The sequence below is a fragment of the Mustelus asterias genome, chromosome 9 (genome assembly GCF_964213995.1).
Source record: "Mustelus asterias chromosome 9, sMusAst1.hap1.1, whole genome shotgun sequence".
NCBI classification, from domain to species: domain Eukaryota; kingdom Metazoa; phylum Chordata; class Chondrichthyes; order Carcharhiniformes; family Triakidae; genus Mustelus; species Mustelus asterias.
In genome coordinates, this window is record NC_135809.1 from 111,753,876 (window position 1) to 111,898,054 (window position 144,179).

A 144,179-nucleotide genomic window follows, 5' to 3' on the forward strand; every position below is an offset into this window, starting at 1 on the left:
GGAAACATTACAGCCTTTAAAAGGTATTTGGATGAGCACTTGAAATACCTAAACATTCAAGGATATGGCACAGGTGCTGGAAAATGGGATCAGTGTGACTTTAGTGGTAGTTAGTGCAGACTTGATGGGTCGAAGGGCCTTTCCCGCGCCTCTATGGGAATAGGTGGGATACGAAACTCCCTGTGGGAGACGGTTCACAGACAGGAGTCACGGCTTTAGGGTGTAATATCCTTGAATCATTATGATTTACTGTGCATATCACCCTACCCCTAACTACAGTGTCTGCCCTCTTAGTGACTCTACAACTTCTAAATCTTACATGGCCTGGCGCTATGTCTGGGTGATCCCCCAGGATGCACATCAGAGTTGGAGGCAGTCTGCTGTGTTACGCAACCCTGTGGCTTTGGATGCCCTTGGCAGGAGTCCTCTGGAGCCCTGGGACCAGGGGGGGCGCCGTGAGGATGAGAATTTTAAATTTGATGCATTGTTGGACTGGGAGCTAATATCAGCCAGAGAACACAGGTGCAATAGGTGAATGGGACACTGTGAGTGCCCCAATCTCTCCCAGGAGCTATGTAGAATTTGCACCAAAAAAGCTGGTCATTTGGCCCTCTATAAATCAAAAAATAATGGCAACTTGTAAGAAAGGTATTGCAATAATCGTGGGTGATTCCAATCTTCATAGAGGTTGCACGAATCTAATTGGCAAAGAGTGCCTTCAGGATAAATTCATGGATGCTGGAATTTTACCACCCCGCCTGCCACGGGAACCGGAGCGGGCAAGGGGCGGACAATGGGAAGGTTCATTGACCTCGGGTGGGATTTTACGGTTTTGGAAAGAGCAAGGCCTTAAAATCCTGCCCAGAGTGTTTTTGGGACAGTTTCTTAGAACTCTGCATTGTGGAACTACCCAGGAAACAGGCTATTTTAGATCTGGTAATCATAGAATCCGACAGTGCAGAAGGAGGCCATTCGGCCCATCGAGTCTGCACTGACCACAATCCCACCCAGGCCCGATACCCATAACCCCATGCATTTACCCTAGCTAGTCCCCCTAGCACCAAGGAGCAATTTAGCATGGCCAATCCACCTAACCCGCACATCTTTGGAATGTGGGAGGAAACCGGAGCACCCGGAGGAAACCCACGCAGACACGGGGAGAATGTGCAAACTCCACACACAAACTCCAAGCCGGGAATTGAACCTGGGGTCTCTGTCGCTGTGAGGCAGCAGTGCTAATCACTGTGCCACCATGCCGTAATGTGAAATGAGACGGAATGAATTAATGATCCCATCGTAAAGGATCTTCTCGGGACAGGTGATCATAACATGATAGAATTTAACAATCTTGGTCTGAAGCTAGAGTCTTAAATTTAAATAAAGGCAATTATAAAGACATTAACACAGAATTAGCCTTATGAAGATTAAATGGTAAGTCAGTCGGGATAGAGATAAGCAGTGACGGACATTTAAGGAGATATTTCATAACTCTCAACAAAGATATATTTCATTGAGGAAGGAAAACTCACTGTGGGGGAAATAAACATTTGTGGCTAAGTGAGGAAAATAAGTCAAATTGAAAGAAAAGATGTAGAATGGTGCAATAATTAGTTGTAGGCTAGAAAATTGGGAACATTTTAGATTCCAGCAAAAATGGGATAAAAATAGAGAGAGCAAAAAGATTATGGGAATAATCTAGCAAGAAATAAAATTTAAAGTTAATTTATTTATTGTCACAAATAAGCTTACATTAACACTGCAATGAAGTTACTGTGAGAATCCCCTAGTCGCCACACTCCGGCGCTTGTTCGGGCACACTGAGGGAGAATTTAGCATGGCCAATGCACCTAACCAGCACATCTTTCGAACTGTGGGAGGAAACCGGAGCACCCAGAGGAAACCCACACGTACACAGGGAGAACGTGCAAACTCCACACAGACAGTGACCCGAAACTGGAATTGAACCCTGGTCTCTGGCCCTGTGAGGCAGCAGTGCTAACCCACTGCGCCACCCTAATTGAAATTCTGGGGCAAAAAGGATGGAGGAACTTAAAATAATCACTCTCACAAGAGAAAAAGTACTCGACAAGTTAATTAGACTAAAGGCTGATAAAGCCCCTGGACCTGATGGCCAGAATTCTAGGGTCTTTAAGAAATGTCTGCAGAGAAAATGAATACATTAGTTGTAGCCTTCCAAAGATTTTCCTCAATCAACATCATAAAAAGAGGTTATCTTATGGTGATCACATTGCAGTTTGTGTGAGTTCACTGTGTTGTGTTCCCTATATGACAACACTTCAAATCTATCATCATTGGCTGTAAAGTGCTTTTGGAGATGTCTGCACAAGTCTTTTTTTCTTTAAAATTCTCTAGGTTCTCAAAAGGTCCTAGCAAATTGGTAAACTGCAACTGTAATGCCTCTATTCAAGAGAGGGAGATATAAAGCAGGAAGCTATAAGCCAGTTGGCCAACATCTGTTGTTGGGAAAATACTCAAATCCATTATACTGAGGAAGCTGTAAGACATTTAGAAAATCATCATAGTCATCAGTTTGCCTTTGTTATTGAAGATGGCTATTTCTTGCCTGTGTAGATCATGTTGTGCATTCTAAAGTAGCTGCAGAGAGCCCGATTGCCAACCTTTGTGACTTTCTACTGTGTGGCAAATGGGATTGTTTTTCTAGCTTGCCTTTTGCCCTTAATTGCTGCCTGTATTCTTTCTGTATGAAGGAAACACACCACTACTTGCGATTGCTTCCCAGGTAGTTCTTTCTTGTGCGTTTGTTTCTCAGTCAGTGTTGGATATGTCACATTTCCTGAGGTTTGCTTCAAGGAATCCAATTTAGCATGGCCAATACACCTAACCAGCACATCTTTCGGACTGTGGGAGGAAACCGGAGCACCCAGAGGAAACCCACGCTTAATCACAGCCAACCTACCCAGTGCAATACCAGGTACATTGGGCGTACGTCCCAGAGTTCAGCTGATAAAATCAAACAGCATATTCCTCCATTTCAGAGTATGGACCATATTCAACCAGCCAAAACTTGCAAAGCCTGAAAATAAATGACTGCTGTTAGATGTGATTTCACAATTGGGCAGCACTTGTTTACCAATCCTGAGTGCACTATTAGTTACACTAACAACCAATTTAAGATAATCAGTTGAATCCATAATGTGGTTCCTTTACAGTTGATAGAGGTGACATATATTCATACTTAGGGACAGGTTCTATGCAAATAAAAGGAATACATTCAAGCCTTGCACCTTTTTGGAATTAACTGGGAGCTTGGGGAGCCTATAGTTCCTCAATGCTTTCTCCATGGCTACCTTGGCCATTCAGAATCAACTGGCCAATAATCTGCACCTGTTTCTCCTGTGTGGCAAATTATTGTGATTGTTTGAAATTTGACATTCTTGCATTTGTCCTGGTGAGTGTAAAATGAAAAACTTCAGCAACACGTCTCTCTTTTCAGCAATATTGAATTGCTTTGTTCATTCATGGGTTGTGGGCATCGCTGGCTAGACCTGCATTTATTGCCCATCTCTAATTGCCTTTGAGAAAAAAGTGGTGAACTCCCTTCTTGAACCGCTGTAGTCCATGTGGTATAGGCAGAGTGCTGTAGGAAGGGAGTTCTGGGATATTGACCCAGCAACAGTGAAGGATGGCAATATATTTCCAAGTGGCTTGGAGGGAAACTTGAATGTGGTGGTGTCCTTCTAGATGGTAGATGTTAGGAGTTTAGAAGTTGCTATCCAAGGAACCATGATGAGGTCTTGCAGTGCTTTCTGTAAATGGTACACACCGTTACCTATGTGCGTCGGTGATGGAGGGAGTGAATTTTTTGGAAGGGATGTCAATCAAGCGAGCTGCTTTGTCCTGGATGGTGTCAAACCTCTTGAGTGTTGTTGGAGCTGCACTCATGCAGGCAAGGGGAGAGTATTCATCACACTCCTGACATGTGCCTTGTAGATGGTAGATAGACTTTGGGGAGTCAGGAGGTGACTTACTCACCACATGATTTCTTGCCTCTGCCTTGTTTTGTAGCCATAGTATTTATATGGCTAGTCCAGTTCAGTTTCTGGTCAATGGTAATTCCAGGATATTGATAGTGGGGGATTCAGTGATGGTAATGCCATTAAATGGCAAGGAGCAATGGTTAGATCCCCTTTTGTTTCGGGGAGATAATCATTGCCTGGCACTTGTGTGGCGCGAATGTTACTTTTCACTTGTCAGCTCAAGCTTGGATATTGTCCAGGTCCTGCTACATTTGGACTTGAATTGCTTAAGCGTCTGAGGAGTCGGGAATGGTGCTGAACATTGTGCGGTCATCACTGAACATTCCCACTTCTGGCTTTATGATGGAAGGAGAGTCATTGATGAAGCAGCTGAAGATGGTTGGGCCTAGGACACCCACCATGAAGAACTCCTGCAGTGATGCCCTGGAACTGAGATATTTGACCTCCAACAATCCTCCTGGTACTAGTCTGGTAAACCTTCTCTGAGCTGCTTCTAATGCATTTATAATTTTTCTTAAATGAGACCAATACTGTACACAATATACCAGATGCGGTCTCATAAATTACCCCATACAGTTGAAGCATAACCTCCCTACTTTTGCAATCAGTTTGCCTCACAATAAATGATAACACTCTAATAGCTTTCCTAATTTCTTGCTATCCTGTATACCAGCTTGTTGTGATTCATCCACTGGGGCACCCAGATCCCTCTGCACCTTAGAGCTCTGCAATCTCCCACCATTTGGAGAATAAGCTTCTTTTATATTCTTCCAGCCAAAATGGACAATGATGCAGTTGCCCACATTATACTCCATTTGCCAGATTTTTACCCACTCACTTAACCTATCTATGTCCCTTTGTAGCCTTCTTGTATCCTCTTCGCAATTTACTTCATTGCTTTTGTGTTGTCACCAAATTTAGCAGCCATGCCTTCAGTCCTTTCATCCAAGTCATTGGTATAAATTGTAAAAAGTTGAGGCCGCAGCACCGATCCCTGTGACATGCCACATATTATATCCTGCCAACTAGATAAAGACTCATTTATGCCAGCTCTGTTTCCTGTTAGCAAGTCAATCTTCAATCCAAGCCATAATGTTACCCCCTACATCATGTGCTTTTACTTTCCACAATTATCTTTGATGTGACATCTTATCAAATACCTTCTGGAAATCTAAGTACAGTACATCCACATACTCCCCTTTATCCACGGCACATGTAACGCCTTCAAAGAACTCCAACAAATTGATTAAACATGATTTTCCTTTCACTAAACCAGGTTGACCCATGGGGGAATCTGAAACTGTTGGGGGGGGGGGGGGGGGGGGGCGGGCTGCGGCGGGGGGGGGGGGGGGGGCGTGCATGAGAATTCACCCATTTATGAAAGCAATGAGGAATTTTGTTCTTATCTCAGAGTTATGGAGGCAGAATCATTGAATATATTTAAACTGAAATAGACGAGGTTTTGGAACAATTTGAGTGTCAGGGGTTTGTGCGGTGCAGACAGGAATGCGGAGCTGGGGCTTCAAATCAGATTTTATGGAATGCTAGAACAAGCTCTGGGAGCCGAATGGCCAACTCTAATTATTCTAGTTTTTCCCACTGGGTACAAATGTCTCTCTCTCTTCTACTGGGTGCCAATGTCCCTCACTCTCCCTCTCCGATGCAAATATGTCTACCTGTCTGTCTATGTGTATGACTCAATGGATGCCAATGTCAGTCTGTCTATGTCTCTGTCTCACTGGGTGCCAATGTCTCTCCGTCTATGTGTGTGTTTGTGTTTCACTGGGTGCCAATGTCTGTCTGTCTATGTGTGTGTGCGTGTGTTTCACTGCATGTCAATGTCTCTGTGTCTATGTCTGTATGTCTCTGTCTCACTGGGTTCCCCACTCTCTATGTGTATCTCTGTCTCTGTGTGTTTATTTGTGTGTGTGTGTGTCTGTAACTGGATTGCTCTCTGTCTCTGTGCGTATAACCAGGTTGCTCTCTATCTGTGTGTATGTGTGTAACTGGGTTGCTGTGTGTCTATCTATGTGTGTAACTGGGTTGCTGTCTATCTGTGTGTGTAACTGGGTTGCTCTGTGTGTGTGTATCTGGGTTGCTCTGTGTGTGTGTGTGTGTGTATATCTGGGTTGCTCTGTGTGTGTGTGTGTGTGTGTGTGTGTATCTGGGTTGCTCTGTGTGTGTATATCTGGGTTGCTGTGTGTGTGTATCTGGGTTGCTCTGTGTGTGTGTGTATATCTGGGTTGCTCTGTGTGTGTGTGTGTGTATCTGGATTGCTCTGTGTGTGTGTGTGTATATCTGGGTTGCTCTGTGTGTGTGTGTATCTGGGTTGCTCTGTGTGTGTGTATCTGGGTTGCTGTGTGTGTGTGTGTGTATATCTGGGTTGCTCTGTGTGTGTGTGTGTGTATCTGGGTTGCTCTGTTTGTGTGTATGTATCTGGGTTGCCCTGTGTGTGTGTATCTGGGTTGCTGTGTGTGTGTGTGTGTGTGTATATCTGGGTTGCTCTGTGTGTGTGTGTATCTGGGTTGCTCTGTGTGTGTATGTGTGTATTTGGGTTGCTGTGTGTGTGTGTGTAACTAGGTTGCTGTGTGTGTGTGTGTATCTGGGTTGCTCTGTGTGTGTGTATCTGGGTTGCTGTGTGTGTGTATCTGGGTTGCTCTGTGTGTGTGTATCTGGGTTGCTGTGTGTGTGTGTGTGTGTATCTGGGTTGCTCTGTGTGTGTGTGTGTATTTGGGTTGCTGTGTGTGTGTGTGTAACTAGGTTGCTGTGTGTGTGTGTGTATCTGGGTTGCTCTGTGTGTGTGTATCTGGGTTGCTGTGTGTGTGTGTATCTGGGTTGCTCTGTGTGTGTGTGTGTATCTGGGTTGCTGTGTGTGTGTATCTGGGTTGCTCTGTGTGTGTATCTGGGTTGATGTGTGTCTGGGTTGCTCTGTGGGGGTGTGTGTGGGTTTGTATCTGGGTTGCTGTGTGGAGGTGTGTCTGGGTTGCTCTCTCTCCTCCCCGGTTTCCGGTCCATCCCGGTGTCCCGGAAGTGCTCTCCGGGCCTGGCTCCGGGGTCAGCGGGGCCGCCATGTTGTCGCGCGGCTCCATCGAGATCCCGCTCCGGGACACGGATGAGGTGAGGATGGGGGGTCCGGGACTGCGGGGCCGGGGAGAGTCTCCCCCTCCGGGGGGAGAGGGGTACCCGCCCGCAGCGGGGGGGCAGCCCGGCCGCGGGAGCCGGGGAAATAGCCGCGGCCTCCGACTCGGGCTCAGATCCACAGCGGCTGCTGGAGCCCTGGAACGGGAGAGGGAGCCCAGCAACCGGGCGCTGCCTGCCCGCTCACGCTCCACCCGGAGCCCGGCTGCCCGGGGAGGGGAAATTCCCCCAACTTTTTACCCCCGTCCTCAGTATGTCACCCCCCCACCCCCATTGCCCCCGGTGTGTGCCCCCCCTCCCTTGCAGTATGCACCCCCCCCCCATTGCCCTGGTGTGTGTATGTGTCCACTCTCACCCCCCCACACCCCCATTCCCAACCTCATCCCAATGTCCTGTGGCTATTCAACGTCTTCCTGGGGCTACGGATCAATATCCATAAATATAGATTATGCAATGGTCATGCTGCTGTTTCTGGGATCTTGCTCTGTGCCAGTTGGCTATGGGGTTCTGTAGTGCACTGATTGACTCGGGAACCTGCAGTGTCAGACTGGCCGTGGGAACTTGCGATGTGCTGATTGTCGACAGGACCTTGCTCTGTGCCATTTGGACTTGCGGTATGCCAATTCGTGGTGGGGACTTGTGGTGCGCCGATTGGTGACGGGGACGTGCGGTGTGCCGATAGACAGTGGGAACCCACGGGGCGGCGATTGGCAGCTGGAACCTGTGGTGGGCCAATTGGTGGCTGGAACCCGCGATGTGCCAACTGGTGGCAGGGACAGAGGGTGTGTAGATTGGCGGCAGGGGTCCACGGTGTGTCAGTTAGCTGTTGGGTCTTGGGCTGCTTCAGTTGGCCAAGGGGTCTTGAGCCAAGGGGTTGATTGACTTTGCAGTGTGCTGGTCGGCTGCTGTTTCCTACACAATAATGAACACTTTTTAAAACACTGGTAGAAAACCTGTTGCCCGTGGATCGCATGTGGCCCACCAAGGTTCTGCGTGCAGCCTGTGAAGTATTTTGTTAACCGTTGCTCACATGCAGGGTTGCCAGATTCTGCTGGTTTGTATCTGTATTTCTCTTATTTACCAGTATTACTAAAGTGATATACACGTAAAGCAGGGGCATTCACAACATTGACTGTTAGAGCCGTACACTCCCCTTGTGTCCAGTTGAAGCATAAATATTTATTTTGTTTTTGCCATTTGAAGTTGACAGTTCTATTACTATATGAATGATTAAGCATTTTCTGTAACTCGTTATGAATCATTTGGCATGTATCAAATATATTCAAGCTTATTCATGGGGCCATGGTTAGTACACAAGTCTGATTTCAATCTTGCGTCCCACTGAGATGATGAAGGACTACCTGTGCAACCCATTCACTAGCCTAGGTTGACTTAAACTGCTTCAAAAGTTGTTCATGGGCTGTGAAGCGCTCTGAGATAGCCTCAGCTTGTGAAAGGCGCTAGATAAATGTAAGTGTTTCTCTTGTTATCTCCACACTCAATTATTCCATCGTGTTCCTGTCCATAAACCTTCTCTCCATAAACCTTCTCTCCATAAAACTGAGTCACCCAAAACTACCACTTGTGTCCAAACACTTTTGCATTATTGCCAGCCTGACCATCTCATAAAGCAAGAGAAAGCTACTAACAATGAGGAGATTTCTTGTGGAAAGCTGGAGTGGGCCACTTAGCCTATGAACTTGTTCAGCTCAGTAGCCTGGCCTCCTGAGGCTTAATTTTATTTATTTGCTTTAATCCCCGGGTGGGAGGTGTAGCAAAGAAAGAGATTCTAGCTTTTGCTGGCGACAGAGAAAGAGAGAGACAGCGGAAGGGGGCACAACAGAATGCTTCAAGCGAGGAAAAAATCCTGAGATTTGGGTCTTCTATTTTGAGATTATGAGTGAGACTTAATTTTACTTAAGAATCGCATCTTTGTTGATAGCTTTGCATGAGTTGGCATGTGTTGACTCGTCACTCTTCTGCTCCCTGTCTGGCAACAGATCATCTCATCCTGGTTTTAAAATCCTTCCAGGGCCTCACTCCACTCCACTATTTGTGGTCAGGCCTTCAGCTAGCTGGGGCCCAAGCTCTGGAATTCCTTGACTAGACCTTTCCAGCTATCTTTTTTTTTTAACATGCCCAAACCTTCCTCTTCGGTCAAGATTTTGGTCACCTATCCTAATAGCTCTTTATGTGGCTCAGTGTCAAATTTTGTTTACTAATCACTCCTTTGAAGCAACTTGGTAAATTTCACTATGTTAAAGATGCTATGGAAATGCAGATTATTGTTTCCTCTCACTAATCTAATCTGGCTATTACCCAGTCTTTGAATTGTCAGTTTTCTGCTTTGAGTTGTCTCTCTTTGACAAAGGTACTCTATAAATGCAAATGGTTGTGAATAAAAGTTCCCACCTGAAACATTAGCCTGTCTTACAAATATCAGCATTGTAAAACCAGCTCCATTTTCTGTAAATATTTCAGATTTTCTCCCTTTTCCTCAATTTAATTAAGAGAGCAAAAACACACTTCTTTCTGAAAATGTAGGAATGCAAAGGTTGGCCAGTCATTTTATTTAATCAATACCTCTGTTGGCAGAGTTAAGTGATGCTGAGGCGATTTTTAGAAAATTAATTCATGGGGTGTGGCTGTTGTTGGTAAGGTCGACATTTATTGCCTATCTCTAATTACCCTTAAGGTGGCGGCGAACTGTCTTGAACACAACTGAGCCACTTGGTAGGCCATTTTAGTGGACCTAGCAAGAGTCACCCACATTGCTGCTAGTCTGGAGCCACATATAGGCTGTAGCGGGTAAGGATGGCAGATTTATTTCACCTCCGTGAACCAAGTGGGTTTTATGGTTATCATTACTGGCAGTAAGTAGCCTTTCCTTCTGACATGGGCTTTAAACTCATGCCTCCAGATCACAAATCCAGATCTCAGAATTACTGTTCCAGTAACATAAACACTGTGGCACTATTACCCAAATTGATGGCTTGAAAAAGAATGGTGGATAATCACAGCTAACCTACCTTTCACTGTTTTTTGTTTAGGTCATTGAACTTGACTTTGATCAACTACCAGAGGGAGATGAAGTCATCAGTATCCTCAAACAGGAACACACTCAGCTTCACATATGGATGGCCTTGGCGGTTTGTATTCCACTATTTCATACAGAGATGTAAAGCAGGGTGATTATTATAAACACGCAGCAAACATCTGACGTCAATTTTGATTTGATTTATTATTGTCACATTGTATTGGTATAAGTGAAAGGTTTCTTGCACGCCGTACAGACGAAGCATACCGTCCATTGAGGACATAGCAGAGAAGGACAAGAGAGGGTACAGAATGTAATTGAGATTGAAATAGAACATTGTTAGCGCGTTTAAAAGAGTTAAATACATAGAACGGGAGGGTATGCTGGGGTCAGCTCGCAAGAAGTCGCCACGCTCCGGCATTAGATAAAGTGGAGGTACTGGAAAGGCTGGCAGCACTCAGAGTAGAAAAGTCACCTGGTCCAGGTGGAATGCCTGTGAGGTGACCAAGGGAATTGCGGAGGCTCTGACCACAAACTTCTTTAGATATGTGATTGGTACCAGAGGACTGGAGGATTATAAATGTCTGATATCTGTTCAAAAATGATAAACCCCATTGGTCTTAGGCCAGTGAGCCTTGGTGGTGGGGAAACTTCTAGAAGAACAAATTAATTGTCACTTGGAAGAATATTTGTCAATAAATTACAGCCGAGGTGGATTTGTCAGAGCCAAATCATGTCAGGTTAACTTGATTGAATTCTCTGGTGAAGCAATGGGAGGGTGCATGAGGGTTATGTGATTAATGTTGTGTTGACTTTCAAAAGGCATTTGCTGGAGCACCACACAACAGACTTGTTTGCGATCAAATAGGCAGTGGCAGCATGATTGACAAAATTGGCTAAGGCAGATATCAGAGAGTAATGGTGAATGGTGGTTTTTCAAACTGAAGGGACATATACAATGGCGTTCCCTGAGAGCGACTGATCTTCTTGGTTAAACTTTAACTTTAAAACTTTACTGACCCGGACTTGGATGTCCAGGGCATAATTTGAAAGTTTGCAGATGACACAAAGCTTGGAAACCTTGTAAGCTGCGAGGACGATAGTAACAGGCTTCTGAGGGACATAGCTGAAATGGGTCGATACGTGACAGCTGGAATTTAACATTGCGGAATGTGAAGTGAAGCATTTTGGTGGCGAAAATGAGAGAGGCAATATGAACTAAATGGTCCAATTTACATGTGGTGCAGGAAGCGGGAGACCTGTGGGTGTATTTTCACAAATCTTTGAAGATGGCAGGACGGCTGTTAAGAAAGCTTACAGCTTTCTTAGATTTATTATTTGATAAATAAGAGAACAAGGCAAGTTTTATACGTTTATAAAAAGTATATAAGAACCTTTATGAAATACTGATTGGGCCACAGCTGGGAATTGTGTTCATTTCTGGGCATTGTATTTTAGGAAGGATGTCAAAGCCTTTGAAGATGGTGCAAAGATGATTTACTGGAATGGCAACAATCCTGTGAAGGGACTGGAGAAACTGGGATTGTTCTTATTTGAGCAGAGAAGATTAATGGGAGATACAATAGAGGTGTTCAAACCAATGAAGGGTTTTGATAGAATATAATCAGCAGAAACTGTTTCCAATGGCGGGGGTTCCATAACCAGAGGAGACCGATTTAAGCAAATTGGCACAAAAGCCAATGAGAAGACATTTTATTCTGCAGTGAATTGTGATTGGGAATGTCCTGTTTGAAAGGGTGGTAGAAGCAGACCCAATAGGAATGTTCAAAAGACAATTGACTAAATGCTTGAAAAAGAGACTTTGAAGGGATGTGAGAAAAGAGCAGGAAGCACAGGGCTAATTGCTTAACTCTTTCAAAGAGTCAGTATAGACGTGATGGGTGGAATGGCCACCTCTGCTTTTTGATTCTGAAGGTCATTAGTTAGTAAGTGATATTTTTGGGGCTCTGAGGTATTTATTATCATTTTGCACTGCTGTAGTTTTTTTGTTTCTTGTGAAGTGAGCAAAGCCAGCATTTATTGACCGTTAAGAAGTGAACCACCTTCTTGAACCATTGTAGTCCATGTGGTGTATGTACATTCACAGTTCTGTTTGGGAGGCAGTTCCTCTCTCTACACCTTAGCTATGACTGTAACGCTACATTCTGCACTCTCTGCTTTCCTTCTCTAAGTATGGTATGCTTTGTATAGTGCACAAGGAACCATACTTTTCACTGTATACTAATACATGTGACAATAATAAATCAAGATCAAAGATTCTAACCTAACGAAATTGATGGAATGATCGTATATTTCCTTGCTAGAATGGTGACTGGCTTGGAATGGAACTTGTAGTTGGCAGTGTTCCCATGCGACTGCTACCCTTCTCGTTTTGGGTGATGGAGTTCATGGGTTTGGGAAGAATTGTCGGAGGAGCCTTGGCACATTCCTGCAATGCATCTCGCAGCTGCTACTGTGCACTGGTTTTAGAGGGAGTGATCTTTTGAGCTGGTGGATGGTGTGCCAATCAAGCAGACTTGAATCTGACCTCAGGGGGAGAGTGATGGAGTGGACAAGTACCCAGTGTGAGACTACTGGCATGGATTTGTAATGGGTAGGTCATGTATGAATAAATTGTTGGAGGAGATGGAAGTCCAAGATAAAGAGACTTCACCTTACAATTAGAGCCAGACTGTTCAAGAGAGATGTTCAGATACAATTCTTCATGCAAACGTTGGTAGAAATGTTGGTGCTAGTTCAGTTATTAATTTTAAATCTGAGATCAATAAAAAATTTTTTGCTAGCCAAGGGTATTAAGACTTAGGAAGCCAAGTCAGGTGGATGGAGTGAGGATTAGTCTTGACCTCAGTGAATGGCTAAGACTTGAGAAACTGAATGGTCTCTCTTTTTTTCAATCACTATTATTAAATCAACAATGTTGTAGGAAAATATTCGACAGATATCTACATTATTTTTACCATTGGCTTTTTAGCAAAGAAATCAAGGTCCAATTTCTCATTTTCCTTGATGTATTGTTTTGAGGCACCATTGGTCAATTTTGGACTACTTTATTTCATCCGGTTTAAAACTTGCACTGTGTTTTTGCTGGATGTAATAGCTGTAAGAGTTTTAACAACACCAGGTTAAAGTCCAACAGGTTTATTTGGTAGCAAATACCATTAGCTTTCGGAGCGCTGCTCCTTCGTCAATAATAGCTGTATGCAGACGCTGTTGTCCTGTGTTAGATCGGGGAATATCTATGGATGTTATTATGATCTTCGAGAAGGCTAGAGATTATTGGTAACAGAAGCAAAAAGCACATTGAATTGGAGGTAATCTTATAATCCAGTCTCAGGATGCTTAAAATTAATTTTTATTCTCTCAAAATAAAACCTTTCATATCTTAAAGCTCGAATACTTCAAGCAAGGAAAGACAGAAGATTTCGTGAAGCTGCTGGAAGCCGCTCGTATCGATGGAAACCTGGATTACCGAGATCATGAGAAAGACCAGATGACATGTCTGGACACTCTTGCCGCTTACTATGTACAGCAGGCTCGGAAAGAGAAGAACAAAGATGCAAAGAAAGAGCTCATCACGCAGGCCACCTTGCTTTATACCATGGCCGACAAAATCATTATGTACGACCAGGTATGATTACAACAGATGTGAGGGATGTTATGATGAAGTGCAGCATGCAGTGAGGTGCGGTATGGTGGGGGATGGCAAGGTACAGTGTGATATGGTAAGGTGCAACACTGAGGTACAATATAGATTGCAACAATGTCTAAAGGCCCTGTGTCCTCTCTCTGAAAATGCCCTACCCCAATTTCCATCCCTTTTCCTTTCCCCATTTAGCCCTTAAATCCCAAGGCTAAAAAAGCTTTAAAATTTTCAGCTAACCTCTATCCTGCACGTTTGACACTGCTTTAGATTAGTACAGTAACACACTGCCATTGGGCTGTCTATATAAACACTTCTTACTTCCCTTTCAATATCTTGATACCAGCAGTACCAGCTTATTGAAAACAGTTAAACGTTCGTGTTTAAAAATTCGCTGAATGGAAAATCTAAACTATGGTCTTAGCATTGGGGTGGCACGGTAGTGCAGTGGTTAGTACTGCTGCTTCACAGCTCCAGGGACCTGGGTTCGATTCCTGGCTTGGGTCACTGTCTGTGCGGAGTTTGCACATTCTCCTCGTGTCTGCGTGGGTTTCCTCTGGGTGCTCCGGTTTCCTCCCACAGTCCAAAGATGTGCGGGTTAGGTTGATTGGCCATGCTAAAATTGCCCCTTAGTGTCCTGAGATGCATAGGTTAGAGGGATTAGCGGGTAAATATGTAGGGATATGGGGGTAGGGCCTGGGTGGGATTGTGGCCGGTGCAGACTCGATGGGCCGAATGGCCTCCTTCTGCACTGTAGGGTTTCTATGATTTCTATGAATTATTGTGATACCAATCAACTCGATAGTCTTTGCGATGTCTGGTCAACCAAATCGTTCCGCTGACAAAATTGCTGAATATGTTCCAGTCTCAACAAATATCTCGTCTCTTGGACCAAGCAGTTTTCTTCCTGGTCCAGTTTTACAAAAATCAATCTGGATAAAACTGAACCTGCTAGGGACTTTGGAATTACTTGATTAAAAAAAGAACAAGGTACATCTAGCTCACCTTCTGCCATCCTTGTCCAATGACAATCAAACTCTAATCAATGAGTCTACAACAGACCCAGTGGTAGAGGGCTTTGGAAACCAGGCATTAAAAGCCCCCTGCTCCTCCCACGCATGTTACATTCACCACACATCATGTCTCTAATTATTCGTAGACTGGATCCCAAAATACTTTGCATTTGAATAAATAACTGCTTCTCCTCATTTCTCAGCAGCAATGTCGAGAAACATTTGCACTACTTATTCTGAAAGGCTAGTCCCAACACCTCGTTTGAATAGTCTTTAAAATTATGAAGAGATTCAGTATAGAAGGTGTTTCCACTTGTGGAGGAAACCAGAACCCGGGCCAACAACATAAGATCATCACTCGTAAAAAAAAAAAGTAAAGTGGTCATAGTCCCAGATGACCGTGGGCTGCTTGTTCCTTTGAAGGGGAGAGCTGACTGCTGGTGATTTTGACCTGAGATTCACCACACTTCAGGAGAGGGGCAAGGTTGAAAAGACAGGGCCTTCATGAATAACCTCAGCCAGTACAGAACTGAACCCATGCCGTTGCCGTCGCTCTCCATCACAAACCAGCTGTCCAGCCAACCGACCCTCCGTCGCTCATAAATACGGTAGGCAGCTCAGGAGAAACGTCTTCACCCTGGGAGAGGTGAGAATGTGGAACTTGCTAGAAGTAGTAATGGTGAATAACATAGAGTTATATAAGGGGAAGCTAGATAAAAACGTGAGGAAGAAAGCAATGGAAGGTTACACTGATGGGATGGGATGAAGTGAAACATGAACAATGGTGTGGACATGTTGGGCAGGATAATCTGTCTCTGTGCTGAAATTCAATGTAATTAATTTTTTTTCTGCTTGAAAGGTGTTTTGCCCTGATTTGTTCTCACTGCTTGTCTTTAGAACCACTTGCTGGGAAGAGCCTGCTTCTGCCTGCTGGAGGGGGATAAAATGGACCAAGCTGAGGCACAGTTCAACTTTGTGCTGAATCAGTCACCGAATAACATCCCTGCACTCCTGGGTAAGAACTCCCTTAAAGCGAGGTTTGCAATGGGATCTTGGTTCTGGATGAGAGAAGAGGCAGGTCCTTCTCCCTCCAGAACAAAAAATAAAGTTGGTTATGAGCAGTTAGGTCAGGGGAATGTCCAAGCTCTTTGTGAGTTGCATAAATGGCGTTCGATGGAGCATCGAGGGGCCACCATGTAATGCCACGGTCTCACTAATTTGCAGTTGGCAAGTGCAGTAATCTTTGCTCAAAGTAAGCTACAAGCAGCAGTGAGCTAAATCATAGAAACCCTACAGTACAGAAAGAGGCCATTCGGCCCATCGAGTCTGCACCGACCACAATCCCACCCAGGCCCTACCCCCATATCCCTACATATTTTACCCACTAACCCCTCTAACCTATGCATCTCAGGACACTAAGGGGCAATTTTTAACATGGCCAATCAACCTAACCCGCACATCTTTGGACTGTGGGAGGAAACCGGAGCACCCGGAGGAAACCCACGCAGACACGAGGAGAATGTGCAAACTCCACACAGACAGTGACCCAAGCCAAGTAAATGACCAAGTAATCTGTTTTAGGTGTTATGGGGTATATACTCATCAGGATATCCCTGTTCCTCTTCAAATAGCGTTGTTGATATTTTACATTCACTTTGTAGCAATTAGCTATAATTAATACATAAGTATGTAGGTGGTGACCATTAACTGGGGATTCACTGGAGTATAACACATCTGAGAGGACAGATAGGTCTTTGGTTCGGTGAGTAACCTGAAAGACAACAACACCTCTGACGTTGCAGTGCTTATTTAGTGCTGTATTTGGAATGTGGGCCTTGATTATATGCTCAAACCTCTGGGGTCAGTATCAAACCCACAGCTTTCTGACTCGAGATGAGGATATTATCAGTGGCGATATAGATGTTGGCACTAAGAGATCTTGCAGTTCTGGTTTAGGATTTATTTTCCAATGTTGGAATATTGTTAAGTGTGTTTTCTTAAAGCTCCCCATGAAACGGAGCAAATGATAAACATTGGGACGTGGGTTTTGACTGGCTGGACTGTTATGCTTCAGGTGACTCACAAGCTGCAGTTTGAACACCCTCCAAGTTAACATACTGACCTGTTGAGTGACTCTTTCTTTTTCCTCCACAGGCAAAGCTTGTATCTCTTTCAACAAGAAAGATTACAGAGGTGCTTTGGCCTATTACAAGAAAGCCCTTCGGACCAATCCTGGATGCCCAGGTAGGGAGTGGTTCCATGCACCCAGCCATGGGTCTGTTGAGATAGACTTGATTAACAACAACCTATCCCCCAATGGCTTCTAAACATGCCAGTGAATTTGTCTTTAACGATTGTGTGAGGGTTTAGACTGTGATGCATTAAACAGGTTTGTTTAAACATGAATTGCTTGCAAATAGAACTGGAAGATCAAGACTGAATTGGCTTGAAACCCCCTCACACCATAACTAGCATCACACCTATCCCTGCTGATGTCTCCTGGCTACCCATCCCTGAGTGCATCAACTTCTAAACTATCTCTGACAAGCCCACACCTGTAGACAGGTATGATGTGGCAGTGGTTATGTTATTGGACTAGCCATCCGTGAACATGAGTTTGAATCCCACTGTGGCAGTTTGTGAATTTGTATTTGGTTCAAATGATCTAAAGATTAGAAATTTTCCAGTGTCCCAAAAGCTGCTATCTCTCTCTTCGTGATGCGGCTTTCTGGATTAATGTGAGGGAGTCACTTTGTCAGTAAAAATAATTGCAACTTCCTTTTGTAAAACAATGACAACTTGTACTTATATCGTCTTAATGTATTGAAATGTCTGAAAGCACATCACAGGAGCATTATAAAACTAAGTATGACACAGACATTAAGTCAGATGACCAAAAGTTGAATGGGTATTGGGGGGGGGGTTTAAAAACAAGATCAGAATTAAAAAATCATGATGTTGCTTGACAGGGAGCCAATGTTGGGGTGGGAGGAGAACAGCACTCGTTGTGAGTTAGGACATGAGCAGCAGATTTTTGGATGGTCTCAAGTTTACAGGGGGTAGAATGTGGGAGACCAACCAGATATGCAATGGAATAACCGAGCCAACAGATAATGGAAGCATGGATGAGGGTTTTAGCAGCAGATCGGCTGAGACTGGGACGAAGTCGAATGAGATTCTGGTTATAGAAATAACTGGTCTTGGAGATGCACAAATATTTGGTCAGAAGCTCATCTCGGGCTCAAATGTGGCACCAAGGTTGTGAACAAATTGGTTTAATCTCAGCCCGTTGCCAGGGAGAGGGAGGGAGGGCCTGGATAGTTAAGGGAGCAGAGGTTGGAGCAGGAACCAAAAACAATGGCTTCAGTCTTCCCAATATTTATTTGGAGGAATTTCTGCTCATCCGGTACTGGATGTCAGCTAAGTGCTCTGATAACTTAGCAGCAGTGGAGGAGTTAAGGGAGGTGGTGGTGAGGTAGAGCTGCGTTTCATTAGTGCACACGTGAAAACTAATGTGTGCATTTGGGTGATGTCACCAAAGGGCAGCATGTAGATGAGAAACAGGTGGGGCCAGACATGGATAGATCCTTAGGGGCACCAGTTAATGGCATGGGAGCAAGTGATTGCAAGTGATTCTCAAGCTCCGATTAGATCGTCAAAATGACAATCTAAATAACAATATTAAAAAAATATTTTCCCATTTAAGTTAGTTTGACCACTCCAGAAGAGCTGCCTTCAGTTCTGGGTACCAAACCGCAGGGAAGATATATTGGCCTGGAGGGGCTGCAGAACACAATGCCAGAATAATTTTGAGGTTTAAAGAGTTAAATTACAAAGATAGAATGTCTCTTATGTGTCAGCGATTGAGGGTGAATGTAATTGGCACAAAAGTAAAATACTATTGGAAATCAGAATTAAAATCAGAAAGTGCTGAAAATGAAAAAACAAAGATTTGGTGCAAAGCAAAAGGGGTGGTACTAGGCAATTAAAGGAACTGAAAATGGGTCTTTAAGAGCTGGAATTGACAACATAACAGTATCTGCTGTCTTTAAAAAAAAAAAGGACCTGAAATTGTTCAATAATGATTGACTGCACAAATTATAAAATATCTTATTGAAAATGAGGTACTGGTCCATGATCTAATTGAATTGCTGGATCAAGCTCCAGCAGCTGAATGGCCTCCTCTGCCTAGATAGGCGGGATGGTAAGTAACCCTCTCGAGACTTGAAGCATTCTCTCTTTATGTGTCCACTTGGATTTGAAGAATAGTCGATGTATGTAACCTTTCTCCCAAAGTTTTACTCCTCAATCTGAAGCAGTATTCATTCTCCCTCCCCTTCACCCTGGCCTGCACCATATCTGCCAACTGAGTTAAGATCAGAAAACTGTACGCTAATGGCCTCTCAATAGCAACTTTCAGTTTTTCCCTCTCCTTTTACAGGCTGTATTTTTACAAGGAGTTACAACCTTCCTACCTCATGATGTGGCAATTCTTGGCACACAAGTCTAGAATGGAGAGTCAACTAACTCATAGGGGTAATCATAAACCTATCACGTTCTCAACCAGCACCATTTTAAAAAATTAATTCCAGGGATGTGGTTATGGCTGGCACGGCCAACATTTGCTGCCCATCCCTAATTATCCCTTGGGAAAAGTGGTGGTGAGCCGCCTTGAACCACTGCAGTCCATGTGGTGAAGGTGTCCTATATTTTGTTGGGGCGGGAGTTTCAGGATTTTGACCCAGTGATAATGAAGGAACGGAGATAAAATTCCAAGTCATGCTGGTATGTACTTGGAGGGGAGCTTGGAGGTAGTGGTTTTCACATACACCTGCTGCCCTTATGCTTCTAAGATGGTGGAAGTTGTTGTTGGAAGGTGCTGTTGAGAAGGCCTTGAGTAGATACTGCAGTGTATTTTGTGGATGCTGCCAGGTGGAGAAGGGACAAATGTGTAAGTTGCAAATACATGCTTACAGCAGAGGCAGCTTGTTTAGTTATTGGGAGGTGGGAATTGCATGCTGGCTTTCCACTTACTTCTGCCTCAATTACATGAATTGTCAATAAACACGTTGAATCACAGTGTTTTTGCACACAGAAGGAGGCCGTTTGGTCTGTCATGCCTGTGCCAATTCTCTGAAACAGCTTTATCTCTCTCCAGATCCTTCAAAATTTTTATTCTTCAGCTATTCATCCTCTTTTTAGCTGCTTCCAATATTGTTTCCATATCAAAACAACTCTAATCAAAAATGAACCATTATCTTTTGTTGTTCTTGTGATTAACTTAAATTTATGTGCTCTGGTTCCCGACTCTCAGACCAGTGGAAAATCTTTTTCTAATTTGCTGGATAAAATCCTTCAAACGCCCCACTTCCTACTGGAGAAACCAAGCAAGTGTTTGATGTATTAACTTTTATCAGATTGTGACTCCTGTTCCTTGTCTCCGCAGCTGAGGTGCGACTGGGAATGGGCCACTGCTTTGTGAAGCTGAGTAAACTGGAGAAAGCTCGGCTTGCATTTGGAAGGGCTCTGGATCTCAACCCGAAATGTGTTGGGGCGTTGGTGGGGCTGGCTGTCCTGGAACTGAACAACAAGGAAGTGAGTTACCTGCCTGGGCTTGTAATCTGCTCTGGAGTCAGAACAGGGCTGACATCAAACAGATTCAGCAAATCTCCTGCCAAATATAGTTGCTTTTATCACTCAATTTAGAATGGGTGCATCAAGAACTTGCATTTATACAGTGCCTTTAACATAGTGAAATTTCTCATGGGAGTTGTTATTAGACAAATTTGGAAAGGCCAACAGTGTTTAAAGTGTCTCTCCTGGCAACGTAATGCAATTGAGCAGTGATATTCAAAGCTTTCTATGCAGGGCCATCCCAGCAAACATCTCTCACAGTCCCATGAGACACCCCAGTCCTAACTTCAGAAAGATAATTCTAGATTTTTCAAGACAAGCAATAATTTTTCGTAGGATCATATAGCACATGAGGAGACCATTTGGTCCAAAACATCTTGAAAGAGCAATCCAATTACTCCAAAATATCCTTGCTCTTTCCACATAGCTCTGCAATTTTTTTTCCTTTTTAAGTATTTATCCAATGCTCATTTGAAAGTTACTGAATCTGATTCAACCCACTTTTCAAGGAGTATGTGCAGATCATTACTCATTGCGTCAAAGAATTTCTCCTGCTCGTCTCTCAGTTTCTTCTGCCAATTACCTTCAGCTATGATACTGTGAGTAATGCTGTTGTATGAGTCAGGAAGCTCTAGGTTCAAGTCCCACACCAGGGATTTAAACACTAGATCCAATCCAAGTTCAGGACTGAGAGAGTGCTGTGCTCTTGGCCTTCAGATGATAAGTTAAACCTAGGCACTGCTGTGGACTCAAAAACTTCCTTAAAACCAGTCGAAGAGGAGCAGGAGTATTCTCTCCAATGTCCACCAACATTGCTAAATCAGATGATATGGTCATTGTCTCAGTGCTGTTGGTGGGATCTTGCTGTGCATAATTTGACTGCATTTGCTGCACTGTAACAGAATTTAAGAAGTATTTCATTGTCTGAAGTGATTTTGATTTGATTTATTATTGTCACATGTATTAACATACAGTGAAAAGTATTGTTTCTTACGCACTATACAGACAAAACATACTGTTCATAGAGAAGGAAACGAGAGAGTGCAGAATGTAGTGTTACAGTCATGGCTAGGGTATAGAGAAAGATCAAATTTAATGCAAGGTAAGTCCATTCAAAAGTCTGACAGCAGCAGGGAAGAAGCTGTTCTTGAGTCGGTTGGTACGTGACCTCAGACTTTTGTATCTTTTTCCCGAAGGTAGAAGGTGGAAGAGAGAATGTCCGGGGTGCGTGGAGTCCTTAATTATGCTGGCTGCTTTGCCGAGGCAGCGGGAAGTGTAGACAGAGTCAATGGATGGGAGGCTGGTTTGCGTGATGGATTGGGCTACATTCACGACCTTTTATAGTTTCTTGCGATCTTGGGCAGGGCAGGAGCCATACCAAGCTGTGATACAACCAGAAAGAATGCTTTCTATGGTGCATCTGTAAATGTTGGTGAGAGTCATAGCTGACATGCCAAATTTCCTTAGTCTTCTGAGAAAGTAGAGGCGTTGGTGGGCTTTCTTAACTGTAGTGTTGGCATGGGAGGACCAGGACAGGTTGTTGGTGATCTGGACACCTAAAAACATGAAGCTCTCGACCCTTTCTACTTCATCCCCATTGATGTAGACAGGAGCATGTTCTCCTTTACGCTTCCTGAAGTAGATGAAAATCTCATTCGTTTTGTTGACATTGAGGGAGAGATTATTGTTGCCGCACCAGTTCACCAGATTCTCTATCTCATTCCTGTACTCTGTCTCGTCATTGTTTGTGATCCGACCCACTACGGTGGTGTCGTCAGTAAACTTGAAAATAAATTGGAGGGGAATTTGGCCGCACAGTTATAGGTGTACAAGGAGTATAGTAGGGGGCTAAGAACACAGCCTTGTGGGGCACCGGTGTTGAGGATTATCGTGGAGGAGGTGTTGTTGCCTATCCTTACTGATTGTGGTCTGTGGGTTAGGAAGTTCAGGATCCAGTCGCAGAGGGAAGTGCCAAGGCCCAGGCCACGGAGTTTGGAGATGGGTTTCGTGGGAATAATAGTGTTGAAGGCTGAGCTGTAGTCAATAAATAGGAGTCTGACATAGGTGTCCTTGTTATCCAGGTGTTCCAGGGTTGAATGTAGGGCCAGGGGAATGGCATCTGCTGTGGACCTGTTGCGGTGATAGGCAAACTGTAGTGGATCCAGGTAGTCTGGGAGGCTGGAATTGATTCGTGCCATGACTAACCTTTCGAAGCACTTCATAATGATAGATGTCAGAGCCATTGGCCGATAGTCATTAAGGCACGCTGCTTGGTTTTTCTTAGGGACCGGGATGATGGTCGTCTTCTTGAAGCAGACAGGGACCTCAGATTGTTGTGCTTTATGACATCCTGAGGTTGGGAAAGTTGCTGCATAAAATGCAAGTTTCTTTTCACCTTAATTCCATGTCTGCGGGTTACCAACCCACCTGTCAATAAAAACAGTTTCCCCTTTTTTACCTCATTGAAATCATTTGAGGTTTTGTTGTGGAAAAAATAATGGGAAACTAATGGTTCCAGCGACACTGAGGTGTGTTTCTAGAGAGAATGGATTGATAGAGATAAAAGCAAATTACTCCAGATACTGGAATCTGAAATTAAAAAGAGAAAATGCTGGAAAATCTCAGCAGGTCTGGCAGCATCTGTCAGGAGAGAAAAGAGCTGACGTTTCGAGTCCAGATGGCCCTTTATCAAAGCTCTTTTGGATTGATAGTGATGGTGATTAAATGGGAGGTGAGTTGGCTTACAGCAGCAGGGAAACAGGTTGGGTTTCATTGCCTCTTCCGGTTCCAGAATCTTCATATTCTCTTGTGTCCTTCAGTTGAATTTGCTGGATACCTTGAAAACATAGCTTTCTGTTGACGGAAACAAGAGATGGCTAAAACTAGTTACGGTGAATCGTGATTTGTGCAGGTGACGTGGCTCACTTAACTGCATTTGCAATCATTATGTACTGAATGTTGGATAAACTGAGTTGTAAACCCTTTTTTGTCTCCCAAGGCTGATTCCATCAAAAATGGCGTGCAACTACTCTCGAGAGCTTACACGATTGATCCCAGCAACCCTATGGTGCTAAATCACCTAGCCAATCACTTCTTCTTCAAAAAGGTACAAATACATATATGGATACGGTGGTATCGTGGTGACATAAACGGATTACTAATCTAAATGCCTGGGTCAGTAATCCATTGAACATGAGTTCAAATCGCACCAATGCAGTTGCTGAGAATTTGAAATCATTGCCAGTGAAGGTATTGGATTGTTGACTAACTAGTTCAGCTTTGGCCCTTTACAGGAGGAAATCTGCTGTCTTTATCTAGTCTGGGTTTATATTTCTTTCTTGATGGGTTTTGTGCTACCCCAGTTTGTTGTGTGATAGAAACATAGAAAATCAGAGCAACAGTAGGCCATTCAGCCCTTCGAGCCTGTTCCACCATACATTATGATCATGGCTGACCATCCAACTCAATAGCCTGATCCCACCTTCTCCACCCCCCGCCCCCACCATGTCCCTTGGCCGCTTTCGCCCCAAGAGATATATATCTAACTCCTCCTTGAAAACATATAATGTTTTGACGTCAACTATTTTCTGTGGTAGCGAATTTCTCAGGCTTACCACTCTGTGAGTGAAGAGATTTCTCCTCATCTCAGTCCTAAAAGGTTTACTCCATATCCTTAAACTATGACCCCCTGGTACTGGACGCCCCCACCATCAGTAACATCCTTCCTGTATTTGCCCTGTCTAGTCCTGTTAGCATTTTATAAGTTTCTATATGAGATCCCCCTCATTAACTCCCGCGAATATAATCCTAACCGATTCAATCTCTCCTCGTACATCAGTCCCGCCATCCTAGGAGTCAGTCTGATGAATCTTCTCTGCACTCCCTCTTGTGCCTTGATGTTCTCTCTTTTGCTGAGCAGGACAAGGAGTTTAGAGAATTCTTAAGAATTAGAGAGAGAAAGTTCAAGGTTTTATGCTGTCAGATATTTTGGAGACATCGTTTAAAATAAACTTTTTAAACAGATTTTACCTACAGTTTTCCAGAGTAACAGTTTATAGACTTTTTTGTAAATCATCTGTGTCAATAGGTAGGTTTGATCCCGTTTCCCTCTCGGGCTAGGAGTACCTGAGATTTTTGTCTCAAAATCACATGAGTATATTCCATGGAACTCTAGGAGCTACATGGAATCCACATTCCTTCTAATTTACAGATTTATCAAATTGTTAACAGACCTTTGATTGAGGGCTTAAAGATTGTCCTTCCTAAACCTCCAGGCTCCCTCTCAAATCCAAGCCCGCAAACGGGAAGAAATAAAGACTAGTGTTTTTACAATTCATGGGTAACTGGATGTGTATAAATGTTACAGCACTGTAGAGTTCAGTTTTTAAGTTTTCTGATCCTTTTTAGGATTACAGCAAAGTACAGCACCTGGCTCTTCATGCCTTCCATAACACTGAGGTGGAGGCTATGCAAGCGGAAAGCTGCTATCAGCTGGCCAGGTCCTTCCATGTTCAGGTGAGTTAACATAGCCTTTCAATCCAGCCTGTTCTCTGTATCACACCGGTTTACCATAGAGAAATCACCTGCTTCAGACTGAGATATTAACAAACAGGAAGATAGGAACAGTAGGCTATGCATCCTTTCGAGCCTGTTCCATCATTCATTTAGATCTGTATCTTAACTCCATTTACCTTCCTTGGTTCTGCACCCCTTGATACTCTTTCCCAACAAATCTCTCTGATTGTAATCTCGGGGTCGGTATTTGTCTAAGTGATCAAGAAAAGTTGAAAGAAACTTGGCTTGTTTTTATTAACAAAGCGGTTTCAAGACAGCCCCCTTATAATGTTCCAGTTTGTAAAGGCCATCAATCAAATTGATCAGACAAATGGTGCACCATGATGCAAGGTTGAAAGAACGGAGGCACAAGTTTAAAAATGAGACAGCTGATGAACTTTCTGCATGTCAGGGTGCAGAATTGTCGTCAAGTATGCCTGAAGACTAGTGGAGTTGGCGTTATAAACAGGCTCAGTCGACAATTTGATAACCTTTAGTCCAAAGAGAGAAGGCGAGTAGATTGGGTTGAGATTAATAGAAAAGAGAGTAGTTGGACCTAATGGGCTTTTTGAGGTTTGAACAGTTCTTGTGGCAATCCTAAAAGAAGACTGGGAGGAAAGTTGTGATTATTATGCTCTGGTAAAAGAATTAGGTTCAGTGTGTGGGCTGACTGGCCCCTTCTCACAACAGCTTCGATTCCATGAATCATTGGTCAGGTGTCTTCTCCCTTTTCTCTGAACTAAGATAAGGCTCATTTGTCCATACACCACACTTTATAGCTAACATAGAAAATGTGGCTCAGTTTCTGTGCATAGATGCACGTTCAAAGACTATTTTGCACAGGGTTGCTTTGTACCTGGAACATGAGCTAAGCTTGGAATCTTGCCGATGGTGGCAGCATAAAGATACTTCGCCATTTTGTTCCTACAGGGTGATTATGACCAGGCTTTTCAGTACTACTATCAAGCCACACAGTTTGCTTCCACCACTTTCGTCCTGCCTTTCTTTGGCCTTGGGCAGATGTACATTTATCGAGGGGACAAGGAGAATGCAGCACAGTGCTTCGAGAAAGTCCTCAAGGCCTATCCCAACAATTACGAAACTATGAAGATTCTAGGTTCACTCTATGCCACCTCAGATGAGCAGGAAAAGAGAGAAGTTGCAAAGGTACACACCTTGCCATTGTTAACTTTCGCAGCTTAGCTGTGAACTTGTTTTGGTGTGTCACTTAACAGCTGCAAAATTCACCAAATTTTGTTTTCTTATTTCTAAGGGACATTTGAAGAAAGTGACTGAACAGTATCCGGATGACGTGGAAGCCTGGATTGAACTGGCTCAGATCCTTGAACAATCGGATATTCAGGTACAGCAGCAAAATACTGCGCGTGATTCGAATCTGAAATAACAGAAAACGCTGGGAGACACTCAGCACAACACGACCTGTGGAGAGAGAAATAAAATTGACGTTCGTCAGAAATGGAAAAAGTGAGAGCTGTGGCAGGTATTAAGCAAGTACAGAGGCTGGGAGGGTTGGGGGAGGAAGAAAGAACAAAGGGGAAAGATTTATGAAAGGGTGCAAGGCAAGAGAATAAATGAAAAAATGAATAATGGGGCATGGCAAAATGAGATGGTAATGGAACAAGTTCAAAAACAAAAGATATGTCAGTTTGTGTGTAAGTGACAATGGCAGAATCATTACCAACAGCTGCTATTCAGAAAAAGTGCAAGCAATTGTTAGGATCTGAAGTTTCTGGGTCAATGATCAATATTCAGATTCCAGTGATTTGTTTTCTTTGTTTATGGGATGTGAGCATCTGTGGCTCGACCAGCGTGTATTCGCCATCCCTTAATTGACCTTGAGAAGGCGGTGGTAAACTACCTTCTTGAACCAGTGCAGCCCACATGGTGTAGATGTACCCACAGTGCTGTTACAAAGGGAGTTCAAGGTGGTGCGAGACTTGGAGATGGTTGTCTTCCCATGACATAGTATCAGTGAGATAGACATTATGGGGTGTCAAAGCATGGTTGAATGGAGAGCTGGGTATTAGCAGGATGGGATTTAATGGACCGAATGGCCTTTCCACATCCTTGGCTGTCTTATCTTCCTGGATACCCTTGGGCCTTTTGTTACTACAACCGCATTTAATGATGGGACCTTATTGAATTCTGTTCACAGGGGGCACTATCAGCTTACGGAACAGCCACACGCATCCTTCAGGAGAAGGTGCAGGCTGACGTTCCTCCTGAAATCCTCAACAATGTTGGAGCACTTCACTTCCGATTGGGAAATTTGGGAGAAGCCAAGGTAATCTTTAGACATTTAACCAAGCAGTTTTCCAGTTTGCCCCAAAGCATTAATGATAACTAATCATAATGTAATATATAATTCCACCTTCCTTGCCCCCCTCTCTGTGCCCTTCCCCTTTCCTCCCGTCCTCCAATCCCCCTCTACTTGCTCTCCCTTTTTCTTCCCTTCCCCCTCCTCATCTCCCCTGTCTCTTCCCTTCTCCCCCCACCCCATCTCCTTCTGTTTTTATAGTAGCTGCCATCTACTTGTTACTGTAGACCTTGGCCCCTTCGACCCACTTACCTCGATGCTTTCTATGTTGTAAATAAAATTAATTGCCCTTTTGTGGCAGAAATACTTCCTGGCATCACTCGAACGTGCCAAGGCTGAGGCAGAGCACGATGAGCATTACTACAACGCGATCTCAGTCACCACCTCCTATAACCTGGCCAGGCTGTACGAGGCCCTGTGTGAATACCATGAGGCAGAAATATTATACAAGAATGTTTTAAGAGAACATCCAAATTACGTAGACTGTAAGTAAAACCGCTGTCCTGATTTTTCCTGGGGGGGGCGGGGTAACACTATGTATTTGGTCAAGGTTAGGGGGTGAATCTCTGGTTTTTAATCCCGGTTGATAGGTTTTGAATCATGTTCATGCAGTGAAGTCACGTTGCTTGTAGAAGACTCGTGTCTATTTAAGTGTCATGTTGATTGTGCCCTTGAGATGATGGTGAGTGATTTGAGAAATAAAAGAAGAGAAGATGACCTCAGGGTGTCCCCAAGTCCTTTACAACCAGTGAAGTCCTCTTGAACCTGTAGTCACCATTGTAATGGAGCAAACCCAGCATCTAATTTACATCCAGCAAACTCCTACAAACATCAATCGGGTAAATGACCTGATAATCTATTTATAGTGACTTGGTGGAGTGAACTCCTTTGCACTTCTTTGAATAGTGTCATGTGATTTCTGTCATTTGAACTAATAGTCCAGAGGACATTAAGTCAGATTCCAGCTTCACGTCGGGAATTTCCATTTAAATTTTTTAAAAGGGATCCATAGAAGTGTCCAAAATCTCAGCTAATTCCCAAATGTGCTTCAGGAAAGGAAACCACATCCTTACTCACTCTGGGCCTATCCCACACCAATGGGGTTAATTCTTACCTGCCCCCTGAGTTGTATCCTCAGCAAAACACTCAATTATATCAAACTTGTTGTCAGCAGTTCAATAAGAACCAACTTCTACAGGTGGGCGAGGAATGAGCAATAAATGCTGGCTTTGCCATCAACACACTCAATCCAAGAATGAACTTTAAACAGTTTGATAGAAGCATTGGGTGGGACTTTTCGCGCAATCTGCCGTGTGTTTCGCAATGGCGGAGGTGTCTCACCATCGGCCGGCTGTGGAATCTTCCAGTCCCGTTGTTCTCAATGGGGTTTCCCACTGAATGCATCCTTTGTCACTGGGAAACCCACAGTGGCGGTGCGCTGTGGGGTGAACAGCTGGAAGGTTCCAGCCCTTGTTCATGTATGAAATAGAGTTCAGTGTTTAAGGACTGGTTGAAATTCTCATGCTTGCAAAAATGCATGTCTCTTGGCTTGCTTGGCATTGTGAGTTCCCAAAGTTTTAATGAGTTTCTTGTAATTAAGACTTATGTTCCTGAAATAAGAATGGAAACTTAATTTGCAAGTGTCTAGCACACAAGTGTTATAAAATCTCATAAATTCAGTTTAATGATTTTGGAGAATAGTTTTTTTAAAGGGTTGTACAATGTTGGGTATGTATTAATATATGCACCTATCATGGTGGCTGATTATATTTAGAGTTGAAATGATTCTTCCAAATTCTCCTAGCTTTTTAATGTTTGGCCATGTAGGGGTAGCAAAGGGTAGGGATTCTCTTCCTCTTGTGGTTATTCCGCAAGGGTTTCTTTGCAAGTCCAGACTTTATTGACACATGCATTAAATAGGAAATATTTTATAATGTCTTTTTCTCTCTCTGAACAAACTCTGCACAGGTTACCTACGGTTGGGCTGCATGGCAAGAGATAAGGGGAATTTTTATGAAGCCTCGGATTGGTTTAAAGAAGCTCTACAAATCAACCAGGTGGGTGCAGGTGAAATGCGCAAAGGAATTTGTAGGCACCTCTGCAATTAAACCAAATCTTTTATGACAACAGCAGCAATTTATCTAGCATGTCTCAAGATGCTTCACAGGAACATTACCAAACAAGATGTGAGACCACAGCCACAAAAGGAGATATTAGGGCAGCTGACCGGAAGCTTGGTCAAAGAGAGAGTTTTTAAGGAGAAACGTAAAGAACGAGAGGTTTAGGAAGGGAATTCCAGAGCCAGGGCCCAGGCAACTGAAGGCATGATTGCCTGTGGTGGAGCAGTGAAAATCAAGGATATACTAGAAGCCAGAATTGGGGGAGCATGGAGACCTGGAGGATGTTACAGAGATAGGAATGAACGAGGACTATGGAAACATTTGAAAACAAGGACAAGAATAACACATTTCATAACCTCACTAACACCACCTACTCCCACAAGTACATGCTGGAAATATAGTGGCATGGATCCTCCATTTATCCACTTGACCAAGATTCGCTAGCTGTGGTTCACTTCCAATATTTCCTGTTTTCTTAAAGTGTACTTGGGATGTGGCCTGACACCGCTGAGGCAAGATTTATTGCTCATATCCGAGAGAATATTAGGAGTTCACCACATAATGTAATCCCTGAGGAGTATTACGGAACCATTTGGGGTTTTACAGCAACCCACCCAGTCGCTTTCTCCCTCCCAAACCTCTCTGCCTCTCTGTCTGCCTTCAAGATCCTCAAAGCCCAAATCTTTGACCAAATTCTTTGTCACCTTTTCCAGTTGCACGGGATTACATAGATAGGGTATACAACACAGAAAAGGCCATTCGGCCTAATTAGTCCATGCCAATATTTATGCTGCATTTGAACCTCCCCGTCTATCCTCAATTAATTGTATCAGCATTGCCCTCTGTCCCATCTCACTCCTGTGCTTATTTAGCTGTTTAACTGAATCTATATTATTCTCGTCAGTCACTCCATATGGTAGTGATTTCCATATTCTCATGGGTAGAGTTGCTTTCTTCCGCTTGGTGTCAACTTTTATTTGTTAGCATTCCTGTCTTGGGATATTTTATTGTGTTAAAGTGGCAATGTAAATGCAAGCAGTTGCTGTTCTTGGTGCCAACCTGTCATTTAACAGATTAGTTGAATTCAGTGGTGTGGTAGACTATTATAACATTAATCCTATATCACAGCACTCAATTGCACATTATACTTTCTCTTCAGTTCCATGACTTTAATGGCTTCCTGACCTTGATTTATCCTGTTACTCCCTTACCATAAAGTTTGTACCTCACCAAGTTTATCAAGCTGTACTTCAGCCTTGCTTTGAAACTACAGCACATAAGCAAACTGCTCAACCCAACAAGTTCCTGCCGGCGTTTTTACACCGGGTGGCACGGTAGCACAGTGGTTAGCACTGCTGCTTCACAGCTCCAGGGACCTGGGTTCGATTCCCGGCTTGGGTCACTCACTGTCTGTGTGGAGTTTGCACATTCTCCTCGTGTCTGCGTGGGTTTCCTCCGGGTGCTCCGGTTTCCTCCCACAGTCCAAAGATGTGCGGGTTAGGTTGATTGGCCATGGTAAAAATTGCCCCTTAGTGTCCTGAGATGCATAGGTTAGAGGGATTAGTGGGTAAAATATGTAGGGATATGGGGGTGGGGCCTGGGTGGGATTGTGGTCGGTGCAGACTCGATGGGCCGAATGGCCTCTTTCTGTACTGTAGGGTTTCTATGATTTCTATGACCGTGAGAGCCTCATCTCACCCAATTAGCATATCCTTCTTGTCCTTTCTCTCATTTATCCAACTTCCCCTTAATTGCATCAGTGCTACTTATCTCAACTACTTTGGTAATAAATCCACATTTTCACCGCTTGCTGCATAAAGAAATGCTGAATTCGTTTATGGATTTATTAGTGACAATTTTATATTTATGGCACTTATTTTGGTCTTCCCCACCATCACGTATCTATGTCCATCTTATGAAACCCCTTTCTAAGTTTTTACAATTGCGATAGACAGGGGATGCTGGTAAATATTTCCTCATACCCCGAGCCTTACCCAGTCCTATATGACTCACATCAACTCTGGTTTTGTTTACATAAGAACTGGAAGAGGGAGTAGGCAATTTAGCCCCTCGAGCCTGCTCCGCCATTTAATATGATCATGGCTGATCTAATCTTAGCCTCAACTCCATTTTCCTGCCCGGTCACCATAACCCTTCAACCCTTACTCATTAAAAATCCGTCCACCTCTTCCTTAAATTTACTCAGTGTCCCAGTATCCACTCTGGGGTAATGAATTCTACAGACTCACGACCCTTTAAGAGAAGTAATTTCTCATCTCTGGTCTAAATCGACCACCCCTTATCATAAACCTGTGACCCCTTGTTCTAGATTGCCCTACAAGAGGAAACATCCTCTCAACATCTACTTTGTCAATTCCCCTTATCACCTTGTACATCTCAGTTGGATCTCTCATTCTTCTAAACCCCAGTGAGTATGGGTCTAAACTGCCCAATCTCTCTTTTTGTAAGACAAACCCCTCATCTCTGGAGTCAATCTAGTGAACCTCCTCTGAACCGTTTCCAATGCAACTATATCTCTCCTCAAGTAAGGGACCAAAACTATACACAATATTCTATGTGTGGTCTCACTGATGCTTTGTACAGCAGCAGCAACACTTCACCACTTTTATATTCTATTTCTTTAGCAATTAATGTTAAATTTCCTTTCAGACTGATTCTGACAGTCATTTTCAGCCAATATCATTCTGTTTTGTTCTAGCCTTGCAATTTCCAGAAAGCACTTAACTCAGTGCCACGAGAATGTTTGGAAATGGAAGCCATACTGTTTTCTGTATCGTATTGTGGGATATCTGCCATATACTCGCCCTATAGTTGGGTCAGGGTTAAATGTTTTGGGCATTTTTCCTTCAGCATCTTCCAATATCTGCATACAGTGACCATCTGGAAATTTGCTGCCGTTAAGCAAATGCTTGCTCCAGTTATTGTTTACTTAATTTACAGGCACCACATATAGTCTAGCACACGAACACATGCATGCACAAACCTATGTACATGCGTGCATACATGTTCCCACCTGCACACAAATGTTGGACATTCACATGGTTGTGCACAGGCTCATGCATACTCAGATAGTTCCCAACCTAGGTGGAAGGATTGATCTACATGCAGCTTTCCATTGCACTGTGTTATGTCCAAGAGTTTGAACTGAGCTACTTCTGTTTGTCTTTCTGACTTCTCCTTAAAGCGAAGACTTCACCTGAAATTCGAGCTGCAGCTATGAAGGGAAAATGTTCAGAGATGACAACTCCCCCAAAATACTCATTTTTAAGTTAACCATTATTCTTAATGTTGTCCTCAGGATCATCCAGACGCATGGTCGCTGATCGGGAATCTTCACTTGGCTAAGCAGGAATGGGGACCTGGACAGAAGAAGTTTGAACGAATCTTGAAGCAGCCGTCGACTCAGAATGACACCTATTCCATGTTGGCCTTGGGTAATGTTTGGCTTCAGACTTTGCACCAGCCAACCAGAGACAGAGAAAAAGTAAGAAATAATTTGCTTTTAGACAGTACCTTTCACAACCTCAGGGTGTCACTATGCATTTTACACTGTGGTGATGGAGGAATCATGGTAGATAATTTTCACTCGGTGACCCCAGAAACTGTACTTGAATGAATATTTCAGTAAACTGTTTTAGATTGCAGGGATAAACATTGACATTGGAGAGATCTCTCCTGCTGTTCTTTGAAATAGTGCCATGGGATATTTTGCATCCACTTAAGAGGGCAAGTGCAGCCTTGTTTTAGCGTTTCATCTGAAAGGCGGCAGCACCTCCAAGAGTGGAAAGCTCCCTCAGTACCAACACTGGAGGAATTGGCCTGGATGACGTGCTTTAGTCTCTGGACTGGGACTTGAACTCAGAGCCTCCTGAGCCACAAAGGAAATGGATAACATGGCTCCATCGCTCTGTGAGCATAGATCCTCTAATGTGTACTAAACACTTGGATATGAGCTTAGACTTTCAGTCTGTCATCCTTTAGATGTCATACACATTCCAAAACCTATTGGAAACCTGGGGTCGGGGTGGGTGTGGGTTGAAAATATGTGAAGAACAGAGGCTACCAATTGGAAAGTATAAAAAATGTTTCAAGAGCACCAGAGCATGATGTCTACAGGCTCCTAATTGATCTTTCCACGTTCAAACCAGGGTTTTGATCTCAGGCATGAATTGCAACCTACCGATGAAGCAATTCGTTCAGTATTCACTTCATATCAGTTAGATTCTGGAGCACGTCTACTACATTTTAAGGCATTTTGTGTTGGACAGCATATTGTTTCTGATATTGTTTTGAAAAAAAACTACCCAGCATTTGTTAGCCACCCTGTTAAAAGGAAAGCTATTTTAAATATGTAAGAAAATTCTCCTGAACATAACATACCGGTCAGAATATCTGCACGCTCAGTATTGATCTTACAATTGTATGTAAAAGATAGACAAAACGCACTATTTGATGAGAGTTGTCATGACTGTCAAAGCAGTTTATTGGGGTCACATGCTAACAACTACTTGCAGCTAAGTTGACTGGTAAAAGCTGTGTGACAGTGAGGAACAGTACAGGATGAACCAACCTAAAGAGTGTGGCAAGCCTGTCTGAAATGTGCTACCCTCTCTTGGACTCCTTACATCCCAATTTGTCTGGTAATGCTTCTATGAAGCTCATTGGAATATTTTGCCTGACTAAAGGTACTACACGCATCAGTCAATGCCTTGTGTTGTGAGGATGTGAGAGTGACTACACTTGACATCATGGCAGCATTTGACTGAGTGTGACATCAAAGAGTCCTGAAGTCAACAAGAATCGAGGGGGGAAACACTTCACTGGTTAAAGTCATAAAGATGGTTGTGATTGTTTCAGCCAACCGTTTCAGTCTCAACACATCTCCACAGGAGTTCCTCAGTGTCCTAGTGTTCGTCTTCAGCTGCTTCATCAATGACCTTCCTTCCATCATAAGGTCAGAAGTGAGGATGTTTGCTGGTGATTGCGCAATTCAGTACCATTGGCAGCTCCTCAAAAACAAGCAGTCTGTGCCCATGTGAAACAAAACCTGAACAGCATTCAGGCTTGGTCTGGCAAGTAACATGCATGCCGGTGGTGTTACCATCACTAAATCCTTTATTATCAATATCTGTTGACCTGCAACTGAACTGGACCAGCCATATAAATACTGTGGCTGCAAGGACAAATCAGAGGTGAGGAATTCTGAAGCAAGTAGCTCGCCTCCTGACTCTCCAAAGCCTGTCCACCATCTGCAAGGCACAAATCAGGAATACTCTTCACTTGCTTAGATGAGTGCAGTTCCAACAACACTCAAAGAAGCTCAACACCAACTAGGACAAACATTGTCCAGTTGAATCGCATTCCAACCATCAATTTAAACATTCACTCCCTCCAACACTGACGCACAGTGGCAACAGTGTGTTATCACATACAAGATGCACTGCTGCTACACACCAAGGCTCCTTCGACAGTATCTTCCAAACCCTTGACCTTTAATACCTAGAAGGACATGGGCAGCAGCAGCATGGGAGCACCACCACCTGCAAGTTCCCTTCCAAGTCACCCACCTTCCTGACCTGAAACTTTATTGCCGTTCCTTTACTGTTGCAGGATCTAAATCTCAGAATTCCTTTCAGAACCAGGACTGTGGGTATATTGGTACCAGATGGGCTGCAGTCGTTCAAGATAGTGGCTCACTGCCACCCTCTCAGGATCACTTAGGGATGACTAACAAATGCTGGTCATGCTCACATCCCATGAAAGAATTTTTAAAAAATAAATGCAGCTTGCTAAGTTAGCAGAAAAATAATATGTTGTGTGTGAACATGGCAACAGGTTTCTGTTTAAAACAGCATAATGTCTGACGTGCCATTAGACACACCACAGGGCATTGACTGGTGGGTATAATTTAAAATATTACATTTAGCTTAAGTCCTTCCAAACATTGTACAGGTGCAAAGGAACCTAATATAGTCATTTTCTGTTGCATTCTTATGATCTGGGCTTAAATACAACAAATCCATACTTGACCAGATGGAACCACATCCTCAGTGAGATTATTCAGACCACTTCACACCAGGGTGATAAGAAAGGCATCCCATTGAGGACAGGGAAGGCTCCAGAATATCCAAAGTCCACACTGTCTAAGCTGAGAGGCTGTATGAAATGTAGCAAGTGTCGAGTGGTGCATGACGATGTCTATAAAGCTTTAAATTCACAGCAGATCAATTAATTCACTGCCTTAGGGTTCTATATAAATGCAGTTGATGTTGAACTAGAGAGCGAATCTCTTATGCTCTACCCAAGTGACATGAAGCATGATGTTTGTTCATATTTTGTCTATTTTTTCACTTAATAGGAGAAACGTCACCAGGACCGAGCACTGGCAATCTACAAACAAGTACTCAGGAATGATCCCAAGAATTTGTATGCTGCTAATGGCATAGGTAGATGCTGCCCATCATTTTAATGGAGCGACAGAGTGGGGAGGGTGGTAACTGTGTATTTCTGCATCCTAATTCGGGTCGTCCCAGGATTTTAAAAGAAATAGATGACAACATTATAGTTTAAGATATCTGCAATCTTCCAAAGTTTTCTTGATTCGGTAGCCATCCCCTCACATTGTACCTTTCACTCTGCAACTTAAGAAAGGTGACAGAAGGAAACGAGGGAATTAGAGACCAGTTAGTCTAAATATCTCTTGTTGGCTGTTTGTGAGAGTCTATAATTAAGGAGAGGGTGACTAAACGCCATGAACATTTCAGCTGATGAGAGCGAGCCATTGATTTGCCAAGGGTCGGTCACGCCTGACAAACCTGATTGAATTGTTTTGAAGAGGTGACTAAAGTAGTGATCTGGAAAATGTCTGAATTTATTTATATGGACTTGCGGAAAGCATTTGATGAGGTTCCTCACTTTTTTACTCTTTCATGGGATATGAACATCGCTGGCCAGGCCAGCATCCCTAAATGCCTTCATAGTAGACTATTGGCCAGGGTTGAAACTCATGGAATTGAAGACAAATTATTGACCTGATTAAGAAGTTGGCTGAAAGGAAGGTCATGATGTGGAGATTATTGGACATTAACCTGGTGTTGTGAGACTTCTTACTGAACGGAAGGTGACAGTAGAGGTAATTTACATGTTTTTAATTAGGAATTGCAAGTGGTGTCCTTCAAGAATTTGTTGGAGCCTCAACTACCACCACATTTATTAATGATTTAGATGATGAGACAGAAAGCCACATATCCAAATTTGCTGATGAAGTAAAGGTAGTCATTTAAACAGTTTAGATGGATACGTAAAATACAAAGATAATAGATTAAGTAAATGGCAGAAGTGGAAAGTGGGTTTCAATGTAGTCAAAGGGTTAAACAAGGTCCTTTCTAAATGGTGAAAAGCTGAAAGGCACTTGAGTGTCCAGGTACGTAGCTTATTCAAATGCCCTGAGCAATTGCAAAAAATGTTCAAAAAAGGCTAGTGAAAAGCTGACCGCTATATCTCAAGGAATAGGATACTGGGAGTAAAAGTCACTTGTCATCTATACGAAGCCCTGGTTAGGCCACACCTGGAGTATTGTGAACATTTTTGGGCACAGCAACAAAAGTTTTTCTTTCTTTCATGGGAAGTGAGCTGTTGCTGGCAAGGCCAGCATTTTTTGCTCATCGTTAAATTGCCCTCGAGAAGGTGGTGGTGAGCCACCTTCTTGAACTGCTGCAGTCCATCTGATGTTGGGACACCCACAGTGCTGTCGGAAGAATGTTGCAGGAGTTTGATCCGGTGACAGTGAAAGTAAGGTGATAGTTCCAAGTCAGGATGGTGTGTGGCTTGGAGGGGAAGCTGGTAGTGTTCCCATACATCGCTCCCCTTGTTCCTCTAGGTGGTGAAGGGTCCAGGCTTGCAAGGTGTTGGGTTGCTGCAGTGAATGTTGTACATGGTTTTGCTTTCTTTGCCTTTGTTTATAAAACCCATGATCTCTACATTTTATCAATGGCTTTGTTAACCTGTGAACAATGGTACAGTGATTTGAAAATGTTCTTAACATCTTGTTTCTTGTTAGGTGCTGTATTGGCGCACAAAGGATATGTCCGTGAAGCTCGTGATGTATTTGCTCAGGTGAGGGAGGCTACAGCAGAAATAAGTGACGTCTGGTTAAACTTGGCACATATCTACGTGGAGCAGAAACAGTACATAAGTGCCGTCCAGATGGTAAGTATCAAACGTACATTTTATGTAAACTTTATAACCCTTTAGATATTTTCAGTCGCTATTTTACTAGTTCAGATGAATGTCAGACTAAAGACTAATCAGACATAGAGCACAGGCCAGTTAAAGGGCAATTAGATGTTCAGCGTAAAGTGTTCGAACAAAGAACAGTACAGCAAAGAACTGGCCCTTTGGCCCACCAAGCCTGCACCAACACGATGCCTTTCTAATCTAAAAACCTTTTGCCTCTACGGGTCCGTTTGCCTCTTGATTTGTTCGTCCATGCTCATTTTTAATTGTGTAGCAATTTATCATAACAAAAACCAAAGTCAAATGATCTTGCTGCAATGGAGCTATGCTGTAAACCTCGATGATTCGGTACCGAAGGAGTGCAACTTCCCAGTATGCCTATTCCTGTGGGAGTTTAAAAAAAACATTGAAACTGTTCAAAGAAGAACTGATAAAAATCCCTGGCCTGGGCCTTAAACATACACCATTGTCTTGCCTACCTGACACATCCCTTAGGATTTGATAACTACTTGTTTACCTCACTAATGGAAACTGAGCTTGATGTCAGTACTTTCAAGGAGTGTGTCTCCCTCAGTCTTCCTGTCTCAAACTCCCTCTCTCTTTTTTATGACCCTCCTTAAAACCTACCTCTAACTAAGCATTTAGTCACCCCTGCCAATATTTCTTGCTTTGTATCCATGTCAATTTTTGTTTGATTATGCTTCTGTGAAGCTCTTTTTTCTATATTAAAGGCATAGCTGCAAGTTGATCTTGAGTGGCCTGATGGATTTGAGCCACTCCCTTTATACCTAGAAACTGTTAAAAGGCAAACCAAACCCGTCTCATAGAATCATAGAAACCCTACAGTGCAGAAAGAGGCCATTTGGCCCATCAAGTCTGCACCGACCACAATCCCACCCAGGCCCTACCCCCATATCCCTACATATTTACCCGCTAATCCCTCTAACCTACGCATCTCAGGACACTAGGGGGCAATTTTTAGCATGGCCAATCGACCTAACCTGCACATCTTTGGACTGTGGGAGGAAACCAGAGCACCTGGAGGAAACCCATGTAGACACGAGGAGAATGTGCAAACTCCACACAGACAGTGACCCAAGCCAGGAATCGAACCCAGGTCCCTGGAGCTGTGAAGCAGCAGTGCTAACCACTGTGCTACCGTGCTGCCCTAAATCTGTTAGAGAAGTGTTTGTAATACTCTGAAATGGTTTAATTAAGTTTTCACGGTCATGTTCTGGTGTCAGCATTTACCTCATCCTGCATTAGATGTACTAACTTCATGTACTAACTGCTGGGAAATGCAATGGGATACTGCACAAATTCACTTCCTATTGGATTCTTAAAGCAAACAGGGAAGGAGAGCATCTTTCAACCCATCAGCCTGTGTGGAATTGACAGAAAGAAAGAACTTGCGTTCCTGTAGCACCTTTCATGACCCCAAGAGGTCCCAAAACACTTCACAACCATTTTGAAGTGTGATGCCTATTGTACTGAGAGATTGGATCCAAGATTCCAGAACAGGAGTGGAGGGGGTTTGTGACAACTAACACGTGCTTTTGTTTCCACTAGTATGAGAACTGCTTGAAGAAGTTTTACAAACACCAGAGCACAGAGGTACTGCTCTTCTTAGCAAGAGCTTACTTCAAGTGTGGAAAGCTTCAGGATTGCAAACAGACCTTGTTGAAGGTAACTTTTGTTTTAATTTCGAAAAATCTATTTAAAGGGTCAAGGCACTTGGTACGTAATGCCCACCATAAGAGTCCACGGTAATGTGGTGGTTTTGGTTCTGTTGTAGATAACAGAGAAGGATATTCAAACACTTCAGTGCATCTGTAGAATTATGTTTTGTAAAGTATTTATTAGTCACAAGTAGGCTTGCATTAACACTGCAATGAAGTTACTGCGAAAATCCCCTAGTCGCCACATTCCGACGCCTGTTTGGGTACACTGAGGGAGAATTTAGCATGGACAATGCATCTAACCAGCATGTCTTTCGGACTGTGGGAGGAAACTGGAGCACGCAGAGGAAACCCACGCAGACACAAGGAGAATGTGCAGACTCCACACAGACAGTGACCCAATCCGGGAATCGAACCTGGGTCCTTGGCGCTGTGAGGCAGCAGTGCTAATATGTAATATTTATAGTAGGGAACAACTAGTACTGCAACTAGTCTGTGCTAGAGTTTGTTTGCCACACAAGCCTCCTCCCACCCACTCATATAAGATGTTTTACAAACACCAGAGCACAGAGGTACTGCTCTTCTTAGCAAGAGCTTACTTCAAGTGTGGAAAGCTTGAAGTCTTATTTCTTTCTCCCTCGTGTGTATCCAACTTCTCCTTAAATGCACCTATACAATTTCTCTCAAGTACTCAATGTGATAGAAAATTCCACGTTCTAACCACTCTAAACTACTTGGTCTCTCTAAACGCCCCGCCATTTTCTTAGCCCTCGCAATTCTATTGTTTTAACCCAAATTCTATAAGCCTTAATTCACTTCTTAGATTTGTTTTTGAACATCTCTGTTGACTGACCATTTATAGCTTTCTGTGGCAGTGAATTACACTTTTTCACAAGCATGAGCTCGTAAGTAGAGAAGGCTGAAGTAATAGCAACTGTCTTCAGCTAGAAGTGCCGAGTGGATGATTGTTCTCAACTGCCTCTTAAGATCCCCATCATCATAATTGCCAGTCTTCAAAAAATTTGATTCATTCCATGCTTATCAAAAAACGGCTGAAGGCACTGGATAAAGCAAAGACTAGGGGTCCTGACGAGCGCTTTTAGTACAGCTACCCTACATGGGGGCTGCAGTGGTTCAAGAGGGCAGCTCACCATCACCCACACAAGGTCAATTAATCTTGCTTTGCTATTGCCACTCACACCCCAGGAACAGATTAAAAAAGGTTCCACTTTCATTTCAATCGTGAAGGACATTTCGGTGTATCACTTCCTAGCTCCAAGCCTACGAACTTGTAGGTCGGTAGGCCATTCAGCCCCATGAGCCTGCTCTGTCATCCAGCTCGATTGCGGCTGATCATCCCCCTTAGTGCCATTTTCATGCACTTCCCCATGTCTCTTGACATTAGTATATAGAAATTTATCAAGCTCTGTCTCAATGACTGAACTTCCACAGCCCTACGTGGTAGAAGATTTCAGATATTCCCTATCCTCTGAGTGAAGAAACCCCCCACTCTTGGTCCTAAATTGCTTACCCTTTATTCTAGACCTCCCTGCCAAGAGAAGCATCCTTGCTACCACTTGTCTAGTCTCTTAATTTTATTAATTTCAATGGGAACCTTTGGATATCAACATTTCCCAATCTCTCACCATTTAAGAAATACTCAGCATCTCTGTCTCTCCTACCAAAGTGGACAACCTCACACTTACCCACATTATGTTCCATCTCCCACGTTCTTGACCACTCACTAATCCTAATCCCCTTGAGGCCTCTTTTCATCATCCTCACAACACACCTTCTCACCTTGTTATATGTCCCCAGCAAATTTAGAAACATCATATTTGGTTGCCACATCCAAATTATTGATAGATTGTGAATAGCCTAAGTCCTGATCCTTGCAGTACCACACTTGTCACGGCCTGTCAACCTGCGAATGACCCACTTATTCCTAAGCCTTGTTTTCTATCCATTCGCCAATGCTCGATTCTGCTATCCCCAAATCTCATTTATTCTAATTTTGTTTACTAACCTCTGTGAGACTTTATTGAAAGCCTTCTGAAAATCCAAATACATCGCATCCACTGTTTCCCCCTTATCGATTACATGCTTAAAAAACTCACAACATGTTTGTCAAACATGATTTCCCTCTCATAGATCCATGTTGATTTTGCCCAATCAGATCGTTATTTTCTAAGTGTCCAGTTACCACATTCTTTATGATAGATTCTAGTAATTTTCTTGCTACTGACATCAGACTAACAGATCTGTTCCCTGTTTTCTCTCTCCCTCCTTTCTTAAATAGTGGGTTACATTTGCAACCTTCCTGGAATGGTAGGGACCATTCCAGAATCTATAGTTTTTTTTAACGATGTCTACATCCACGATCTCCATAGCCACCTCTTTCAACACTTAGTCCCACTGATTTCTCCAGTACTTTGTTTTACGAATGCTAATTTCTTTCACTTCCTCATTCCCACTAATATCTTAGTTCTCTTATTTCTGGGAGAATGTTTGTATCTTCCTCCATGAAAACAGACTCAAAGTAATTATTTAGCTTTTCTGCCATTTCCTTATTCTCCATTATAAATTCTCCTGCCTGTAATGGACCCTTATTTGCCTTAGTGATTTTTTTTCCCCTTTTTCATACCTACCGAATCTTTTACTGTGTTTTTATGTTTCTTGCTAATTTACATTCATATTCCATTGTCCTTCTGTTTGTCAGTGTCTTGGTCTTCCTTTGCTGAATTCAGTGATGCTTCCAATCCTCAGACTTGCTACTTTTTTCTACAACTTTAATAGCCTCTTCCTTTGATCTAATTCAATATTTAACTTCCTTTGTTAGCCAAGGTTAACTAACTTTTCCTGTCGGGCTTTTGTGCCTTAAAGGAATGTATTGCAAACCATGTTATTAATTATTTAAATGCTAGCCATTGCCTGTCTACCTTTTAATATATTTCCTAATCCACTACAGCCGACTTGCGTCTCTTACCTTCATAGTGTCCTTTTTTTAGATTTAAGACCCTAGTTCCAGATAGAACTACGTTGTTTTCAAACTTAATGGAAAATTCTGTCATATTATGGTCACTCTTCCCTAAAAGTTCTTCTACATCAAGACTATTTTACAAAGGTTACTTCTCAATTGCGATGGTCAGTTGCAGCACCAATTATCCTACTCTAATCAATAAGATTGGGATGTCTGTAATCTAAAACTACACCACAGCAATGCTCAATGTGTAATTATATCGAGTTGAAATGCAAGTCTGTGAGATTTGTCTTTATTTAAGGAAGCAGATTCAATCTCCATTTAAGAACAGAAGTTCAGTAAAGAAAGGAATGGTTTGTGTTCACAGGCCAGGCATGCAGCCCCTAATGACACCGTGCTTATGTTTAACATGGCCTTGGTGCTCCAGAGACTAGCCACCTCTGTCCTCCGAGATGAAAAGAGCAATCTGAAGGCAGTGTTGAATGCAGTCAAAGAACTGGAACTTGCCCATCGGTAAGATGCGGTGTTTGAAGTTGAGAGCATGAACTCCAGATGCAGTCCTGTCTTGAGCTATAATCCTGCATCTTCCATCTTTCAGGTATTTCAAGTATCTCAGTAATGCCGGGGATAAAATGAGATTCGATTTGGCTCAAGCTGCTGCAGAAGCCAGGTACGTGCCTGATGGCACCAGCAACTTGCATTGTACTTTCGTTCATTTACAAGCTGTTGCCTGTTGTTGGCAAGGCTGGCACTTACTGCCTAATTCTAATTGCCTGTCGAAGGGGGTGATACAAATGAATGAGTTGCTAGCCACTTCAGAGGGCAATTAAGGGTCAGTCTCATAGGACTGCAGTCATGTATAGGCCCAGGCAGGATAAAGGATAGTAAAATGCCTCCAGGCACTTCATTCACAGAGGATAAAAATGAACACTAATCCATGTAAGGACATAGTGCTCCGAAAGCTTATGGTATTTGCTACCAAATAAACCTGTTGGACTTTAACCTGGTGTTGTGAGACTTCTTACAGGACATATTAAGCCAGAGGAGTGAAAGCTTTTATTAACTTTTCATTTCCACATGTTTTGTTAAAGTGAATACAAAACAAAGTTAAACATTACATTATTAGCAAAGTTAGAAAGGGATTTGGATTCACTCTAGATTATTAGTCCAGACATCTGGATTATTAGTTCAACATCACCGCACTATCATACCCTTTATTTTATACAACACTTTTAAGGTAGCCAAAGGTCCTAAAGCATTTTACAGAAGCGTAATAAAGAGAAAAATTGATACGGTGCCAGATAAAATATTAGGACAGATGACCATAAGACTGGTCAAATGGGTAGATTTTAAGGAGTGTCTTAAAGGAGAAGGGAGAGCAGAGGTTTAGGGAGCGAATTCCATAGTTTAAGACCAACACAGCTGAAGGCATGTGAAGAGAGTGGGAAATGTATAAGAGACCAGAATTGAAGGAGCGCAGTGATCTCAGGCCAGAGAGGGCTACAGAGATCGGGAAGGACAAGACAATAGAGGAACTTGGGGTGGGGGGGAAAGAATGAGAATTTTAAAATCGAGCCATTGCGTGACTGGAAGCCGGTGTTGGTCAGCAAGTACAGGGGTGATGGGCGAGTGGGATTTGGTGCAAGTTTTGGATATGGGGCAACAGTGTTTGGGGTGAGGTGAAGTTAGGGGAAGGTGTGAGATGGGAGGCCGGTCAGAAGAGCATTGGAATAGTCAAGTCTGCAGCTGACAAAAGCATGGCTGGGGGTTTCAGCATTGTGCATTTTCTCATCAGCCCTGAGGGTATTTGTATGTGCGTGTTTCAGGCAGTGCTCTGATCTGATGAGCCAAGCCCAGTATCACGTGGCCCGTGCACGCAAGCAGGATGAAGAGGATCGTGAGCTACGCTGCAAGCAGGAGCAGCATAAGGAAATGCTGCGGATGCAACTGGTCAAAGAGCAGGTCAGTGACTCGGTTTCTTTACACCAGGAGAGTCCTGGTTTGTGCCCATATGGAACCTAATGGGGCTGCATTTAAGGTTTAAATTTCTTACTATTAATTCCTAGATGTCCTACATTGACAATGCTACCAAATTTCCATGTTTAACTTGGGTTTTATCCATTTTATTAGCTGACAGCCATAAGAACAGCGCTTTCCAAATTTCCCATATCCACAATGTCATAGCTATATGAGGATGATCCCTGGTTTAAGGAACTGTAGTTACTTCGAATTGGATCCATTTAATCTTGGAGGAACATCTCGACCTGATAGAGGTCGATAAAATAATAGAAAGGATGGATATCGTTCCAATTGATGGATTATTTCCATTTAACAGGTCAGGGAGGACCAGGGAACATGTAAGAATAGGAAGGTACTGGATGTTGGGTATTGTTCCCAGATAGTACAGTAATTCCTCACTTAAGTTGGGGTTTGTATTCCTGAAAATCAAAAACTTGAAGTCACTATAGGAATCAATATTAAAACCAGAGTTAAGTTCCTTTGGACATATCTCACCCAGAAAATAACAAGGTACAAGGTGAACTCCTGTGCCATATTTGTGCTGCACTGTGCAAACCTAGCTAGTAAAATATAATACATCACCAAATATAAATCAAATGCAACATATAACACACTTAAATTATTGTTTAAAAAATACAGTACTCATCCCAGTGCAGCAGATTGACCAGGCTCCATGGCTGAAGTTGGTTGGCTGCAGGCAGCAGCAAGTCCGAGGACTATCTGCACCAATCAAGCTCTGCCACTAGATGGCGAGTTCAGAAATGAAGCCAGCAGCAGGACCCTGAGGACTGAGTTAAGAAGAGGGCAGGAGTCAGCAAGAGAGTGGGGGGGAAGAGGGGCTGAGGGTGCGGGGGGAAGTGTTCCGAGAAAGGTTATGTTGGTAGACAGGCCACAGAAGAGGAAGTCTGGAGTCAAAGTGAAACCCAAAAGTTAAATGCATATTGATGCTACTTTATTGGCGACATTTAAGTGAAACATAGTTAAGTGAGTTGATGTTTTAAGCAGGGTCTTGATGTATTGGGTCTCAGCAAAGTATTACCAGCTAGTGAGGTGGGTGCTGACTCTCTGGACACCTGCAAGTGGGAGCTGGACTGGCTCTGGACTAGGGCAGAGATCATATCATTACAACGTTTTAAAGTACAAAGATTGGCCTTTTATCCCACATAGTCCATGCCAGTTTCACACTCTGACTCTCATAAAAGATGGAGGTTTGCAAGATTATGACAGGCTTGGATAGAATGGAGAGTCAGAGTCTTTTTCCCAGGGTTGAAGGGTCAAGTACTCAGGAGCATGGGTGAGAATGAGAGGGGGGAAGTTTGAAAGAGACGTAAGGGGGCAAGGTTTTTTCCAGGTGAATGCCTGGAGTGCTCTTCCGGAGGAGGTGGTGGAAGCAGATTCTATAACAATGTTCAAGAGGCATCTGGATAGATACATGAATAGGCACTTCAGTAGCCAAGTTCTTTGAGTGGTCCTTAGATCATGAACGGCACTGTAGGGATTATTTCCCCTGGCTGGGGAATCTAGAACATGGGCACAGTCTCCGGATAAAAGTTTGTCTATTTCGGACTGAGGTGAAGAGAGATTTCTTCAATCGGGAGGTTGTGTATCTTTGGAATTCTTTACTCCAGAAGGTTATGGATGCTTACTTGTTGAGTATAGTCAAGACTGAGATCGATAGAATTTCAGTGTCTCGGGAAATTAAGAGATGTGGGGAGCTGGCAAGAAAGCAGAGTTGAGCTGGAAGATCAGCCATGATCATATTGAATAGTGGAGTAGGCTCGATGGGCTGAATGGCCTGCTTCTCCTATTTTTTGTGTTCTTATGCTCAAAGGAATCACAAGACTTTGACCAGAAAGGTCCTCTGCCTATGGGCAACCATTATTTCTCAAGGTTCTAGTTCTTCCTCTATCACCATCGAAAGTCCCACGGTCGACCATGACCCTAAACGTGGCACCCTTACATGGCCCTGGGACAACTTGCAAAAGGCCAGGGACAACCACCCTCTGAGGTCTGAAATGACCCTGCTACCCTATTATGATGTGGAGTATATCAAAAACAGGCCATTTGGCCCAACAATCCATGCCAGCAATAATGCTCCATCCACGTTCCCTGCCATCCTTCCTCACTCCCTGTCTATCTGTACCTGTTTCTATTCCTTTCTCCCTCACATAATCACAGAATCATTACAGCATAGAAGGAGACCTTTGGCCCATCGTGTCAGTGCTGGCCCTATGAAGGAGCAGTTGAGCTGGTGCCACCCTTTTTCCCCATAGCCCTACAAATCTTTTCTTTTCAAATAATGAACTAATTCTGTGTTGAAAGCCTCAGTTGACCGTCTCCACCACACTGTCAGACCATGCATTCCAGACTAACCAGTCGCTGAATGAAAAAGGTTTTTCATCTGTTGCCATGGGCTTCTTTTGCCCTCTGGTTCTCGATTCTTCCACCAATGGGAGTGGTTTCTCCTTCTGTTCTCTGTAAGAGAAGATGCTTTGTGAATTTGAATACCCTGAACAAATCTTCAATTTATCCCTGGACTCCATCTTGTGCATCTTTTCCACGCCCTCGCTATTCCCTTCACATCCTTCCTCAAATGTAGTGCCCTTAACTGGGCACAACACTGCAGGTGAGACTGAATCAGTGTTTTATACAGACTTAACATAACTTCCGTGTTTTTGTGCTCTATGCCCCTATTTTGTGCCCTATGACCCTATATGGGTGCCATATACTTTATTAACTGCTCTTCTAACTTGTCCTGCTGTCTACAATGATTTATGTATATACACACCAGGCCCCTCTGCTTCCGCACCCCCTTTAGAATTGTTACCTTTATTTTATATAGCCTCTCTGCATTCTTCCTACCAAAGTCAATCACTTCACACTTTGCTGTGTTAAATTTAATCTGCTACTTGTCCACCCATTCCACCATCCACGTGCTTTTGAAGTTCTGCACCATTCTCCTCATGGTTCACAATACTGTCAAGTTTCCTATCATCCACAAATTTTGAAATTGTACCCTATACACACCAAGGTCTAGGTCATTAATGCACATCAAGAAGAGCAGGGGACTCCATTATAAACCTTCCAGCCTACAAAACCATTCACCGCTATTTGCTTCCAGTCACTCAGCCAATTCCCTATCCATATTACTGCTGTCCCTTTTGTTCCATGAACTTTTTTCACAAGACAGTGTGTGGCACTTCATCAAATGAGCATGTGCCATGTGCACCTCATCAACTCTCTGTTACATCATCAAAATACTCAAGCTAGTTGGTTAAATACAATTTGCCCATAATAAATCCATGTTGGCTTTCCTTAATTAACCCTTAGTTACCCGAGTGACTATTGATTTTGTCCCGAACTATCATTTCTAAAAGCTTCCCCGCCACCATGGTTAAACTGACTGCCTTGTACTTGATGGGATTATCTTTACACCATTTCTTTTGAAGAAGGGTGTAACATTTTCAATTCTGCAGTCCTCTGGCACCACCCCTGAGTCTAAAGAAAATTGGAAAATTATGGCCCATGCATTTGTAATTTTCACTCTTACTTCCTTCAGCATCCTTGGATGCACCTCAGCCGGTTCTGGTAAAAACAGAAAGCTTGTCCAATACCACCTCCTTTGCAATTTTAAACCCTTTTTCAACACTACCTGGGGAGGCAACATCATCTTCCTTGGTAAAGGCAGATTCAGTGTATTAATTTAATACATCGGCCATGTCCCCTCCCTCCCTGCTCAAGTCTCCCTTTTTATCCCTAATCGGCCGCACTCTGCTTTTCACCACCCTTTTACTATTTATGTACCCCTGTGGAATACATTCCATAGGATCCGTACAGTGCAGAATCATCAACTCTCTGAAAGAGGGTAAAGACAGCAGATTTCCTTCCCTAAAGGACATGAGTGAACCACATGGGTTTTTACAACAATCGACAATGGTTTCATGGTTCGATTTTTAATTCCAGATTTTTTTATTGAATTCAAATTTTACCATCTGCTGTGGTGAGATTTGAACCCAAGACCCCAGAGCATTACCCTGGAGCTCTAGATTACTAGTCCAGTGATGTTACCACTACGTCACCGTCTCCCCCATTGAGCTATGTAATTGTGCCATTTTTGTTCCTTAGCTCTAATCAAATAGATTGTGTCCTTGACCCCATCTGGGACATCCTCTCTTCAATGTTATCCTGAATCAATATTAGATCCCTGCTTGCCTTCCTTTCCGATCTGAACGCCTTGTATCGAGGAATATTTAATAGCCAGTCTTGCACTACTTTGAACCAGGACTGTTATTGCCACAGCGTTGGATTTCAGGTAGTTATTTGCATTTGCAACTCACCAATCTTATTTACCATTCTCCACCTTCCCCTTAAATGCATCTGACATTTACCTCAGCCACTCCCAATGGTGGTGAGTTCCACATTCTCATCACTTTCAGGGTAAAGAGATTTCTTCTGATTTCCATATCTGATTTCTTGGTGACTATGTTGTATTGATGGTTTCTGGTTTCATTCTTCCCCACACTTCCTCCGTGTCTATCAAACCTCCATCATTTAAAAAATCTCCATTATTACAGATAACTTCAGGATAGGCATACATGACAGTAAATCGTTGATTTCTTTTCCTCTGTGTTTCTGACATAGATTTCACCGATTTCGTTTAGCTGACAAACTGTGTGTCTCTCTCTCTCTTCTCTCTCTCCCATTAGGAGGACAAGAAACAGAAGGAGTTAAATGAGCAACGCAAGTTATTGGAGCAGCGAAGTCAGTTTTTGGAGAAAACCAGGAACTTATTGGTGTTCAATGAAGAGATGGAGACTTCGAAGGAGAAGAAGAAGGGAGGTGGGAAGGTGAGAGAAAGGTCTTAACTTTCTTCCACGCACATTCATTACATTACAGCAACTCTGCTCAGTCTGTCCGCCTTTACTCCACCTGAGAAAATAGTCCTGACTGGATCCACAAGCCTAGTGGTTCCATCTTTCTCTTAGCGGGCTTCTGTGACCATATTTCTCATGGTATCTTTGTGACCATAATGTTTTCATTGGCCTTTTTGTTACCATATTTCTCCAATGGATACTTGCTTTCTTGCTCGCAGCGTGGGAAGAAAGGAGAGTTTGAAGAGTTTGTTAACGACGATTCTGATGATGAATTGCCACTGCCCAAGAAGAAGAGGAAGCAGAGAGGGAGCGGCAGTGAACCTGAGGACGGAGACGAAGACGCCACTCAAAAGAAAAGGAAGACGAAGAGGAAGCGGTACGTAGGGGCACAAACCCAAGGGTCCACTTCGACAGAAGGCGTCAAGGCAGCTGGTGGAATTTAGATTCAGTCAGTAAATCTGGATTTATAAAGATAGTCTCAGTAATGGTGACCATGAAACCATTGTCGATTGTCATAAAAGTCTATCTGGTTCACTCATGTCCTTTCAGAAAGGAATTCCTATCCAGTCTGACCTACATGTGACTCCAGGTCCACAGCAATGTGGTTGACCCTTAGTGCCTTCTGCAATGGCCAAGCAAGCCGCTCAGTTCAGGGGCAATTAGGGATGGATAACATGCCACTGATGCCAATATCCCTTGGGGGGGGGAAAAAATGTACAGACTAATATTGTGTAGAGATTTTGAGGATTTTGTAACTTTATTGAAAATGCTTTTGTTTATTTTTTTTTGTTTTTTCTGAATTATTTGTATATTCTTTCTCTGTGTGTAGAGAAGGATGTGTGTAAATGGCAGAAGGATTAACTGTGAATCGGCTTAATAGAGGGCAGATATGGAAACATAGGAACAGGAGAAGGCCATTTATGCACACAAGCCTGTTGCGTCATTCAGTGAGATCAGAGCTGATCTGTGATCTAACTCATTATGGGCCTTTGCCCCATGTCCTTTAATACCTCTGGATAACAAAAATCTCTCCGTCTCAGTTTCAAAATTTATATTTGATCTGACAGGAAATCCCTCACCCTCTGTGCGGAAATGTTTCCTCATTTCACTCCCAAAAGGTCTGACTCTAATTTTAAGACAATTTTGCCTAGCTCTAGACTCCCAATCCTATCTGTTCCCCTTAATAGAGTCATAGAGGTTTCCAGCATGGAAACAGGCCCTTCGGCCCAACTTTCCATGCTGCCCTTTTTATTAAACCCTGAAGCTAGTCCCATTTGCCCTCATTTGGCCCATATCCCTCTATAGCCATCTCTCCCACGTAATTAATATTTTGAAAACGTTATTAACTTTCTAAATTCCAGAGAATACAACACTGGTTTGTGCAATTTCTCCTTGGAATTTGAATCTTGGAATCCAGATATCATCTGATTGACCTGAGCTGCACTTCCTCCAAGGCAAATATATCTGTCCTGATGTGTGGTGCCCAGAATGGCTTGCTGTACCAGGGTTTTGTATTGCTGAAGTGTGACTTCTACCCCTAATTATTCTAATCCTCTAGGTATAAAGACCAAAAATCCAACAGCCTTTTTGATTATTTTCTGTACCTGTTCTTGATGTGTGCTTTTGTGGAAGCTGTGTCAAGATTTGCACAATACATTAGCGGCACGGTAGCACAGTGGACCTGGGTTCGATTCCCGGCTTGGGTCACTGTCTGTGTGGAGTTTGCACATTCTCTTCGTGTCTGCGTGGGTTTCCTCCGGGTGCTCCGGTTTCCTCCCACAGTCCAAAGATGTGCGGGTTAGGTTGATTGGCCATGTTAAAAATTGCCCTTAGTGTCCTGAGATGCGTAGGTTAGAGGGATTAGTGGGTAAATATGTAGGGATATGGGGGTAGGGCCTGGGTGGGATTGTGGTCGGTGCAGACTCGATGGGCCGAATGGCCTCTTTCTGTACTGTAGGGTTTCTATGATTTCTATGATTAGCGCAGTGGTCCTGGTGGTAATAATCCGGAGAAGGACATTTATACGCACAAGCCTGTTCCGCCATTCAGTGAGATCAGGGCTGATCTGTGATCTAACTCAATATGGGCCTTTAATACCTTTGGATAACAATCTAGTAAAAGTTAAAAAAAAAAATTTATTTATTAGTGTCACAAGTAGGCTTACATTAACACTGCAATGAAGTTACTGTGAAAATCCCCTAGTCGCCACACTCTGGCGCCTGCTCAGGTACACTGAGGGAGAATTTAGCACAGCCAATGCACCGAACCAACACGTCTTTCAGACTGTGGGAGGAAACCAGAGCACCCGGAGGAACCCCACACAGACACGGGAAGAACGTGAAAATTCCACACAGACAGTGACCCAAGCCGAGAATCGAACCCGGGTCCCTGGCACTGTGAGGCAGCAGTGCTAACCGCTGTGCCACCGTGCCGCCCCATCTATCAATCTCAGATCAAATATAAATTTTAAACCTGGCATATATTGCCTCAAAAGGATAAAACTTCAAGTCCTAAATTCTCAATCCCAGTTTGAGAATTTAAATTCAGATCTTGAAATAAAAATCATTGGAGTAAAAAGCTGATATGATTAAAAGTGACCATGAAGCTGTCAGATAGGCGCCTGAAACTTATCCACCCTGAGGTTGTGAGCACATCTCACAGACAAAATGTTTCAGCATCCCTGAACTGTGGCAATATGTGTAAACTACAGTAATTTAACGACTGTTTCTTCCCCTTCCTCACCCTGCCCACTCTTTCTACCTACTTCTCTCCCTCCCGCCCCCTCTTGTTTCTCCCTTCCTCTGCTCTCTTCCTCCCCGCCCTCCTTTACCTCATTCTCCTCCTTCCCTCTCAATCTCCTCCCTTCTGCTGTCTCATTTTCCCTCCCTCTCATTCTCCTGCTTCTCTCTCAATCTCTTCCCTTCTGGTGTCTTGTCCTCCCTCCCTCCCGTTCTTCTCATCACTCTCTCGTTGTCCTCCCTGCTCTTTCATTGTTCTTCCTCCCCGCTCTCTTGCTCTTCCTCCCCGTGCCCTCTTTCCACCTTTGGATTCCTCCCTCCTCTCTGAACAGACCCCAGAGAACTGCTGAGGATGGCAGTGATGATGAGGAACCTGGCTCAAGAGCTAAGAAACCACGCAGACCAAAAGCAGGAGAGCGCAAGAGGAAAGAGAAGGTTTGTGTCAATCACTTGGAAAGAGTTGTGCTGGTTGAGTGAAGGCAGTTTCCAACTTCTGTTTCATACTGTTAAATTATATATTTTTTTTCTTCCTTTGCAGTTGAACATGACCCTGTGTGTTAGACAAATTAATCACTTGATGGAATTAAACATCTGCTTGTTCCTTAGATCAAACCCGAAAGGCTCCCACCTTCTATGAAGGGTAAAATCAAGTCAAAAGCAATCATTTCATCCAGTGACGATTCCTCTGATGAGGGGGCGCTGAAGATAGCGGAAGGGTAGGTAGCCACGTGGGTGTGTGTGCATGCATACGTGTGTCTGTACAAATCTGTTTGTCAGCACTGTTCTTTATGTTTAATGTCAGAACAAATCAAGTGCAGTCAATGGAAAAAGAGGGTGGGAGTTGGTTTCCCATTTAGAAGGCTGTTGATTTTGAAAATATCGCGCGAGGTTCCGTGATGGTGCCATGCCCACCCCTCAGTGGCTCAGTGCGTTTGTCTGGTGAGCAGCTAAACCACACGGGTCAGGAAGATGCTGGTCTGATTCCTGCTGCCGGGGATCGCAATGTCTCCGCGCAAGGAGAAATACTGGAAGGAAGGAGGTCAAATTTGACTGGTGAGAACGTGGAGCTCGCGATCACAGGAAGCAGCTGATAATAGCACAGGTGCACTTAGGGGGAAGCTAGATAAACACATGAGGAAATGCTGATAGGGTGAAATGATGTATGCCAGGAGGAGACTTGTGTGGATCACAAAAACACATTCATTCATCAGATCTGGTCATTGGTGATGAGATAAATTGCCCAGCCCCAATTGCCCTTGAAAAGGGAGTGATGGTGAGCCTTGGTGAGTTGCTGCAGTTAACCTTGTTGGGCCAAATGGCCTGCTTCTGGGCTGTAAATTCTATATTCTCCAATGTCCACCCAGTCAAGTAACAGACAAGGTACAAAGGGGACCACATACCAAATAAGAGTGAAGAAAATTAGCAAGAAAAGGAAGGAAAAACATTGTTATGAGAACAGGAGAAGTTTAACAATTCAGACCTGAGTTTGCAGATTTATTTAAGAAGTTTTGGTGAACGTTGTACTTGAGGTACAGGGTAGTAGCTTCAACAGCCCTGTATCAGCATGAGGCAGGCCAGTACTCTAGTGAGGATTTCACTCAAGTTTTCTCATACTTTGAAATGTTATATAAGAGGTTGTCCACATGCTTGGTGCTTTCACTCCAATTCTCCATTTCCAGGGAAAGAGCAGAGGGGTGTGGGATTAATTAGATTACTCTTTCAAAGAGCTAGCAGCAAGTGATGGGCCAAATGCCTCATTTTGAGCTGTAAGATTCTACGATTCTAGCCGGCGGCTAACTGGGGTTATAAACAATGTTTCCGTGGACACCTGTTTGCTGTGGGACTGGCATGTTGGCACACATCTTAAAGGGCCGTTGCTTGTGCCCAGCCCGTTCCCTGTGCAGCATGTTGCCAATTGCTTCAATTCCAAACCCAACAATCAGAGGCACTCCAGGCAAGATCCCCACTGGGACTTATCACCAGACTCTGGAATCTGCAGGAAATGAGGCAGAATAGGATAGAAATAAGTATTCCTAGGTGTTCTGAGGGAGACGATGGCCTAGTGGTATTATCGCTAGACTATTAATCCAGAAACTCAGCTAATGTTCTGGGGACCCGGGTTCGAATCCCGCCAAGGCTGGTGGTGGAATTTGAATTCAATAAAAAAAATCTGGAATTAAGAATCTACTGATGATCATTGTCAATTGTTGGGAAGGAAATCTGCCGTCCTTACCCCGGTCTGGCCTACATGTGACTCCAGAGCCACAGCAATGTGGTTGACTCTCAACTGCCCTCCAAGGGCAACCAGGGATGGGTAATAAATGCTGGCCCAGCCAGCGACGCCCATGTCCCACGAATGAATGACTCCGGTAAAACTAATATTCCGTCCTTTTGAATGATAAGTGGGATATGAGCAAGCCTATACAGATGGTAAAGAGATATAGACCAGTTAAATGATTGGGTGAGGAGTTGGCAGATGCAGTATAATGTAGGGAAGTGTGTAATTATCCAGTCTGTCGAAATATTGGAAAAGCAGAATAGGCTAGTAAATGTAGGGATTCAGAGGAACTTTGAGGTCCTTGTACACAAACCACAGAAAGTTAATGTGGGTACAGAAACCAATGAGGAAGGCAAGTGGTTATTGCTCAAGTGGTTAAGGGAGTTGCAGTATAAGATTAAGGAAGTCTTGCTGCAATTGCACAGAGACCACACCTGGATTCTGCAGACAGTTGTGGTTTTATTTCTCAAGGGAGAATACACTTTCCCAGAGGAAATACATCATTGGTTTGCTGGACTGATTTCTGGGGTGAGAGGACTGTGCTGTGAGGAGAGATTGAAAACAATGGGCCTATATCCCTGGGGTACAGAGGAATCATCTGATTGAAACATATAGAATTATTAGGAGGTTTTGCAGAGATGCTGAGAGGCTGTTTCTCCCCTCCGTAGAGTTTAACATAGGTAGCACTGTATCAGAATATTAGTCAGACATTTAGGACCGAGATGACTTAGTGGGTTGTGACTCTTTGGAATTCTCCACTCCAGAGAGTTGTGGATACTCTGCCATTCAGTATAGTCACCACTTAGTTCGACAAGAGTTTTGGGAAGTAAAGGATATTAGGATGGGGCCAGAAAGTGGAATTGAGGTAGGAGAACAGTTTTGATTGTATTAAATGGCAGAGCAAGCTTGAGGGACTGTATAGCATCATTCCAACTCCTATTTCATATGTTCTAATCAACCGAGGGGTTTTGGGGCACAGTACGTGTTGCGAGCCATTCACAGGGATCTGAGTGTTACCGTAACATGGGCCACAGTGCAGCCACGGGGCATGGTGTTAACCATAAGCACAGTCACTGTGTAACATAACATGGCTGCAGTGTAGCTGCACCATAACCAGAGCATGGCCACAGCCTGACTGCCACTTCGTTCTTTCCAGAAACGCACAGGGCAGCGGTTCAGATGAGGAAGAATCAGCTGACAAGCACAGGAAGCGGATCGTGTCCGAGAGCGAGTCCGAGGATGGCCGGAACCAGAACAAGTCTGAGAGCGAGGTGGGCAGCAGCCCGAGATCGGGGGCTGCACGTTCGGTCGCTGGCTCGGACAGCGAGCAGTCGGCCAGTGAGCGGCCTCAGTCTGACCGCTCGGGTAGGAGCAGGTCCGCCAGCTCATCGTCAGAGGGTGAGTCTCGCCCTGCCTCGCGAGCCACGAACAATTCAGAACAGAGATCTTCTGATGGAGGTGGTTCAGGCCAGGCCTCGGCCGCTGAATCGGATCAAGAATCCAGTCACGGGGGTGCTCGTCAAGGATCCGTCTCTCCAGCACAGTCGGATGATGACAGCGACTGATACTCACTCAGTCCGTTCCCTTCACACTCGGTCGGCCCCAAAACCCCGACTGAGTTTGGCCCATCTGAGAACTAAGTCAGTGCTGAAGTTTAGACAAGAAGTCATTTATTTTATTGGAAACTGTGAAACCTGGCTTTTCATATTTTGACAGAGGATTGTGATATCTACTTGTGAATTTATTTTTGACTCTATGTTTCGTACCAGAGATAGTCCAAGGTTTGATGGCAGTCGGGAGCTGTTAAAAGTGATAAAACGCTTTGGGAGAGTCAGTCAAACTGATGCAGGCTAGACCGTGGTTCCTGTTCATCAGAAAAGAGCCAATATTTTAGCAGACAGGCACTATAGACATTGATAAATGTGACCTCTGATTTCTTTTTCTGGAAGCCCTTGTAAACCAAGAGATGCTTACAAATATTTGTTAAATAAATGTTTCATTTAAAATGAAAGCTTCCTCTTGAATAACTGGTTTGCTTGTTTGTAGTAAAGGGTTGGTCGGCGTGTGTGGAATGAGGCGTGCGTGACAGGTTCAGTCTCTGTTGCTGAACTAACAATCCCCTCCCCAACTCACCCCACCCCACCCCCCTCCCCCAGCAAGCCAGCGGTTTTAGGGGCAATAAGTTGTTAACCCCTAGTATATGCACTTGGCCGTAAGACATGAGGGTCATTACAAATCTTGGTGAATGTACCTCCTATAGTTGAGCAGCTAACTGTATCAATCAAGCAAAAGGAGACAGAATGACCCACAGAAAGACAGAACTGCAGGCTTTACAGGGTAGAGGATCTTAAGGACAAGATTAGGCCATTCAGTGTCGTCGTCTTCCCCCCCTCTCCCCACCCCCCCCCCTCGCCTGCTCCACCATTCATATCTAATCAGTATATTTCTTAACTCCACTTATCCACCCTGGCACCCTAACCCTTAACAGCCTTGCTGAACATCTTAAGTTGTGATGCTTTCAGTTGACTCCCAGCCACCCGGAGGGAGTTTCCCCATCAAATCTTTTTAATGATCTGTCGAGTCTACAACACGGCTCACAATCTCATGGTAAGGGACCAGCCGTTAGCATTGAAATGAGATGAGATTTCTTCACGCAGATGAATTCTCCAGCAGACAGCTGTGGATTTTTTTTATTTGTTCCTGGGATGTGGGTGACGCTGGCTGGACCAGCATTTATTGCCCATCCCTGAGGGTATTTAAGAATCAACCACATTGCTGTGGCTCTGGAGTCACGTGTCGGCCAGACCGGGTAAGGATGGCAGATTTCCTTCCCTAAAGTGAACATTAGTGAACCCGATGGGTTTTTCCGACAATGGGGGGTTTCATGGTCATATAACAGGTTACTTGGTCCTTATCGCATTGCAATTTGTGGGAGCTCGCTATGAGTAGACTGACTGCCTCGTTTCCTACATTACCACAGTGACTACGCTTCAGAAGTACTTCACTGGCTGTAAATAAAGAGCTATGGGGATTTCCTAAGATTGTGAAACATGCTACAGAAGAGCAAGTTATTTCCTCTTCTCCATGTTGGTTCTGATGAGATGCTGTCACACCTTCCGAGTACTCCCAGCATTTTCTGTTTTAATACCCCTTCAACTCTGTTTTGTGTACGGGGGAAACTTCCCTCTATCCAGTTCATTCCTCTAAACATTTTGATCAGCCTTAGCTATCTCACCTCTGCTCAAGGTAAGTTCACTTGGAGTAGTCTGCTTCTTATTCCATCGCTCTCTCTTCTAACTCATTAAGTAATGATCTGTCAGGATGGAACTTTATCCCAGGGCATCCTGTTTGTAATAAACAGCTTAAGTTTCAAGCTCATTCCTACTCGCATTTCAAGTGACACATGAATCATGTATCAGGGCTGCTAGAGACAGCATCGCGTTAGGTTAACCATTCCAGGTCCTTCAGGGTGCAACTGGGTGCCTACAAGAATGTCTGTGAGGCAGTCGCCCAGTGCTGGCCTGGCTCTTTTGTCCGCGGTGAGGAAGCCCACGCCTGATTTTGGCTCCCCCCAGAAGATGATCTCTGTGAGCAGTGCTACTTTGAACAGTGGCTTCCTGCCTTACGCCGCGGCCTGGAGAGCGCAGGATCAGTCAGTAACAGGAGACTTCCCAAACAGTTCAATCTGCTCACAGTCAAGTCTAGTGCAGGGACAGGGGCTGAGAGGTGTCACGCGCCCTGTGAGCGCTCTGCCTCCAGGGGGAGCACTCTCCCGCTTCCGCCAACTGCAGGGGGATCTTGTGCGCAAAAGGAAGGTAAGTCTTTGCCCCCCCTCTGGGAGATAAAGAATCTACGTTGGAACATTTCTGCTGGAAAACTGAGGGATCGAGTGTGTTTTTGATAGAACTGAGAATGTCGCGTTGAGTTCCACAAAAGTCTGCCAAGATTCTGATGGAATAAATATAGAGAACTCACTCCTGTGGTCAGTTAGAAATAGTAATGAGAATTAAATCGTTGCTTGAAAAAGAGGAATATTAAAGGATGCAGGGAGTGAGCAGAAGACTTGGATTAGGCTGGGTGAAAATCTCTGGCACAGATTCGATGGGCCCAATGGCCTGTTTCAGTGCTGACACATTCAATAATTCTAGACTTTTTCCTGAAACATTTTACAGCCAAAGAAGTTTTTAAAGTGTAGTCATTGTATTCATGTGGAAAGCTCAGTTGTCAATTTGCACATAACAAGGTCCCACAAACAGCAGCACGATCAATTACAAAGTCAGCTGTTTTAGAGGTAGATATCGGCCGAGGCGATTGGGGGAATCCCACTATTCATCTTCCAATAATTGCAATGGGATTTTGTGTATCCACATGATTGGGTAGATGTGAAAGACAGCTCCAACGATACAGTAGCACTCCCTCAGTACTGACCCTCTGACAGTGCGGCTCTCCCTCAGTACTGACCCTCTGACAGTGCAGCGCTCCCTCAGTACTGATCCTCTGACAGTGCGGCACTCCCTCAGTACTGACCCTCTGACAGTGCAGCACTCCCTCAGTACTGACCTTCTGACAGTGCAGCACTCCCTCAGTACTGACCCTCTGACAGTGCAGCGCTCCCTCAGCACTGACCCTCTGACAATGCGACACTCCCTCAGTACTGACCCTCTGACAGTGCAGCACTCCCTCAGTACTGACCTTCTGACAGTGCAGCGCTCCCTCAGTACTGACCCTCTGACAGTGCAGTGCTCCCTCAGTACTGACCCTCTGTCATAGAAACATAGAAAATAGAAGCAGGAGTAGGCCATTTGGCCCTTCAAGCCTGCTCTGCCGTTCAGTTTGATCATGGCTGATCATCAAAATCAATATCCTGATCCCCCTACCCACCCCCCGCCACCACCCATATTCCGTGATTTCTTTAGCCCCAAGAGCTATATCTAATTTCTCTTCAAAATTACATGTTTTGGCCTCAACTACTTTCTGTGGTGGTGAATTGTAGTAATCATTGTAGCGCTCCCTCAGTACTGACCCTCCGACAGTGCAGCACTCCCTCAGTACTGACCCTCTGACAGTGCAGCGCTCCCTCAGTACTGACCCTCTGACAGTGCAGCGCTCCCTCAGCACTGACCCTCTGACAGTGCAGCACTCCCTCAGCACTGACCCTCTGACAGTGCGGCGCTCTCTCAGTACTGACCCTCTGACAGTGCGGCGCTCTCTCAGTACTGACCCTCTGACAGTGCGGCGCTCTCTCAGTACTGACCCTCTGACAGTGCAGCGCTCCCTCAGTACTGACCCTCTGACAGTGCAGCGCTCCCTCAGCACTGACCCTCTGACAGTGCAGCGCTCCCTCAGCACTGACCCTCTGACAGTGCGGCGCTCTCTCAGTACTGACCCTCTGACAGTGCAGCGCTCCCTCAGTACTGACCCTCTGACAGTGCAGCGCTCCCTCAGTACTGACCCTCTGACAGTGCAGCGCTCCCTCAGTACTGACCCTCTGACAGTGTAGCGCTCCCTCAGCAATGCTTCTGACAGTGTGGCACTCCCTTAGCACTGACCCTGTGACAGTGCTGCACTCCCTCAGTGCTACTCTGGCGTGTCAGCCTAAATGATGTATTCAATTCTCTGGAGTGTTTCCCCAGCCTGGAGCAAGATCCCATTTCATCTTTTGGCAGCTATGCTTCCTAATCGAGAAAATATTGTACTTTTAAATCTAACAGTGGGGCCCAAATGTTCTCCTCCCAGACATTTCATTGATCCGACTTGTGTAAATGATCTGAATGGGCAGATTTGCGAATATTCAGGTGCAATTTGGGATGGAGGAAAATTGACCCCAGTTCAGGGCAAACCATGTTCAGGGTTTGAGCCTGAATCCCCAGAGATTCACAACCTGCTTTGCTCTGGCGTTACATGTGACTCTGAGCTTAACACGAAATATGATTATTCAGAGGAATTTGGGAGTCCGTGTACACAAAGTTAACATGCAGGTGCAGGAAGCAATTAGGAAAACAGATAGTTAGCCTTTATTGCAAAGGAGGTTGGTCTATGAGTGTAAGTCTTGCTGAGATTTTATAGGTGAGACCACATCTGGAGTACTATGTACAGGTTTGGTTTCCTTACTTAAGGATGAATATTTTTGCCTTAGAGTGTGTGCAACAAAGACTAGGTTGATCCTTGGGGTGTCCCATGATGAGAGGTTGGGTAGAAACTCTCTGGAGTTTAGTGGAATGAGTGAATGTCTCATTGAAACATATGCGCGGTGGCACAGTGGTTAGCACTGCTGCCTCACAGTGCCGGGGACTCTGGTTCGAATCCCGGCTTGGGTCACTGTCTGTGTGGCGTTTGCACGTTCTCCCCGTGTCTGCGTGGGTTTCCTCCGGGCGCTCCAGTTTCCTCCCACAATCCAAAAGGTTGGGTGGACTGGCCATGCTAAATTGTCCCTTAGTGTCAGGGGGATTAGCTAGGGTAAATGTATGGGGTTGTGGGGATAGGACCTGGGTGGGATTGTGGTCAGTGCAGACCTGAGGGGCCAAATGGCCTCCTTCTGTACTGTAGGGATTCTATGATCTATGAAAATTTTGGAGGGAGCTTGGCAGGGTAGACACTAATGAGTTGTTTGCCCTGTCTGGGGAAGCTAAGGCATGGGAACACATTTCAGGATGGGGTGAGGGAAGGGGATGATCATTTAGGATTGAGATGAGGAGAAAGTTCTTTACTCAAAAGGGCTGTGAATCATTGCACTCCCTCCCTCCACCCAGTCACCATTCTTCATTCCTCTCAACATTTTGATCAGTTTACCCCATTTACCCCACCTCCAGTAAAGGTAAGTTTATGCTGCCTGCTTCTCATTCCAATCCTCTCTCATCTAATTTATTAAGCAGTGATCTGTCAGGATGGAATCTTATCCCAGGGCATCTTGTTGCTAATGAAAGGCTTAAGTTTTGAGCTTTTCGCATCTCAGGTGACACATGAATCATGCATCAGCGTTGTTACAATCAGTGCTTTGCATTGGGTTGATTTGTACAATTGCAGAAATGGATTGTGTGAATTTGCCTGTGCTTAAGGGTCAGCGTCAATTGCAGATCTCTTTCCTCCAGAGAGGTCAGGGTCATTGGTAAGGTCAGCATTTACTGCCCATCCCCAGTTACCCTTGGCAACGGTCAACCAAAGTTGGTGAGACGATGGCCTCGCGGTCTTATCACTGGACTATTAATCCAGAAACTCAGCTAACGTTCTGGGGACCTGGGTTCAAATCCCACCAAAGCAGATGGTGGAATTTGAATTCAATAAAAAAAAATTGAATTCTGGAATTAAGAATCTACTAATGACCATGAAACCATTGTCAATTGTCGGAAAAACCCATCCGGTTCAGTAATGTCCTTTAGGGGAAGAAATCTGCCGTCCTTGCCTGATCTGACCTACATACGACTCCAGAGCCACAGCAATGTGGTTGACTCTCAACTGCCTTCCAAGGACAACTAGGGATGGGCAATAAATGCTGGCCAGCCAGCGATACCCATGGCCCACGAATAAATAAAGAAAAAGTGAATAACCAACAGTTTATCACTTTAACAAATTGTCACAACTATGAGGTTTATCCGATTATTATATATCGGGTCTGTATCTTTTAATTTTAAAAGTTTATATTTCAGGACTATAGCTTCAAATTTAGGAAAAATGAAGGGGTCACGTGACCTGTTCTGCAGTCCGCCTGATAGCAAGTAAACTTGGGTGGTTTGATTGTTAGAGATCAAAGGGGAGGTTAGATTATTTTACTGGGAAGAAGATACAAGATATTTACGCATGGAGGCAATAGCAGAAGCCTCTGATTTTCCAATGAGCAAACATTTGAGTCTCCCAAAGTTCCACAAAGCTGGTGAAGGTTTCGGATTGTAAACGGATATGATGCAAACTTCCAAGATGAAAAGGAGTTGTTGTCAAGGGGAGCGAATTAGTATTTCTACCTAGATACACGGCTAATATGTTTCACATTGCCATGGTGAAGAGGACAGAGGAAGACATTTTTGAGATCAGGCTACAGGATTCCTTATAAATCAATGAACATCAAGGACATCCGGCAGGGGTTGTGTGTGGTCACCAGAGAAAAGGCTCCTTTATTTTATGAGATGCCCCAGCTGAATCCAGGAGGGAGATGATCTCTAATCAAAAAGGTGCATCCTGCGTCTTCTACAGATTCTGGGAGATTTTCTCTGGCATGGCAAAGGGGAAAGGAGAATCATTGGAACCTGCTTTACTGCTGGTGGCGGATTTTAAAACTGAAAAATGAGGCAAGTGCCTGGAGAGGGTCACACGACCTTCTTGCTCAGCAAAGTGGGAATACTGGAACCCAATGGAAACTGATAGCCACTTCGGATTTTCCGACCGCGCTCGCCCCAAGGCTGGAAATTCTTGCCCAAAGTCAGCGAACCTTTGCGTGGTCCGCCCCCGCTCGCTATGATTCCCATGGGAGGCGGGACGGGAAAATTCCGCCCAAGGACTGTAAATCCATGGAAAATTTGATTGTCACATTTGTTCTCTGCCTTTCTTCCTGTTCTTAATCCAATCTTTCTTTCCCACTCCATATCACCCTCTCCAGACCTGATTTTTACTAATTCACCTGATTTCATCAGGTAGCACAGTGGTTAGCACTGCTGACTCACAGCTCCAGGGACCCAGGTTCGATTCCCAACTTGGGTCACTGTTTGTGTGGAGTTTGCACATTCTCCCCGTGTCTGTGTGGGTTTCCTCCCACAGTCCAAAGATGTGTGGGTTAGGTGCATAGAATCATAGAAATCATAGAAACCCTACAGTACAGAAAGAGGCCATTCGGCCCATCGAGTCTGCACCGACCACAATCCCACCCAGGCCCTACCCCCATATCCCTACGTATTTTACCCACTAATCCCTCTAATCTACGCATCCCAGGACACTAAGGGGCAATTTTAGCATGGCCAATCAACCTAACCCGCACATCTTTGGACTGTGGGAGGAAACCGGAGCACCCGGAGGAAACCCACGCAGACACGAGGAGAATGTGCAAACTCCACACAGACAGTGACCCAAGCCGGGAATCGAACCCAGGTCCCTGGAGCTGTGAAGCAACAGTGCTAACCACTGTGCTACCGTGCATTGGCCATGTTAAATTGCCCCTTAGTGTCCTGGGATTTGTAGGTTAGAGGAATTAGCGGGGTAAATGTGTGGGGTTGTGGGGATAGGGCCTGGGGTGGGATTGTTGTCGGTGCAGACTCGATGGGCCGGATGGCCTCCTTCTGCACTGTAGGAATTCTATGATTTTTATGATTCATCCTCAATCATTCCTCTGGTCAGGATTTTCCAGTTCCCGTTGCGGGTGGGGCACAATATTTGACAGACCAGCCGGTGGTCCTTCGACTTTGGGCAGGAAATCCCAGCCTCTCATTGGTTAAGGAGATAGGTTGTTGGTCCTGTCATTCCCTGAGTTTCCAGATGCCTCCTTGCCCCCACCACATGGCTATCCACTCACATTCCCAGCAAGTTGCATTGTAAATTATAGCCAGGCTGGTGGATGAGGGAAACAGTTTAGCAGGGCACACAGTGAGATGTTCCACTCCTGCCACATCTGGGTCATCGTCCATTTTGAACATCGCCTTTCATTTTCAGGCAATCCCTCCTCACACTTTTTTTTGTTTATTCGCTCACGGAATGTGGGCATCATTGGCTGAAGCAGCATTTATTGCCCACCCTAATTGGCCTTGAATTGAGGGCATTTAAGAGTCAACCACATTGCTATGGGTCTGGAGTCACATGTAGGCCAGACCGGGTAAAGATGGCAGATTTCCTTCTCTGAAGGACATTAGTGAACCAGATGGGTTTTCCGACAATCAGCAATGGTTTCATGGCTTCTCTAGATTTTCACTGAATTCAAATTTCACCACCTGCCGTGGTGGGATTCGAACCCAAGTCCCCAGATTTCCCTGGCTAGATTAGTAGTTCAGTGATATTTCTATTACATCACAGTCTCCCCTAACCTGGTACCTTGTTGACTCCTTGTGAACAATGTTCCCGCCAAATGAAGGGCAAGCAATCGTGGGTAGGTGACTTGTGTTGAGGGGTTAGTTAAAGGATTAATTTCTTGTAGTTCTGCGTTTAGAAAAATCCGGCATTATTGTTGCTAAAGCAATTGTAATTTGTACATGAACCCGAGAGACTGCGGAGATCCTAATTAAATTTTTCTAATGTGTTCATAAGTGACTGCTTTCTTTCCCAAGCCATGGTTGATGACTGAAAGGTTCTGTAGGAGAAAAACGCCATCAAGTTAAACATTACCTGTGGAAATAAGAAGGACTATTTCCCCAAAATAGAGTGGAAAATCACTTTGCACCTTTTACCGTCAGGAATGTGAGGAACTGAAAAAGACCAACAATTGGTTGACCAAGGAGCTACACGTGGAAAAGGTACTGCTCCGATCCGAGAGTGAGCGGACCATGAGAAACCTGAGACTTTTAAATCAGGAGATGCGTGCTACCATCAAAGAGGTACGTAACCACAGGGGTGCCCCTTCCTCCAATCAGCCCCGTCCCATTCCGAGGAACCAAGCTGTGCGAATGGAGTTACAATACAGATCAGCCATGACCTCATTGAATGGTGGGACAGTCTTGAAGGGTTGAATGGCCTCCTTTTCCTCCAACAAACTGAGTGAAGATTGCACCCAACTAAAGTTTGAAAGTTTATTTATTAGTGTCACAAGTAGGCTTACATTAACACTGCAATGAAGTTACTGTGAAAATCCCCTAGTCACCCACACTCCGGCACCTGTTCGGGTACACTGACGGAGAATTTGTTTTAGCATAGCCAACACACGTAACCACCATGTCTTTCAGACTGTGGGAGGAAACTGGAGCACCGAGAGGAAACCCATGCAGACACGGGGACAACGCGCAGACTCCGCACAAGTGAGACAGCAGTGCTAACCACTGTGCCACCGTACCAGGAGCATTTTCTAAAGTTCTCCATTATCATGCCACAGCTTAAAGGCAAGGCCAGTAATTTACCCAAACAGTGGATGGGATTTTACGAGCCTCACTCGGGCGCGTCTCGTAAAATCCTGTCCGAAACCAATGGAGAATTCCGTTCTGTGAGCCCCGTCCGCCCCGGGAAAATTCCAGCCAATGTGACTGTGTGGCTCTGTCCGGCACACCAACACCATCACCGGCACAGTTACCAACTTCCTAAAACACAAAGCACACATCCTGTCTCCCCTCTCTGGTTAAAGGGTGGGGGTGGTGGTGGGGGCAGGGGGGGTTGGCGGGGGGTGGAGGAAGAGGATTAAACAAAGGCTGAGCAAGTCTCTGAAATACGTCCTGAAGCCTCTCATGTCCCATGAGGTTGTGTCACTGTTGACTAGGCAAACATGACGGCCACTTTGTGCACAGCGAGATTCCATACACAGCGGCAAGAATAAATGTCCAGTTTCTCTGCAGGTAGTGATGTTGGCTGAGGGGTAAGTATTGGACACTAGGGAGATCTCTCCTGCTCCTCTCCCGATAGCATCACTGCATCCTGTGGTGACCTCCTGGCGGGCAGACTGGGCTTTAGTGTGACAGCTCATTAGGGCGTAGTGGTTAGCATTGCTGGATGGAGTTAAAATACAGAAAAACCACCATCTAACTGAATGGTGGAACAGGTTTGAAGGGCTGAATGGCCTCCTTTCTGTCACTACAACAAATTTGTTTGTTTGAGTGAAGGTTCGATTCCCGGCTTGGGTCACTGTCTGTGTTGGAGTTTGCACGTTCTCCCCGTGTCTGCGTGGGTTTCCTCCGGGTGCTCTGGTTTCCTCCCACAGATGTGCTGGTTAGGGTGCATTGACCATGCTAAATTCTCACTTAGTGTACCCGAACAGGCGCCAGAGTGTGGCAACTAGGGTATTTTCGCAGTAACCTCATTGCAGTGTTAAAAGCCTGCCTGTGACACTAATAAATAAACTTTAAACTTTTAAATTTTATTTGTCCCATCGATCATGGATTCAATCTTTCTCCACCCTTCTCTCTGCCCTTCTCTCCCTCTATTCCTCGCCCCGTCACCCTTTACTTTTTCCCCTCTCCCCCTTCTCTTTCTTTTCTTCTCTCCGCCTCCTGCCCTCCCTCTTTCTCTATCCCTTTCCCCTCTCCCACTTTTCCCTCCCCTCACTCCTCCCCTTCCTCCCTCTCACCGCTCCTGTCATTCCCCTTTCTCCCCTCTCTCCTCCCACTCCTCCTCCTCCTCCTGCTCCATACAGCTGAGGCTGAAGATCTCAGAGGCCGAGGGCAGGGCAGCATTGTCGGAGCGACTGGAGAGGGAAGCTGTCACGAGCCTTGAGGAGGTGGACTCCGCTCGGAAACTGGCCGAATCCCAAGAGAAAGAGTTGAGAGAGGAGAGAAACAAACTGCAGTCTCTGAACATCAGGCTCCAGGAAGAGATTGGACATCTTCAGGATAAGGTAAAGAACAGGCCCCAGCAGGGAAAGTGCTTTGGTGCCAATTTTTACCCTAAGTTCCATCCAGGAGTCAGGGCAGACTCTGCCGCCTTCTGCCCCATTCCCCGGCGGTACAGTGGTTAGCACTGCTGCCTCACAGCACCAGGGATCCGGGTTCGATTCCCGGCTTGGGTCACTGTTTGTGCGAAGTCTGCACATTCTCCCCATGTCTGCATGGGTTTCCTTCTGTTTCCTCCCACAGTCCAAAAGACGTGCTTGGTTAGATGCATTGGCCATGCTAAATTCTCCCTCGGTGTATCCGAACAGGTGCCGGAGTGTGGCGACTAGGGGATTTTCACAGTAACTTCATTGCAGTGTTAATGTAAGCCTACTTGTGACACTGATAAATAAATAAACTTAAAGCTTATTGGCTAATTCCCCAGCTTCAGACATTTTAAAATTAAGAAGGATGTTCTCTCACCCACCCCTCTCCTTTTGTCCTCTCCCACCTTTTCTTTCCCCCCTCTCTCTCTCTCTCTCCCCCCTCTCATTTGCCATAGGAATTAGGAGCAGAAGTAGGCAATTCAGGCCTTCGAGCCTGCTTCACTATTCAATCAGATCATGGCTGATCTCTCCCTCGTCTCAAATCCACCTCCCTATCTGTTCTCCATATCCCCTTAACCCTTTTTATTTGCAATATATCCAACTCCTTGAAACCATTCAATGATTCAGACTCCACCGTGCTATGGGGCAGCGAGTTCTACAAAATCACCACCCTCTGTGAGAAGGAGCTCCCCCTCATCCCAGTTTTAAATCTACCATTTCTCAACCTCTACCTGTGACCTCCTGTTTGAGATTGTCCCCCAGGGGGAAGCATTTGGTCTACATTTACGTTATCAATCCCTTTTAGTATTTTAAGTTCTCTCATCCCTTTTTCTCTCTGTTTCCCTTTCTCCCCCTTGCCTCCCCTCTTTCTCTCTTCCCACCTCCCTGCCTCCTGTCTCTTCCCTCCTTCTGCCCCTCTTCCTCTCCCCCGCTCCTCCTCCTCCTTTCTCCCAACTCTCCTGTCACATTCTCCCTCTCCTCTCCTCTTTCCCCCCCTCTCTCACCCTCTCCTCTGGTTGGAGAGTCGGAAACAAGGATGATCAATTGAAGGTTTGCACTGGGAGATGTGGGGAGAGTTTGAAGAAATGAGTATTGTGGCAGGAGGGAATGTTTTACCCCATGAAAGAGTTCATAGAGGCATAGAGGTTTACAACAGAGAAACAGGCCCTTCAGCCCAACTTGTCCATGCCGCCCAGTTTTTACCACTTGGCAAGTCCCAAATGCCCACGTTTGGCCCATATCCCTCTATACCCATCTTACCCATGTAACTGTCTAAATGCTTTTTAAAAGACAAAATTGTACCCGCCTCTACTACTACTTCTGGTGTTCAAGACACTCACCACCCTCTGAGTGAAAAGATTGCCGCTCTGGACCCTTTTGTATCTCTCCTCTCTCACCTTAAACCCGTGCCCTCTAGTTTTAGACCCCCCTACCTTTGGAAAAAAGATGCTGACTATCTACCTTATCTATGCCCCTCGTTATTTTAGAGAACTCTAAGATCATCCCCAAGTCTCCTACGCTCTAGGGAAAAAAGTTCCAGTCTATCCAGCCTCTCCTTATAACACAAACCATCAAGTCCGAGTAGCATCCTAGTAAACCTTTTTTGCACTCTTTCTAGTTTAATAATATTCTTTCTATAATAAGGTGACCAGAACTGTACATGGTATTCCAAGTGTGGCCTTACTAATGTCTTGGACAACCTCAACCAGACGTCCCAACTCCTGTATTCAATGTTCTGACCGATGAACTCAAGCATGGCGAATGCCTTCTTCACCACTCTGTCCACCTGTGACTCCACTTTCAAGGAGCTATGAACCTGTACTCCTAGATCTCTTAGTTCGATTACTCTCCCCAGTACTCTACCATTAACTAATTAGGTCCTGCCCCGATTCGATCTACCAAAATGCATCATCTCACATTTATCTAAATTAAACTCCATCTGCCATCCGTCAGCCGACTGGCCCAGTTGAACAAGATCCTGTTGCAATCCGAGATAACCTTCTTCACTGTCCACTAGGCCACCAATCTTGGTGTCATCTGCAAACTTACTAACCCACGTCTCCTAAATTGTCATCCAAATCATTAATATAAATGATAAATAACAGTGGGCCCAGCATCGATCCCTGAGGCACACCGCTGGTCACAGGTCTCCAGTTTGAAAAACAACTCTCTACAACCACCCTCTGTCTTCTATCATCAAGCCAATTTTGTATCCAATTGGCTACCTCTACCTTCAAACAGAGACTAGTTCATCTTTTTAGGAAAAATTGGATAGATATTTGAAGCAGAGAAAGATGCCAGCGATGGAGAGAAAGCAGAACAGGGGGAATAGTTTGAGATTGAATCAGGGATATGGGAGAAAGTGAGGCAATGCGATTAGTTTGGAATTGATACAAGGCTATGGGAGAGAGTGGGAATAGTTTTGGATTGATCCAGGGATCTGGGAGAGAAGGAGGCAATAGGATTAGTTTGGAATTGGTACAGGGCTATGGGAGAGAGTGGGAATAGTTTTGGATTGATCCAGGGATATGGGAGAGAGTGAGGCAATGGGATTAGTTTGGGATTGGTACAGAGCTATGGGGGCAGTGGGATTAGTTTGGAATTGGTACAGAGCTATGGGAGCAGTGGGATTAGTTTGGAATTGGTACAGAGCTATGGGGGCAGTGGGATTAGTTTGGGATTGGTACAGAGCTATGGGAGCAGTGGGATTAGTTTGGAATTGGTACAGAGCTATGGGGGCAGTGGGATTAGTTTGGGATTGGTACAGGGCTATGGGAGCAGAGTGGGGCAGTGGGATTAGATTGGAATTGATACGAGCTGCGAGAGAGCAGAGCAGTAGGATTAGATTAGGGTTGCTCTAGCAAAGGGCTGGCACAAATACGATGGGTCAAGTAGCCTCCTTCTGTGTTTTAAGCCTCTCTGGATCTATGGCTCTAAGAAGATTAAATAATTTGGTCCATCCAGCCTGCCTGGTTACCATGGCAGCTGTATCTCTTTAATCCTAATCCTCTGCCTTTGTTTCATATCCCTTAATCCTCTTCCCACACATCTCTGAGATCTCTGCTCTCCTTCAATTCCGGGCTCTTGAACATCGCCAGTGTTCATTGTTCCACAATTGGTGGCCATGCTTTTAATTGTCTGGAATGTATTGGAATTCTCTCCTTTAATCCCTCCCAGTCTCCAATTCCCTTTTCTTCTTTAAGATGCTCCTCAAAATCCATTTTGTTAACCAAGCGTTTAATCTCCATCTTTACCTTAGTGTCAATGTTTGTCTACTAACACTCCTCTGAAGCACCATGGGATGTTTTGTTACATTAAAGGCGCTATACAAATTCAAGCTGTGCTTTCACCTTTGATTTTATGAGACTGCAAAGTTCCTCTTTGTGTGAAGAGAATCGTTTTCCAAGATTTACATTAAGCGAGTTTAGTTGAAATCTGAATATCATATTGTGTGTCAGCCATGGTTCTGTGAGTAGCTTCTGAGTTGAATTCCTGGCTGGTATTTGAGTATGTCCCAAGGGTAAGGTGTTGGATTGGGGGAAGGCTAACTTTAGTGGGATCAGGCAGAAATTGGCAGCTCTTGATTGGGAGAGGCTGTTTGAGGGTAAATCCACATCTGGTATGTGGCAGTCTTTTAAGGAACAGTTGTTAGGGCTACAGGACAAGCATGTGCCTGTAAAAAAGAAGGATAGGAAGGGTAGGATTAGAGAACCGTGGATAACCAGGGAACTTGAGGGACTGGTCAAAAAGAAAAGAGAGGCGTATGTTAGGTCCAAGCAGCTAAAAACGGAGGGAGCTCTGGAGGAGTACAAAGAAAGTAGGAAAGTACTCAAACGGGGAATTAGAAGAGCAAAAAGGGGTCACGAAATGTTCTTGGCAGACAGGATTAAGGAGAATCCCAAGGCATTTTATTCATACGTTAGGAACAAAAGGGTTGTTAGGGAAAAAATCGGACCTCTCAGGGACAAAAGTGGGGACTTATGCTTGGAGCCCAAAGAAGTAGGGGAGATCCTAAATGAATACTTTGCGTCGGTATTCATAAAGGAGAGGGATGTGTTGACTGGGAGTGTCTCAGAGGGGAGTGTTGAACCGTTGGAGAAAATCTCCATTACAAAGGAGGAAGTGTTAGGTTTGTTAGAGAATATAAAGACTGACAAATCCCCAGGGCCTGATGGAATCTATCCAAGGCTGCTCAGGGAGACGAGAGGTGAAATCGTTGGGCCTCTGACGCAAATCTTTGTCTCGTCACTGGACACAGGTGAGGTCCCAGAGGATTGGAGGATAGCTAATGTGGTCCCGTTATTTAAGAAGGGTAGGAAGGATAACCCGGGTAATTATAGGCCGGTGAGCTTGACGTCCGTGGTGGGGAAGTTGTTGGAGAAGATTCTTAGAGATAGGATGTATGCGCATTTAGAAAGGAATAAACTCATTAACGATAGTCAGCATGGTTTTGTGAGAGGGAGGTCATGCCTCACTAACCTGGTGGTGTTTTTTGAAGAAGTGACCAGAATGGTTGACGAAGGAAGGGCCGTGGATGTTGTCTATATGGACTTTAGTAAAGCGTTTGACAAAGTCCCTCATGGTAGGCTAGTGAAAAAGGTTGGATCTCATGGGATAAAGGGGGAGGTGGCTAGATGGGTGGAGAACTGGCTTGGTCATAGAAGACAGAGGGTGGTAGTGGAAGGGTCTTTTTCCGGCTGGAGGCCTGTGACTAGTGGTGTTCCGCAGGGCTCTGTATTGGGACCTCTGCTGTTTGTGATTTATATAAATGATCTGGAAGAAGGAGTAACTGGGGTGATCAGTAAGTTTGCGGACGACACAAAACTGGCAGGACTTGCAGATAGTGAGGAACATTGTCAGAGGCTACAGAAGGATATAGATAGGCTGGAAATTTGGGCAAAGAAATGGCAGATGGAGTTCAATCCTGATAAATGCGAAGTGATGCATTTTGGTGGGAATAATGTAGGGAGGAGCTACACGATAAATGGAAGAACCATAAAGGGTGTAGAGACGCAGAGGGACCTGGGTGTGCAAGTCCACAGATCTTTGAAGGTGACGTCACAGGTGGAGAAGGTGGTGAAGAAGGCATATGGCATGCTTGCCTTTATAGGACGGGGCATAGAGTATAAAAGTTGGGGTCTGATGTTGCAGATGTATAGAACGTTGGTTCGGCCGCATTTGGAATACTGCGTCCAGTTCTGGTCGCCACACTACCAGAAGGACTTGGAGGCTTTGGAGAGAGTACAGAGGAGGTTTACCAGGATGTTGCCTGGTATGGAGGGGCTTGGTTATGAGGAGAGATTGGGGAAACTGGGGTTGTTCTCCTTGGAAAGACGGAGGATGAGGGGAGACTTAATAGAGGTGTATAAAATTATGAAAGGCATAGATAGGGTGAACGGTGGGAAGCTTTTCCCCGGGTCGGTGGTGACGTTCACGAGGGGTCATAGGTTCAAGGTGAAGGGGGGGAGGTTTAACACAGATATCAGAAGGACATATTTTACACAGAGGGTCGTGGGGGCCTGGAATGTATTGCCGGGCAAGGTGGTGGAGGCGGACACACTGGGAACTTTTAAGACTTATCTAGACAGCTATATGAACGGAGTGGGAATGGAGGGATACAAAAGAGTGGTCTAGTTTGGACCAGGGAGCGGCGCGGGCTAATTGTTCTTTGTTTCTCGTTTCAAGGCTTCATTCTATGATCATCTTGCTGGTGCCAGTACAGAGCGAGACTGCGGATAGTTGGGAACCTGTCTCGGGGGCAGGGAATTCAGATGGTGTTCGTAAAGCAGAAGTGGAAATGAATAGGGTTGGGAAGCATTTTCTGATCAGGGCCAGTGTGATCTCCTGGACTCGTTTCGATCGCCTCAGGGGGTCGGAGAGGAATTTCCCAGATTTTTTTTTCCCCATATTGGCCCTGGGGTTTTCACTCTGGGTTTTCGCCTCTCCCTGGAGATCACATGGTCTGGAATGGGGGGGTGGGGGTGAGTTAATAGGTTGTGATGAACAAAGCATCGTAGCTGTGAGGGACAGTTCGGTGGATAGGATATTAGGATGTAGATAGGCTGGAAAATTGGGCGGGGATCCTGGATTCAGGATTCAATCCTGGACCGGGGAGCGGCGCGGGCTTGGAGGGCCGAAGGGCCTGTTCCTGTGCTGTATTGTTCTTTGTTCTTTGTTGTTCTTTGACATTATAGGATGACACTTCAGTGCAGCACTGAGGGAGTGCGGCGCTGTCAGAGATGGGATGAGATGTTAAACCGCCTGCCTCTGAGGCAGACGTTAAAGATCCCACAGCCACTGTTTTAAAGCAGAGCAGGGGAGTTAGCCCTGCTGTCCTGGCCAAAATTTACCCCTCAATCAGCATCACAAACACCAAGTTAGCTGGTCATTGTGGCATTGCTGTTTGTGGAACCTTGCTGTGCAAAAAATGGCTGCTGTGTTTCCTACAACAGTGACTGTAACTCAAAAATGACCCCTACCTCACAAATGTTGAATGCCAATTCTCAGACACTTCCTCCTACCTTCCCCTGGTCCACGACCCTACCAGCAAACATCAAGCCATTGTTTCCAGAATGTCACTGACTCATCACCTCTGGAGATCTTCACTCCACAGTTTCCAACTTCTTAGGCCCCCAACCCCACACAGCCCGAACTTCCTCCTTCCAAAAATCCACAAACAGGACTGCCCTAGTAAACCCATCATCTCAACCTGTTCCCAACCCACAGAACTAATCTTTTCCTATCTTGACTCCGTTCTTTCTCCCTTTCTCCAGTCCCTTCCCACCTACATTCACAATTCCTCTGATGCTCTACAGTATCAACAGTTTCCAGTTTTCTGGCCCTGACTGCCTCATCTTCACTATGGACATCCAATCCCTCTAGACCTCCATTCCCCATCAATAGGGTCTGAGAGCTCTCCATTTCTTCCGAGAGCAGAAGCCTGACAATCCCCATCGGCCACCACTCTCCTACACCTAGCTGCACTTGTTCTGTAACTCAAAAATTTCTCCTTTCCTGCAAATAAAAGGTTTGGCTATGGGTATCTATATGGGCCCCAGTTTGCTTGTCTCTTTGTGGGGTAATTGGAACATTTCTTCCAGTTCTAATCAGGCCCTCTCCCACAATTCTTTTCCTGATTTATATTTTTGCATGTATAATTTTAGACTGTAAGACCATAAGATATAGGAGCAGAATTAGGCCATTTGGCCCATCGAGTCTGCTCCACCATTCAATCACGGCTGATGTGATTCTCATCCTCATTCTCCTGCTTCTCCCAGTAACAGTGGCATGGTGGCACAGTGGTTAGCACTGCTGCCTCACAGCGCCAGGGACCCGGGTTCAATTCCAGCCTCGGGTCACTGTCTGTGTGGAGTTTACACATTCTCCCCGTGTCTGCGTGGGTTTCCTCCGGGTGCTCCAGTTTCCTCCCACAGTCCAAAGATTAGTGGATTGGCCATGTTAAATTGACCCTAGTGTCAGGAGGATTTGTAGGGTAAATATGAGGGGTTATGGGAATAGGGCCTGGATGGAATTGTGGTTGGTGCAGACTCGATGGGCTGAATGGCCTCCTTCTGCACTGTTGGAATTCTATGAATCCTGGATAAAAGCAAATTACTGCGGATGCTGGAATCTAAAACCAAAAGAGAAAACACTGGAAAATCTCAGCAGGTCTGGCAGCATCTGTAAGGAGAGAAAAGAGATGACCTTTCGAGTCCAGATGACCTTTTGTCAAACCTTGCTGCCAGACCTGCTGAGATTTTCCAGCACTTTCTCTTTTGGCTTCTGTGAACCCTTGAGCTCCTTATTGATCAAGAACCTATCTATCTCTGTCTTAAAGACACTCAATGACCTGGCCTCCACAGCTCTCTGTGACAATGAGTTCCAAAGATTCACCACCCTCTGGCTGAAGAAATTCCTCCTCATCTCAGTTTTAAAGGAGCCTCCCTTCACTCCGAGGTTGTGCCCTCGAGTTCTAGTCTCTCCCACTAGTGGAAACATCCTCTCCACATCCACTCTATCACAGGCTCTCAGTATTCTATTTTGTTTGTTTTAAACTCCAATCTTTTAAAATATAAGTGGATCCCACATTTTGCCCCTTCAAGCCTGACAGCGAGTCCCTTCAAAACAGACTCCTGAATCCCACAGCTTCCTCCCCAAATGTGTTTGAAATTTTATTTATTTTAAAGTTTATTTATTTATTAGTAACAAGTAGGCTTACATTAACACTGCAATGAAGTTACTGTGAAATTCCCCTAGTCGCCACATTCCAGCGCCTGTTCGGGTCAATGCACCTAATCCGCACATCTTTGGACTGTGGGAGGAAACCGGAGCACCCGGAGGAAACCCACACAGACACGGGGAGAATGTGCAAACTCCACACTGGCAGTGACCCAAGCCGGGAATCGAACCCGGGTCTTGGCGCTGTGAGGCAGCAGTGAGCTTGTTTTGATGAATTCCTTTGGCGCTAAATGGAGGTATGTTTGATCCGTAGCTAACAGATGTACAACATCGATTAACACTGACAGAGAGAAATTACTTGGAAAGCGAATCATTGTTGGAATGGAGGACAAGGGAAAACCAGTTGAAGCTGGAAGAAATCAGGAACTTGGAATTTGAGAGAGAGAAGGAGGCACTGAGAAGGAAGGAGCTACTCGAAGAACTTTCACAACTCAAAGATAGGTGTGGATTTTTCTGTTCCTTCCCATTGTGTGACAACCTGTCCCATCATTACTGGTGATTGCAGGAACCCTTCAGCCCACCCTCCAGCCCTCTCTCCTCTCCCTTCCCCTCTCCTCCCTCTGTACATTCAGTATCTAACATTGCTGCTCATCCAGGGCCTCATCAGTTCTGAGATTTGCTTCATTGTTAGTGCCACATTCTTAACCCCCAACCCCGACACAACACTCGTGCTTCCCCACCCCACAGGGGCTCCAAACTTCAACCAATGTCTGCTTTAAACCTGACCCCCAGCCAGGAATATACCCGGATCCAACTCTCTCCAACTCTCCAACCTCTCCCTCTCCACATCTTCTCCTCTCCCCCCCCATCCTCTCTCTCCACCTACACCCACTTCTATTCTTAACTCATCCCTTTCCAGACCCACGAGCACATAATCAGGGTTTACATTACAGAGCAGTGTTAAAAGAGAACTGCACTGTCAGAGGGTCAGTACTGAGGGAGTGCTGCACTGTCAGAGGGTCAGTACTGAGGGAGTGCTGCACTGTCAGTGTTAGTACTGAGGGAGCGCTGCACTGTCAGAGGGTCAGTACTGAGGGAGCGCTGCACTGTCAGTGTTAGTACCGAGGGAGTGCTGCACTGTCAGAGGGTCAGTACTGAGGGAGTGCTGCACTGTCAGTGTTAGTACCGAGGGAGTGCTGCACTGTCAGAGGGTCAGTACTGAGGGAGTGCTGCACTGTCAGTGTTAGTACCGAGGGAGTGCTGCACTGTCAGAGGGTCAGTACTGAGGGAGTGCTGCACTGTCAGTGTTAGTACCGAGGGAGTGCTGCACTGTCAGAGGGTCAGTACTGAGGGAGTGCTGCACTGTCAGTGTTAGTACCGAGGGAGTGCTGCACTGTCAGAGGGTCAGTACTGAGGGAGTGCTGCACTGTCAGTGTTAGTACCGAGGGAGTGCTGCACTGTCAGTGTTAGTACTGAGGGAGCGCTGCACTGTCAGAGGGTCAGTACTGAGGGAGTGCTGCACTGTCAGTGTTAGTACCGAGGGAGTGCTGCACTGTCAGAGGGTCAGTACTGAGGGAGTGCTGCACTGTCAGTGTTAGTACCGAGGGAGTGCTGCACTGTCAGAGGGTCAGTACTGAGGGAGTGCTGCACTGTCAGAGGGTCAGTACTGAGGGAGCGCTGCACTGTCAGAGGGTCAGTACTGAGGGAGCACTGCACTGTCAGAGGGTCAGTGCTGAGGGAGCGCTGCACAGTCAGAAGGTCAGTGCTGAGGGAGTGCCACACTGTCAGAAGGTCAGTACTGAGGGAGCGCTGCACTGTCAGAGGGTCAGTGCTGAGGGAGCGCTGCACTGTCAGAGGGTCAGTACTGAGGGAGTGCTGCACTGTCAGAGCATCAGTATCAAGGGAGCGCTGCACTGTCAGTGGGTCAGTGCTGAAGGAGTGCTGCACTGTCAGAGGGTTAGTACTGAGGGAGTGCTGCACTGTCAGAGGGTTAGTACTGAGGGAGTGCTGCACTGTCAGAGGGTTAGTACTGAGTGAGTGCTGCACTGTCAGAGGGTTAGTACTGAGGGATCGCTGCACTGTCAGAGGGTCAGTACTGAGGGAGCGCTGCACTGTCAGAGGGTCAGTACTGAGGGAGTGCTGCACTGTCAGAGGGTCAGTACTGAGGGAGTGCTGCACAGTCAGAGGGTCAGTGCTGAGGGAGTGCTGCACTGTCAGGGGGTCAGTGCTGAGGGAGTGCTGCACTGTCAGAGGGTCAGTGCTGAGGGAGTGCTGCACTGTCAGAGGGTCACTACTGAGGGAGTGCTGCACAGTCAGAGGGTCACTACTGAGGGAGTGCTGCACTGTCAGAGGGTCACTACTGAGGGAGTGCTGCACTGTCAGAGGGTCAGTGCTGAGGGAGTGCTGCACTGTCAGAGGGTCAGTGCTGAGGGAGTGCTGCACTGTCAGAGGGTCAGTGCTGAGGGAGTGCTGCACTGTCAGAGGGTCAGTGCTGAGGGAGTGCTGCACTGTCAGAGGGTCAGTACTGAGGGAGTGCTGCACTGTCAGAGGGTCAGTACTGAGGGAGTGCTGCACTGTCAGAGGGTCAGTACTGAGGGAGCGCTGCACTGTCAGAGGGTCAGTACTGAGGGAGTGCCGCACTGTCAGAGGGTCAGTACTGAGGGAGTGCTGCACTGTCAGAGGGTCAGTACTGAGGGAGTGCTGCACTGTCAGAGGGTCAGTGCTGAGGGAGTGCTGCACTGTCAGAGGGTCAGTACTGAGGAAGTGCTGCACTGTCAGAGGGTCAGTGCTGAGGGAGTGCTGCACAGTCAGAGGGTCAGTACTGAGGAAGTGCTGCACTGTCAGAGGGTCAGTACTGAGGGAGTGCTGCACTGTCAGAGGGTCAGTGCTGAGGGAGTGCTGCACTGTCAGAGGGTCAGTACTGAGGAAGTGCTGCACTGTCAGAGGGTCAGTACTGAGGGAGTGCTGCACTGTCAGAGGGACAGTTTCACCATTGGAAAGGGCAGTACTGGGTAATGCTGCACTGTCAGAAGTTCAATGTTTCAATCAGATGTTAAAACTCTCAATTGTCTGTCCGTGGAGACAGGTGTAAATGGTCCCATTGCATTATTTTCAAAATAGGGTTAGTGGGAAGGGATGTGCGATGTGGTGACATTGTGAAAAGTGTTGTGTAAATCCTTTCTTTCTTTAATCTCTGTGCTCTGTCATTGTGCCGGCAGAGAGGCTGTCCTGAGACGAGCAGCCATTGCAGCTGAAGTGGCCTCTGACGAAGCGTCTCGGCTGCAGTGTGAGACGGAGAGATACAAGAGGGTGGCCGAGCACCAGAGGGAGGAGAAGAGCAGAGAATGTGAGCTGTGGCGTCAGAAGCACGACTCCCTGAGTGACATCCTGAGGAGTCAAGAGGAAGAGAAGGCAAAAAGGAAGAATAAAGCTGTAGGTTTTATCCTGCCCTCCGAGAACTTCTAACAGGCCATTGGGCCCATCCACTCTGTGTTGGTATTTACTCTCCACATGAGCAAATAATCCTAATGATCTTTACCCTGTTCCCAACACCCTCCAACTCATTTTCCTTCATTCAGCTCTCCAACCTAATCCTGAGGGGTGACCTTATTCAAACATATAAGATCCTGAGGGGGCTTGACAGGGTGGATGGTGAGAGGTTCTCACTAGTGGGAGAGTCTTGAACAAGGGGACATCACTACAAGATAAAGGGCCGGTCATTTAAAGCTGAGGTGTGTGGAAGTGTCCTCTCGCAGAGGGTGGTGAATCTCTGAAATTCCCTGCCCCAAAGGATGGTGGAGACTGGATCATGAGAAGTATTCAAAGTGGAGGTGGATAAATATTTGATAGATCGAGGAATAGAGAGAGGGCTATGGGGAAATGGCACAGAAAAGGAGTTGAGGCCGGTATGGATCAGCCCTGATCGTATTGAGTGGTGGGGCAGGTTTGAAGGGTCTGGTGGCCACTCCTGCTTCTATTTCTTGTGTTGTGAATATCGATACTAGATTCTGCCTCAAACACTAACACCGGAAAGGAATTTCACATCCTCACATTTCTCGCAGTGAAGGTGGTTCTCCTGACCTCTGTTCTAAATCACCTCTGCTAAGCTAGGAGGCCCCTTGCTCTTGACGTCTCCTGGAAACAGTCTGCTTCAACCTTACCTGTTCCATAGAGACACAGAATGATACAAGAAGGAGGCTGTTTGGCCCATCATTCCTCTGTGAATGAGCTATGCAAGTCCTTCACCATCTCACTCTCTCCCTTCCCTAAAATAAAAATCGGGTCTCGGTAAATGTGATCGTGAAGCTGGTGGGTTGGTTAGAAAGCCAGTTGCTTCATTAATATCCTTCAGGGAAGGAAACCTGTTGACCTTGGTCCACACAAACCAAACTCTCGCTGGTTATCTCTCGCTGCCCTCTGAAGCGCCCTGACAAGGCAATCAGTTGCATCAAGTTGTCTGAGTGTTTCAAGGTGGCGGGCGGCTCACCACCACCTTCTCAGGACAATTAGGGATGGGCAATAAATGCTGGCCATGACAGTGACATTCACACTCATGAAAGAATCAAATACCATCTTCTCCCAGCGATTCAGGAATGCCGTCAACTGCCTCTTTCTCAGTGCAAGAGTTATAGAGGTTTACAGCATGGAAACAGGCCCCTTCCGTCCAACTTGTCCATGCTGCATCTTTTTTTTAACCAGTAACTAGTCCCAATTGCCCGCATTTGGCCCACATCCCTCTATACCCATCTTATTCATGTAACTGTCTAAATGCTTTTTAAAAGACAAAATTGTAGTGATGAAGAGATTTTATTTTCTGTCAGAAGGGATGTGAGACTTTGGAAAAGCCTGCCTCAGAAGGCAGTGGGATCACTGGATAATTTTCAGACAGAGGTAGATCGATTCCCTTGTCTATCAAGAATCTATGGTTATCGGTGCTCAATGGGAATGTAGAACTCAAAACACCTAAACAGATTGGCTGTAATCTCGTTGAATGGCGGAGCAGGCTCGAGGGGCTGAATAACCTACTCCTGCTCCTAATTTATATGGTCATATGTTAATGGGCAGCACGGTGGCACAGTGGTTAGCACTGCTGCCTCACAGCGCCAGGGACCAGGGACCTGGGTTCAATTCCTGGCTTGGATCGCTGTCTGTGCGGAGTCTGCACATTCTCCCTGTGTCTGCGTGGGTTTCCTCCGGGTGCTCCGGTTTCCTCCCATAGTTTGAAAAACGTGCTGGTTAGGTGCATTGGCTGTGCTAAATTCTCCCTCAGTTTACCTGAACAGGCACCAGAATGTAGCGACTAGGGGATTTTCACAGTAACTTCATTGCAGTGTTAATGTAAGCCTTACTTGTGACACTGATAAATAAACTTTAATTAGCGCCAGGTAATAAATGCCAGCTTTGCTCATGATGCCCACACCCCGGGAATGAACGATAACATAAAAATGGATTTTTCCTGTCCCCAGTGTCAAGCCAAGTTCCAGACATACTTCCTGTGCAGGACAGAATGTGACCAGCGACTCAGTGTTGCTAAAACAGACCGGATCCCAAAGAGTTTTGTGGTAAGTGGAAAATTAAATATTTGTAGATCTCTGCATCAAAATCATGGTTTACTTTTTGGTTTCTCAGCTCAAAATTACATCTGGGGCCAGGTGTGGTGTTTGGACACTTCTGTGTTCATGGAATCACAGAATAGTCCAACAAGAAGGGAGGCCAATCGGCCCATTGAGTCTGCATGGCCTCTTACAAAGAGCAATCCAGTTTGTGAGGATGTAAAAAATAGGAGCAGGAGTAGACCATTCAACCCCTCAAGGTTGCTCTGTTTCAACATGATCACGGTTGACAATCTGCCTCTATTCCATTTTCTAGCCCGCACCCCGTATCTTTGATTCCCCGAGAAATCAAAAATCTAAGCCAACCTCGATTACACTCACTGACGGGCCAGACGAGTCCAAAATTTAAGTGAAGGAGTTTCTCCTCATCTCAGTCTTAATGATCCTTTGGCCGGAGATTCTGCCCTTGTGTTTAGATTCTCTAGTCAGGGAAATAGCCTCTCAGTTTGAAGCCCCCTCAGCATCTTGTATGCTTTCTTAGAAATCTTAGAAACCCTACAGCACAGAAAGAGGCCATTCGGCCCATCGAGTCTGCACCGACCACAATCCCACCCAGACCCTACCCCATATCCCTACATATTTTACCCACTAATCCCTCTAACCTACGCATCCCAGGACACTAAGGGCAATTTTAGCCAACAAGGTCACTTCTAATTCTTCTAAACGCCAGAGAAAATAAATCCCATTCACTCAGCCTCTCATCATAGGACAACCCTCTCATCCCAAGAACCATCTTCAGTGTAAGTATATCCTTCCTGAAATATAGAAACCAAAACTATGCATACTGTAGCAAATACCAGGTGTGGTCTGACCAAATCCCTCAACAATTGTAGCAAACCTTCTCTATTTTATCCCTCCAGCAACTTTGCAACAAAGAACAACATGCTATTTGCCTTCCAAATTCTGATCTTTACTTGCATGCTAAGTTTCTGAGTTCCTCGTACGCGTATACCCAAATCTCTGTTGAGCGGCACAGTGGCACAGTGGTTAGCACTGCTGCCTCACGGCGCCAGAGACCAGGGTTTGATTCCCAGCTTGGGTCACTGTCTGTGCGGAGGCTACACATTCTCCCCGTGTCTGCGTGGGTTTCCTCCGGGTGCTCCGGTTTCCTCCCACAGTCCAAAGATGTGCGGGTTATGTGGATTGGCAATACTAAATTGCTCCTTAGTGTCAAGGGGACTAGCTGGGGTAAGTATATGGGGTTGTGGGGATAGGGCCTGGGTGGGATTGCGGTGGGTGCAGACCCGATGGGCCAAACGGCCTCCTTCTGCACTGTAGGATTCTATGATCAACATTTAGAAGTTTCACCTCTTTTGAAAGATATTCTGCTTTTCTATTCTTATGACCAAAGTGTGTAAGCTCAGACTTGCCCACATTACACTCTTATCTTCCATCTTGTTGCCCACTCACTTAACCTGTCTCTATTTCTTTACTGCCTCTTTGTCTCTTCACAGCGTTCATTCCCACCAAACTTTGTAATCTCAGCAAACTTAGATGTGTTACTGTCTGTATCTTTGTCTAGTTGTTAATATTGATTTGTAAATAGCTGAGGCCTTGGTACTGCGCCTTGTGGTTACTCCGCTAGTCACGGTCTGCCAACTTGAAAATGCCCTGTTTATCCCTACTCTCTGCTGATAGGAATTAGGAGCAGGAGTAGGCAATTCAGCCCTTCGAGCCTGCTCCGCCATTCGATCAGATCATGGCTGATCTCTTCCCGGTCTCAAATCCACCTCCCCGCCTGTTCCCCATATCCCTTTAACCCATTTTTAAAATCAGGAATATATCTATCTCCTTGCAATCATTCAGCAATTCAGACTCCGCCGCGCTATGGGGCAACGAGTCCCACAAATTCACCACCCTCTGCAAGAAGAAGTTCCTCCTCATCTCAATTTTAAATCTACACCCTCACAATCTATACCTGCGATCTCTTGTCCTAGATTGCCCCACAAGGGGAAATACTTGGTCTACATTTTCTTTATCAATTCCTTTTAGTATTTTATATACCCCAATCAGATCCCCTCTCATCCTCCTAAATTCCAGTGAGTATAAACCCAAACTGTTTAATCTCACCCATTAACCAGTCCTCTAGCCATGGGTGATATATTACCCACACACCATTACCCATATCAAATACCTTCTGGAAATCCAGGGATATCACATCCCAATTTAGCTATCTCCAAAACTCAAATAAACTTGAAAAACATGTAAAACCCAGCTCTTTCCACATTTCTCCTTCAGGTTATTTATTCAATTTAATTTGGATGGTTACTATTGAATCTGTATCCGCCACCCTGTCAGGCAGTTCCCCTCAAACACAAAACAATTACTGAGTAGAAGCTTTGATGTGGAGATGCCGGCGTTGGACTGGGGATTCACCTGATGAAGGAGCAGCGCTCCAAAAGCTCGTGATACCAAATAAACCTGTTGGACTTTAACCTGGTGTTGTGAGACTTCTTACTGAGTAGAAGCTTGTCCCCCCCCCCCCATGTAGCCTCTGGTTCTTTTATCAATCATCTTAAATCTGTGTCCTCTGCCAGAGGGAACAGTTCCATTTTATTTATTCTCATAGATTCATAGAATCCCTACAGTGCAGAAGGAGGCCATTCAGCCCATCAGGTCTGCACTGACTCTGCGACAGAGCTTCTTACCCAGGCTCTATCCCTGTAACCCCACATATGTACTCTGCTGATCCCCCTAACCTGCATATCTTGGGACACTAAGTGGCAATTTAGCATGGCCAATCTACCTAACCTGCAGATCTTTGGACTGTGGGAAGAAACCGGAGCACCCGGAGGAAACCCATGCACAGCGAGAACGTGCAAACTCCACACAGACAGTCACCCAAGGCTGGAATTAAACCCGGGTCCCTGGTGCTGTGAGGCAGCAGTGCTAAAGACTGTGTCACCCAAAGTCAATCTAAACTCTTCATGGTTTTAAACACACTTATTATCTCGACCTCGCCTTCTCTACTGTAAGGAGAACAAGCCCAGCCTCCCTACTGGAGATGTGTGTGGTGATAATCCCACATCCCCACCTGTTGCTTAAGGGATCAAGAAGGTGGAGACTCATGTGGAGGCCACTGATATTATTGGGTCATTCCATTCATTGTGTTGTTAAGCAATTTGAGGTGTAGCACTGCACTGGGTGCTGCGTTTTGATGTAATGTTGAATCGAGGCCCCGTCTGCTCCCTCAGGTGGATCACTTGGTGCTCGCTCCAACTCATTGTTACCAATATTTTGTGTGACTGCGTTTGTGTTTATGAATCAGTCAATGACACGGAGCAATGGTATACATGTAAGTTCTATCTGTGGATTATTGCAGGAAGGCGAGGCAGACTTTGCTGAAACTGATGACTGGCTTCATATAAATCCTGAAAGGTAAGCTTCTGAACACTGAAATAATGAGGCACTTCTCTTTTGTAATTGGTGCGCATCAGGCTGGCACGGTGGCACAGTGGTTAGCACTGCTGCCTCACAGCGCCAGGGACCCGGGTTCAATTCCTGGCTGTAACAGTCGCAGTAACTTCATTGCGGTGTTAATATAAACCTACGTGTGACACTAATAAACTAAATGGTGGACAGGAAGAAGCTGTGGGTTATTTGCTCATTTGAAAACCTCTGTATGGCACTTCACTGAGATTCCATACATCCATCTAAGTGACACTGCCTGTTTGAGGATGCTGGTGCCGTAATCCACTCTCTGTGCCCTTCCTTATCTCTGAGATTTGATGTCACAAGCACTTCCCTTGTTGGCTTTTTAGCCTTCACTGTTCTTACTCTTAAATTGATTCAGAGCTTCAAGACTCAATGTGATTGACTCTAAACTGTCCTCTGAACAAGGGCAACTAGGGTGGGGCAATAAATGCTGGGCCAGTCACCGACGCCCATGTCCCACGACTGAATAAAAAAATAACTTGCCCTTTGCCAAGTAAGTCACTGTTAGCTGCCCCTCTCCTCAGTGTGGATCGATTCCAACATCTTCTAAGTCTCTCCAAGGTCAGGCAGGTGGACGGGAGTTTTGGGATCGATCATCCACGATTTGTGAATGGTGGAAAAGTCTCAAGGGGCTGAGTGGCCTCCTTCTGTCCTTCCCCCACCTTCCCAGCCCCCTTCACTCTGGCACTCACGTTGTGGTGCTGCACCTGCCAAGAATAATTGGGGATCCTCCCCCAAACATCGGCGACTCTGGTGTTGGATGCTGCTGTTGGGTGGAACTCCAGTGGGTCTCAATCTCTGGTTTTATAAACTGAGCTTAAAGTCAACGTAAACATTTTTATTGTGAACTCCTTTCCACCAGATGTTTCGTGTCTCTTACAGAGGGGCGCAGTTTCCCCGAGATTTTAAAGTGGTTTCCTTTGGCAGGTTGAGGTGTCGCACAGCTTCGCCCGGCCGTGAGGGACAGGCACAGGGTTACTTCAACGACCTCCCACCCGTGAAGCGCAAGGAAATATCGTCTCCCAGTACGGGCAGGAAGGTTGTCAATTACTTCTGGCTTCCCGCAGACAATGGTGATTAAGGTAAAAAAAACACGACAAGCATCAATTCTAAAGTCGGGACACCATTACTGAATATTGCTACTGCTTTAGTTTGGAACTGACAGCCAAACATGGTTTGGTATTCACCTTTCGACCAACATCACACAACAAAAATCTTGCTATTTACTACACTGCTGTTTGTGGAGACTCAGTGTGCACAGGTTGGCTCCAATGCTAGACTCAGAATAATAAAGCGCTGAAGGAGGCCATTCGGCCCATTGTGTCTGTGCTGACTCCTTGAAAGAGCCATTCAATTAGTTTCGCTCCCCTCGTCGTTTCCTATGGCTCTGCAAGTGTTCCCCTTCGAAGTATTTTTGTAAGTTACTCTCAAATCTGCTTTCAAGTTGCACATTCCAGATCACAACTCAATGCATAAAAACATGTTTCTTCATGTTGCCTCTGGTTCTTTTACCCATCACCTTAAATCAGTGTCCCGTGGTTACTGACCCTCCTGCCACTGTTCATTGTTTAAAACCGTTCATGATTTTAAACGCCTTTATCAAATCATCCCTTAGCCTCTCTGCCCTAAGCTTCTCCAGTCTCTCCACAATTGAAGCTCCTTACTCCTGGAACCATTCTAGTAAATCTCCCCTGCATCTTCCCCAAAGCCTTGGCATCCTTCCTAATAAAGTACGTCTCCAGAATTGAGCACAAATCTGGGGCCTGGCCAACGTTTTATAAAAATTTAGCATTACTTCCTTGCTTTTGCGCTCCATGGGCCGGATTTTCCCTTCCGAAGCAGGTACCTAGAGTCAGGAACTTTCCCGACTCACTAGACCCATCTCCATAAAAAGTATTCCAAATCACATGATTTCCGCTCTGGGGGAGGGAGGGTTGGGATGGGCTCGGGGAAAGCAGAGCATAGGGGGCAACAAGAACCTTAGTTAGGCCGCACTTGGAATATAGTGTTCAATTCTGGTCACCACACTATCAAAAGGATGTGGAGGCTTTGGAGAGGGTACAGAAAAGATTTACCAGGATGTTGCCTGGTATGGAGGGTATTAGCTATGAGGAGAGGTTGGAGAAACTTGGTTTGCTCTCACTGGAGCGACGGAGGTTGAGGGGAGACCTGATAGAAGTCTACAAGATTATGAGAGGCATGGACAGGGTGGATAGTCAGAAGCTTTTTCCCAGGGTGGAAGAGTCAATTACTAGGGGGCACAGGTTTAAGGTGCGAGAGATGTATGAGGCAAGTTTTTTATACAGAGGGTGGTGGGTGGCTGGAACTCGCTGCCGGGGGAGGTAGTGGAAGCAGGTACCATAGTGACTTTTAAGGGGCGTCTTGACAAATGCATGAATAGGATGGGAATAGAGGGATACAATCCCCGGAAGGGTAGGGGGCTTTAGTTCAGTCGGGCAGCATGGTCAGTCCAGGCTTGGAGGGCCAAAGGGCCTGATCTTGTGCTGTAATTTTCTCTGTTCTTTGTAAGGGTGGACAAGTGCCAAGGTGGGCTGGTTAGAAGGCCAGTCTTGGTTATCTGGGACTTTATCCCAGTTATTTCGGAAGCTGTTAGGCCCTCCAACTCCCACCCCTCCACCAAGCCCCATAGCACCTCATAGCTTCCAGCCCAACTCATGCTCCCATGGCCCTTCATTGCCAAATAATTTCCTCCACCCCACTCCGTGGCATTGCATACACTCATGCCAACTCACCGAGTATCCACCTCAGGAACTATGTAGAGATGAGAAACCAATGAACCTCTAACAATTTCACTCCTACAGTGAAAAAATCTCCCATTCTAGAAACCTATTCAAAGATTTTACGAAGTACTGACGAAGGGTCATCTAGACTCAAAACGTTGGCTCTATTCTCTCCCCACAGATGCTGTCAGACCTGCTGAGATTTTCCAGCATTTTCTGTTTTTGTGTCAAAGATTTTAAATCTCATGGGGATTAACATCTTATAAAAACAACCATCTACTCTCTCTCTGGTAGTCACTCGAAGCCTGGAGAACAAGAATACTTGTAATAAAGTATACTCATGGCAAGAACCTGGACGTGGCATCTTTTAACACGGGGAGGCTGTTACTCTGCAAGCAATACACAGATGTGGCTGACCAAGCGACTCTTCCACTCTTACAGCCTGCCATACTGGAAGGGTGGCATGGTGGCACAGTGGTTAGCACTGCTGTCTCACAGCACCAGGGACCCAAGTTCAGTTCTGTCTTCGGGTGGGTCACTATTTGTGTGGAGTTTGCACTCTCTCCCCATGTCTGCGTGGGTTTCCTCCGGTTTCCTCCCACAGTCCAAGATGTGCGGGTTAAGGTTGTTTGGCTATGCTAAGTTGACCCTAGTGTCAGGGGGATCAGCAGGATAAATGTGTGGGCTTACGGGAATAATTCCCGGGTGGGATTGTGGTTGGTACAGACTCAATGGGCCTAATGGCCTCCTTCTGCACTGTAGAGATTCTATGGATTCTAAGGATAGGCAGTTTGATAAATCAACCTGTTGGTCAATGTTTTGAATGCCACAGTGGGATTGAAACCTAGAGCTTCTGGTTTAGAGGTATAGACACTACCACTGCACCAGAAAACCTCCTCGAGCTGCTCTTCAGATGCCACATCAAAGGGAGAGACTCCTTTAATAGCTCTTTAAACTGTCAATCAAACAGTGAACTCAGAACCCTCTTCCGAGATAATTACAGCTTTTGAAATTTGGCCAAATATGACATGATAGCCTTGGAAAAATGGCAACAAAGACTTCTATTGAAGCTGCATGACTGGAATAAATGTGGGCAACAGGTAGTAATTATTACCCAAACTTAATTGCCCTTAAGTAGGGGTTAGTCACCTTCTTAAACTGCAGTAGTCCTTGTGTAGGTACACGCACGGTGCTGCTGGCAATGGGAGTTCCAGAATTTGACAAGGAAGATGCAGTTCTAATTTGGAATGGTGTGAGACTTACAGGTGCTGGTGTTCAAATGCATCTGCTGTCCATGTTCTTCCAGATAATAGAGATTGTGTTTGAAAAATATTGTCAAAGAAACCATGGCAAGTTGTTGCATTGCATCTTGTATATGGTATACATTGTGGCCACGGTGCCCTTCTGGTGGAGGGAGTGAGTGCTCAAGGTGGTGGATGGGTTGCCAATAAAGCAGTCTGCTTTGGTTCGAACAGTGTCAAGCATCGAGTGTTGTTGCACTGATGTGAGCAAGTGGCATATTCCATTACACTTCTAACTTGCATCTTGTATTGGGGAATCAGGAAGTAAAATATAATTGCAAAATTTCTAGCCTCAGACCTCCTCCAGAATCCTTATAGTTATTGGAACAGCTCAAGTGACATTTCAACTAATTGGCAGCCTTTGCTGGAGTTAATGGGTTTGAGATGAAAATCAAGGGAAGCGATTTAATTTCATTCAAACTCTGATATCTGTACCCATATCACACCAAATCCTGTTTACCCATCATACTGTTCATTGATCTACATTGGCTCCCAATGTATAAAACTCTCATCCTTGTTTTCCTATCCCTCCATTTAAATTTGTAATCTTTTCCAGCCCCACAGCTTTGCAAGGGAAGAGAATGGCCACGCTCACCCCAAAACAGGAAAATCCCACCTAAGGTCAACAGACCTTTGCATGGTCTGCTCTGTGATTCCAGTGACAGGCAGGACAAAAAAAATCCTTTCTCCCCTGCCTGCCCCCCCGCCCTTCCAATCTGCTAGTTCGCAACAGATCTAGGCATGACAATTTCTGTAATGCCGCTGAGTTAAAATACTTTCGGAGTTGTAATTGGAGACTGGTGCGACACATTCACCAGAATAAGACAAGGACTTAAATTATAATCACAGGTCACAAACTAAACGCGTTTCCTTGAATGTGATAAAGGGAAAATTGAGCTGCTTAAATGATGGGAAGATTTGATGAGAGATTTTCTCTATTGAGAGAATCCAGAACATGACTAAGATTAGAGCTGGATAGAGAGGGGCAATGTCAGGAAGCACTTCCTCACGCAAAAGGGTAATAAAAATTTGGAGCCCACCTCTAAAACATTGTAGGTGCTTGGGTTCAATTGGAACTTCAAAGACAGATCAATTAGGATTATCTGGTATGGAAAGCATGTAGGGATTTGGTGTAACAGTGGGCAAATGGAGAAGCGTCAGCATAGCATTTTCACCTCAGAATCCAGAGATTATGGGTTCAAGTCTCTCCTCCCCTCCCCCCAAGTCTTAAGCACATATTCTAAGGTTGCCCCTTCTCCTCAGTACTGCTTTTCATGTTCTTGTGCACCAAATGAGCATTCATGGTTCATGTCACAATCAACCTGTGCTTTCTAGCTTTCAGGTGAAGATAAGCAGCAACATCCAAAAGGAAAGATGAAATCTCAACTATTTAGTGAACCTTGAAGAGAAGAGAATGCAAGAACTGCTGTAATCCATCAGAAGTAAAGATGTGCAGTTTAGCTAAGCCACCATGTCAATGTTCGTTGAAGATCTGAGGATTAGTTTAAATGTCAAGTTACATCAACACCACTGTACAGAAACAGATCTGTTGGTTTAAACTGGTCTATGCTTCACATGAACCTCCTCCCATTCTTCACCTTACCTGATAACATCTTTCTATTCCTTTCTCCCCATTTAGCATTCCCTTAAAATGCAGTGATGCCATGTCTTAGCCATTCTATGATGACAAATTCCACATACCACTACACTAAGAAATTTCTCTGATTACTGTATCTTTTTACCAAGTTCTCAACTCCCTCACAGTAGATACATCTTAGCCCGATGCCTCCAAGGACAGGAGTATTAAACCAGATAAATGGCAAGTATTTAATACCAAATACTGGCCCTTTAAGTCCACAAGACCTAATCACTATATAGAAGCAGAGGTCAAAGATCAACTGCTACAGAATTTCCTCAGGTCATTTTGAACAGAGTTGTTACTCTAGAGACTGGTGGAATTGATACGAGAAAAACTACTTATAATTTCCAACACTACAGCAGAGGGAGGGCAATTAGTCATTCTTGATTAGAGCTACCAATCCTATTCCTCTGCTTTATCCACCACTTTTAATTCTCTGGAAATTGGATCATTTACCCTACATGGTGTCAAACTATATTTAAATAAAAATTCACAATTTTGATTAAAGCACTGTGTCCATATATGCAAATTCTTTAAGGTGCAAGGCAAGCCAATAAGGTGTGAAAAAAGATGAGTTACTTCAGTTTAAGTTGCTGAGATGATTTATAAACTTAACTGAAATATAATGGACAATTCTGACACCACACTTCAGGACACGTGTAAACAGCCTTAGGGTTCAGAGGTAAAATAGATGAGGAATTGGAGATTGGAAACACTAGGGCTGTTCTCTCTGGAACGGAGTGCATCAAGGTGATCCAATATCAGGTTTTCAGGATGAGAAATGTTGATTAAAAAAACGAGTTCCCTCTGTTGAGTGTACCAATAACTCAGGTAATAGGTGGGGGAGATGAGAAATTCTTTCCTGTTGTTGGAATCTGGAACACGGCTTGAAAATGTGTTATGAAGACATGTCAACTAAACTTTTCTTCAACAGCAAAAAAAAAATGAATTGGACTCGAGATTTTTTGGAAACAAAGTGGTTTGAACCTACAATCACATTCCAAACCTATGGAAGGGAAGCAACTCTGCAAAACCCATCAGCCAATAGGAACCACGGGTTTGTCAACCTTCCATAGATCTTATGGGCAAAAAGGAAGCCTCTTGCAGTATCCAAAATAATGGGTTAATTGCTTGGACAAAAACCTAATTAAGATAGCTCACTAGTTAATTGTGCTATTAGAATATAGTTTGAATTATGGCAGTTGGAAAGATCACATGACCAGTCAGCATGCTGTGTGGACAAATGGGATTTGAGCAGAACTGGACCGGCAGCTGAGCCAAGTGGAGAGCTCCTGCCCCCAACCAGTTTGGACCCTGTCTATTAGTTCTTGAATGTCTCCATTCACCAGTAAACAGATTTTGAAGAACTCAACTCTAGGGCTCTACGTTTTAAAATCTGAACTATCAAGACCAAATTAGAATCATAGAGTCCAAGAATTGAAACATGACCAATCCATAATCTATTTGTGTACAGACATTAGTCAGGGTATATTTTGGTTTAAATGTAAAACTAATCTTTGAACAAGAAAACCTGAGATTCTTTACAAATAAGAACCAGTTACACAGACCTGGCAAGTGTTAACTCAAGAACTGGAAAAATTACCCTTAGAAACAGAAAACTACAGCACAAAACAGGCCCTTCGGCCCCACAAGTTGTGCCGAACATATCCCTACCTTGTTTGATTGAGGGGAGCCATTTGTCCAGTCCTCACCTGGTTACAATAGGAGCTCAAGAATGGAGAATGTGGTGACAGATTTAAGAGCAGGAATGTGGAACCAAGCCGGGCAAAAACCCAACAAAGATCGATGGGCCAGTCTTCTATGCACCAGTTCTCCTACCATTAATCTAGTGCTTTGGTAGCCAACTCACTACTAGAACAAGGAATAAATACAATAAACTCAGCATCCAGAAGTTACTCAATCCGCAAGTTAAATCTTTAGACAAGTGAATTGCACCAAACCAAAAATGCTCTTTCCAGCCATGTGCTTCAGGAAAAAAAAACAGGAAGCTACAAGTTTCACTTCAACTAACTCACATTCCAATTTGCTCAGTTGTTACAAAAAGTTGAAATCTTGGCAAACATGCTCAGCTTTACAGATCACTGGAGTCTAAAGTGAATCACAGCTCAGCCAGTTTTATTTGTAATGATAAAACCTGAACACTGGGTAGAAGTGTTTCTGCTACAAAAAGTGTTAACCGAAAGATGACTGTTACATGGAGTCAATCTGTAGAGAAGCTATTCAACATAGAAATTGGGGTAACCCATTCAGCCTCAAGGCTGTTCTGCCCAATTCAAATTTTATCTTAAAAATCTCCAAGGCTTATTGTAAAGTCTGAGGATTCAGATTAACAGCACTCGTTTGTATAAAAATATTTTGACTGCTCAAAAGCCTGGAGTGTCCATGGTCCACAGGTCACATCTGCGCAGACTAGCATTTAAACCCAAGTGCATTTTGCACATTTAGGTTAAACAGCTCACTTGGATGCAACATTTAACCAGTTATACAAACTGATGAGCAAACGGCAGAACAGGCTACAGGGGCTGATTGACCAACTCCAATGTACTGAAGATCTGCAACAGGAGCACTCAAAAACCTTAGAATAAACTTAACATGGTTAATCTTACAGAAAGAGGCAAAGATCCCTCGCCTCATGATTATGTCTCCAATGAAATTGGAGTTCTCTTCACCCATCATTACAGCAAATTACTGTATGTTTGCAGGAAGAATTGAGCATGGGCCTGGTCACAAGGGGGAAATGAGTTGTATGATGCAAAGAAATGTGTTAATGGTTTGTGGAAATCAGCCTGCACATAGCACTTCCAATACAGATCTGTCTTACAATACACAGGGGAACCAGTTGAGAAACTGGCATGCAATTCAAAAGTCAGTGATTAAAACTTCTGGTTAAGTCCAAAATGAAACCAGCCTGGATAACTAAGGAGCCAAAAAATCCACAGGAGTGCCCCTTTAAAGATCAATCTATGAAATTCTTTGCTCTGCTACATTCAAAACTCCATCTTCAGCCCTTTTTGTCTCCAGATTACATTGATGTCAGAATATAGTGCAGTCTAACATTACTTGGCTAAAGTCTTGAGGATCCAGGTCTTCACAAATTTTTAAAAGAATGTTAAATAACCTGTAGGTTGCTAGATTGGTTTTTAAAACTGAACCCTCTCAATTAGCTGTTTACAGTGTCGTACATTTTCCCCACAAGATTTATGCTCAATTCTGCCATCTCCTCCCCCCTAATAAAAAAAAAACTAGGATTTTACCCCTATGACCCCATTGCCCAAGTTTCAGGCTTGAAGACTTATCAGAGATTCACCTTGACTCTGATGTCTTGGCTTCACCCCTTGGGTTCAAAGACAAGCAGGAATCCATTTTACATTTCAGGGATTTATTTTTCAATGCCGAGTTCAATTTTAAAATAATTGAATTTTAGATGAAAAACCACAAGTTCAAAATTAGCATCATTATTGACCCGATGGAAACTGATGCATCAGAATGTCACTCTGCTGAGCCTTGGCAGAAAAGCAAGTTGGCAAATTGTATACAATGCACATTCAGGAATGTGCAACTGTACCAGTTTAGTGTACAAGAATATTGGCAATAACTGTAAAAGCACTAAAGCTATGTGCATTAACCCTATGAAATGCAGTTTATTCAGCATGTTACGAGTCACATATACTGCCACAAATGGCCATGCACCGATCACCTCCCAGGAAGCGTTTGAATTTATAATGGACCAAACTAAATTTAGAAGCAACATTTAAATTTGCGATCTATGAAAATGACTACTGTAGGTGCACCACAATAGCTGCAATTCTGACCGTATCAGGGCAAGCAGACAAGCTAGCCCTTTGGTGACCCATTAAAGTCTCCAACTTCAAACAAAACCACCAGGAAAATAAGGCATCAAGTATCACAATGTTTATTATAGATACAAGTTACTTGTACAAAATCAGGGCATGTGAACAAGTAGTGAACACAAATTGATAAATTAAGTAGGCTTCATTTTGTTACTATCACATAAAAGGGGTCCAAAGAAAGATTAGTTCCATTAATCTCACCACTGATGTTCTCCCACCCCACCATCTTAAACAAGCACTTTAATGTCTAGTTTACCTGCACAAAGCAAAATTGTGACATGTAAAATGACTTTAAAGACTTGTACAAATGCCTAGGCTGTAGGATTTAAGCATAGTTAACCCTGGCACACATCTTAAAAACAAAGCCTAATAGTGGAGGTAGAAATTCAGGCAAATTAATGTTACAGCTGCAACCCAGTGATTACAGTTTCCAATTTATTTAAGGTTTCCTTTTAACAATCCGAGGGAGAAAAAAAATCAAATATTGCAACGACTCAAGTATTTTGCTGAGCAAAGTGCATTTCTACAGTGTCTTGGTGTTGCTATTCAGTTTGTAAAAATCAACCAATGTAGAACAGCAGCCAACAGCATTGTCTTCATTATAACTACTGCTTGCACTGAGTAAATTTAGGGTTCAGTTATTGCATGCTATTCATAGATCATAAAGTTGCCTAAAAAGGTACTGTAATCTTAAGATTCAATGGTACACTACACTTAAGACATACACTAAAGGTTATGCAGAAGAAATGAGCCATGAACATGCTCCTGCGCTAAATACTGCAAAACAGTGGAATGAATCTCTGCAGTGGTTGGGATGAACGCAGTTACATCACAGCAACAGTATATTTGCACTATTAAGGCTTTGGCTGGTTTTCAGTCACCTTCCTCTTCCTCAGATTCCTCCTCCTCTGCAGTTTCCAGCCAGGTTAGCCACTGATTCACCTGCAAGGTCAGATCAGGTTGATTAATAACTCAAGACTGAAATCTTGCAACTTCACAGATTTGACACGGCCACACATTTCAACATTAGCACCAGGTTCAGTTGACAAACCTCAACCAAGGTCATGGGCTCAGCACAACACCAAGAGCATGACAAAGTCTAGTGCACCAATAGTCCTCGATAAAGGATGGGTCAGGCATCAATTTATGTGGGGGTGGGGGGGTGGGAAAAGAGGCGAGAGAGAGAGGAGAGAAACTGGTCAAATCCTGTTTAACATTGAGATTACAACAAATTGATTAGGCATTGTGGCCAGTTATATATGCCTGCAGTAAAGCTGCAAAACATCCCAGATAGGCAAATAAATGTGCTCACTTCATAACTAAGACAGGGCCCAAGCCCTTTATTTGAATAGTTTACTTCTGTGGTCACAGTCTCAAAGGCCATTTACTTGGAACCCAAAAGCAAGCTGACAAAAGTGGAGAAACATGCTCTGTGATGGTTCCATGTTATTTCAGCAGTTTACATGGAATCTATAGATCTCTTCCTATTTACCTGGAATAAAGCTTTGCCTTTTCCTGGGAATTCTTGGCTGATATCTTCTTTCCATGCCAAGAAGGCTTCCTCTTCTATTATTTCCATGTCATAAAAGTTCACAAAAAAGCGCAGTAACATACCTGCAAGAATCAGTTCACATGTAAACATTGAATGCAACAAGCAACCTAATCTATACAAATTAGCTGACAGCCCAAATAATTTACAACTTTAGCTTCTGCTTCATCATGAGAAATCAAAACATCTTATGAAATTGCCAACTCCCACACATAGCAAAAATTCAGGAAATCTTACCTTTAGGGAAGTTGTGATTGTAGCAGTGCACCTGCAATGCATACAAGGCGCTAACCTGCAGCTCAGTGTGGTCATGCAGGAACTTCTGCATTACTGGCTTAAAGGACAGGAGCAGCTGCTTCTCTGGCTCCAACATTTCTTTGGAAGGAACGCTTGTTGGGTCACCAGTTTCAGCAGGGGCCATCTTTGAAATGTGCTGCAGGAAGCTGAAACAGCAGGTTGGAAACAATTAACAGAGCCTTTTTAACTACCCCAGCAAGTTAACTGTTACTGAGCTTCCATAGAATCTTACATATCATTACGTTTGTGAAATTTGTTGTGTTTAGTCCCACACCCCTGCCTTCTAGATTTCAGTTGTTGCCCAATATCATACATAGAAATCTCTGGGTTGCAGATATCAGAATGATGCGGCTTAAGGAACAGTATTTATTCGAAATGCAAGCCATTAAAAGTTAAGGCTTCATATAAGCTAATAATATGGCTAAAGGGAGGGTCATTGTGGCAGCCTCACCACAATTTAGGGGGAAAATCAAAGGACATTTCCAAAGACTGCAGTAAACAGGCTAACATTTCAATGCAGTACACAAGGAGCTGTGCTTTCCCACCCCAGAAGAAAACATGGTACTGAAGAGCAAGGACTTCTGGTGTCTCAGGACTTCAGTAAAGCAGAAATTGGCTGCTCCAATAGCTCAAAATTTACTATTCTCCCACTTCCCAAATAATCAAAGCAAAAGGTGGAGCCTAGACTGACATTTTTCAAGATGTGAATACTTAAACTACAAAAAACTTCATGATCAGTCATTGCTGTGCATATATACCTGGTTAAGAGAATATTGACAAATCCTTTATCTGTATGCAATTTGGGAGAAATGTTATCCTTGATCCACTTATAAATGGCTTGGGGGGATGGGTCATTCTTGATCTGTTCTGCCAACTCTTTCTCCAATTTTAGTAGTGGGAACAAGAAACTGAGTCCTTTTCCCTCCAGAATCTCCAACATCCGATCCTTATTTTGGTCAATCTCTGAGAAAGAAAAGAAAAATGGATTATACTGGACCAGTGCAAGAAGCAAAAGTTGCAACAGTCAGAAAATACTCGTGTCAAAAATGGCAGATTGGAGTGCCTAATTAATGGTAACCTCATGGAGCTAACCAACACATCTACAGGTGTATATATAAAAAAAAAAGTTACCCAGAAGCTGGATTTTTAAAATAAATCATGCACCTTTTATTTTACGCAATTAAAATCTACTTGCCTGAACTATTCAGCTAGGTGCTGTATAAGGCCAGGCTTACTTCACTCAAATCTATTTGTGCATTCCAATCACCTCACCACACAACCCAGATAGGTCAAAACTGCCCACAGCAGCCAACCCAAAATACAGTATGGTTGCAGTTGAAGCTGCTGGTTTTGAAAAGTCTACTGTAATAGTTTTAACCCACCAGCCAGCTGTTGGAGAATTAGTACAAATCAAATCCCATCACTTTGACTGCAATAGGGGCACAAATTATAAAGGAGTGGGTTGAATTAGCTTCCCAATGATCTCAAAATCATCCCTCATGCAAGAAAGCAAGCACACACCTGGCAGCATCTTCTGCATGTTGACCTTGCTCTGTTGAAAGAGATCAGTCAGCCACTCTCGATCCTTCAATTTGGCAAGCTGCTGTAGACAAAGAAGGAATAAGGGGAAATGGGTTCCATTCTCAAAGGGCTGGGCAAGCTCCAAAAGGGTCACAAGTTCAGAGATGACGGCACGTGCTGCAAACTGGGCCAAGTACGATTTCACCAAAGGTATATCCCCCTCCAGCTTGGGGCACTGCTCCAATACATTCAGGAAAGCCTGCAATCAAAGTTAAGGGAATTTATAGCATGCACTGTATATGACAAATTACATAAACATTACAGATAGCGTCTCAATTCCAGCTGTCGAAAAACTAGAATTGTTTAAAAGTGGACACTTCAATACTTAGCTAATTTGGCTAGGTACTACTTATCAGTCACACTGCTTTCCCCGCAACCCTGACCTCAAAACAACCCTTGACCCCATCAAGCTAACTGCCCAACCAAAAATATCCAAAATATAGCACTGTAACTGAACTGGTCAAGGAACTCAACATAACCAGCTTCAGTAAAATGCAAAATCTTAAGTATAACATATTTGAAGGATTAACCTGTGCAGGGCCATCTGCTTCAAATGGTATGCCAAGATATGGCTACAACAAAACAGGTTGCATGCTTTCAATAATGCTGCAGCTTCACTCCTACAGCATTCAAACAAGCAAATGCAATTAGGTCTATAGTTGCAGGGAGTGCAGGAAAGCAATTGGAATGCTCCACATCTCATTTTTGATTAAAACTTAAAAATTCACTTACTTGCATGAAGTTTTCACCCGTAACAAGCCCCTCCTGCCTGAGTGCATTTATCAGAGTACTAGCTTGTTCTTTATCTTCATCAGAGCGATCTAGTGTGTGTACAATCATCTTGCTCAACATTTCTGGCAGAAAAGGCTTTGGTGCCTTCATCTCTTTCACTCCATTGACAGCATCTTTAATGTTAAGATTCGTCAGGTACTCTGTAAGGATAGTTTCCTACAAAAGGAATCACGAGAGAACACAGGATTCAAGCTTCAGCATGGGGAATGGTATGTGACACTCCATTACAAACAGTGCAGTCAGATATCCCATAGCAATCTTCCACTTGAAACTGCAGTCAAAGGCTGAATATTCATAGTGCTTTACTACTTATGGAAACATACAACACCATGTCACTGTGGTGGCTCTACAAAAGCATTAGTTGATCATTCAGCATGCTGAAACAAAAGTTAGAATGTTGGGAATATTATTTTGAGTCCAGCAGTTGTGGTCCCCACAGCAACACAGCAAGTACTCAAATACAGCCGATGACACCCACAATTTTCAGGACTAGTACTTTTCTAGTTCAATGGGCAGATTAAATTTCACTTACAGTCAGTTTCATCAATTCTTCTTTGGAAGGTGCTTTCTTGTTCTTCACAGGCTTCTCCTGAATCAAGGGTGGATTTGTTTTGAGACCTAGTTGAGGGGGCTAAGAGGTAATACATTACTAGTCAGTTGCTTAGAGCTAAAATTCAAAAGGGTTTTTTTTTAAATTAACTTCTGGTGCCTCTTCTAATCAAGTTAAATAACTCACTCAACATGCAAAATTTCAATATTTAAAATCAGATCACAAGTAACAAATGGGAGTAGTTCTCAGCCCCTCAAGTCCTTCTCAATCCAGCAAGATCAGTGTTAGACCCTCTCCCCACTTTGGCCCAATATCACCATACCCTTTGAACTTCCACGGAGTCAAAAGTATCTGCAAAAAAAACAGCCCTAAAGAATTCCATGATCCACAAGCCACTGAAGAAACTTAGTACTAAGTGACCAATCCCTTGTTCTAAGACAGATCCCCAATTCTACACTCTTCAAACAAGAGAATGACTCGACCCTCCCAAAACTTGGGTTTCATTCATAAATGCTACTTATGGTTCTACTCTTCAAGTAGAAGGGTACAATAACAATGGGAATTTGATTGAAAAGGCCCCTCAGCAAACCATACCTGCCCCAGGGGTGGTGTTTGAGTACGAGGAGGCTGTGCACTTGGTGGGATCATAGTTGGCGTTTGTGGTTGAAGCTTGTGCACTAGAGTTTTATTCAGCAAAAATGACTGTGCAGGCCTTAAACTGATCTATAAAGAAAAAGGCAAACCTTGATGTCAATAATCTCTTACAATACAGTTAGCACGACATGCAAATACAGGTGGTTTAATATGGTTTAAATGCAGATCCAAATATCTGATGATATCTAGAAAACAGCTGGTTATTTTGTCAGGTTCAAACTCAAGTGGCTGCCCTCATCGCTCAATCACGCTCACAGGACACTGGCTAGCTATCCATGACAGGTGGAGAAAAAGGGTTGGAGGAGTGGGGGCAGGGGGGTAGAGGAGAGAGAAGAAAAAGGAAAGAAAGAAAATGGGCATGAGGTAGTGGTCAAGGTAAGTCTAATAGTAGGAATAGCCTGCCAGATTAGTCCTCGCAATAACGCGTCATTCCTTAATCATTGGGCACCAAACCATTGAATATGTCCAGATTCAGATTACCTCATCTGCATTGATCTGTCCTTTATGAACCGAGGAGGCATGCCTTTGGATTGTGTTGGTTGCTGGGATGAGTGTCCCTGGTTTTGTCCATGGTAATGCTGGTTCTGTCCCTGTAATAGAACACTGTCACTTCCTTGTGCCAACACTACCTGCTGCCAGGCTCAGCCTCAACAGGACAAACACACTCCAACCAGTAGCTGAGCAGGTCCTGGACTCCACTCCTTCCAACAGTGGTTTTTTTTGTTCATCAGCAACCAAAGCCCAGAAGTTAGGCTTCCAAAGATAGGGGCACCTCAAATCTCAGGAACTCTGGATGTGATTGAAACTGAATATGCAAAACAACAGAAGGACAGCCTCAAATATGCACTCCACAAGCTACAGCTGTCCTACAAACAATGAAGTCAATCAGTGGCTTACTGCTCATCACCAAGCTGGTTTGCAGAAGTGCATCTCGGTTCAGTCAAGTCTCACTTTTCAGATTCTAAATGGCCCACATCATTTAATGCAATTGCCAATCTTGTGCCAGCCTCTTCAGAAGCAATAATCCTAACTTTATTGCTCGATACCAATTTCAAGTAACAGCAAGTAACGTGGAACGCAGAATGAATTAAACTCTGTTACACATCAGCTGCTTTGATATACTGGAATTTAATATCTAAAAAATTTGACTGTCAATGCAATCCACCCATAGTTGTTCAGTTTTTCAAACAAGACATGCAATCATCTCATTCCTCACCTGATTAGATTTAAGAAAAGACTTGCTTCCCATTTCCCCAAACTGTGACTGAGGAGATACATGCCCACCATGCCCATTAAAGAGTTGGTTGGAACGATGTCGCCCCATGGTAGGTGAGAATCGGTCTTGTATTACTCCTGGACCAGTACCAATCCCACTACCTTCAAGATAAAAGACAAAGTAGATGTAGGCTTTTAAAAGAATCATATCTGGTAAAAGTATGACTTTGATCAACTATGAACTTGACAAATCAGAAACCAATGCGTACCTGGCATTTGTCCAAACATATCAGCAAGCCCCCCAAGTGGGTCTCTGTCAAATTTCCTTCCTGGTGATATAAAAGGTCCCTCCAGAAAGAAGTCATTCCTCATTCCTTGAGCCATAGCTGGCGGAATAAAAACTCCCAAATCCTGCAGATAACACAAGCAAGTTAGTAAATGCAATGTTAGCATTCATGTCGAGGGCTAGAATACAAGAGCAGGGATGTACTTCTGAGGCTGTGTATGGCTCTGGTCAGACCCCATTTGGAGTATTGTAAGCAGTTTTGAGCCCCGTATCTAAGGAAGGATGTGCTGGCTTTGGAAAGGGTCCAGAGGAGGTTCACAAGAATTATCCCTGGAATGAAGAGGTTGTCGTATGAGGAACGGTTGAGGATTCTGGGTCTGTACTCCGTTCAGAAAGATGACGGGGGGATCTTATTGAAACTTACAGGACACTGCAAGGCCTGGATAGAGTGGATGTGGAGAGGATGTTTACACTAGTAGGAAAAACTAGAACCAGAAGGCACAACCTCAGACTAAAGGGACGATCCTTTATAATGGACAGAAAAATTTCTTCTGCCAGAGGGTGGCGAATCTGTGGAACACTTTGCCGCAGAAGACTGAGGAGGCCAGGTCATTGAGCGTCTTTAAGACAGAGATAGATAGGTTCTTGATTAATAAGGGGATCAGGGGTTATGGGGAAAAGGCAGGAGAATGAGGATGAGAAAAATATCAGCCATGATTGGATGGCAGAGTAGACTTGATGGGCTGTGTGGCCTAATTCTGCTCTACGTCTTATGGTCTTAACACAATCTAACATGCAACAATTCTAAGTTTAGAGCCAAGCTATAGCCCCACCTTTACTGCATCTTGACGAATCTGGTTTATCGTCTTTGGTCCATTGTCAATAAAAGCCTTGCGAGGAATCCAGCGGTGCTCACGCAACTCCACAGTATCCTACATAGAGGAAAGGAGTTAGCCTCATGTTCAGATTAGCTTAAAAATGTATAAATTTGGAAAGTAGAAATAAGTTACCTGCAGCAGGAAACGAATCCTAGCTGGCAATTCCTTATTTTGCATCAAGGAACGCATCCGGGCAAAGTACTGATCCATTAGAGACTAGGAAAGGCAAAAAGTATTTTAAACACTTGAATTCAAAGTTGAACAAGTTACATGAAATACTATGTTGACACTGAATACTTCAGTACATCAGTATTCAATTGAAGCTGTTTACTCAACATATTTCAAAAACAGGACAGCATTAAAGGACACCAAGTGAAGGTCAGCATTATTCATGACTATAAACATTCTTAAGCCAGTCACAGCCAGCTATCAGTGTCAGCTTTAATGAATACAAATCACAGCAAAGTGTAGAACACTTGAATTTAATTAGGTAATTTCCCTCCCAAATAAATTGGAAGACTTGGAATATTGTATGACCTACATCAGCCCATAATGTGCAATTTCTAAGAATGCAAAATGGCACAAAAACCTTTCCCAAAATGGAACCATGACAATCTGGTTAATTCACATATGGTACTAAAAGGCCTGCACTATTTATTCTCCACCCCAAAAGTGCCCCCCACAACCCTTCACATGGCCACAGAACTGGAGAGCTAGTGATCTGGCAACAATGGCTGGGAATAAATTAATCCCAAAATAGATATACATCATGGCATACAATTTTACCTTGGCCTTTTCATGGTCTAGTCTAGGTCCTACTGTCCTCATTATCTGACAGAGGCACTCCAAATCCTCTCCCATATCCTTGAATTGGACTCTCTTCTTCTTTTCCAAAAGCTAAGAGGAAAAAAAATGAAAATGCATTTCTATTTACTATCATCCAAAATGTGAGCAATTTGTCAGCAGAATACAGTAACCGTAACACCTGTAGGAAGAATCTTGCTTTCATATAGCATAAAGCATCTGCAATACATCTTCATAACTAATGAATTGAGACCTAGGCAACTGAAAGTGTTTGAACTTGGAAACTGGACAATGTTAACAATTTTACGAAGCACTGACAGTGAAACAACAAAATGCTGTGCATGACAAGATACAGGCACAACATTTGGCTGAGTCGATATTTATGGAAAGAGAGCATCAAGGAAGAACTTTAATGCTTAGAGGTCCTTAAATGCGCACATAATCAATTTAAGCTGAGCTCCACAGGAGCTACAAAGTACACAGAACAGCTAGTCAACACAAGATCAGTCACTCACTGTTTTGATGCACTTATGAAGGATAGATTCGTGGATAAGATCAAGTTTGCCAAGCTCTCCGATGAATTTGATGTTGCCCAGCATTTTGATCTTGGCAATAGCCCGTTGCTCTTCCTCTTCATTGGAGAGAGGGCCATCATGCTTGTCATAGACTAAAAATTTAAAAAAGACTTAATAAGACACTGACACTGACTTGCACAGAGATACTCAGTATTTTAAGATTATACTTACTATCGACATTTCTGGTACGGTTTTCAAATTCATCTTGAAGCTTTGAAATTAAAAGGCGCCTGAATGTCTGAAAATACATCAGTAGGTTGCATTTCAATATAAATGGATATTTCTTAACAGCACACAGACACCATTAAACCAGTTTCCAATCACATATGCAAGATTTTAAGTGGGCTCTGCTTACCGTACTTTGCTTGTGGTGTTGCAGCAAACCCTCTTGAGTTGGGCCATCAAAATTAGGAGCATCCTCTGCTAGCCGCAGACATAACTGAGCATACAGTGAGCTATACTTGGGCTCTTCAAGGGCTTTGTCTACTATCTGAGATTCAAAAGAGACTTTTTTCAGTACTAGGTCACAATGTAATCAAGTCAAATTTTCTTTATTCATCAGCCAATTGAAGCCAACAAATTGAGATGGCAATTTATCTAATTTACAGGACCAATCAAGCTAGAAGCACTTTGAGGCAGGAAGATCCTACAGCAATTAAGTGCAGAGAGAGAGAAATGCAAGACTGAAAATTGCAATGACTCCATTCTGGCAAGAGACTCTTGATTTCAGAATGGGGAGTGTAGAACTCCTTGACCAGTGGTTGAAGTTTATGGCATAGATGCATTAAAATGGAAACTGGACAATATTTGGTGTGAAGAATGGCAAAGGGAGAACACAAGGACAAGTTGATGAGTGATATAAAGATGTGGAAAGCATAACACCAGGTCAACTTGCTGAGCAAAATGCTATAACACTCAATGTAATTAGTTTGAGATAGCGATTAAAACCAACTCACCAGTAAAATGATCCCTTTTAGGACCAGTTTAGAGTCTACACCCACATTGAGGAGCTCAAGGCATAGCTTGTCAAACTTTTCTGGAGTAAGCTTGTTCAAAATGCTGAAAATAAAAATATTGAAGTCAACTATAGTCAATCTTAAATTGATGGAATGTTCAGAGGAACTGTGCATTAACCTATCACATTTAAACAAAATAAATCAGAACACCAATTGACTGGTGGATTACCTACAAAGCAGAGAGAATGGTGAATGTTGGGAACATATAGCAGGACTGAAAGCACTGCTGTGCCAAAACTGATTCTACTATATATTAAGCTGATTTTTCTCTGCACCCTAGCAGTGACTGTAACACTATATTCTGCACTCACCATTCATAGAATATAGGGGAGAAGGAATGTTTTGTCTGTATAAGCGCACAAGAAACAATACTTTTCACGGTATCCCAATACACAAATCAAATTCATTCAACATCGATTGGTCTGCTCAGCAGTAAGAACTGCAAATCCAGCAGAAAATGTTTTGATTACAGGATTCTGTATGATTGATATGGGAATTGGGCAATATTAACAGGCTAATTAGTATCAACTTCCTCAATCTCTCCCCCACCCCCAAAAAAACTCCAGCAATACTTTCAAATTGCCACATACTAATTTATAAAACCAGAGGCAGAGGAGTGCCCACCATTCTGCTAAATCTACTTGGGAGACAGCTATTAAGACAGAGGTAAAATAAACAGTTAACCTTGAAAACTTACTTCCATGGAACAAGAGATGCAATTAGACTGCAATTGGCATTTTAAACCACACAAACAAACTGATCACCAATTTGGCCACAATTGAGTGAATTGTAAAATAACCCCCCTGAAGTCATTTGCACAGCAAGTACATCAGGTACCTTATAATGAACAGATTGCCCAAAAAAGTACTGTACAATTGAAGTTTGGCATTTACAATAGAAATGTCAGTACATACCAACTTTGCACTCAAACATCATTGCTGTTAGAACTGCATCCAAGTTTCATAACATTAAACAATAGTTTAACAAGATGTTCAACAGTGACTGGCCAAGGCTTTCAGGAAATTTTAAGGAAAGCAAAGCTACCCTGCAGTTGAAGCTGCATTGTGCTCCAACCTATATGAAAATAGATTAAACACAGGATGTTGAAATTTGACTCCAGAGTATAAAGTAGAGGCATACCACCACAATTACAACAGGATTCATTTGAAGTCTCTGACCAAGCTTATTTCTGTAATTCATGACCATGGGAGAGAGAACGACCAAGTAATTAAGTGCTAAGGAGCTTGACACCAAGTAAATAGAAGCATTCAACCCATTTGTAGGCCTTGATAGCAAAACAAATTTACCAGCCTGAGAACAGACTGCCCATCCCTCCTGGTTGGTACACACATACACAAGATGACAAAAATCACAATCTTCTATCCAACAAAATTTTCCCCTGGCTACAAATGTGGTGTTTCTGAAGAATGCTAACCACAAATCAGGAAATTACCTCACTACTCCACCTCACAGGAGTTACCCAATTTTAATCTTCATTCTGCAGTTTGTGGTATTTACCTTGCTCCCTACACTACAATAGGGGTTGCACATTGAAAGCCAATTGGCTGCAAAGGGCTTCCGGTCAGATTTATTGTAAAATGATCCTTAACCAAAAAGTATTGTATTTTCCTTTAACAATGCAATGGCTGCATATTGGGAGCAATGTTCTTTGCTGGAAATATGTTGGGTCCTAATTCTTAATAGTTTAACTGAACAGCAGAAAAACAGGAACGCCCCCCACCCCCTTCACTGAGGAACTCACCCCCCCCAATAGCATTGAGTACCTACATCAGATGGACTGTGCAAACACCATCAAGGACAATTAGTAATTGGCCTGGCCAGTGCCACTCATCCCCAGAATAGAGTATGCAGGCAGCTAAATTCTACTGATTTTATACCCAACATAAAAACTGATCAGAAAAATCGTTACAGCACAAGAGACCATCTAGCCCATCTCATCTTCACTGGCTCTCTAAATGGGTATCATGACTGTGCAATTCCCTTGCCTTTTCCCAAACAACCATCTAATGCCCTCTTGAATGCCCCAATTGAACCTGCCTCCACCAACTTCCAGACAGTGCATTCCAAACCCATACCACTGTGAATAAGGTTATCGCCAGAGTTTGTTGATTTGCACAGAAGCAATGTCCTCCTTCTTGATCAGGAAGTTTCTCCCCATCTACTCTGTCCAGTCCCCTCATGATTCTGAATTGTATTTCTACACCAGTCTCACCAAATCTGCACCCTCATTCTTGAGGAAAGTCTCTTCCCATCTACTAGTGACTCTGAACACAAATTCCCTCAGCCTATCCTCATAACTGTTCATCCCTGGAACCTTTGTAAACCTCTCACTCTTTCCAACATGCTCATCTTTCCTGTAGTGTGGCACCCAGAACAGCACACAATATTCCAGCTGAGATCTAACTAGGGTATTCCAACTGAGCTCTTGTACAAGCTCATAACCTCCTTGCTCCGATACTATGGCCCTATTAAGAGACCTGGAATACTACATGCTGTACTAATTGCTCATGTCACCTGCAATGATCTATGGACATACACATCCAGATTCCCTCAGGGCCTGCACTCCCTTAAGAATTTTACCCCTTATTTATATTCTATTTTCTTCCTATCAAAATGCATCATACTTCTCCACATTAAACGTAATCTGTCCCCTATCTGCCCAATTCATTAACTTGTCTGCATCCTTTTGAAGTTCTGCACTGTCCTCTTTAGTTTGCAATACTTCCAAGTTTTAGTTTCATCTGCAAACTTTGAAATTGTCTCCCACACCCCTAGATCAATATACATGAAAAGCAAGGGTATCATTATTGATCCCTGGGTAACACCATTACAAACCTTCCTCCAGCCTAAAAACCCACTGATTATTACTCTCTGCTTCCTATTATTCAGCCAATATTGTACAACATTGCGACTGTCCCTTTTATTCCTGTGGGGGGCACTATCAAATGCCTTCTGAAAAGTCTTGGTACACCATACCAACAGCATTACCCCATCTTTGTTTTCTAAATGGAAACTGCATTTAGCTTGCTGGCATTTTTTGACGAGGTAACAATGCTGACTCTTCCTAATCAACCTACATGACTTAATTCTAACCCCAAGCTGGCCCACCACTGATGCCAAACTGACTGGCCTGTAATTGCTGGGGCCGTTCTTAACCTTTGAACAATGGCACAACATTTGTAACTCTTCAGTCCTCTGGTTCCTCCAAAGTCTCGAGAAGTCTAGAAGATTAGGCACCCCTGCAGTTTTCATTCTCACTTCCTTCAATATCCCTGGATGCAATTCATTTGGACCTCATACCTTACCAACTTTCAGTACTGACAGTCTATTATCAATGTTGAATCCTTCAAGGGAGATAGCATCCTTTTCCATCACCATGTCCTTAGTATCTACCGCCTTGTATGACAAAGTATTAATTTAATACCACCATGCACCCAGCCTCCAAGTCTAAATTCCTTAAGTTGGACCTACTCTTTTTACTTGTATGCCTAGAAGATTCCCCTTTATGTCGGCTACCAGTCTTTCCTCAATGCCCTCTTTAGTTTGTGTGCCTTTCTCCCCTCCGAATTCCTCTTGGTTCTCTATTTTCTACACGGCACCTGTCATAAGCACTTTCTTCCTTAGCAACGTTGGATTGGTTTGCCCTACTTTTCCCTTTCAAAAAGAATACATCTTGACTGCATCCAGACCGTGTTTTGAAGGTAGCTCATTCCCCGTCAACCTTTTGTTCCAGTTTAACTGGCCCAGCTCCATTCTTACCCTACTGAAGTTGGTCCTCCCCAGTGAATTATTTTTACCCTGGGTTGCCTATTTTCCTATCATCCTAAACATTACAATAATCATTCTCTTAATGTTCCCCCCCCCTATTGACACTTGTTATACTTGGCCAACCTCATTTCCAAGAACCAGGTCCAACAATGCACCCACTCTTGTTGGACTGGATGCCTGAACACAATCTAAGAACTTCTGCCCCTCTCCACCCTTTACACTACCACTTTATTCAAGTAATTCTCACATTAAAACTAATTGATAATGTTTGCACCCCCATTCTCACTGACTGCCATGTTCACCTGTACCCCCACTGCATGTTCATCTGTATCCCCATTCCCTCGGATTGCATATTTTGGCACTTATTTATTAAAAGTATAGTGAGTACTGCAATGTAGCCAGTTAATTTGTACAAACAAAGGCCTCACAAACAAGGTGGGTGAGCAGATAATCTGTAGGCACCATTAGTTGAGGGATAACTGTGGCTAGATAATGACTAATGATGGAGCATACTCAAGTGGAAAATTAAACCGAGAACTGACAAGTAATTTTAGATGGTGCAAGGATACCAATTTGTGCATTTAAAAATCCTTACCTTACCAGGTCGAATGATCATTACCCAATAGTGACCAATGGCCACAAGTGTAATGTTGTCATACATGGTAAATATTCTACAGTAGCATTCTCCATTTATAAACTATGCGTTTTCAATGCTTATACAGTAACTGCCAGTTAGAGCTAAACGTCAAATGGTTGGTACTTTGCATTTCATAATGCTCAAGATGTACAAGTTCATATAGTCTTCCAGGGCGGCACGGTAGCACAGAGGTTAGCACTGCTGCTTCACAGCTCCAGGGACCTGGGTTCGATTCCCGGCTTGGGTCACTGTCTGTGTGGAATTTGCACATTCTCCTCGTGTCTGCGTGGGTTTCCTCCGGGTGCTCCGGTTTCCTCCCACAGTCCAAAGATGTGCGGGTTAGGTTGATTGGCCATGCTAAAATTGCCCCTTAGTGTCCTGGGATGCGTAGATTAGAGGGATTAGCGGGTAAAATATGTAGGGATATGGAGGTAGGGCCTGGGTGGGCTTGTGGTCGGTGCAGACTCGATGGGCCAAATGGCCTCTTTCTGCACTGTAGGGTTTCTATTCTATGAGGAAATGCATGGGTCAGATTTGCAACCCATCAACACAAAATAAACCTAATAAACGGCTGGGTGAAAGCTGCACAAATCCTGGAAGTCAGTTTTTAAACCACTGCTATTAGATCCTGCTACTCAGTAATATGAACAGCCAGAACATGGCAGCTGTTACTACATACAAGTAATGTCAGGACTAAGCACTGACAAGGACATCTGGGCTTTGATGGTGAGTCAGTAGGAAGCTTTTCCTGCTCTCATCCTCAATTTCCTTTCCTGGCAGGTTAACATAGCAAGCAAAAATATCTCTACTGAGAAAGCTGATTTCACTTGGCACACAAAGAAATCCTACTACCCAAGCTTACTTTGCTGTGCTAATTGTGCATCAGATTGAACTGGACTTGCAGTACAAGTAAAAGTCAATTGGACAAAGTGCTTTTTTGCCAAAGGCAAACCTACAAATAATGTATGTCTCCTATCAATTGCCACAATAAAAGAGCACAATCTCAAAGCACCCAATTTTGGAATCTGAATAGTTGTTTGTAGTGGAGACAAGGAAAGCATTTTTATCCAAGCTTTAACTCTGGATGACATTTAATTTTGTATTATATAGTAGGTTTATGAACTGGAAAAAGAACTGATAATCACTGGCTTCAATCTTCCATGAAGTTCAAATTATAAACTTCAATCACAAAAGCCATGGCAGATATGGACATTAGATGCAAGTAGAAAATTAAAACTCGCCTGCATCTGGCTATGGTCATCCATGGAATATACAATAATGAAATGCCTGATTCACAAATATAAAATGGAGCCAGTGACACTCAAAACCTACTTCAATCTAACATTAGTGGTCACTTGATCAGCCGTAAGACAAAAACCATGAAATGATTCCAGCTGATTGTATAGATAGATGTGCGCTCATCTGGGAGGTAAGAACCAAGCAATTCAAACAAATAAAAAAATCTTGATCTGCAACTGTAAACTAAGAGTCACATGGTCATTTTCAGGCATTTCTTAATCTCCCTTTCAGACCCATGGCTTTCAAGAGACAATTTAAGTTATGGACAGTGATGCACTAACTATTCTCTGCTGAAAATGTGCCAAGTATGCTTAGTTATAAATCAAAATATTTTCTATACTCAGGTGAAGTCCAACAAGAGGAGGATGTACTGAAATCCAGAACTGAAGTAAGCTCTTTGTTCAGTGAACATACCATGAATTTACTGAGATAGGTGGCAAATGTCCCATCCAAAAACCCCTTCCCATCCAAAAAACCCAAATGGGACCTTCTGAATGCAACAGCAGCAAAGTGACTTCTCGTATGGTATATGCTTTTGGCAGTGCCTTGTCTAAGCTGGGTTAGCTGGTCACTGATCTGACAATTGTGCTCTAGACAAGCAAAAGGTGGACAGTAAAATAAGCTACCATGCTTTTGGCAGCCACTGTGGTCAGACGACTACTAACCATGGAAAACATATAGCATGAGTTGGCACAAGATACAGGAACAAGTCATATGGTCACTTAAGCTAGCTCTAACATGCAATAAGATCAAGATTTCAACTCCAGCTACTTGCCCCCCATAACCCTCCCCTCATTCCTAGGTCACACTGCTCTCTGGGGCATGGGACATTCAAATAGCAACCATCCCTCAATTCCATTTTAAACTAGACCCTTTAAAATAAAACTGCCTCTTATTTCTAGATTCCCCACCAGAAGCACTCTGAAGTTTCCTCAATGTTTCAGTAAGACCTCAATTCTTCTGAACATTCTTGAACATAGACCCAATATGCTCAACCTTGCCTCAGAAGGACAACCCTTTCACCCCAGAAAATCAAGCTTGGGTGAACCTTCCTTGAACTACCTCCAATGGACGTATATGCTTCCTTAAAACAAGACCAACTCCATATGATCTTTCATTCTGTTATATTCCACCCTTCCAATAAAAACCAACATTCTATTCATCTCAACTCCAATAATTAGACAAGGATAGCTGATCTTCATTCAGGCATTATGAAACGAGTGTAATTCTCAACCCAAATAGATTTTATAGCATAGAGGGTGACATTCTACTTCATATGGTTGATTGAAGACAATCTTGGGAGCCAGGATTACTTATTTGCTGCATGTGGGAATAGGAGGCAGTCATTCAGCCCTGAAAAACCAATTCTGGCATTCATTTAGATCATAAAATCCCTACAGTACAGCAGGAGTTCATTCAGCCCATCGAGCCTGCACCAACAACAATCCCACCCTATCCCCATAACCACACATTTACCCTGCTAATTTCCCCCTCTCCCCCCCCACCACCACCAAAAAAACACTAGGGTGAATTTAGCATAGCCAATCAACCTAACCTGCACATCTTTGGACTGTAGGAAGAAACCGGAGCACCCGGAGAAAGCCCACAAAGACACAGGGAGAATGTGCAATCTCCACACAGACAGTGACCCAAGCTGGGAATCGAACCTGGGTCTCTGATGCTAAGAGGCAGCAGTGCTAACCGTGCAGATCATGGTTGATCTGTATTGTAGTCCCACTTATCTATTACAAAGGAGTGTTCCAGGTTTCCAGTGCCATTTGCCAGGAAACACTTTTTCCAAACATAACCTTATTTGGGGCTTGTTCTAGATTTCTAGAGTAGATATTTACCCCCATTTTTATTGAATATCACAAACTTAATCTATGTAACTAGTCCTCAAACTAATTTTTTTCCAGTATCTTTCTGGCTCAAACCAAGAATCATTCAATGTATAATTCTAGATTAGAATGCTGTAAAACCTCATCATAAAAAAAACTTACCCTCTGACTTTCCTGAAGATTCCATCTTGTCTTTCTTTCTCATTCAAGGAGTTGGCATCTCGTTTAGTGCTTCAGGAAGGAACCCATCTCTTTACGCTAGGTCCTGGGGGTTTCCCCCAGGATCCGGCTGTAGAGAGATAGGAACAAAGTCTATAGCAACAGCTCAACATGATTATTATCTGACCCATCCTCTCTCGTAAACAAGCAGCTCTGGTTAAACAATATCTCAGCGGCAAAAAGGAGTATTAGTGGCCATACAAATACCCAGATTCAATTTCAGGATGGCAACAGAGAAGCACTCTTGTTCCTTGTGATATTCCAGTAGTTAATTGCTAAAAAAGCATGCATATACTGGAATGCACACCTTAAAGCAGTAATGTGTACACAAATGGAAACAACTGCAGACCAATGGAGGAAGTTGTAATAGGCCTGAGTTGGATGGATTGCTCTTTGGAAGAGTCAGCACAGGCAAAATGGGCCAAATGGCCTGCTTCCAGGTCCAGGCAATGATTTTTATGTAGTTATTTCTCCTGAAACCAACCAAATGCAATGGAGCACTTAGAAAAGTGCAAGAATGCAAAGGAGAGAACTTCAGTGATGACCTGACACCTTAACATTTGGACACAAGGCACACTTATTTTGAAGTAACATGTTATTTTGGTATTTGTATAACCACATTTAACAACTTGAGCACTTTTTAAACATAAGCATCCAAGTGCTTCACAAGAACAGCAAGACAAAACCAAACAAAGATTAGGGTGGCAGATCTAAAGCAATATTTTTTGGGGAGCATTTTTGAGGAACAAAATGTCGAGAGATGCAGTACTCAACCTTTGCAAGCTGCAGGAAATGTTACCAATGGTAGAGCGATCATAATCGGTGGATGTTGGAGAGACTGGATTGCAGGAGTGCAATTGAGGATCTTAGGGATGGGAGAATTTTGAAATGGTAAGCCAATAAGGAGGCTTATGTTCGGATGAGACGTGAGCACTCGGGTAGTGCACTAGAAAGCTTTAGATTGGCTAAGAGGGAGTTGAAGAGCGAGCTTAGAAGGGCTAAAAGGGGACATGAGAAGACTTTGGCGGATAGGGTTAAAGAGAATCCTAAGGCGTTCTATAGGTATGTCAAGAACAGAAGGTTGGTTAGGGCAAGTTTAGGGCCAGTTATAGATGGCAGAGGGAAGTTATGTGTGGAACCGGAGGAGATTGGTGAAGCATTGAACCAATATTTCTCTTCGGTGTTCACGCAAGGGGACATGAATATAGCTGAGGAGGACACTGGGTTGCAAGGGAGTAGAATAGACAGTATTACAGTTGATAAGGAGGATGTGCAGGATATTCTGGAGGGTCTGAAAATAGATAAATCCCCTGGTCCGGATGGGATTTATCCAAGGATTCTCTGGGAGGCAAGAGAAGTGATTGCAGAGCCTCTGGCTCTGATCTTCAGGTCGTCGTTGGCCTCTGGTATAGTACCAGAAGATTGGAGGTTAGCGAATGTTGTCCCATTGTTTAAGAAGGGGAACAGAGACTTCCCCGGGAATTATAGACCGGTGAGTCTCACTTCTGTTGTCGGCAAGATGTTGGAAAAAATTATAAGGGATAGGATTTATAGTTATTTGGAGAGTAATGAATTGATAGGTGATAGTCAGCATGGTTTTGTGGCAGGTAGGTCGTGCCTTACTAACCTTATTGAGTTTTTTGAGAAAGTGACCAAGGAGGTGGATGGGGGCAAGGCAGTGGACGTGGTATATATGGATTTTAGTAAGGCGTTTGATAAGGTTCACCATGGTAGGCTTCTGCAGAAAATGCAGATGTATGGGATTGGGGGTGATCTAGGAAATTGGATCAGGAATTGGCTAGCGGATAGGAAACAGAGGGTGGTGGTTGATAGTAAATATTCATCATGGAGTGCGGTTACAAGTGGTGTACCTCAGGGATCTGTTTTGGGGCCACTGCTGTTTGTAATATTTATTAATGATCTGGATGAGGGTATAGTTGGGTGGATTAGCAAATTTGCTGATGACACCAAAGTCGGTGGTGTGGTAGACAGTGAGGAAGGGTGTCATAGTTTGCAGGAAGACTTAGACAGGTTGCAAAGTTGGGCCGAGAGGTGGCGGATGGAGTTTAATGCGGAGAAGTGTGAGGTAATTCACTTTGGTAGGAATAACAGATGTGTTGAGTATAGGGCTAACGGGAGGACTTTGAATAGTGTGGAGGAGCAGAGGGATCTAGGTGTATGTGTGCATAGATCCCTGAAAGTTGGGAATCAAGTAGATAAGGTTGTTAAGAAGGCATATGGTGTCTTGGCGTTTATTGGTAGGGGGATTGAATTTAGGAGTCGTAGCGTTATGTTGCAACTGTACACAACTCTGGTGCGGCCGCACTTGGAGTACTGTGTGCAGTTCTGGTCCCCACATTACAGGAAGGATGTGGAGGCTTTGGAGAGGGTGCAGAGGAGGTTTACCAGGATGTTGCCTGGTATGGAGGGGAGATCCTATGAGGAGAGGCTGAGGGATTTGGGATTGTTTTCGCTGGAAAGGCGGCGGCTAAGAGGGGATCTTATTGAAACATATAAGATGATTAGAGGTTTAGATAGGGTGGATAGTGATAGCCTTTTTCCTCTGATGGAGAAATCCAGCACGAGGGGGCATGGCTTTAAATTGAGGGGGGGTAGTTATAGAACCGATGTCAGGGGTAGGTTCTTTACCCAGAGGGTGGTGAGGGATTGGAATGCCCTGCCAGCATCAGTTGTAAATGCGCCTAGTTTGGGGGCGTTTAAGAGATCCGTAGATAGGTTCATGGACGAAAAGAAATTGGTTTAGGTTGGAGGGTCACAGTTTGTTTTTTTTTAAACTGGTCGGTGCAACATCGTGGGCCGAAGGGCCTGTTCTGCGCTGTAATGTTCTATGTTCTAATGGCATGAAGGGATTTGAAAGTAAGGACAAGAATTCCAAAATTGGGTGTTATTATTTAAAAATAAGTCATGTAGGGCAGCAAGCACGAAGGTGATGACAGAATACTAGTCAGAGGTGAGAATGCAATCAATAGTGCCCCTGACGGCCATGGAACATGCATTACCAACAGATTTATATCATTCTGCAAGTCCTTCCAATACACCTGGTAGCAGGTATTAGAAAAGCAGGAAATTTCATGATCAGCAATTCGGCAGGACAATAGCAAACTACTGCAGTACTTTGTCCAGCATAATCATGGACCAATCCAATGGAAGCCCGAAAACTAAGGAATTTTGGCTTGGGTTTGGGCACAACACAGGAGGCCATTTGGCCCATCAAATCTTATTGTTGGAGGGTGGAGATGGTAGGGAAGAGGAGTTTTAAAATGGCAGTTTATAGTAACCACGTTTGTAAACTTTGTATCCCATGCAAAAATATTCCTTGCAATAGCAATCACACCTCAGGTGACTGCAGAGTTTGCACATTCCCCCTGGGGCCACTGTTTCTTCTCCCCCCCACAGTTCAAAGATGTGCAGGTTAGGTGGATGGGCCATGGGAAATGTGTTTTTGGGGGGGGGGGGGGGGGGGGGGGGGGGAAGAGAATGCTGATAGCCTTGGTAAGTTACTCTGTCAGTGAGTTGGGCCAGCTTAAAAAGGGCCCAAAAATAGAATTTTAATAGTCCTTCTGGGTGGTTATAGTTACCTGTTGCTGGCAGTCTTGGGATAGTGCTGAGGCGCACCCCTACCTCCTCCTCCGCCCAAAGAAGCACTAGGAAGATGAGAAAATACTTCAGCTCAAAAAATGGCTTCCAACAACCCTTGCACTACCAGTCATGCTCATATCAAATCGGCAGCTAATCATGGTATTGAACATTCAATCTAATTCTAGTCAATATTTGTCCCTGCAGTCCTTGTTAAAAGGAAAACGGGTAATCATCAAAACAGAGAAGCTAGTACAATACCGAGAGCTCATATGGCTTTGCTAGGAAGCCTTAAATATCAATTTCAAATCAAGTAATATTACGTACCAAACAGGAGGAACCACTTAATGCCACAGAATTCTAACTACCCATAAAGAAAGATCAGCCATGAAATGGAGAACTCTCCATTACCCCATTTTGAAAGCTCTGTAGACAAGAAAAGCTAGCAAAGGAACTCATTCAGATCATTTAAGCATTGTTGTTCTGCATACAACCTAGAGGGGATTTATGAGTCTGGCAGTCACCATTAACATTGAAGATAACATGCAATGGTTGAATGAAAACCCAGGCATTTTCTTGTACGCAATTTAATTCATGTTCCCTCACAAGACCTACCAAGTCTGACAGCTTCACATTCTTGCAAAATACAAAACAATGGTACAACAAATCACTTGAACTGGTATAGATACCTGAAACGAGAAGCAACCCCTTCGGCGATCACACTCTCCACTTTGGCGGCTTGACACAACGAAAAACTTCCAAAAGAAGAAGATTTAAAAAAAGGGAAGGGTGGGGAAAGAGTTACCTAGGAGAGAAAAACAACAAAAAAAAAATCACCCTTCTGATCTATTATAGCAGCACAATTTAGGGGGCAAACAATGAATCATCGAGTCAAACTCCACCCACCCCATTGCACAAAAGGGAAGTATGGCCGCACCAACCCTAAATGGGTAAATGCAGAGAAAATATGGCTCGTCTTTGATAGACTCACAATGACGCAGGGTAATTAAACCAGGATTATTTCTCAATCTGCAGATGTGGTGGGAGGAGTCAAAACGAGAACAGCAAGGTTTTTTTGGGGGGGGGGGGGGAGAAGAGAGAGAAAGAGATAGAAGAGATTTTTTTTGGGGGGGGGGAGAGAAAGAACGAGTCCAGGAAAGACGGCAGCACAAAGACCAAGGTACTAAGACAAAGAAAATCCAAGAGGAGAATACAGGGAAGGCAGCCACCGCCATTCCTCCCCCCCCCCTCAAAAAACCCACAAAGGAAGGGGTGCAAAGAGATTACACTACATTTGGAAAAAGGAAATAGGGGAGGGAGCAGCAACAAAGAGCCGAGAACCAGCACACAGAATGAGCTACATAAAGACCTAGAAACGGGGAACGAAGATGGGGGGGGGGGGGAGAAGAGAGGAGAGAGAGGGGGGGGGGGGGAGGAGAGAAGAGAGAGGGGGGGGGGGGGAGGAGAGAAGAGAGAGGGGGGGGGGGAGGAGAGAAGAGAGAGGGGGGGGGGGAGAGAAGAGAGAGGGGGGGGGGGGGGAGAGAGAAGAGAGAGGGGGGGGGGGAGAGAGGGGGGAAGAGAGGGGGGAACGAAGATTGGTGGGGTGGGAACGATGATTTGGAGGGGGGGGAACGACACCAATCAAGGAGGCGAGAGCCCTCCCCAATAGAGGACCCAGCAATGAATTAGCAGAGAGACAGACAGCCCAGGGAAATACATGGAGGAGGAAACACCGCCACATTGGGGGGGGGGGGGGGGGGTAGACGAACCAGGAACCGGCTGCTTTAAAAAGGGACGGAAGGAGGGGGGGGCGCGAGAGAGAAAAATCACCAACCAAACACTCCCTTAATGGCCACGATCTCGATCCGATGTTCGATCAGCCTCTCGTTAGCCAGAGCGCACAAATATCCAATGCAGGGAAAGGGGGGGGGGGGAAGAAAGCAAACGCTTCTTTCCCCCTCACCCGAGAATAACTACTAACTCGAGCTCGGCAGCAACTCCGTCAAACAGAAAACGAGAAATAAACTGCTAAAACAGCATCCGAACAACAAGCGTTATCGCATCGAAACCCGGACCAACAACGCCGCCTCCGCCATTTTGTGAGCAGCCGAACAAGCGGTGACAAAATGGCGGCGGCACCGCTCTCCCCACCGAACCCGGCCCCACCTCACCTCACCGTCCGCACCGCCCAGTCACTCCGCGTTCGTTTCAGTGCTTCCCAAAAATGAAATAAAAATAAAATGGGTCGGGAGGGGGGAGGGAAGGGGAGAAATCATTAAATATTTTTTCCTTTAAAAATCCGAACCGCATAGATGGCAGGTCGAGACGGCGGGGTGGGGAGAGGGGGGGGGGGAGCTCAGAGTCGCCGGCACAAAGAGACGGAGCTCCGCCGCCACCGCCAGTTATCCGAATGGATTCTCTTACCCACAATGCAGCTTAACCGTGCAGCCTAACTTTACTTCCGGCTCCGCGCCCTTTTAATTTCCCTATTTATTCTCCTCCTCCCCCGCCCCCCCCAATCGCATGCCGCTTGGCCACAACCAAACTTGAATCATGCGTCATGCTGATTGACAGCCAGCTCTCACCAGTCACGCTGGCCCGTTGTGTGATACCGCCGCCGCCCCCCCCGGCGTGGCCAATCAGACAAAAGCGGGGGCGGGCTGCGTATGGTGGGGGGTGTGGGGTACGCTGGCCGCTGATTGGCCGGTGGCCTTCAATGCAGCCGCACTGCGGATTGAGCCGGCCTGGCCCCGCCCCTCCTCCCCGCCCCTCCACTCTCTGCGGCGAGGCTATAGCTCCGCCCCTCCCTCTCCTCCACCTGGGGAGGACACTTTTTTTCCACTCCTCTCATCCTCCTGCCGCTCTCCCGGAGACCCCGCCCCCTTTTCCGTTCCCCCAACTCGCGGCTTGCCCCGCCCCTCCTCAGCTCGCGGCGCGCCCCGCCCCTCCTCAGCTCGCGGCGTGCCCCTCCCCCCCCAGCACAGCGCCGGCTCGCCTCAGGATAGCAACCGTCAATGGAAGCAAGACACCGTCCGTCAACGACACAGCAGACAACTCTGGTATTAGAACCCATTTTCATCATTACTGATCATTATAATTATCATTCGGAATTATTACCACGTTTTTGTATAGAAACACCGAAGTTCGCCCACGCCGTCCATTAATAATAAAATTCCCACAGTGCAGAAGGAGGCCATTCAGCCCATCGCGCCCTGTACCCCAGGCTCTGTCCCCATCTCCCCACTAATCCCCCTAACACTAATCTAACATGGCCAATCTTTGGAGTGTGGGAGGAAACCGGAGCACCCGGAGGAACTTCACGCAGACACGGGGAGTTTTTAAGTTTATTTATTTAGTGTCACAAGTAGGCTCACATTAACATTGCAATGAAGTTACTGTGAAAATCCCCGGAGTCGCCACACTCCGGCGCCTGTTCGGGTAACACTGCGGGAGAATTTAGCACAGTACATATTCTTGTGACTCGGCCAACATTGTCTACCTGATATGCTGCAGGAAAGGATGTCCCGAGGCATGGTATATTGGCGAGACCATACAGACGCTACAACAACAGATGAATGGACACTGCTCAACAATCACCAGGTAGAGTGTTCCCTTCCTGTTGGGGAACACTTCAGCAGTCAAGGGCATTCAGCCCCTGATCTTCAGATAAGCGTTCTCCAAGGCGGCCTTCATGACACACGACAACACAGAATCACTGAGCAGAAACTGATAGCCGAGTTCCGCACACATGAGGACGGCCTCAACTGGGATCTTGGGTTCATGTCACACTATCTGTAACCCTCACGACTTGCCTGGGCTTGCAAAATCTCACTAACTTTCCTGGCTGGAGACAATTCATACCTCTTCAGCCTGTGCTTAACCCTCTCTCCACTCACATTGCTGCACTTGTAAAGACTTGATTACCTGTTAAGACTTGCGTTCCAACCATTATCTTGTAATTGAGTTTGTGTCTATATATGACCTGTTTGTGAACTGAACTCTTCACTCACCTGATGAAGGGGCCAACGCTCCGAAAGCTCGTGTTACCAAATAAATCTGTTGGACTTTAACCTGGTGTTGTGAGACTACTTACTTTGCCTACCCCAGTCCAACGCCAGCAACTCCACATCATGGCAACCCGAAAGGAGAAGCCCAGAGACCGGTGTGTTCCCCTTGCAGTAAAATAGGCCATCCTGTACCTGAGTGCTACAGATTGCGAGGGAAGCCTATTGGTCTAATAGGACTCCAAATGAGTAGTCCCTGGGTGGACACCCCAGTAGACTGAGTGGCAGAGCAGGCAGAGACTCCTGATATTGAAACTTACCTCTTGGAGGGCATAAGATTATATGTATTTGAGCCAGACAAACTTCCAGAGAGCTTCCTTAGCTTTGGCCTGGAATCAGCATGGAAACAGGCCTTTTGGCCCATCTTGTCCATGGCGCTCAGTTTTTAACCTCTCGGGGACAGTTTCCCCATGTCCATCCCAGGATGTGAACGTTCATTGTACAGCTTTGGGACATGGGGCCATTCAGTCCTTGATGTTGGAGGGACACCTAAGTGACAAACCCCACCCCCAGCCTGAGCCCTGCCTAAAGGCCAAAGCCCTGATCAGTGGAGCAGTGTGTTTGCACGCACCCCTCCAAAGAGTGCACCGAGACTGTGACCTTCAGACAGGCCCTGCTACTCTAGGAATTGTCCCTGAAATACCAGTAGCAGGAATCGATTTTCTCCTTGGGAATGATTTGGTTGGCAACAAAGTGAAACCAGTGAAAGAAAAGAGACCAAAGTCAGCTCGCAGAAATGTGCAGGAGAGCAGAAAGCTGGGAAAGGTCCAGATGTACAAAAATGTGAAATAGCACCAATCAACCTTGAGCGATGGTTGCTCGAGTGTAGCAAGGCCAAAGCCAGGTCAGTAAAGTTAGGGCTCCCTGAGGACTGTCAGAGGACTAAAACCTCACACTATATTTTTGTAAAATATATATAGATATTCTCGTAACCAATTTCTAACATTTTTAAAATAGCTGAATTATATAACATTAGTTTTTAGGCTGTGAAATAACTCACTGGAATTTAATTCGGGACTCTGGACACACATGAAACAATAACTCTTTTCTCTGGTCTTTGCCCTGTAAATCTTTCTTTTCTCTATCCTTTACAGTATGAGTGCATAGGGGGCTATGTGGCAATTCCTCTCACATTGAGTCTGTGCAAGTAAACTAGCCCTTTGAGTTCACTCTATCATGAGTTTGCTACGTGGCTATTAATAGAAATTGGATCACATCAAACTAAAGGCAGAAGCAAATCAAAAACACCTTTCTGTTCATGGACAGGTGGCAAGAGGAGAAATCAGAGCTGTTAAAATTAACCCCCGCTCTCTTGTCCATAACAGAATATAGAATGTTGCTCAGTCTTCCTTGCCAACTGGTTCTTCAGTTCTTTCAGAGTAGCATTAAATTGATGTTGCTTTGCTTCTTAATTTTCCAGAGCAAGAATGTTTGGCCTGAGGGATTCTTGTGGCATGCAAAGTTCCTTCAATGAGTTTTCCTTTTCTTTGTGAAGCTCAATTACTTTGTCTTGAGTTTTCTTGTGATTCAACAGAGTTTGCTCTACTTTGTTCTGCTGTACCTCCATTCTATAGTTCAAGGCAGTCTTAATTTCTTCATGCTGTTTATGGGATTATGTACTTCTTTTGTACTTCAACTTGAAGGACAATCAGCTGTTCATTTTCTTGGTCAGTTCTTGCTGTCTAACTCTGCCCTTTGGTACATTGCTTTGTCACTACTGATAGTTCCAATACATATTTTTTCTGAAGTAGTGTTCAGCATATTTTTTAAATCCTCATGTTTTCCCGGGGGCACATATTGATCAAGGAGCCTTTCAAGGCAGCAAGTTCTTTAAGTACGTTTTATGTTTGTTGGTGTACCTGGCCAAGTTTCTGATTGTGTTCTTCCAATTCCCTCTTTGATTTGCCACCAGTGGAATCAGAGTTCTTCTTGTGCTTATCTGGGGGTACATACCAAGACAGAACACAATCCAGATTTTCGTTAATTGCATTCTTCACAACATTCAACCTTTTTGTTTCTTTCAGAGCCTCCTTGTACTATTGTGGCACCTCAGAAATTTATTTGTTCCGACCTTGAAAAATAGGGTTCACTGAGGATTTTAATTCATCGTGCATTTTCAAAGATACATACTCTGCTTGAATGTTGTGTTTCCAATTCAGCTTTGAAACAAACTATTTCCAATCTTATTTCTGTCCTTTCTTTCTATCTCAGCAGTAGAGCTTTGTCCTTGTCCTTCATTGTGTTTTCATTGTCATCCAGGTCTGTCTCTGGCAAAGCCTTAGCTTGTTTCAGTTCAGTAATTGCGCTACTCATGGCTTCATTGTCTGCTCACAGCTTGGAATGTTCTATGACTTTCTCTTTCCCGTCAATCATTAACAGCTGGCTCAGTACTGCCACCTACTGTTGTAATTTGGGTAATGTGTCAGTCTTTTCAAAAAGGTCACACTGTCCTTCTATCATAGAAGAATCATAGAAACCCTACAGTTAAGAAGGAGGCCATTCGGCCCATCGAGTCTGCACCGACAACAATTCCACCCAGGCCCTATCCCCGTAACCCCACATATTTACCCTGCTAATCCTTCTAACCTATGCATCCCGGGAAACTAAGGGGCAATTTAGCATGGCCAATCAACCTAACCCGCACATCTTTGGACTGTGGGAGGAAACTGGAGCACCCGGAGAAAACCCACGCAGACACGGGGAGAATGTGCAAACTCCACACAGACAGTGATCCAAGTGGGAATCTAACCCAGGTTCCTAGTGTTGTGAGGCAACAGTGCTAATCACTGTGCCACCGTGCTGCCCAAGCCATTCTAGTTGGTTCTCAGCCTCCTTTTTACTAAACTCTTCAGCTTGTGCACTTCATTTTGCTGACGTGGTCTGCCATCATTGTGTGGTTTGCTTGAGTATTGTCTGCTTGAGTACTGTCTTTTGCCCTTTTGTTGTTTGACTGGGGGTGCTCTCTCCCTATTTTTAAACACTGTGTTCTCCAACACTTGAAGATTAAAATACTTGTCAAAGGCTTTTAATATCTCACCAAATGTGGTTGAGGATTCATCCATATCTTTTCTTATGATTACATTGTAGACAATTTCATCAGATAAGTACATCAATGTATTAACTTGCACTTCTTGTTTCCTCCCACATCCTCAAATATGTGCAGGTTAGATTGATTGGCCATGCTAAATTGCCCCTTAGCATCAGGGGGATTAGCAGGGCAAATACCTGGGATAAATATGGGAATATATGGGGCCTGGGTGGGATTGTTATTGGTGCAATCTTGATGGGCCAAATGGCCTCCTTTTTGCATTGTTGGGGATTCTATTTTAATTAATTCTCAGCCAGCCTCCCACCCTCTAATGCATTAACACCCAGTCTCCCACACTCCAATGCATCCTCAGCCAGTTCCCCACACTCCAATGCACCCTCAGCCAGTCTCCCACACTCCAATGCATCCTCAGCCAGTCCCCCACACTCCAATGCACCCTCAGCCAGCCTCCCACACTCCAATGCATTCTCTGACTGCCTCCCACATTCAACCCTTAAAAGTCATTCAAAATTCTATTGTCAGTGTCTTGACTTGCATCAAGTCCTGTTCACCAAAATGCACTGTTGTTGCTGACCGACATTGGCTCCTGATTAAACAAGTCCTTGATTTTAAAATTCTCATCCTTGTTTTCAAGCCCTTTCATGGCCTCATCCCTCCCTATCTCTGTAATCCCTTCCATTGCCTCAATCCTCCAAGATCTCTACCTTCCTCCTCTTCAGCATCCTTGATTTCAGTCATTCCACAATTAGTGGCTGTGCCTAAAGAACTACAATTTCCTCCCCAAACCTCTCCGCCTCTCTATATCTCACCTCCTTTAAGGTGTCTCCTAAAATCTACTTCTATGACCAAGTATTTGGTCATCTGCCCTAATATCTCCAGATGTGGTTTGGTGTCAATTTGTATTTCATAAAGCCCCAGTGTAGCGCATTGGGCCATACACTTTGTTGTTCTTGCTGGCCTAACTTGGAAGTTATGCTTCATTTTAACAAGAACTTTTTAATAATGTGTACGTCCACAAACTTCCTTTATCCTCACAATAGCTAGCCTTTCTGGTCTAATAGTGTGTCCATAGTAGCCCATATTGAATGGTCACACGACAACTCAAATGTCCTTACATATACCAGGAAACATGAAGAAAAAGTATTCATGCAGCAAGTTGAAGTGATAGGTGATGTACAGTGGGAGTAAAAACAATAGTAACTTCTAAAAGGGAATTGGGTAAAAGCTTGAAGGGTCAAATTAAAGACTGCACAGAGCTCTGGGAAAAGAACAAAGGCATGGGAATAATTGGATAGCCTTTCAAAGGGCCAGCAGGCATGATGAACTGAATGGCCTCTTGCTATAAGATCACATGAAAAAGGAGAATGGGAACAGGGCACCCAGACCATCGATCCTAACGCATGCAGACACGATACAATTGCATAGACCATTCCCATCTCAATCGCATAGACCATTCCCACCTCAGTCACACTATCTCCTGAAGAGTCATATAATAAAATTGAGATCAAATTCGGTAAAGCTCTGGGAGATCCCTCCCTGATCCTCACCACTGCCACCCATCCTCCCCCTCCCCCACTCCCCCACCCTGCAACTCCTGAATTCCCAAACTACCCACAGCTTTCCCTCTATAACTGGGGGATGTCCTCATCTCTCTGGAACTTGTCCAGTTCCCTCTCAAGGTCTGCAGGGAATCTGCACTCATTACACATTTGGATACTCTGTGCCAGAGGACAATGATTCATTGTGAAAGGAAATACTCCTAAGCATTCCAACTAGCCTATGTATTTAGCACACACTCAACACCCTCCCCCCGCTCATTCTTCCATTCAGACCCATTGCATCTAACCTAGGAGATTGGACTTCAATCTCTTCATCATTTTAAAAAAGACAATTATGTCAGCATTTCTATAATAGCCTGTCCTTGTAACCATACCAGTAACAACTTGCATTTATATGCCACTTTTAATATAGTAAAACATCCCAAGGCACTTCACAGGAATGTTATACAAAATTTGATACTGAGTTATATAAAAGGAGACATGAGGTAAATTTTCCTACTTGCCGACCACAGGAATCGTCACAGGCGGGACAGAAAATTTGACGGGCCATTTAAAGGTCTATTGACCTTGAGCTGGAATTTCTGGACTTGGGAAAACCCTGCCAAAAGCTTGGGCAAAGAAGTGGATTTTAAGGAGTGTTAAAGAAGGAGAGGTAGAGATTCCGGAGAGGTTTAGGAAGGAAATCCTGAAGCCAAGGGCCTTGGCAGAGGAAGTCACAGCCGCCAATACTCGAATGAAGGAATGAAGTGGTGCACAAGAGGTTGAAATTGGAGGTTTCAGAAAATTCTAATTTCTAAGCTACTGAAATTTTTAGTTGGGTACAGAGCAAGTGGAACATTGGCAACGGGAGGCAGGGAGGACAGAGTTAGGCAACTGGATTTGCACTTGTCCCCATGCTGATCATTGGGGCACATACAGGCACACTAAACCCCACGATGAAAGTCTCCTTATTGCGTGCATTTGTGGGCATGACTTTGTTGCCCTACAAGTTGTATTGCCATCAATATGTGTCATTGAAATTTGGAGTTAAAATAACTCCGCTTAGCAAACATTCATTGGAAGCAGTCTTAATCAAGCGGTTGTGGTGGAGTCCCAAACCAAGGTCACAAAAAAATCCAATAGGGAATTCTGGCAAACCTTATTTACTCAGAAAATGGTTAGAATGTGGACCTCAGCACCACAGGGAACAGTTGAGGTGAATTGCATAGATGTATAGAAGAAGAATGTAATGAAGATGTAATGAAGAAGATGTAATGAAGAAGAATCTAGGTAACACATGAGAGAGAGAGACATAGAAGGATTTGCTAATAGGTGATATGAAGAGAATTGGGAGGAGACTAGTTGGGCCGAATGGCTTGTTTCTGTGCTGTAAATTCTATATATTGAGAATGGTATTGTTTGATGTTTAGTGAGTCAATGAAGAGAAGTAGGATCTTCATCTTTTCACTGTGGCCACGTGAAACTGAAGTGATCCTAGCGAGATGACCAGGATGTTCTTGTCTCAGTCTACATCTCTCCGACAGAGCGAATATTTCCTCATAGCTTACTACTAAAGTTTATTTATTAGTCACAAGTAAGGCTTACATTAACATTGCAGTGAAGTTACTGTGAAACTCCTACTGCAATGAATTACTGGTACTGTGTATCAGAATGAAGTGTTATTTTTAATATTAGTTCTCAGAATATGGGCTTCACTGGTAAAGCCAAAATCTACTGCCCATCTCTAAAGGTAGTGGGTCTTCTTCTTGAATCACTGATAAAGATTTTGATACAACTGAGTATCTTGCTGGGCCATTTCAGAAGCAATTAAGAGTCAATCACATTGCCTCTGGAGTCACATTAAGGCCCAGACTGGGTAAGGACAGCAAGTTTCCTTTCCAAAGGACATTAATGACCCAGTTGGGTTTTAATGATATTCCAACAGCTTTTCATTTCTAGATATTTTTACACTGAATTCATAATCTCAAATTGTGCTCGAGGGAGTTGAACTCATTCTCTGGATTTCTAGTCTGGTAAACTCACCACTCCCTTTCATAACCTATAAGTGGGAAATGTCTAATTATCTATCTGTTAACAAGCGAATCATAGAATGGTACAGCATAGGAGGCCATTCAGCCAATCATGTCTGGGCTGGATCTTTGAAAGAACTATCCAGTTAGTAATGTTCACCAGCTCTTTCCCCATAGTCTTGATTACCTGTAATCACCTGTAATTCAGAACTGTTTCAGAAATGCAGAAAGCAGATGATCAAACATACAAACTTTCAATGTGAACTGATAAAAGGGAACAGTACTCCTGTGTGGTTTTGTGGCCTCTGGGTAGGTCAAGGTTAATAGGGTACAATGTAGAGTGATAATATTGACTGTCAGTATATGATGGAGAAATAATACAGCAGCTCGTCTTTTACCTTCAGCAAGTTTATTCTACTTCTCACTCCGCAGAGACACGAACTCCACATAAAATCCCCCAGCAACTGTTCCTGTTGTGTCCATTTAGACTCTTTTGGAGGTTGAGCCAATAACCATTTACCTGACTTTAATAAGGTACTTATCTGAACAATGCAATTCTCACAGCAACATTGATATATAGGAGGTGCTAACTTTCAGACCAGAACTGATTTGAGAAGAGTTCCAGAGGGGTGAGCAGCTATGGAGAGGATGATGGCAACTGTTAACTGGAGAAGAGTGTGTTTTTGCTGTAGCAGTTTAATGGACCATGCTACCATGGTGTCGTTTGTGGCTCAATTACTATTTCTCTTTTATGTCTTTGAGACAGATGTTAATGGATTCAAGTCCTACTCCAGATTCTAGAGTGCAAAATCTAGACTGACAATCTAGATGAGGGAGCACTGCACTGTTGGAGAGTCAGTAATGAGGGAGCACTGCACTATTTAAGGATCAGCAGAGATAGAATACTGCGGTGTTAGAGGGGCATTACTGAGGGAGTGCTGCACTGTCAGAGGGACAGCACTGAGGGAGTGCTGCACTGTCAGAGGGGCAGTTGTGAGGGAGCGCTGCACTGTCAGAGGGGCAGTAGTGAGGAAGTGTTGCACTATCAGAGGGGAGGTACTGAGGGAGCACCGCATTGTCAGAGGGGCAGTACTGCAGGAGCACTGCACTGTCAGAGGGGCAGTACTAAGGGAGTGCTGTACTATCAGAGGGGCAATACTGAGGGAGCCCTGCACTGTCAGAGGGGCAATACTGAGGGAGCACCGCCCAGGTTGAGGGACAGTATTGAAGGAGCACTGCATCAATTACTGACGGTCTTGGTGGTGTCACCAACTCTCCAGGGCTGAATTGAAGCCTGCAGGAATTGGAGATTAATCTCCAGGACAACCCACAAGATTGGAGCCTTTAAACGAAATCGCTTTCTTTCAGCATTTTTGTTTATTAGTTCTAAGATTGGCTGCTCTAACTCTTTATTGAATTTGTATCAATAATTCTGACCATGAGATGATGCCAAAATGTGTAATGTACATTAAAATAAAAAATTAAATGACCCATCTGATATCTACCAATCTAACGATCTCTTGTCTCTCTGTCTATCAAGAAGACCAAAGCCATTGTCTACAATCCCCACCACAAACTTCATTAGTAGCAGACTTCCTGGTACATCTCTGAGACTGAACCAGACTGTTGACTATCTTGGTGTCACATATGACTCTGAGAGAACTTATGACCACATATCCATGCCATCACTAAGCCTGCCTGTTTTCACTTCCATCCCACCACCTAACTCTGTCTCTGTTCATCTGCTGCTGAAACCCATCATGCCTTTGTTATGTCTAGACTTGACTTCATTTCTGGCTGGACTCCCACATCCCCCATTGCATCATGCTTTCCCCCCCACCACCCCTCCCCTCCCACCCCTCCATTAACCAGAGGTCATCCAAAACTCTATCACCTCTGTGCTCATTGACTTACGTTGACTCCGGATTAAACAATGGCTTGATTTGAAAATTCTCAGCTTTGTTTTTAAATCTTTCCTTGATCTATCTCTTATTCCTTCCTCTTGCCAAGAGTTGAATGCAATGTTGCGCCAGTGGCTCCTACAGCAAGCAACATCATGTTTACAACTATACTTCATTGCTAAATCGGGGATGATATTCAACAAAATCCCAATATTTTGCAAGTCCCATTTGTCAGGTAACTGCCCTGGATATGTCACACATCTTGTTGGTATCTACCTCCAGAGTCATAACAATAATGAATAAACTTTATTATTAACATAAGTAGGCTTACATTAACAGTGCAATGAAGTTCCTGTGAAAATCCCCTCATCGCCACACTCCTGCACGTGTTCGAGTTACACTGAGGGAGAATTGAGCATGGCCAATGCACCTAACCAGCACGTCTTTTGGACTGTAGGAGGTAACTGGAGCACCCGGAGCAAACCCATGCAGACTCAGGGAGAACGTGCAGACTCCGCACAGACAGCAACCCAAGCCGGGAATTGAACCCGGGTCCTTTGAGCCGCAAAGCGGCAATGCTAATCACTCTGCCATCGTGCCGCCCATGGTCCTCTTGCTAAAATCAGCTGTTTCTTCCATTTTTCCACACTTCATACATTTAGAGAAATGATGTTCCTCCATCCACAGCAGGCAAAGATGATGCCACCCCCAGTTTAGTTTGTGAGCTGAGGCAAGGTAGCAGGATATGCCAACTAATGTGCTTTACCAGCTTCTTGAAGACATAAGTGAGAGCCCAGGACTCTGAGGGATGTCAGTGAGCTTGCCCACACAGTGCGTAGCTGGCAATGACTCACGAGTACTAGCGCTGTCACAAAAATCTCCCGAAATCACCCAAGGCCTCACACCTCCCAATCTCTGTAATCTCCATCAGTCAATCCTTTAAGTTCTCTGAACTCCTCCATATCTGGCCTCTTGAGCAACCCGAATTTTCATTGTTCCACTATTGACGACTATACCTTCTGCTGCCTGAGTCCCAAGCTCTGAAATTTCCTCGCTAAATCTTTCTGATTCTCCGGGGGGGTAATTTTCCTGTCCCATCTGCCATGGGAATCGTAGTGGGTGGGGGGAGGGGCGGGGGGGGGGGGGGGGGGGGTGGGGGGGGAGGTGAGGCGCAGACCATGCAAAGGTTTGCTGAGCTCGGGTAAGATTTTCCAGTTTTGGGTGAGCGCGGCCGGAAATCTTTTGTTCCTCCTTTAGGACGGTCTTTAAAACCTACCTCTTTGACCAAGCTTTTGGTCACCTGCTCTAATATCTCATTATGTGGCTGAGCACCAAATCTTTTGCTCCTGCAACTTGTGGGTTTTTCTACATTACAGGCACTATAAACTGAAAGCTGTTGTTATCTATGTATCTATTAAGGACTGTTTTAAAAAAGGAGAGAGAGAGATTGGGGGGGGGGGGGGGGGGGGGCAGTAGAGAGGGTGAGGTAGGAATAAGCAGCCGAAGATAGGGAAGGGCGAAGCCATTGAGGGTTTTGAAAGCAAGGATAAGAATTTTAAATTTAAACCTTTAGTGGTAACGAAGAGGCAAAGTAAATAAACCTGGAAAGGCCGAGTCCTCCATGAGTTTTAGTGGCTTGGGGAACTGGCTGTGTAATGTGACATGTCTGAAAATAATCCTTGATTTATCTTCAATCTAGACTGGTTTCCAAGGCTGACTCGGTGGTTGAGTGAGACAAATGACCAGATAATGTGTTTTTAGTGAGGTTGATTGAGGAATAAATATCATCCAAGACACTGAGGGAAACTCTGATCTTCTCTAAATAGTGTCACGTAATACTTAATACTAACCTGTGGGTGCAAACAGGGCTTTGGTTTAATGGGCAAGATCCTCTGGCCTCCCCTCAGCACTTTTCACGATGGTGGGAGACAGCAATGGTGAAACGTAGGCCTCTGATTGGCTGGTACCTTTTGGCAGATAGGATTTCCACCCTTGGGGTCTTAAATTCCAGGTAAGGCTTAATGTTGTCCAGTTAAGTGCCAGATGGGCACTTAATTCCATCAGGTCTTCCCCGATGGAAGCATTGATTTTCCCCTGTCACCAAGACCAAATTCCATACCCTGTGTGATGGGAGAAATACAGGAACAGGAGTAGGACATCTGGCCCCTCAGGTCTCTTCCACTAGTCAATTAAAATTGAAATTTTGCTGGGCTATGGGGAAAGAGCAGGGGGTGGGGTGATAGAACAAACTGGACAGTTCTTTCAAAGAGCTAGCACAGATATGATGGGTCGAATGGCCTCCTTTTGTCCAGTGTGCATCTATGATTCAAAGTGCAAGCACCTCTTCAACACATTGTAGAAATTACTGTCTTAAATCACATGCTTTTAAGAAGAAGCACAGGCTTAAGGCTGCGGAATTCTTTAAGAATGCAGAACAATTACATTTATGGGTGGCACGGTGGTTAGCACTGTTACCTCAGAGCGCTAGGGACCCAGGTTCGATTCTCGCCTGGCTGTGTGGAGTTTGCATGTTCTCCGGGTGCTCCGGTTTCCTCCCACACTCCAAAGATGTGCAGGTTAGGTGGATTGACCATGCTAAATGTGCGGGGTTATGGGGTGAGGGCGGGGGAACAGGCCTGGGTTAGATGTTCTTTCAGAGAGTTGGTGCAGACTCGATTGGCGAATGGCCTCCTTCTGCACTGTAGGGATTCTTCTATAAAATGATTCTTCATGACACAAATGCTTACTCGCCAAAAAAAGTTGTAAAAAGCCATTACTGTCTCTACTCCTTAATTAGTGATTAAAATGACAATTTCACCTTTTTTTGGCTCAAGTGAGCCCTGTGTAGACAGAATTCCAACTCAGTGATAATGAGAGTGAACATCCAATTAACATTCACAAACTATTTCTGACCGGGTGCTGAAACACTGTGCAGATATGATGGTTAGGATGTTACAGTTAAAGATTGTCTGCATAGGGCATTTAACCAGCTTTGAACTAAAGGACAGGTGCAGCGTATTCCCCTTTGTTTAATTAGCCACAGTCTGACAGATGTGTATTAACAAATAGCTGAGTAATATCTGCAAAGAAAGACATTACTGAACACTAATGTTCCACTGAGACAGGCATTATGGAAATCAATTGGATTAAGACTTCAAGGAAAATGACCGCTAATTATGTATTTAATGTATTTTCAACAATCATAGTTCATTCAAATGCTCTTTTCGTCTTTAAAAATGTTTTTTGGTTTCCATTTTGTCGTTTCATCTCCACATCCTTTTTGGATTTGACTCTTCAGTTAATGCAATATTTGTTGTTCAAATAAGAAAATTCCAAAAATAAGAAACAGGAGAATATTAGGAGCAGGAGTAGGCCATTCAGCCCCTCAAAACTGTTCCAGCATTCAATAAAATAATGGCTGATCTATGACCTAATCCCATATGACTATCTTCACCTCATAACTCTTATACCTTTCAATAATAAAAATCTGGGTCTCTCAGATTTATCGAACAATGACCTAGCATCCATTGCAGAAGGGAACATAAACTATCCACTGCCTGAAGAAGTGTTTTCTAATTTCACTCCTGAAAGTTTGGTTCTATGCTAGGCCTTGGGCCTTTCAGCACTCTTATTGCAGTGGTTCTCAAAGATTTTGGTTGAAGGGTCCCTTTTCAAGTAGTTTGTGATAACCCCCATGAGGTCCATGGGAATCACTGATTGATTTCCTTGTGGGGCTTATTGAGTTCCCCTGGTAATAGGCAGTGGGCTGCCCAACTGGAGCTCATTACTTGAGTCTTTTATAAGACAGGCCTAGGACTGGGCCTGCTGAACTATAGCCGCAGGCAGGGACTAGTGTGTACAATACGGTGGTGCTTTTACTTTGCATTCTGTAATAAATTATGTTCCTTTCCAGTCAGGCTTTCTGAGTCATTACATTAGCGACGAGAAGGAAGAAAAGTTTCAGACAGCCTTGCCTTTCAACAAACCCAGTAAGTTAGTGACGGGGAGATGTTGAAAATGCCGCAGTTTGGGAAACTGGAAACTTATGATGCGGGTGTGGAAGATTGGCCCTTGCACACTGAAAGAATGAGATATTTCTTCTGGGCAAACAGGATAGAAGGGGATGACCAGCAAAAAGTCCTCCTCCCGACCACTTGTGGGGCCCTGACTTTCAGCATCATGGAAAGTTTAACCTACCCAGCAGCCCCAGGTTCAAAATCTTTTGATACATTGGTAAATATGGTATCGGACCACTATCACCTTAAACCATCTGTTAAATTACAACGCTAAACATTTAACACGGCAACTTTACTCCCTGGGGAACCAGTCACTGAATTCTTGACGAGACTCAAGAAATTGGCAGAACACTGTGAGTACGGGTCAGCATTTCTGGAAATGTTAAGGGATTGTTTAATATGTAGAATTAAAAATATTGCAACCCAAAGGAACCAACTCTGGGCCTCAAAAAGCCATAGAACTGGCCCTTTCCCACAAAACAACATGGAAAAGGGGCCCCAGGAACTTCAGGGGTCCATAGACGGTACCATCCTCAGTCTTGGGTGACTCCCATACCATAGAACCAAGTTCCCAGTGGATAACACTCACGTCTTCCATTTGCTGCTGAGAAAGGGCGATTGGAGTCAGATTCCAGAACTAGATGGGAACTCTCTCCACAATACGGTGAGGAGTCAGCACATCTGTGCTGCACCTGTAGTCATTGGGTCTGCCCCAGATAAGACTACGGAAATGGGCAAACACATACCGCCCAGGCTGAAGGGCAAAGCTATGTCAGGACAGTGCTTTACAAATAAACCAGCCTGAGAATGAGGAATCGATGCAGCTAAATTATATCACCACAACCAAAGTGTCATCAATCAAGATTAAACTCCAGGTAAATGGCCACCTCCTAGACATGGAGGTAGACACATGAGCCGCTGTGTCTATTACTGGGGAGCAAACCTATACGTGATTGGACATCTTGCATTGAAGCCTGCAAGACGCCAAGGGTAGAATCATAGAGTCCCTACAGTGAAGAAGAAGGCTAGATTGGACACATACACTGGGGAGCCCGTACATATTGTTGGGACCACTGTAACTCCAGTTACACATGGGCAACAGACAACCCGACTCCCCCTAATAGTGGTGCACAGACCAGGGCCCAGCCTCTTGGGAAGGAACTGGTTACAGAAAATTCACCTGGATTGGCAGCAGGTCTTTAAAATGGGCACTGGCAATTTATATGAAGTCATTGGGAAGAATCCCAAAGTGTTCCAAGAAGGCCTCGGGAAGACAAGAGGCACTAGGGCCAATATCTGCTTAGACTCAGTAGACTTAAATACTTCAAAGCATGACCAGTCCCCTATGCTCTACATGCCAAAGTAAAGGCAGAATTGGAATGTCTAGAAGAACATGGCATTATACATCCAGTACAATTCACTGAATGGGCTGCACCAGTAGTCCCAGTTTTAAAACCTGGCAATTTGGTCCGTCTCTGTGGATTATAAGTTGAAGTCAACAGAACCTCCTGCTTAGACAGATACCCTATGCCATGCATAGAAGACTAGTATGCGAAGCTGGCTGGGGGCCACATATTTTCCAAATTAGACATGAGCCACGCCTACCTCCAACTGGAGCTTCGAGTGTTATCCAGGAAGTATGTCACAATAAATACTCACAAAGGACTGTATGAGTATATTCAGTTGTCCTTTGGGATGTCTTCAGCTTGCGCCATTTTTCAAAGGGTGATGGAGAACATCCTTCAAGGCATGCCCAGAATGGCAGTCTATATGGATGACATTTTAATCTTAGGAGTTATTGCAAAGGAGCATTTGGAGAGTTTGGAAGTGGTCTTATGGCTTTGTTCTGATGCTGCTGTCCGATTAAAAAGAGCAAAATGTGTGTTCCAGGTCAATAAGGTAACGTACCTCGGATATAGAGTTGACAAGGATGGATTACATCCTGTCAAAGAGAAGGTGGAGGCCATAAAAGGGGCTAAGAAACACAATGGAGACTTTCTTAGGTCTCATAAATTACTATGGAAAATTCATACTGAACTTGGCGACGCTGCTCTTACTGTTAAAAAAATCAGAAATGGTCGTGGCAAATAACACAAGAGAAAGCCTTTGCAAACATCAAACAACAATTGCTGTCAATAAATATACTAGCCGATTATGACCCAGAGACCATCACTGTAACCTGTGATGCCTCTCCCTATGGGATAGGAGTAGTATTATCGACTGTTGGGACAATAGGATAGAATATCCAATCACATACGTATCATGAACCCTGAGGGATGTAGAGAGGAGGTATGCCCAGGTCGAAAAGGAAGGTTTGTCCATGGTACTTGCAGTAAAAAGTTCCACCAGTACATCTACGGTCGGCATTTCACCATAGTAACTGACCACAAACCTCTGTTTGGCCTCTTCAATGAAGACAAGGTGATTCTTCCCATTGCATCAGCTGAGATCCAATGCTGGGCACAGTATTAGGTGCCTATGAATATACCTTAGAACATCGTCCAGGGAGACATATAGCCAATGCGATGCCTTGAGCCACCTGCTGCTACCCACTGTAGGGTCTCCACTACCATTCTTGGACGTGTGTGTCTCTCCTGCAGGTGGAGGAAACGGCGTAAGTGTCATACTGAAATGACTTCGCAGGAGAGAGACAAAGTGAGCCACTGTTTAGGCCTGACCAGTGAACCCGCTTGAGTGAGCATTTTCAAGGCGCCCGAACCCCTAGGGTTCTAAACTTTGGAATTATGTTCTAGCTCTATGATCCACCAGGATGAAAAGAGAGACGAGTGGGTGACACAAATTTTATTCAGGAAGGAATGAAATGAACCAGACCTGTCAACATGCACACATAACCAGTTACTATGCTATGGAAGGAAGAGACTATAACGATACAATGGATATTTTTAGGTTTACACAATTTTATACAATTCCCAACCACCCTTCCTCAACACTTGGCTCATTGGGGATTTCTGGAGACTGTAGATTATACTCACCACTCCTGGGGTCAAAGAGGCAGTGCTGTCTTTAAGAAAAGGTCAGGGCCGTCTTGCCTTCAAGGGACACGCACCTTGGTCGTGTGGTCAGGTAGGTATGAAAATCTTTGCTGTGCAGCCCAGGCCTTCAGTCTGGGGCTGTATCCAAAAATGCGGTTTCTTGTGTCCTGGATCTTTGCTGGTAAATACTTGTTGAATTTCTTTCTTTGGTGGTTGAAGAATAATTTTAGAGTCTTTTCAGCTGTTGGAGCCAATAAGGAACAAGGCTGCGGCTCAGTCAATGTTGGTTTGTTCTGCTTGGAGCTAAGTCCCTGGCTATAGTTGTGGAGAAGTGTACCACCCATGTGCTCTGGCTAAAAGAGTCACCTGTCCTTTGTCTTTATCTAATTTTAAAAAGATGCCGCCTTTGACTTTCTGGCAGGCTTCTCCCAACGGTCGGTTGAATTTTGATGAATGGTTGGAGCTGATGAAGTGTGAAATGGTTTTGATGGTCCTCAAGAGGTGTTTGTTGATCGCTTTCCCATCGAGATGGTTTTGCAGGACACAGCCTGGGCCCAAACCTATTGGATTTTGTCGACAGCCTGGAGTCTATAATGTGTACTGCCCATAGATGTTGTAATGATAGCATATTTAAGCAGGTCTAGCAGGGCAGCACGGTGGGCAGCCCAGTGGCACAATGGTTAGCACTGCTGCCTCACAGCGCCAGGGACCCGGGTTCGATTACCAGCTTGGGTCACTGTCTGTATGGAGTTTGCATGTTCTCCCCGTGTCTGCATGGGTTTCCTCCGGGTCCTCCGGTTTCCTCCCACAATCTGAAAGACTTGCTGGTTAGGTGCATTGACCATGCTAAATTCTCCCTATGTACCCGAACAGGCGCCGGAGTGTGGCGACTAGGGGAATTTCACAGTAACTTCATTGCAGTGTTAATGTAAGCCTTACTTGTGACACTAATAAATAAACCTCAAACTTTAAAACATTTTTGCATAACTAGCAGGCTAGTTTTGCCATGACTCATCGTCCTTTGTCTGTTCAGGCAAGTCTAGATGGATTTGATAAGGCTGTGTATCTCTGTCTGTCAATTTCTTGTTTGCTGCCATTTTAAGTCCATGCGTTTTGAAACACAGAATTTTAAGTTTGTCCATATTTCAGCCAGTTTTGTCCATATTCCACATATTGTATTAATGTCCATTAAAACGTGGATTTACCTCATCTTACATCACCAGCCTACCTTCTCTGAAAATGGATGCAGTCATCATGGCTCTGAAATTCATGAACGCTCTGCCAGAATCAGCCAAGCAAATCTAGGCATTGACCCAAAAGGACCTTACGTTGGCAAAACTATGTCATATCATCCTACAGAGGATTTGAAATCTTATATCTCTAAATATCAGGAGTTGAGTATAGAAGATGGCATCATGTGGGGAGCCCGGGTAGTTGCCCCGCATCCGGGCCAGTGACCAATGCTTCACAAATCGTATAACAGCCACTCAGAGATTTCTAAGATGAAAATGCTCATGAGGAGCTATGTCTGTTGACCTGGCATAGACAGCGATATCGGAAACCTGGTCAAGTTGTGTAACAGCTGCCAAGAAAGCCAGCAGCCTCATTGCACCCTTAGGAATGGCTGGACAGACACAGTGTGTGAGTACATGCAGACTCCTCAGGGTCATTTATGGGTTCCATGTTTTTAATTCTCATCAATGCCCATTCAAAATGGATCGACGTATGCTGGATGGCCTCTACTACCCCTTACAATATATAGAGAAACTCCAATAATCTTTTGGTATGTATGGTATACCCAAGATTCTCGTGACAGACAATGGGACCCTGTTTACCAGTGGGAAGTTCAGACCTTCATGAGTACGAACGGTGTAAGGTACACCCGTATGGCATCCTACCATCCGTTCTCAAACAGCCTGGATGAGCAGGTAATCCAGACACTCAAAAGTGGCATGAAGAAACGAACCATAAGTTCTCTAGAAGCAAAGCTCGTGAATAGCTCCCATTGATGCCTATGCTGGCTGGGCCCTAAGCTCTGAAATTCCCTCCTAAACCTCTCCCGCCTCTCCTTTAAGATGAGCATTAAAAACTATCTATTGGATAAAGCTATTGGTCACTCACCCTAATAGCTCCTTAACAGATTCGGTTTCAAACTTTGATTGATAATTGTTCCTGTGAAGCACTTTGAAACAATATATTACAGTGAAGGCGCCATATAAATGCAAATTGTTGATGGGTAATGGATGGACAGACTCGCAGCAGGTTGTGTAATCGATGTTGGAGTGATGCATGGGCAGCTGGCTGCAGGATAGTCAATAACGAAGTGATGGATGGACAGACCCACGGTCATTTTTCCCCATTATCAGACCATTCCTTTTACTGTTTGTGTTGCTGCTGGAGCATCTTCCAAATGTCACGCACAGCTTTCTGCGTCAAGCTTAAAAGAAAAGATGAATGAAGCAACTGGACCCGTTACACAACCAGCAGGAAATGAAAAACACCAATTATAAAATGAAAATAAATATTCATTTATATGGCTGCCTTGAAGAAATGCAAAAATAAGCAAATCAAGTTGATAAATTGTTTCTAAAGAAATCTGTTCACCAGTGTTTATTTGGTCAGTGCACTGCACAAACTGTTTAAACCTTAAGATTCTTAACTTATACATTAAAAAAATACAGTTTTCACAACAATAACCTTTGCTTCATTTCTTTGCTATACTGTCATGTCCGGGCTCCATAGTTACAAGACATCAGGACAACCCACCATTATCGTCGCCATGACTCTGGAACAAAGAAAGCAACAAACTCCGACCCCATGGTTTAGTGATGTCTCCATGGTGTATCTCCTCCAGGCCGTTAAGGAAAGTCCTGTTCCCAAAGGGTGGCAGCAGGACACCCACCCGACTGACCACGGCAGCCTGGGAGGGGTTTGCCAGGGAGGTCAGTGCCTGTGAGGTCCAAAGGAGGACCGCCCCGTGGTACAGAGAATGGATCAATGATCTTCCACTCTGCCAGGATAAGTGAACCTTCTGCTCACTCCAAGCTCATATCATCACTCGTTTTGTAATTCTGTCATGGGACTTGGGTGTCACTGTCTAGGCCAGTGCCTTGAGAGGGTGGTGGTGCTGCCTTTGTGAACCATGTGTTGGAGAGGCAGCTGCAGGACTTTAACCCAGCCACAGTGAAAGATCAGACACGGGCTAGAATATTTTCACCGTCAGGCGCACGCACTCGATGTGCTTGGAAGTGGGCATGAAATGAGCTTCTGGCTACAATTGGCCTCAGAATGTGATTGCATGCTCACTGCCCAATTAACAGACTGCCAACGTAAAATGCTGGGAAAGGCTCAGTGATGCTGGGGAGGATGGATAGAGGGTGGACATTGAGAACAGGGCAGTTGCTTCCAGTATGGTCCCTCAGTGGGACAGCCGCTGCCAAGCTGTCTCAGAGAGCCGCTGACCTGTACAAAATAAACTGTGATGGAAAACACTGCCAAGAATGTCTGTCAGCACACTCCAACACAAACCTCAATGACTGAATTTTCAGTCCTGACAGTTCATCCCATCCTGGGTCGAGGTTGCAGCTAAAACGTAAAGGCAATTGGGATGCGCGCCTGACATCTTCTCATGTAATTTCACACAATTCCAGGTCGGGCAGCTGCCCACCGAGCGATGTAAAATTCTGGCCATGGGGTGTGGGCAGGAGAGCAACATGCAGATGCTGCTCTTGTCCAGATAGCTGATAGAGCTTGCAGGCTTGGGAGGCAATATCAAAGGAGCCTCAGTGAGTTATTGCAATGCATCTTGTACATGGTACACACTGCTACAACTCTGCAATACCGCCTCCTGTGGCTCTGGCTCAAAGTTTGCTTGATTTGTGCTCTTGTGACAGGTCTGGTGATGTTTTACCATGCAAGAAGTGCTATATAAATGCAATTGTTGTTGCAAAAGACACCGAGGGCAGGGGAGGTATCGACTTGAGTTGCCTTCTAGTTTTAAGTCGGAACACCAGTTTGGATGCACTTTGCCCTTTAATAGATGGCCTGCAGTGGTTATTTTACAGGCCCTGAAGACCATTGAATAATTGGGTCCTCCAGCACCTCTGCCCAGTCTCTCACCGATTCTGTCTCGGGGTACTAAAACCCACATTGACCAGTCACTCATCTTGCAACTGCTTGTGGGCTCTTGCTGTGCTTGTCCTGGCTGCTGTGTTTGCCTACATAACTACAGCGGCTACACTTCAAATGTAATTCATCAGCCCAGAGGCACCCTGATGGAATGTGAACACACGGTCAGTGATAAAATCTTGCCGGATTCACCTCACCTAATGAAACGATCGAGCTGTGGGCATGCTGGTCCCACTTACCGGCTGTTATTTTTATTCATTCGTGGGACATGAGCATTGCTGCCTGGCCAGCATTTATTGCCCATCCCTAGTTGCCCTTGTTCAGAGGGCAGTTGAGAGTCAACCAGATTGCTGTGGCTCTGGAGTCACATGTAGGCCAGTAAGGATGGCAGATAACAAAGAACAATACAGCACAGGAACAGGCCCTTCGGCCCTCCAAGCCCGCGCCGCTCCCTGGTCCAAATTAGACCATTCTTTTGTATCCCTCCATTCCCACTCCATTCATGTGGCTATCTAGATAAGTCTTAAACGTTCCCAGTGTGTCCGCCTCCATCACCTTGCCCGGCAGCGCATTCCAGGCCCCCACCACCCTCTGTGTAAAATACATCCTTCTGATATCCGTGTTAAACCTCCCCCCCCATCACCTTGAACCTATGACCCCTCCTGAACGTCACCACCGACCTGGGGAAAGGCTTCCCACCATTCACCCTATCTATGCCTTTCATAATTTTATACACCACTATTAGGTCACCCCGCATCCTCCGATATTTCCAGTGAGAACAACCCCAGTTTACCCAATCTCTCCTCATAACTAAGCCCTTCCATACCAAACAACATCCTGGTAAACCTCCTCTGCACTCTCTCTAAAGCCTCCACGTCCTTCTGCTAGCGTAGCGACCAGAACTGGGCGCAGTATTCCAAATGCGGCCGAACCAACGTTCTATACAACTGCAACATCAGACCCCAACTTTTATACTCTATACCCCGTCCTATAAAGGCAAGCATGCCATATGCCTTATTCACTACCTTCTCCACCTGTGACATCACCTTCAAGAATCTGTGGACTTGCACACCCAGGTCCCTCTGCGTATCTACACCCTTTATGGTTCTGCCATTAATCGTATAGCTCCCCCCTACGTTAGTTCTACCAAAATGCATCACTTCGCATTTATCTGGATTGAACTCCATCTGCTATTTCTTTGCCCAAATTTCCAGCCTATCTATATCCTTCTGTAGCCTCTGACAATGTTCCTCACTATCTGCAAGTCCAGCCATTTTCGTGTCATCCGCAAACTTACTGATCATCCCAGTTACACCTTCTTCCAGATCGTTTATCTAAATCACAAACAGCAGAGGTCCCAATGCAGAGCCCTGCGGAACACCACTAGTCACAGGCATCCAGCCGGAAAAAGACCCTTCCACTACCACCCTCTGTCTTCTGTGACCAAGCCAGTTCTCCACCCATCTAGACACCTCCCCCTTTATCCCATGAGATCCAACCTTTTGCACCAACCTACCATGAGGGACTTTGTCAAACGCTTTATTAAAGTCCATATAGACGACATCCACGGCCCTTCCCTCGTCAACCATTCTAGTCACTTCTTCAAAAAACTCCACCAGGTTAGTGAGGCATGACCTCCCTCTCACAAAACCATGCTGACTATCGTTAATGAGTTTATTCCTTTTTAAATGCGCATACATCCTATCTCTAAGAATCCTCTCCAATAACTTCCCTACCACGGACGTCAAGCTCACTGGCCTATAATTTCCTGGGTTATCCTTCCTACCTTCCTTAAAGGACATTAGTGAACCAGATGGGTTTTATCCGACATTGGTTTCATGGTCATCAGTAGATTGTAAATTCCAGATTTTTTTTTATTGAGTTCAAATTCCACCATCTGCCATGTCGGGATTCGAACCCAGGTCCCCAGAACATGAGTTTCTGGATTAATAATCTAGTGATAATACCACTGGGCCATTATCCCCCCTGATACTTCAGGAATTCCAGCTGGCCCCAACATTAAGTTGGGTCACTGATCGGTATGGATCGGTGGTGGTGGGGGTTAGGGGGTGGTGGAGATGAAGGTTTGGGAGGGTCCCGGGCCATCAGTAATCTGCAGCAGTTTCTGTGGAGCCAGGTGGGGCCCTACTCCTCAACTGAAATGGAACTAATTTGCTTATCTTTTTGATTAAAGAGGCTCTGAAGTCCTGGAACTTCCTGGGTTGCATCAAGTTTGATTTATTGGTTCATCAATTTTGATTTGGGACCTAACCCCAGGTTAATTTCTGTTTCTACACAGAGGTGCAATGTATTTGTAACTTCCAACATTTTTACTACATTCATGGCAATTTAGCCTTTACTTAAAATTTATTCATGGAATGTGAGTGTTGTCGGCAGGGCGGCAATTATTGCCCATCTCTAATGGCCCTTGAGAAGATAATGGTGAACTGCCTTCTTGAACCGCTCCAGTCCATGTGGTGTAGGTACACCCAGAGTGCTGTTAGGGAGGGAGTTCTAGGATTTTGACCCAGTGCCAAGTCAGGATGGAGATGATGTGTGACCTGGAGGAGAACTTGCAGGCGACGGTGTTCCCATGTGTCTGCTGTCCTTGTCCTTCTAGTTGGTAATGGTCGCTCGTTTGGAAAGTGCTGTCCAAGAAGTACACCTTGGAGGAAAACGATGATGAATTCAATCCCTTCTCCGGGACTTCCATTCATAATTTAAATAATTGACTTTAGAATTAGGATATCACCTGATGGTTTGACTGGATTTGAAAGATTCTGCTTCCCTTGTTGAACAGGAGAATGAATTTGTGTTTTTAAATTTTACTCCATTCTTAAAGCTACAAAGCCAATGTGCAGAGTGGGTCAGGTGAACCTTTAATCCATCTCCTTGTTTGCTCCAAACACCAATTCAAATTCAAATTCAATCCAATTAATGGTCCCCACAAGAGAGACAAACAAGATCCAAGCTGAAAGATAAGGCAACGCTCCTGATATTGAGCTTGATCTTAGCCAAAAGGCTGGGAGTGGAGTTCATCTGGTACAAACATTGATCCATCATCAATACCACCGAAGGCACATCAAGTTGTCATTTGTCTCATTGCTGCTCATGGGCCTTGCTGTGCACAGAATCGTTGACACATCAGCACAATGCAAATTAATTCGCCAGATGTGAAGTGCTCTGGGACAATTCTAAGAGACAAGGATAGATGATTTAGAAATGCAAATGAGTGAGCGACTAATTTACGAAATAATGAATAAACAGTCTCTTGTTTGTTACATAATGCCATCTTCACCCCTTGGTGTGCTGGTGTCTCTCAGATCCCATAGTTAATTTAAATGTAAATCTTACCTTTCTACTGTAATTCTTCATCTCTTTGATGCTGCTGTCCATGGGGATTTTTTAAGATTCCCAGTTTCCTTGATGTCTATTCCATGAATTAATTCGTTTGTGTGAAACATTTCTTGACATTGGATGCTAAATTTGTCTTGTGCTAGTTTTTATTTGTGTCTCACAGAATTGACGTTTCTGTAATATCCACTATCTCCCCTATCTCCTGGAGGTCCCCAGCTAGTTACCTCATTCCAGAATGTCCTTACCTCTTGGTCCACTGTGGTTCCGTCTTGTGACTCCCAGTTCTGCATCTGGCATTGAGACTTTCCGAACACCATTTCAGGATAGATCTTGAATGTAACATCAACCTTCAACAGGCAGTATGATCCAATTCACTTACAATAAGAAGTACACGCAGGCACACACACGTATTATACAAGCCCACATACTCTTCACACATGTCAGCACACATATATCCAGAAGTCACTCTCAGCAATTTATTTCAAACTTTTATGGCATAGTGAATTACAATTTCCTGACATAAACAGCTGTTCCTTTACTGCAACTCCAATCACATCTCTGCAACAATTCTTCACATTAGCAACAGCCTCTGGAAGTTACCCAAAAGGGAAACACACTCTCCCTTGAGATATTTTCTTAACAGTTCTCAGCTACTGGGCCCACAGAGGGTTTGCCTTTGGCGTTTCAGGGTGACGTCTATGGCAATAACAGTCTGGTGTTTCACATGCTGAGTGTATGTAATTTAGTCCCTGATGATATTTTCCAAGAAGACATCCAAAACCCCACAGGTTTCCTGGTAAATGAGGCTGGAGATGTGTTTAACACCCGCACGTTGAGCAAGTTGACAGACTGTGGGTTTAGTGATTTCCTGGATATTATCTGGGAGGTGCCTTTTGGCACCTCCTTTACCAAAACCTTTACCAACTTTGCATCAATTGGACATCGCCCCCAGAGATAAAGGCCTATAATCACTCAGCCTTCACCCTGATCCCAAATACTTCTTGCATGCAACGAAGTTGCAAATTCTGCTTTCCTGTGACCTTGGAATTGTTAATGTAACAACTGTCCAGAGCTGAAATTTAAGACTGAAATTGGAAACAACATTCATATCTCAGTGGGTCAGCCGTGGCATTGTTCATCATCATTTCAACATTTGGGGCCCATCAGCCTTTCATGCCTTTCCTTTATCCATTCATAGTATGTTGGCTAGGCCAGCATTTGTTGCCTATTCCTAATTACCCTTGAGAAGGTGGTGTTGAGCTGCCATCTTGAATCACTGCAGTCCATGTGGTGCCAGTGCACCCACCTCAGAAGGAAAAAAAACAATATTCTAATTTCCCCCTTTTACTGTTTCTACCTTCTGGGACAGTGTTGCTAGGAAGGAGTTCCAGGATTTTGACCCAGTGACAGTGAAGGAACAGTGATAAGATGCTGTGGAAGAAGACTTGGAACGTTGTTGCAGTGCATCTCGAAGGTGGTGTAAACTGCTACCACTGTGCATTGGTGTTAGAGGGAATGAGTGGTGGATGAAATGCTGATGAAGTGAGCTGCTTTGTCCTGGATGGTGTCAAGCTTCTTGAGTATTGTTGGAGCTGCACCCATCCCAGCAAGAGGAGAATATTCCATCACACTCCTGACTTGTGTCTTGTAGATGGTGGACAGGCTTTATGCAGAATTCCCAGCCTCTGATCTGCCCTTGCAGCCGCAGTATTTATATGACTGGTGCAGATCAGTTTCTGGTCAATGGTAATCCCCAGGATGTTGATAGTGGGGGTTTCACTGACAGTATTGACATTGAGTGTTAAGGGGAGATAGTTGGATTCTCTTTTATTGGCGATAGTCATTGTCTGGCACTTGTGTGGCACAAATGTTACTTGCTGCTTGT

The 144,179-nt window shown here is 44.4% G+C and overlaps 3 protein-coding genes and 1 non-coding gene across 5 annotated transcripts; 2 read left to right on the forward strand and 2 right to left on the reverse strand.

Moving 5' to 3' along the window:
• The first annotated feature begins 7,050 nt into the window (after positions 1 to 7,050).
• On the forward strand, positions 7,051 to 56,360 carry ctr9 (CTR9 component of Paf1/RNA polymerase II complex). The gene is made up of 25 exons (XM_078220841.1): positions 7,051 to 7,136; positions 10,208 to 10,306; positions 13,604 to 13,843; positions 15,766 to 15,883; positions 17,023 to 17,112; positions 20,315 to 20,463; positions 23,501 to 23,608; positions 24,910 to 25,017; positions 25,987 to 26,223; positions 26,330 to 26,419; positions 27,233 to 27,361; positions 27,696 to 27,879; positions 29,363 to 29,451; positions 32,834 to 33,019; positions 35,894 to 35,981; positions 37,595 to 37,743; positions 39,340 to 39,456; positions 42,797 to 42,942; positions 43,028 to 43,099; positions 44,256 to 44,391; positions 49,155 to 49,295; positions 49,541 to 49,698; positions 52,393 to 52,495; positions 52,667 to 52,776; positions 55,495 to 56,360. The coding sequence occupies exons 1-25, from the start codon at positions 7,089 to 7,091 to the stop codon at positions 55,901 to 55,903; spliced, it is 3,504 nt and encodes a 1,167-aa protein (XP_078076967.1). The 5' UTR covers positions 7,051 to 7,088; the 3' UTR covers positions 55,904 to 56,360.
• Positions 56,361 to 57,829: 1,469 nt separating this feature from the next.
• LOC144499030 (uncharacterized) lies at positions 57,830 to 90,273 on the forward strand. The gene is made up of 9 exons (XM_078221084.1): positions 57,830 to 58,153; positions 64,703 to 64,843; positions 66,583 to 66,783; positions 75,356 to 75,543; positions 78,261 to 78,474; positions 80,508 to 80,603; positions 83,977 to 84,032; positions 85,017 to 85,171; positions 89,467 to 90,273. Exons 1-8 carry the CDS (start codon positions 57,830 to 57,832, stop codon positions 85,168 to 85,170), a joined length of 1,374 nt encoding a protein of 457 aa, XP_078077210.1. The 3' UTR covers position 85,171; positions 89,467 to 90,273.
• Positions 90,274 to 91,889: 1,616 nt separating this feature from the next.
• Positions 91,890 to 117,681, reverse strand: eif4g2b (eukaryotic translation initiation factor 4, gamma 2b). 2 transcript variants are annotated; one of them, XM_078220842.1, is made up of 21 exons: positions 117,390 to 117,681; positions 115,908 to 116,023; positions 115,221 to 115,286; positions 111,565 to 111,633; positions 103,780 to 103,882; positions 103,179 to 103,313; positions 102,995 to 103,061; positions 102,764 to 102,915; positions 102,231 to 102,341; positions 101,577 to 101,660; positions 101,400 to 101,498; positions 100,550 to 100,691; positions 100,282 to 100,442; positions 99,006 to 99,134; positions 98,394 to 98,492; positions 97,802 to 98,017; positions 97,010 to 97,268; positions 96,247 to 96,451; positions 95,429 to 95,634; positions 95,135 to 95,256; positions 91,890 to 94,584 (listed from the first exon to the last, which is right to left on the reverse strand). In XM_078220842.1, exons 8-21 carry the CDS (start codon positions 102,845 to 102,847, stop codon positions 94,516 to 94,518), a joined length of 1,986 nt encoding a protein of 661 aa, XP_078076968.1. In that variant the 5' UTR covers positions 102,848 to 102,915; positions 102,995 to 103,061; positions 103,179 to 103,313; positions 103,780 to 103,882; positions 111,565 to 111,633; positions 115,221 to 115,286; positions 115,908 to 116,023; positions 117,390 to 117,681; the 3' UTR covers positions 91,890 to 94,515. The 2 variants fall into 2 exon arrangements, with proteins under 2 accessions (XP_078076968.1, XP_078076970.1); XM_078220844.1 differs by lacking the exon at positions 117,390 to 117,681 and adding an exon at positions 117,053 to 117,335.
• Positions 99,294 to 99,513, reverse strand: LOC144499361 (small nucleolar RNA SNORD97). Its single transcript, XR_013498834.1, has one exon. It is a non-coding gene; the product is annotated as a small nucleolar RNA SNORD97 (small nucleolar RNA).
• Positions 117,682 to 144,179: the final 26,498 nt, after the last annotated feature.

What these genes read in the sequence shown, in the direction of transcription:
- ctr9 (XM_078220841.1), top strand. Translation starts at nt 7,089, where the DNA reads ATGTTGTCGCGCGGCTCCATCGAGATCCCGCTCCGGGACACGGATGAG. An exon ending in AAAAGAGAGAAGTTGCAAAG is followed by an intron (nt 26,224 to 26,329) that starts GTACACACCTTG and finishes CTTATTTCTAAG; the next exon opens with GGACATTTGAAGAAAGTGAC. An exon ending in ACATCCAAATTACGTAGACT is followed by an intron (nt 27,880 to 29,362) that starts GTAAGTAAAACC and finishes AACTCTGCACAG; the next exon opens with GTTACCTACGGTTGGGCTGC.
- LOC144499030 (XM_078221084.1), top strand. Translation starts at nt 57,830, where the DNA reads ATGTCTGTGAGGCAGTCGCCCAGTGCTGGCCTGGCTCTTTTGTCCGCG. An exon ending in TGCGTGCTACCATCAAAGAG is followed by an intron (nt 64,844 to 66,582) that starts GTACGTAACCAC and finishes TGCTCCATACAG; the next exon opens with CTGAGGCTGAAGATCTCAGA. An exon ending in CTTTCACAACTCAAAGATAG is followed by an intron (nt 75,544 to 78,260) that starts GTGTGGATTTTT and finishes TTGTGCCGGCAG; the next exon opens with AGAGGCTGTCCTGAGACGAG.
- eif4g2b (XM_078220842.1), bottom strand. Translation starts at nt 102,847, where the DNA reads ATGCTGGGCAACATCAAATTCATCGGAGAGCTTGGCAAACTTGATCTT. An exon ending in AAGAATTGATGAAACTGACT is followed by an intron (nt 98,018 to 98,393) that starts GTAAGTGAAATT and finishes TTCCTTTTGTAG; the next exon opens with GAAACTATCCTTACAGAGTA. An exon ending in AAGGCAAAGCTTTATTCCAG is followed by an intron (nt 94,585 to 95,134) that starts GTAAATAGGAAG and finishes CTGACCTTGCAG; the next exon opens with GTGAATCAGTGGCTAACCTG.